This window comes from Pelodiscus sinensis, chromosome 13 (assembly GCF_052426305.1).
Source record: "Pelodiscus sinensis isolate ZL-2025 chromosome 13, ASM5242630v1, whole genome shotgun sequence".
NCBI classification, from domain to species: Eukaryota; Metazoa; Chordata; order Testudines; family Trionychidae; genus Pelodiscus; species Pelodiscus sinensis.
The window spans coordinates 20,129,168-20,268,744 of record NC_143064.1 but is presented as its reverse complement, the minus strand read 5'-3'; the positions used below and the strand labels follow the sequence as shown (position 1 = coordinate 20,268,744).

At 43.7% G+C, this 139,577-nt stretch overlaps 3 protein-coding genes and 1 long non-coding RNA gene across 8 annotated transcripts; 2 read left to right on the top strand and 2 right to left on the bottom strand.

The window, feature by feature from the left end:
- The first annotated feature begins 11,764 nt into the window (after positions 1 to 11,764).
- RAB39B (RAB39B, member RAS oncogene family) lies at positions 11,765 to 26,899 on the top strand. The gene is made up of 2 exons (XM_006136224.5): positions 11,765 to 13,131; positions 21,791 to 26,899. Exons 1-2 carry the CDS (start codon positions 12,917 to 12,919, stop codon positions 22,215 to 22,217), a joined length of 642 nt encoding a protein of 213 aa, XP_006136286.2. The 5' UTR covers positions 11,765 to 12,916; the 3' UTR covers positions 22,218 to 26,899.
- Positions 26,900 to 30,567: 3,668 nt separating this feature from the next.
- VBP1 (VHL binding protein 1) lies at positions 30,568 to 48,974 on the bottom strand. 2 transcript variants are annotated; one of them, XM_075940958.2, is made up of 6 exons: positions 48,818 to 48,974; positions 41,506 to 41,630; positions 39,726 to 39,792; positions 37,925 to 38,023; positions 34,319 to 34,457; positions 30,568 to 31,901 (listed from the first exon to the last, which is right to left on the bottom strand). In XM_075940958.2, exons 1-6 carry the CDS (start codon positions 48,908 to 48,910, stop codon positions 31,831 to 31,833), a joined length of 594 nt encoding a protein of 197 aa, XP_075797073.2. In that variant the 5' UTR covers positions 48,911 to 48,974; the 3' UTR covers positions 30,568 to 31,830. The 2 variants fall into 2 exon arrangements, with proteins under 2 accessions (XP_075797073.2, XP_089637970.1); XM_089781844.1 differs by lacking the exon at positions 37,925 to 38,023.
- Positions 48,975 to 63,402: 14,428 nt separating this feature from the next.
- LOC102459993 (phosphatidylinositol-binding clathrin assembly protein-like) lies at positions 63,403 to 128,140 on the bottom strand. Of its 4 annotated transcripts, XM_075940960.2 has the most exons (21): positions 127,672 to 128,140; positions 105,867 to 106,009; positions 102,209 to 102,284; positions 100,313 to 100,415; positions 100,032 to 100,125; positions 99,793 to 99,904; positions 97,811 to 97,917; positions 97,213 to 97,254; positions 90,671 to 90,756; positions 85,467 to 85,590; positions 83,361 to 83,497; positions 82,714 to 82,817; positions 81,713 to 81,859; positions 80,244 to 80,354; positions 78,297 to 78,413; positions 76,330 to 76,360; positions 75,432 to 75,552; positions 70,859 to 70,882; positions 70,664 to 70,720; positions 70,160 to 70,267; positions 63,403 to 68,103 (listed from the first exon to the last, which is right to left on the bottom strand). In XM_075940960.2, the coding sequence occupies exons 1-21, from the start codon at positions 127,799 to 127,801 to the stop codon at positions 68,089 to 68,091; spliced, it is 1,989 nt and encodes a 662-aa protein (XP_075797075.1). In that variant the 5' UTR covers positions 127,802 to 128,140; the 3' UTR covers positions 63,403 to 68,088. The 4 variants fall into 4 exon arrangements, with proteins under 4 accessions (XP_075797075.1, XP_075797076.1, XP_075797077.1 ...); XM_075940961.2 differs by lacking the exon at positions 70,859 to 70,882 and having other exon boundaries at positions 127,672 to 128,139; XM_075940962.2 differs by lacking the exon at positions 81,713 to 81,859 and having other exon boundaries at positions 127,672 to 128,139.
- Positions 127,365 to 138,073, top strand: LOC142831243 (uncharacterized). The gene is made up of 2 exons (XR_012906917.2): positions 127,365 to 127,511; positions 137,925 to 138,073. It is a non-coding gene; the product is annotated as an uncharacterized LOC142831243 (long non-coding RNA).
- The last annotated feature ends 1,504 nt before the right edge of the window (positions 138,074 to 139,577 follow it).

The window sequence follows — 139,577 nt, the reverse complement described above, 5'->3', positions numbered from 1 at the left end:
GCAAAGAAATGTACAGTACAGCATGATAAGAGAGGGCTTCTTGTACAAGAGCCATGCTCTTTTTTAACAGGTGTAAGCCCTCTTGTGCAGGAGCTCTTGCGCAAAAGGGTAGTGTGGACGCTGGGCAGGGATTTCTTGTGCAAGAAAGCCCTATGGCTAAAATGGCCATCAGAGTTTTCTTGCACAAGCGAGCGTCCACACTGCCATGGGCGTGCTTGCGCCAAAGCACAGCTCGCACATGGCAGTGTGGATGTTTTCTTGCACAAGACTTCTTGCACAATATCCCTTGCGCACGATGCTCTTGTGCAAGAAGCCGTGAGTGTAGACATAGCTCTCGAGTCTTTTTTTTTTTTAAACTAATGGAGCTAGACACACCCTGGATGCTTTGTGGATGGCATGAAGTACAGTTGTTTAAAAAAAGACTGGACCAAACTGATGCTTCGTGTCATGTCACTGCTTCTCAGATGAGTTATATCTGACGTGGGGAGGTGTGATCCCTTCTGTCTTCAGGGCTTTCACTTTGGCACCTGTAAATCATAAAATGTTCTTTTTTTCAAAGAAAATCGGTAAGTTTAGTGAGTCCGTGTGCTCAGTTCTCAGGCCTTTAGGGCTGCCATGTACCTTTGTCTTCATACTGCTCAGAAAAGGCCCTGGCAAACTGTTGGTGTCATCAAACTGATAATCCCCTTAATGTCTTCCTCCTGCTGCTGGCTTTCACAATAGCCTGCAACAGTTAGCGCTTCTCATGTACAAACGTTCTGTCAGTCCTGGCATCAGGCTTGGCTTCAGAGCTGCCAGGACAGGCCTCATTTAACAGGGGATTTACTTGTGTAACTAGCTAATAAATAAAGAGTCTGTTGTGTAGAGTTAAATTTAATCAAATCCCATCACATAGACCTAATGGTGTATAATGTAATACCAAGCATTTGGTCAGTATATATAAAGGGCCTGATTCTGATGTGATCTGCACCCGTATACACCAGGATGAAATCCTGTGGGGTTTAGCGTAAAATCAGTTTTAGTAAAAGGAGAATTAGGGTCCAAATTCAGCACCATTGTAAAGTGCAGTTTGAGCAGCCTAATCCGGGGTAGGGAACCTTTTTTGGGTCAGAGGCCAATGACCCACAGAAAAACCAGTCAGGGTCTGCACAAAGTGAGAAGCAAAATAAAAAACAACCCAAACCTCATTGACATGGCCCCTGACTGAGCAGGATAAAGACACTCCCCACATTCTCCTCCCACAGCAGAGCCTATGGGGGCCAAGCGGAGTAGATTTTGTGTGTTCCAGCCCTGCGGTGGGGCAGTGGGGGGAGGGGGCTGGAGTGCCAGTTTGGGCTTCCCGATGCTTTTGTTTAATTTGACCCCCTTGATGCACAAAAGGTTCCCCACCTCTGCCCTAAAGCCCTCACCCTGTAGGTCTAACTAACCTCGCAGCCGTGTGAATCAGGAGAGACTCCATGAACAGCAATGGCGTTACACTGGTATAAAAGTGATCCGAATTGGGTTCTGTGTTTCCCAGATGTGGCAGCTGGTTCTACTATTCCTTGGAGTGAGGGTTGAAAGACTTTTCCAGGTGATGGTGTGAGTAGCAGGGCAGTGTTGTGAGGCTCGCGCACAAACAGCGCTGCAGAAACGTATGTTTGATTGATTTTATTTTTTAGTATCCTTGGAAACCAAAAGAGCATTAAAATTGCATGGAGTGTGTGGCGTTCCGCAGGGTTTTATGTATTCCTGTTGTAGTTCTGCCATCAGGCTGGAGAAGGCTTAAATCTCCAGCTGCCAATTAGTGGGTGTAAAAAGCACTGGCTGTTTATGAGGGCCATAAATCAAGGCTAAATAGTACAATATTCAGAGCAAAGGACCCTATCAGCAAAATATCAGCGCTGAGGTCCTGGTTGGGGCTCTGGCCTTCAGCCATCACTGTGCATGGGTCAATAGCACCTCTGCTTGTGGTGAGAGGCTTTTACCACACTGCCACAATGTCCCATGTTGTCCTGGAGCCAAACAAAGTGGTTTCCTTCTAAAAAGAATCTCTTGTTACAAAATGATCCCAGCAGCGCTCGCAGTGGCATTGTCCTTTTCAGTGAGAGACATGTTCTCCTTGCTCCAGAGGCACATGGTGATGATGGTTAATCAAGCCACAATTCCAGAGGTGCCAGGAAGAGATCATGGCCCCATTGAAGCAAAATTCTCAGGGGAGCCAGGATTTAACTCCTAGCTGTTTGACCAGGGTGAGTAGATTAGTGCTGTTTGCCCAGAATGGAGCATGGCGCCTTCCCATCTCTGCTGGCAAAGGACCTGGCCCACATGCCTGGACTCACATAAGTGATCCCACTGGCATAAGGACTAGTTGTGAGAGCAGATGTCACGGGGCCAGCCTGGGGAAATGCTCGCCCTCTTTCCCAGCATGCCATGGGGTCCGGACACCACTCCCAAATGTCACTCAAGTAATTAACACAATGTAACAGCAAAAGAAATTAACACGATTCAGATGTAAAATAGTGCTCAGAAATAAGCTCTAAGGCCAAGAAGGTCGGGTTAAGGCATGCAACTCCAGCTGCGTAAAATATGGGGGCTTCCCATTGGCTTCCCTTACTCCTTGCAACTGCAAAGGGTACCAATGCCAACCAGAACCACCCACAGCGTTGGATTTTGTGGGTCTCAACTAGACCAGTTCATCGAACATCAGATCAATCTCTGGTGCAGCAAGTGAAGATGTGGCCTTCCTTTGCTGCTCTTTGCTATTCCCTGTGCGTTCTGTTCAGAGACATCCCTGCACAAGGCTGCCTAGCATTTCTGATATCAATGTCCCCCCATTCTTGTGTTTATACTCAAATTGCTGCAAAAAAATGCAAAACAGAGCCTGGTTTTACAGTGCTCTTTTAAAATAGTGCATCGTCAATCCATGTTCTCAATTTAGCAGTGGCAATTAATTATCAGTCTGGCTCTATCATTTTTATTAATCAAGCATTTAAATTAATGTTCAAACCACTCCCAATATTATATGTTATTAAACAAAGAGCATTAAAGACAGACGTTAGAGTGTCTCAGCAGCATAATAAAGTGATAGCAGTTCATGGATTCACAAGCTGGGGACTATGATGTCACAAACAGGTTTTTTTGGAGTGGAGTGGGTCATGTCACCCTCTCGTTCTCGCTGTTTGATGTTGTATGATAGAGTATGGGGGTCACAGCTATAAACACCTCTTTAGTTTGGCCCTTTGGAGTAGACAGGTTGAATACAATGGAACTGACAAAACGAGGGTCCTGTGGCACCTTAGAGATGAATAGATTTATTAGGGCAGAAGCTTTCATAAGAACATAAGAATGGCCATACAGGGTCAGACCAAAGGTCCATCTAGCCCAGTAGCCTGTCTGCCAACAGTGACTAGCACCAAGTGCCCAGGAGGGGGTGTACCGAAGACAATGATCAAGTGATTTGTTCTTGAATCTAACCTCCATGAATTTATCTAGCTTCTCTTTAAACTCTGTTATAATTCTAGCCTTCACAGCCTCCTTTGGCAAGGAGTTCCACAGGTTGTGTGAAGAAGAACTTTCACTTATTAGTTTTAAACCTGCTACTCGTTAATTTCATTTGGTGTCCTCTAGTCCTTTTATTATGGGAACTAATGAAGAACTTTTCTTTATTCACCCTCTCCACACCACTCATGATTTTATATGCATTCATCAGATGCATTGAAGTGGAAATGACAGAGGCAGGGAGTATATATATATATATATATATATATATATATATATATATATATATTTGTATACATATATATATAATTAAGGGAGTTACTTATCAAGTGTAGGACCTGTGACAAAGGTATGCACATGTGGACGTGGTCATAGAAGCTAAGCAAAGTTTAAGGGAGCTCTTACTCTGCCTCACTAAGAAAAACAGCTTCATTTGAGAAAATAGGATAGCACTTGTAACAGGAAGATTAACACTGCTTGAGCCAACTTGCTGCTTAACAGTTTCTGGAGAAGGCAAAGCAAGTTATCTATTGAACGGTGTGAGGGCAAGCTTGCTGGACTCAATAAAGTATGTGTCATGGTCCTAAAACAGAGAATTCACCTTTCCCTGAGAAAGGTGGCACTAAGCTCACAATTGTTGTCTCAAGAACTTGGAAGAGGGGAAAGTCATCAGGAATAGTCAACACGGACTCACGAAGGGCAAGTCATGCCTGACCAATCTGATTAGCTTCTGTGATGAGGTAACTGGCTCTGTGGACATGGGAAAGTCAGTGGATGTGATATACCTTGACTTTAGCAAAGCTTTTGATACGGTCTCCTGCAATATTCTTGCCAGCAAGTTAAGGGAATATGGATTGGATACATGGACTGTAAGATGGATAGAAAGCTGGCTCAACTGTCGGGCCCAATGGGTAGTGATTAATGGCTCGATATCAGGCTGGCAGTCGGTTTCTAGCAGAGTGCCCCAAGGATCTGTTCTTGGACTGGTTTTGTTCAACATCTTTTATTAATGACCTGAATGAGGGGATGGATTGCACCCTCAGCAACTTTGCAGATGACGCTAAACTAGGGAGAGAGGTAGAGACGCCTGATGGCAGGGAGAGGGTCCAGAGTGACCTGGACAGATTAGAGGATTGGGCCAAAAGAAATCTGATGAGATTCAACAAAGACAAGTGTAGAGTCCTGCACTTGGGATGGAAGAATCCCAAGCATAGTTACAGGCTGGGGACCAAATGGCTAAGTAGCAGTTCTGCAGAAAAGGACCTGGGGATTACAGTGGATGAGAAGCTGGATATGAGTCAACAGTGTGCCCTTGTAACCAAGGCTAATGGCATGTTAGGGTGCATTAGGAGGAGCATTGCCAGCAGATCCAGAGAAGTGATTATTCCCCTTTATTCGGCTCTGGTGAGACCACATCTGGAATATCGTGTCCAGTTCTGGGCTCCCCACTATAGAAAGGATGTGGACGCATTGGAGAGGGTCCAGTGGAGGGTGACCAAATGATTAGGGGTCTGGAGCGCATGACCTATGAGGACAGACTGAGGGATTTGGGTTTGTTTAGTCTGCAAAAGAGAGGAGTGAGGGGGGATTTGATAGCAGCCTTCAACTTCCTGAAGGGAGGTTCCAAAGAGGATGGAGAGAGGCTGTTCACAGTAGTGACGGATGGCAGAACAAGGAGCAATGGTCTCAAGTTACAGTGGGAGAGGTCTAGGTTGGATATTAGGAAAAACTATTTCACTAGGGCTGTGTCCAGACTCAGGGTTTTTTTCGGGAAAAGTAGCCTTTTTCCGAAAAAACTTCACCTGCGTCTAGACTGCAGCCGCGTTCTTTCTAAATTAAATCGAAAGAACGCAGCTTTTCTTTCGACAGCGGTAAACCTCATTTCACGAGGAAGAACGCCTTCTTTCAAAAGTGCTTCTTTCGAAAGAAGGCGTTCTTGAATGTAAATAGGGCTTCTTCGAAAGAGAGCATCCAGACTCACTGGGTGCTTTCTTTCGAAAAAGCGGCTTGCTCTTTCGAAAGTTCCGCGTGCAGTCTAGATGCTCTCTTTCGAAAGAGGCTCTTTCGAAAGTATCTTTCGAAAGAGCCTCTTTCGAAAGAGGCTTGCAGTTTAGACATAGCCTAGGAGGGTGGTGAAGCACTGGAATGGGTTACCTAAGGAGGTGGTGGAATCTCCATCCACAGAAGTTTTTAAGGCTCAGCTTAAGAAAACCCTGGCTGGGTTGATTTAGTTGGGATTGGTCCTGCCTTGGGCAGGGGGCTGGACTTGATGACCTTCTGAGGTCTCTTCCAGCTCTATGATCCTATGATTCTAAGGCGGGCGAGGTAAATAGCTATTGGACCAACGTCTGATGTGAAACAGGGTTTTGAGCAGACACAAAGCTCTTCCTCTTCTTCAGCCCTGAAGAAGAGCTCTCTGATGTGTGAAATGTAACCCTGCTGGGTGTGGTGCACTGTCCCACCTTAGTAGTACCAAGACCACTTTAAGAGAGAAGAATGAGTCTGCTCTACAGCCTTAGCTAAGAGCCAGCAGGCTTTTAGCTGGTGTGGTACAGGCTCATGCACTAAGCTCCACAAGTCCTAGGTTCGATTCCATCTGTCATTGTTATAAAAGCCTATGGCTTTCATCAATGGAAGTTGGTCCAATAAAATGCCATTGCCTCATCTACCTTATCTAATAGCCTGGGCCCAACATGGCTCCAATGCTGCACAATAACAGCTAGAAACATTCAGGCTGTCTCTAGACTGGCCAGTTTTTCCGGAAAATCAGCCGCTTTTCCGGAAAAACTTGCCAGCTGTCTACACTGGCCGCTTGAATTTCTGCAAAAGCACTGACTTCCTACTGTAAGAAATCAGTGCTTTTTGCGGAAATACTATGCTGCTCCCGTTTGGGCAAAAGTCCCTTTTGCACAAAACTTCTGCACAAAAGTGCCAGTGTAGACAGCTGAGATTTGTTTTCCGCAAAAAGCCCTGATCAAAAAATGGCGATTGGGGCTTTTTTGCAGAAAAGCACGTCTAGATTGGCCACGGATGCTTTTCCGCAAAAAGTGCTTTTGCGGAAAAGCGTCCGTGCCAATCTAGATATTCTATTCCAAAAATGCTTTTAACGGAAAACTTTTCTGTTAAAAGCATTTCCGGAAAATCATGCCAGTCTAGATGTAGCCTCAGAATGGGCCTGTTTCATTTTCAGCATAAGTATCTTCCATGTAAACACATTCAGCCACTGGGCTGTTAAATTTTCCAGCCTAAACCAGTACAGTTCCACCGCACAACTTACAACACCCATAGCTGACCAGGTGTCATGGCTGCAGGAAAAGCTGAGCTCCTTTGTCAGTGGTTTGGCTCTCTGGAACGTGGGTAGTTGAGAGCAGTGCATCATGGGTGGACACTCGCAGGACAAGAGCGCTTAATGAGGTGACATTCCTGGGAGGTTGGGGGATTTATTTTGCTGCAATGAGAAATGTTCATCTGGGTTGTGGGAGGGGAAACATTTTCCTTTCCAGGTGAGTAGTGGGCCTCCGAATTTTACCCCATTTTAGTTATCTCCTCTGAGCAGGAAATGTTTGCCCCTAATTTACTTGTAAGATGTCTTCAGCATCAATGGTGCCCCAGACCTGTTCCTACCCCCATGAAGGCTAATGCACTCCAGGCTTTGGCAGGAAAAGGAATGATTTGGCTCTGCTGTGCACTAGCTGTTCTGCAGAGATGGCAGCTTGTGCTCAGTTCCCTGTGAGCCCTGCTACCATGAAAAGACCCCACTCTGAAGGACCCCACAATGTCAACTAGCCCGTGCCATTTTTGCGCCCTGGGCCCCACCCGGCCCAGCAGCACCGCACGACCCAGCAGCACGGCGCAGCGCCCATAAGACGCCCGGGAACGCCCCCACCCAGCACGGCAGCATGGCACGGTGCCTGGGAGTGCCCCCGGCCCAGCACAGCAGCACTGTGCGGCACCCCTGAGGCGCCCAGGAGTGCCCCCGCTTGTCCCGGCAGCACTGCGCGGTGCCCCGGGGGTGCCCCTCCCTGCCCCTGCAGTTTGTAAGGCAGACGCTGAAGGTAAGGGCGGGGAGAATAAGAGGAAGGGGTGGGAGAGGAAGGGCCTTTTGCGGTGGGGGAGGGTGGAGGAGGAAGAAAGGGGAAGGGGCTTGTACGGAGGGGGAAGAGAGAGGGGGAAGAAAGGGGAAGGCACCAAAGGGACAGGGTAGAGGAGACACAAATGCTGGGGGGAAGTGGAGACAATGAGGAAAAGGGCAGGAAGGGAGGTGTCAGTGGGAGGAGGGATAGGGTGATGCTGGAAGAGGAGAGGGTAAGGGCATTGGGGATTAGAGTGGGAGGTGCTGGGAGAAGGCTTGATAGAAGGGGTAGCCATGAGGAAGGTGGGGTTGGAGCAAGTTATGTGTGAGGGCACAGAGGCATGAGGGGAATGGGGGCAGAGGGTGGTGGGCATCAGGGAAAAAAAGGCAAAGAGGGCAGGGGCAGTGAGGGAAGGGGGAGGCACCAGGAGAGTGCAGGGGTAAGGGAAGGTGCAGGTGCCAGGGGATTCTGGGGGTGAAGCAGAAGGGCAGACACCTGCAGGGGAGGGACCAGCACCAGAGGAGAGAGGCGAGGGAGGTGTTAGATGAAGGGATGAGGAGGGGTAGCTCACATGAGCAGAGTGGGGCTACTGGAGGAGTGGACACAGGGGAGAGAGAAGGGCTGGTGGAGGAGGGGCAGGTCTCAGGAAGGCTGAGGGCAGTGAGAAGGGCAGGAGTCAGGACAGCAGAGGAGGGTGAGGGGTTGGGGGGCAGCAGGCACCAGGGGAGTTGATGGAGCAAGGGGAGGAGACATGGCAGCAGAGGGGAAAGGTAGATATTTATTAATAACTTGGGTGCCACAATGGCACATCCAAACAAGCCACATGAATTCAGTACTGGTGCACAACACAAAATTAATTCTACTCATGGGAGGAAACTCTTAGAGGGAATACTCCCCCCCCCCCAGCCTCTCCACCCCCGCATTGATGTCACACACATTGGATTAATGCAATTGCAGGATAGTTGCATGGGGGGGGGGCAAACTAATCCCTATTGGTAGGAGGATGGTGGGAAAAGTCCTTGGGTCGGGGGTCACATTTTTACTTTTGATCGTGTGCCCATCTTGCCTAGAGAGGCTTACCTCCAGGGGCGTGGCTAATGGGGGTCAGGAGCGTGGTTAACAGGGGTCAGGAGTGTGGCTAATGGGGGGGGGCATCAAAGTGCATTTTAAAAAAATTCTTTGGGTGCACACCCTAATGAAATGTGCTGCACATGCCTATGGTGACTACATGGTAAGCCACATCATCCCAGCAGAGGGGCCTTGAACCTAGGTGACATTACATAACTGTTCAGCTCTTCCAGAATGGGATGTTCCCTGTGAGGGTTAACTGTCAGCCCAATTCCAAGTCAAATGTGAGCTGGTCTTTTGTATGTCCTTTGATTTCAGTGGGCTGCCAGGGCAAAAGTGAAGGCAGACATTGACCCTTGTTTGCCAATGGGCTAAACTGGTTTTACAAACATGACCTGAGGCCACTTTCAAAGCTGGCAAGAGGCTTTACAAACTTGTGTTAAAGAGTTTGTTTTTGTGGGACACAAAGGGCGCTAGCTGGGAACCCGGACTCTCATTGGCTACTAGCCCTTTGTCAAATGTTTCTCCAGGTGTACTGAGGTGAATGGTGCCTCAGGACAGCTTAAATCTTTCCACCACAGGCTGAACTATACAGGTCACAAATCTTCCACCAACCTATAGAACAGAATGTTTTAAAAACAATCCTTCAGCACTGTCATTACTGCAATGGGAAAGCATCCTTAAGAGTTTTTTTTTAATCCACAGATCATTGATACACTAGATGGCATTGCTAAGATCTCTCTGAACCATGTACTTGCTCTCTCTGCTGATTACTGACCTGCTGCTAGTTAGCTCATCTGAGTATGTACTTTGCATTATATATAGGCTATGGGGGTTGGGACATCACATTTATCACTTTTTAAAATTGATATTTATAAATTAATATTTATACATTTAAATTTTTAAAATTGCATAAAATGTCTCCCGTTGTCTTCTGATTTCTCAGCTGCTATTAATTAACGTCTGGGCTGCCTTGTCTTGCCATTTATAGTTGTTCATTTCCATGTGTCCAAGGGAAATAAAAATACAGCTATTTCCTGTGACCTTGCTGGTTTGTCTGGTGGAAATAAAGGCCCGGCTGCTCAGGGAATGCCTTAGGATTCTCTCCCACCATGTTAAAGACTCAATGCAGCTCAGTGGTCAGACTACGTGCTCAGCCCTGGCTCACACACCTAGCCCTTTTGCAGTCATCTACCCATGATACCGGTTCTGGGGACTCTTTGTTAGCTTCACCCACTCTCACACCTGTTCCGCTTTCTGGATGTGGGAACCCATTAGTGGAGCATCTTTCCAGTCACTTTCCGTGATGCCACTTCCTCCTTCTTCATAACCCTCTAGGTACATTTCTTTTTTACAGGAAGTAGGTTACTACAGGTACCTCGCTAGCAACTCTGGAGCTGAGTAACCCAGTGGTTTTATTATTGTAACCCTTGCCCTAATTTGCCCCTTCTCTTTTGTTTGCCATGTCCTTCAGCTGCTGTGTGCTAGGAATCCTGTAAGGACCCAGGCAAGGTCTTTATCTTTTAGGAATGCTTGAAAGTGGCTATTTCATGCTGAAGTGCTATAAAATAATGACTAATAATAATTGTAGGCTACAGCACTAGAGTCACCATCCTTCTGCAAAAACCAAATGAAAAATATGCATGGGGGTGTATGTGTAAAAACAGTAATAATAAACTGCAAGACCTGTTGTGAGGCTTAATTCATGTTTGCAAAATGCTTTGAAGGTTTTGGATGGAATACAGTTGATATGCATACAAAATTACTATTAATGTAAAGCTAACTTTGATTAATGGTTTTAATATCACTCTGTTGCCCCATTTCTGTAGCTACTTGAACCATCCTTTTTCCCTATTCCCAAGATATTATTGAAACAAGAACTTCCTGGTTAAATATTTTAAATTAATAAATTATATTTTAAAGTCCATTAAAATACCTTCACGTTTTTCACAGGAATAAGCACAAATAAGTATCCTGGAAAAATTCCAACTTAAGAAATTCACTTTTGCTGCCTAAATACATGCCTTTACAATGTCACCTGAATACAGTTGTTCTCAAGGTATCACTTAGTATCAGGTTAGAGAATTTTGGAGGGAAAAAGGCAAAAATGCCCCTTTTTCTTCATCAAAACTATTCACCAATTGTCCACACTTTCAAAATTTTAATTTTTCGTGATTTGCTATTAACCAAGTTCTAGCAACATTTTTGTCATTTTCAGGATACTTTTTTCCATTTTACAGGGTTCAGTCATGCTCAGTGTGCTGCTGTACTAGGTGCTGTACAAACACTGGACACTAAAGACAGTCTTTATGCTGATTTTATAATCAAATCGTCCTGTCCTACATGGTTTTGGTGCATGATGCACCTATGTGGTGTTAAAAAGCTGCCATGTACCACCCCTGAAAAGGCTGCATTGCAAGTGATGGGTGAATCTGCTTCTAAACGTATAATATGGTGTTTGCTTCTTCTGCATGAAATGACATATACAATGTAAGACACTTGTTTCTGTGGCTTTGTTTCGACAGCACTAAGCAGTCTGATGGTGCTCAAAACATCATTGTTTATTGCTTCACTCTGCTCAGCACGGTGTAAAAGACGGGAATACTCATTCAAAATATTGCTAAAAATAGAAGGGGTTAAATTTAATCAATTAGTTGGCTAAGTTTTGTGATACTTAAATAACCAGTTGTTCATATGTTTTTCATTGGCTGCTTGTTTTAAGGGTGAATATTTGCAACGATATACCAGTGTAGCTATTTTGTTTCAAGTACAATGTGTTCCATTATCCATCTAGTTAAAAGCATCATTATCTAGATGGTGAGCTCTTTTGGGGTTAGGGACTGTCTTCTACATATGAAGACAGCACCTATCATATTATGGGTATTCCCAAAATAGAAATAATAAATCATGATAATATTAGGTGTTCACTGCTGGCATTTCTAGATGGTTGAGCCTTGCACAATGTGCCATCCCATTTTACCAAGTTGATATGTTTGCTAATTTCCTTTGTCTTCAGCTAAACTATGGCGCTTTGTTGTGTTAATTTTTTGGCCAGTAGCTTCTTTTCTAATCAATATGGTAGAGTAAGGCAGAAGGAAGTTGCTCTCCTATCCTGCGGATTACAGTAGCTGCTGATGCCAATGATGAGTCAGAGTGTTTGGTGCTGATGTTGCTGCCATTTCATCAGCTCTGTGATCCCCAGCATCCCTTATTCACCAGCTCTCCATCTTTACAACCCTGGGCATCTCTGCGACTAAAGTCCATGCTGCAGGAAGGGCAGCACTTCTGTCTGCAGGGAAAGGAAACCTCTTCTCCGAAGCTAGCCAGGTGCCCTTGAGGACTAACCCCTCTCTGCTTGGAGACAGAATAACGGAACCTAGGAAGCCTTCTAGCATTGGGTTGTTGCTGTTGTTTTCAGTCAAAATCGGATCCCCTGAGCCTGGAGGCTTAGATCTTCGCGAGGTGGGTTCTGTTTTGGTGAGGGGGGCGGATCAGAGCGCTTTCTTGGAACCCTTCGTTGCTGACCTGGACGTAGGCGGCGGAGTTTTAGCTCTAGATCTTTGTACTGACACAACGTGAAAAAGGCTGGAGCCCTCGAAGGGGAGCCGGCCCTGCCAGCCAACCCCGCGCCTGCTTTTGTAAACAGCCGGCCATCGCTAAGCTCGTTCCCATGACAGACAAAAGCCTTCCCCCGCCATTGCAAAAGGAAATACGGATCAGTGGCCAAAAAATGCCCGTCGCATCCTGATCACAACGCAAAACAACCAGCGGGCGCGGAGAGAAATCTGGGCTGGTGCGGGGCCACATGGAGCCCATCTGACCTTTGCATTGCCGGCAGAGGCAGCTTGCGGCTGTGGGGCAGAAGCGGGGGCAGCGAGACCCCCGCGAAGCTTTCCCTGGAGCCAGAGGACATGACCCGGGAGGCGAAGGTAGATGCCAGGCGCCCTGAAGGCTCCTCCGCCAGCCAGCGGCCACGCAGACCTGCCCTTGTGGGGCTGGCACTTGTCGCCTGAAGAGCCCTAGCGGCTGCGGCGAGCCCGGCGCCCGCGGGTGGGCAGTGTCCCCACAGCGCCCTCTGCCGGGGGCCTGCACGTCTGGCTGCAGGACTGTGAGCCGCACCGCGGGGCACCTGCTGGCCGCGGGAGCCTCCCCGACACCCGCTCCCGGCTCGGCATGGGCGGCGCGCAGCTGGCCTCTCGCTAGCGCTGTGCCCGGGCAGGCTGCGAGCCAAGCCGGCGAGGCCCGGGCTAACCCAGCCCCCTCCAGCGAGGCCAGAGCCGGGCGCAGGGGGCAGCATGGAAGCGATCTGGCTCTATCAGTTCCGCCTGATCGTCATCGGGGACTCCACCGTGGGCAAATCCTGCCTGATCCGCCGCTTCACCGAGGGGCGCTTCGCCCAGGTCTCGGACCCCACGGTGGGCGTGGATTTCTTCTCCCGGCTGGTGGAGATTGAGCCGGGGAAACGGATCAAGCTGCAGATTTGGGACACGGCCGGGCAGGAGCGATTCAGGTGAGAGCCGGGGCAGGGGCGGCTTTACGGCTGTAGCTCCGCTTGCTCCGGGAAGCGAGCTCGCCCGGGCTCTTTCGAGTTCACAGACCTGCTGCTGGAGGAGGGCGAGGTGAGGGGGGCGCCTAGTCTGGGAGCAAAGCCCCTGTGCAGGCAGCGCCCTCTAGTAGCAGCGCCCGCAGCCCGTTCTCCCTCTCTCCTTGCATCTGTGGAGTGGGCTCCAGGCCAGGGAACCATAAATGTGTCAGTCTTTAAGGTGCCCCAGGACTCCTGGTTATTTTGGCTGAACCAGACTAGCCAGGCGGCCGTTTTGACCCTCATCCCTTGTAATCCTAGGCGGCCTTGGGCAAGCATCCGCCCTGGCGCAGGGAAGGAAACAAGCCAAACCCTTGCTAGAGCAAAGCTAACCTGACAGGGGCTCTCAGCAGGCCTGCCCCAGAACAGGCCCTAATACACTGCAACCCTCTGACACCTGGCCCTTAGCTTGGCCGGAGATGGGAGCTGGCTTTTAAAATGTGCTAGGTGGAGAGAATCTGTCTTTCCGCCCTTGGGAGGGATGCTGGCCAGCCTAGACTGGATGAAATTAGCTAGCCGCCTTTCTCCCTTTTTCTGTGATGCCTTTGCCTTTTGTACAAAGAACTAGGCAGGGTTCCATTCAGTGAGCCTGCTGTGGCTTTTGATGCAGCAGAACAATAAATTCAAGCCTCAGAGGGGGAGTGAATGAAGTCTAAAGAGTCAGGACAATTCTGATTAGACAAATCATCATTGTTAATAAGGTTGTGAAATCAGGCACTTGGAAGCCAAGAAATGCACAGTTAATGCTGCTGGCTTGGGCTTGTGCATTGAAATATGATCACTCCAGGTCATTATGAATTATTTCTCCACTGATGCTCTTTTATGTAAGAGGGAATTTCTAAACAGGCTTTTGCGTAGCAAGATGTAGTACCATCCCTACAATCCTCAGACTGGATTTTTAAAGATCCGTGCTCCTGAGCAAGCCAAAATTATAAATTGCAACATGGAGACTGAGATGTAGTTCCATTTTAGAGCCAATTTGGCTTGCTTTGTTCATGTCTAAGTCCTGTTGAAATCAATGGCATAAAGATTTTGTCTTTAACTTTCTGCTAAGCCCACAAAGATGTAGTAGGCAAAATCCACATTCTGAGCATGTATTAACGGTTGCCCAAGTTATACAGAAACACACAGCCTGTCTCTGCAGCGGAGGATGAATGAAAGATTTTGAAACATAACAAGGCTTGTTTGCCTCCCACTGGCCCAAATGAAAATAAATCAAAACTGAACTCTGCATGTGGGAGCAGAAATAAATGTTCACCAAGTGCAGAAAGCCAAGGCAAATTCACTGCAATTTGCTAGTCACATAAAAAAATGTAGGGTATGCAGGAACATGAAGGAAGAGCATGTAACAGACTGGTGAAAAGAAATAGCAGCCAAGTGTTCAAACTGGGCTGCCTAAAATTAGGTTCCTAGGATCATAAATGAGGCATCTAAATATGGAAACTTGATTGTCAAAAGTGTAGCAGCTTTCACTCAAGTCTATTGACTGTGGGTTGGAGATAAAGGATTTAGACTGACTGTGACGAAATGCTGTCTTCCTACATACAGGTACTGCTGTAGTGTGTGTGTGTCAGCCTGCAGCAGTGAATACTGAATGGGGACTAGTCATTTAAGAGGCTAATTGGTAGCAAACTTGACTTCATTAGCAAAGAAAAGGAGTATATGGGGGCGGGGGCTATCCAGGGGATTCACTGCAGCACCATCTGGTAAATTGCAGCCATGTGATGATTGTATTTATCATACCTCTTTCACCCACGCTCTGCTCACTCAGCCATCTCCCAAGTGGCCACTTCCATCATTCCAAACCTTGGAGCAGCTTCAAAAAGCTGCCATTTTTTTATTAGTCTGATCCAGAATGTTTCAGTAGCTGAATCTCTCCCTCGTATGACAGTGGCTGTGACCCAGGATGGACAATACTCAGACCTTAGCTGGTGACATATGTGAGGTCTGATTATTTTGCATCCATTCAGGGCTAGAAACACCAGATTTATACCATTGGGAGAGGGCAGTTACCAGTGTTCATTTGCTACCGGCTCTATCGTTAGAGCTTGGAATTTAAAGGTTACCCGTTAAGGACTTTTTTAAAGAATGAGTTTAAGCTAGCACTCCCCACCACTCCTCATCTCCCCTCATGTTTTGTGCTGCATAAAGATGGCTTGAAAGGTTTTTCAGCTACGATATTTTTTCCTTGCTTTAAAGTCTAAAAATATTGTGGCTGCTTACCCCTGGTTTGGCCAGCTGACCTCTCATAGGGTCACAGATCATATGGAAGGGAAGCCCTCTTACCTTTCTTGAAAGAGTAGGGTAGGTGTGTGTGTGGGGGGGGAAGGGTTCAGTTTAAGCAAGATGCCCTGTTTCCAAAAGTGTTCTTAGTCATTGGCATTAAGCAATACGAAACCAAAAGGAAGCATTTTAAACAGTCGGACAAAAATCACTTTCCCTTCCCTTTGCTCATCTTTCAGGCTTGGGTGCTGTTATCATTTCCCTGATTAAGAATCAGGCTGTGTTATTACTAGGATGAAGAAAAAGTGTTCTCCTGTCCCCAGAGTCTTGTCAGGAGGACAAAGAGACAAAGACCTGAATTTCTAATATAAAACGCACCAGAAAAAAAAATCAATATTAAAAACAACCCACTGAACTCCCTGTTCCAGGTCATCTTTGTATGGCATCAAGAATTAAACAGACAGAAGTCCTTTTTTTGCTCCTCTACAGGTCTCTTCTTTAAAACAGTGATGTGCTTTTATATGAGAGAGGTCCTTTTTACAGTATTGTGGCGATTTCTACAATCTATTAGCTCTAATCTCTTTTCCCTTTGAGGGACACAGGCCTTTCAGACTTGAGTATGAAAGCTAGTACCAGTGAATGATGCTAGCACCCTGGTGAAGGGCCAGACTGCAGTAGCACCCAAACTTTCTTCATAGGTTGAATCGCTTCTGAAGAGTGATGCCCTGTTGACGCCCTCCTGCCCAGCCCTGGCTTCCAGGTCTTCCCTACATTGTTTGCTTAAATGGGTAGTGAACACAGGGGAAAATAAGCTCACTTTGCTCTCATGATTGTGTCTGAGGAGTTACTGGCCTCCTGTTTTGTAGCTGTGCTATTTTTTGGATTAGGGTTAGAGCTATTTCCACAACCTGGACAGCTCTGCCAGGCCCAGGGTATGACCTCAATTATTCTGATACAAAACAGGAGCAACTCCACTTTATCCAGTGGCTCAGTCAAAGTGAAGTGTGTGCTGAGTGCTTTGCTGAATCAGGGCCCAAAATGACATGGGCTGTGGGAGAGCACTGAGTCAAGTTGGCTGCTTGGAAAGCATTATGGGGCCATCTTTCAGGACCCGCACTACGCTGTGGAGAATGGTCTTACCCTGCGTGGACCTGGCTGGTTTGCTGTCCCAAATGGTTGTAATTCCATGTCTTCTTCCCTTGAATGTCCTCGTGAAGGCCAATTGATTGTGTAATGCTAACAAGAATAAAAGACTTTACAACCTGTGTTATGTGAAGAGTAATGTGCCCACCAGCAGCCCAGCTGCCTATTTCCATCAGGCAACCTTTTAGCCACTTGCAAGAGAATGGAAAAATTCAAACAGCGATAGACTCCAGCTGAGAGTCTCCTACCCAGAATAGTTATAGAAATGTAGCTGTGTTAGTCTGGTGTAGCTGAAACAAAATACAGGACTATGTAGCACTTTAAAGACTAACAAGATGGTTTATTAGGTGATGAGCTTTTGTGGGCCAGACGCACTTCCTCAGATCAAATAGTGGAAGAAAATTGTCACAACCATATATACCAAAGGATACAATTGAAAAAAATGAACACATATGAAAAGGACAAATCAAATTTCAGAACAGAAGGGGGATGGGGAGGATGAAAGGTAAATGTCTGTGAGCTAGCGATATTAGAGGTGATAATTGGGGAAGCTATCTTTGTAATGGGTAAAGTAATTAGAGTCTTTGTTCAAACCTAAGCGTAAAGTGTTGAATTTGAGCATGAATGACAGTTCAGAGGATTCTCTTTCAAGACTATTCTTGAAAGGCTTTTGAAGCAGGATGCAGGTTTCTTGCCATTTCAACCAGAAAGGACATTGTCTCAATGACTTAATTACCTGCATCCTGCTTCAAAAGCCTTTCAAGAATACTCTTGAAAGAGAATCTTCTGAACTGTCATTCATGCTCAAATTCAACACTTTACGCTTAGGTTTGAACAAAGACTCTAATTACCTTACCCATTACAAAGATAGCTTCCCCAATTATCACCTCTAATATCATTAGCTCACAGACATTTACCTTTCCGCCTCCCCATCCCCCTTCTGTTCTGAAATTTGATTTGTCCTTTTCATATGTGTTCATTTTTTTCAATTGTATCCTTTGGTATATATGGTTGTGACAATTTTCTTCCACTATTTGATCTGAGGAAGTGCGTCTGGCCCACAAAAGCTCATCACCTAATAAACCATCTTGTTAGTCTTTAAAGTGCTACATAGTCCTGGTTTTTGTTTCAGCTACCCAGAATAGGCAGAGAAGCTAATCAAGTTTCAGAATCAGTTGGCCAAATTAAGACCTGGGTTCCAAATGGGTGGAACAGCGGTAACTGTAAATGGGCTAGAATAAAGGGACAAGTAGCTAAGTGGTGTAATTTGCCCCCATTTAGCATTCAAGGTGGGAGGGGTCAGTCTTTCCACACCTATCAAGAGGCTTTGCTGTAGTTAAGAGTTATAACTGCCTTAGCTCAGAACCAGAACAACCATGAACAATTCCATCTTTCCTGTGTCCAGCTTGGCCCTTTGAGTTGGGACATGTGATCAGCGGACAATGGCCCTCTCCTGGGGGCAGAGCTTCAAACGTCTGGGTTTTTGCATCACTGGACCCAGAGTTTTGTCTGCTCCTCCCCCTGAATATTCCCCAGGAAATTCACAACATACCTGTTGTCCCAGAAGCCCATTCTTGTCTGCCTCATTATTCAATATAGCCCTTTGATCATCCAGGCCCCCAATAATATTTAATCTTTGCATTAATACAATGGGCTCCAAAGACACAAACTTCATACAATAAAGTTTGCCGAGATAGGGGCAGGCAAGATACAGGCTGGATCCTGCCTTCAGGCTGCCCCACCAGCACCCTCAGACACAGAGCAGTCAGCCACTTCAGAGCAGCCCCACTCCACTTTAAGCAGATGGCTGCTCCTTGTGACTCTGCTCCAGGCGCCAGGGAGGGTGAGGCTTTGTGTGCTGCCCCCAATTCCCCAGCAAAATCTCTAAGCTCTTATTAGCTGGGTTTTGCTGGGAATCAGGGGCAGCGTGCGATAGGGATGTTTAACCTGTTAACCGATAAGCTGATGCTGGCAGCCCAGGGGGGCCAGGAGCCGGCAGTCTCACAGGGTCGAGAGCCAGCAGCTGGCAACCTCGTGGGGACTGGAGCCCCAGCAGCCCCAAGGGCTGGAAGCATCGGCAGCAGTTAACGGTGTAACTGATAGAATTTGTATCAATTACATGGTTAATACGTTTATTCATTTTTTACATCCCTAGTGCACAAAACCTCCCCCTCACTCAGAGCAGAGAGCCATAGGGAACCACCAGCCATTTTGAGCAGCCTGGGACTGTGGCAGGCAGGGAGCCTGCCTTGGTGTCCTATAGGACTACTGGTTGGGAGACGCCTAGGTAAGCACCTCCTGGCCAGAGCCTGACTCTGACACCCTAGCCCCTCCCCTTCATTTCCTGCCCCAAGCCACTGCCCAAACCCTATGCAACCCTCCCATCCTCCAGGTCAACTCCCTCCTAAACCTTGCACCCCCTCATGTACCTCTTCTCCAGGCCAAAATCCTGTCCTGCACCCATACCCCCTCCTGGATCCTGCACCCCCAAGCTCCTGTCCCAGATCATGACCCCCTCCTTCACCCAAACTCCCTCTCAGACCCTGTATCCTCTCCTGTACCCAAGCCCCCTTCTGCATCCAACTTCATTTCAGCCCCCCGCACCTTGTCTATAGAAAAGTACGGCCATGATCACTTACCAAAATCTTGGAGTGGACCCCCATTAAAAGTTATTGCCCATCCTTGTCCAAGGATATTGCAGGAAGTGCCCATGCACATCACATCTTTCCTGTTGCAACTGTCCCACTTTGTATAAAATATTTAGTCATGGGAGCCGGGGACTGGACCCTCGGGCTGCAGGGAGAATGCACCAACCCCATGGGTAGAGTCATTTGTCCTCTGGCCTAGAGACTATGTAAAGCATTTTATACAAAGTGAACAGCTACAACACAAAAGATCAAGTGAGCTCACCAAGAATACTCTTTCCGCCTTAGACAGACTGGGGATTTGCATTTCCACTTCCTAGGTAAATGCTCTAATCGCTCCATCCGCTTCAGCTGTGTTTTGTGCAGTCCTCTTCTGTCCTCAGTCTGGTAGGTGTGCTCTTCCACAGTCCCTACAGATGAAATAGGCATAGAAGCACATAGTTCGAGGCTCTCAACAGGGCTCAGAAACTGTCAGAACTTTGATGGATTTGCATATGCCTAAGACTTTGGCAGTGAAACCTTTTGTTCCCAGGACATCAGGTACCTTTAGGGTTAGGACCGGGGGGAGGGAGGAGACCGACAGACTTGCTGGCCCTGAGTAAGGTGGGCAGGCCAGCTCTGCACTCCCAGAAGGGGCGGGGCAGAAGGGGCGGGGCTGTGGCAGCCAGCCCTCAGTCTCTCCCTTGGCAGCCCTCAGATCCATCCGGAGCACACTGTATAGCGCTCCAGTGGCAATGTAAAGGGCCTGGAGCTCCAGACCCCACTGCTGGAAGCCCTGGGCCCTTTTCAATCACTGAGCCCCAGGGCAATTGCTCCCGTTGCCCCTCCTCTGTCGGGAGACTGAGATAGGGCAGCAATTGAACATGGAGTAGAGAGGCTACATTTTGAATTTGGGTGCCAAAGTGGCAGTTGGGAGCATCAACATTTCCATGACTTCATCCCCGTGAGTTCAAGTCTTACAACAAAAATCATACTGAACAAATAGGTCTGGTGCCAGCCTTTGGAAAAGATTGACATTTTTTACACCCCCCACCCCCGCCCCTCCCAAAAATAAAGCACAACATTGTCAGTGGAGTTTTTTTCCCATATTTTCAACCAGCAGTATTATTAAACTGTATCATCACTACCAAGCAATGATGTCCATCTCCAAGTTGCTTTAAGTAAGTGTTGCACCAGTGAGTGGTTTGAATGCCCCTTAGCAATGTGTTGGCTGTGATGCCTCTAACACAAGCCAATACAGCTAAGAGAATAAAAGTGTGCACCTGCATGCAGATGCCTCTGATTTTTCAGTGTTTGCAGATTACCACTCCCTTGCAAACCATTGAAAACTGGCCTCTTTGCCTTACAAAAAGCTATCACCTGCCAAAGGAGGGATGTTAAAGGTTAACCGGGTGATCAGTTAACTGGTAAGCTTATGCCTTACCAGCATGCTCGCCAGCTAACCCAGGGGTCTGCAACTTATGGCTCTCGAGACAAATATGGCTCAGTATGAAACCAAATATGGCTCTTTTGTCATTCCCAAAATACATGCAACTTTTTAAATTAAAATGAAAAATTCAGAATTTTAAAAACGCATAATTACTCATGTAACTTGAGTGTGTGTATGAACCTGAATTTGACCAATTGTGATGTAAACATCAAAGACATGTGTGAAAAGATGCAGCAGTAGAAGTCCCATTAAATAAAGTCTGTGTGTATAATGTTTCATGCATTCTATTATTATTAATCATATATTTTCAGTTATGCAAATAGTTATTCTGATACGGCTCTTTGTTGACCACTTGTTCTGAATTTTGATGTAGTTTGGCTCTTTGGTTTGAAAAGGTTGCCGACCCCTGAGATAACTGGTGTCTCCCCCACCACAGCCACCTAGCCAACAGGGCCACGGCAGGTAGCAGGCCCAGAGCAGCCCCCGTCACCCTGTGGCCAGGGAAGGAGTAGCCCTCACCGCCTGCAGCTGGTGGTTAATCAGTTAAACAAATCATATAACCAGTTAACTATTCTGGGCAGTTTTTACATCCTCGCTGCCAAGTGGTTGGTAATAAGAAGACCCCTTTTAGGGAAGGTGCACAGTGTATGGTATAGTATCTCTAACCAGGAAGTGACTTGATCATGGTATAGCTAGGGAAGAGATTTCTGAGACTGCAGACAAAGGCACCGCATGATCCAATGACTGAAAGATGAAGGTAAATAAACTCAAAGTAGCAACAAGACAGTAATTTTTAACAGTGAGGGTGACTAACCACTGATACGATCTCTCTAAGAAGATGGTGTATTCTCCATCATTTGAAATCTTTAAGTCAAGACTGGCTGTCTTTCTAAAAAAGATGCTGTAACTCAATCAGAAGTTATGGGCTTGAAACATAAATTCGTGGGTGGAATTTGTGGGGCTGTTATGCAGGAGGTGAGACTACATGCCTGTTAATCTTGAAGCCTAACTGTGCTAACAAATAGCTGGTCAGAAATATTCTGGAAAATGAAAATTTGAACCACCACCAAAAGGACAAAACCTTTCTTTAAAATGTCAACTTCTAACATGGTCTTCACTTTCTTGTTGTTGGGGGCTTCTCTTTCAGATCAATCACCAGAGCCTACTACAGAAACTCGGTAGGCGGGCTCCTCTTATTTGACATTACAAACCGCAGGTCCTTCCAGAACGTCCACGAGTGGCTAGAAGAGACAAAGGTGCATGTCCAGCCATACCAGATTGTCTTTGTTTTGGTAGGTCACAAATGCGACCTTGACACACAGCGGCAAGTCACTAGACACGAGGCTGAGAAACTGGCTGCTGCATATGGTATGAAGTACATTGAGACATCAGCTCGGGATGCTATTAATGTGGAGAAGGCCTTCACTGACCTGACTCGAGATATATATGAGCTTGTTAAAAGGGGGGAAATTTCGATCCAGGAGGGCTGGGAAGGGGTAAAGAGTGGGTTTGTACCAAACGTAGTGCATTCTTCAGAAGAAGTGGTGAAATCAGATAGGAGATGCTTGTGCTAATCACTTCTAATGAAAAAAGCTATAATGAACTCTACTAATCAAACATACTCCACTAAGTGAACTCAGTGTGACAGAAAGGGACTGTAACACTAGCATGGTGAATGGCCTCACACATTATTATGGACACCAGAGGAACAAAACCAGGAAAAAATGGTCAGTTCCAAATACTCTTTCAGGATTGGGAGGTGGCGGGGCTACAGACCTATGTGAGAATGAATGACGGTGCATGTTTTTGTGGTAGGAGACTGGAGGCATAAGAGCAAGAGAGGATCTGACTGAGCTGGTGCAGAACAGGGAATTTTCCATGTACTGTTTTTGTATGCCATGTGCTGAAGCCACTCTATGAATAGTCTATTAAAACGACACACAGGAAGGGAGAGAGAAAATCTTGGTTTGCATCCATTTATTTCCAGGAAGATTAGAATATAGTGCAGTTGCCATTCATGAATGTTACTTCCAGGCTTAACTCAAAAGAAAATATTTTACAGATGTGGCACACACGCTTTTGGGGCTTCATGTTCTTGTAACTTGTTAAAACATGGACAAAGACTATATAAGGTACTTTAAAAGGAAAATAACAGTTATGGTATTGATAATTAAAACTTAACTATCATCATCTCCCTGGAGAGGAGACTAACGGAGATTTAAGTGCTAAGTCCAGCAAGGCAGCTCCAATTATAATTATTGGATGGATTTATAAATACTTATCTATCTACATGACTGTAGTAGAAGTACCTCAACTATGCAGATTTCCAATATAATTAACAGATTAGGAGCATTAAGCTTTTTAAGTGTATCCTCACATCCAGTATCTCTCAGATGGGTCATGGCAGTCAATGAATGGAGAATGCAGGTATTTGTGTCTTACTGTCAGAAGTAGGGTGAATGATTGGCAGTGTTTCACTGTAAACTTACATTGCTCCTTGGGAAAAAAGGAAAGAACAAAAGAAAATTAACAAAGATTTACATCAAGAGCATCATACATGCCTGAAAGTGCTGTTTTCTTTTAAAGAACAAGGGAAAGAGCCGTTCACAGTACTGAAAGCAGTGGCTAGTGGCAGCATTCTCTTGCTTTTGTGTTGCTTTTTTTCATCTGGGAAACCAGGAAGAGGAAGGAGAGGTATAGAGCTAAAGTGTGTGGGAGGGTGAAAATGGAAGACGAGAGGAAGCATAGGAGAAAATGTCTTTTCTTTATTTGTTGGACCCATCTTGGGTAGAATATAAAGGGGCAGGTAGCTAAATTACAAAGGCTATAAATTATTGTCCATTTTCTGGGAATACCGCCTGCCATTTCAGCTTTGCTTTGTGTAAGAACTGTATTAACTATAGCTTTTGAAATGCCACAGGATAACAATGTGCCTGTGTTGTGCTGAGGAGGCTCAACATGTTAGCAAAACGTAATGTGACATTTATTCAAGTTTGCAAGCTTTACAAGTCAAACTGCTAATTTGGATCTGAAGGATTAAGAAAACCACAGAAGAGATCCAGCATTTGAATACAGGCTTCTGGTACTTCTAATTGTTCCTCTAAGGTACCATAGTCCATAAGAGCATGTTTTCCGACAAGCTGAATCTATTTCACTTCAGAGCCATTCTTGAATTATGTATCATTTGAGCCCAACTTTATTATAAAAACAACAAAAGCATTGCTTAGGAATAAAAGTTGTAAAAAATTTAAATGAGTAATATTTTACCTTTACATTTTCTAGAAAGAATTGCAATCCTTGCGGGTGAGAGGAAGCATGGTAGGCCAATGTGTATTCATAGGCTGCAAACAGATCCTGAGAATATTGAAATGGGGGTTGGCTGGGGGGAATGATGAAGCCTTTTACCAATGGTCAATTTCGATTAGGTCGTACAGTTTTCCATTTGCTGGTCTAACTCTAAGACTCCCATTCAACTCCACTGCAGTCCATGGAAGCCTTGCCAGCGATTTCCAGAGAAGGTGTGTGCATTATAAAACCTTTCTTGAATGGCCCAGTTTGGCATGGTTGGGTCTTGGCTCAGGAGGGACCTACAAAAATATGGGTATTGCAAGCTATCCCCCTGATAGTTTCCACCATCAGCAAGAATTAAAGGGCATTTGTAGAGCATGATGAATAACATGCAGCATTTACCCAACCAGACCAGAGCTATCAGTCTCTCACATTCACGAACAAGGACATATTTAAAAGGGTCCAATGTATTTATGTACCTTGTTCACTGAATGGAAAATATGCCAACCTACCATTTTAGACTTTAAAGTCTGAGCCAGCTCTATAAGTTCTCTCCAATTTTCTAATTTAAAAAGTCTGTCTTAAATGTAGAGATTTTGGAGTAGATGGGGTCTCATGTTTTCTGTATCACAAAAGACTTATGAGGCAGCATAGCAGGATGAAGAAAACGATTGAACTTTTCACAGCATTTACTTTTTTTAACAAAAGAAAATCTACATTTCATTTAGCTGGGTTGGGTTTTTAGTACTTTAATATAACATTTAGAAAAATCAAGATGCTTGTTCAGGCTTCGAGTAACCTTCAATTTTTATTGTAAGTATAGTTTTAAAAAGTTACAGTATGAGAAAAAAATCTGTACAGTCTGAAACTACTTTAAAATAATGAAACAAAAGGAAATGGTTATATTGAATAATAAAAGATCATTGTATACACCTGTTTTCTAATTCCTTGCTTTTTCTAGGCAGCTTATAAAAATAGATATTGTAATAAAGTCATGTGTGCAAGTCTGGGCTGCTTTTTCCCCCTCTAAAATGAAAATCCTTAGAGGCTATGATAAACATTCTTTTCTAATGACTGGTTTTAGTGCTTTGACTACTGCAGGAGGCATTGGAGAAATCAGACAGGTGTGTCATTCAAAAGATACATCCAGGAGGACAAAAGGAAAACAACAATTTTTGTGGCACAGGTCACAGATTAAAAATCTGCATGTTGGACTGGTATTTCTCAGAACTCCAGAATAAAGTATACTGTACACTTTTCCTTGCTTTCTGTTATGCACTGTAATGAAACGTGAAGAAAATGCTGTATTTAGCTATATGTGAATGAAACATGCTTGTATTTAGCAAAATTGTCAATGTGATTGTGAAATTCAAATCTTGTAAAGAAAAACGTGTGTTTTTTCCTTCCCTGCACTCCCATTCTTCATCAGTTAAGCCATCTAGTAACTGTACTTTACACAGCAACCAGGACTGAAAAATCCAGTACAAAATAATAAACAACATGCACTCTGTTTACAACCAATCTGCTATGCATTTTCTCTTATGATGCGTTCTTCAGTGATCACCATTTTTAAAAGGTGTTCATTGTCCTTGTGAAAAAGAGTCCTAGGAAAATCAATAGGGATCTTTCAAAAATCAATATCGCTCTCCAGGAATTATTCTAAAAACCAATGGATTTTTTAAAAAAATAATTCATGCATTCACAGCCAGTGAGAGTTGTAGCAGTTATCCAAAATAAAGCACCATAGGCCAAATCCTCAGCTGGTGTAGCTTGTCCTAGCTCCACTGGCTTTAGTGAAGCTAGAACACTTTTCACCATCTACCCCCATATAAAGCAAAGACAGCTTAAAAAATCATTTGAGAAGACTAACTATCTAGAATCTACAGTGTTTGATCATGTTTATCTAGCAAATCCTAGATAAAGAATGGTTTAAAAAAGCAGAATGACTAGCGGTTGGCTTTGTCTATAGGCTGTGTGCATGAGGCTATAGCCCACCAGTCAGAGACCCATTAGCCTGGAACAGGGAGCAGCTCAGAAATCTATTAGCAGGTCTAGATTTTGTGTCAAGTTTTCAATCGCTTTTTAGGGTGACCCTCAGAGAGTTTCCAGAGGCTCTTCGTGCTCATTATGCGTAAAACATATTCGCAGAATGGTGTGTTAGGTGTGGATACTGTTTGAGTTTATTGCTGATCCCTCTACTCTAAAACACTAGCTCTTAGTAGCTTTTCTGGCTTGTATACAGTTAGCTGGACTTCTTACTGGGCACAGTGAAGAAATACCATCACTTCCGTGAAACCATCCAAAAGAGAGCAGCTTTGTAACAGGCTGAAGGCAGAAATTCCCAGTGGGAGACTCATAATACTCCAGCATGGGTGCAGGGGAAGGAGACCAGTGAGGAACCTGCACTTGCCCTCGCCTCACTAGCAACATTCTTCATGTGGTTCCTTTACATTTTTGGGCAGCCTTTCTAGTCTGCTGCCGCATTCAATGGAGAGGACAGCAATGAGCCAAGCCTGAGCATGCTGCAGCTGGGCATCACTGGGGCAATAAGGCTAAGGAAACAACAAAGGAGAAAGAAAACAGCAGAATCCATCAGAGCGAATTAACTCTGGTCCCATGGCCAACATGCTTCCACGCGCTGTACGCATTTCTCTTGCATCCCTGAGCTCTTAAACCTGGAGGTAGGCAACTCATTCCTAATAGTTTAGCCAACAAATTTTGTCCCGTTGCTGCTAGTTAATTCAGCTGCCCCAACAGACAGGCTGTGAGTGCTGTGCACCAAATCCCTGCTGGTGATTCTTGGAAGATGGCTTGCAGGGGTGCTGCCTGGTACAAGTCACATTATGGGGCTAGTTCTGAGTGGACATTATATAACCTGCCTGGGAAGAGCAGGTGGGGGGAACAACAAGCTTCTCCTTTCTTCCCCCCAAGACTGTCACTTGCCAGGAGACAAGAAGCAAAGTGAGGCTAGGGGCTCCTAAGCTGCCGGCACCATTTAGAACCGTGATTCTCACAGTGTGGGGGCCATCTTGCAGGTAGTCCACAGGCTTGGCCTGCCCCTCCCCCTCAGCAGGGAGTGGGTGCTAACACTCCAGCTCCATGTCTCCCCCGGGCTAGATCTGACTGGGGGAAGGAAGTGGCTCCCAGTGCTGCTACTGTCCCTCCTCCCCCGTTGGGGGGAATGGCAGTGCAGGATACTTCTCACCTGCAGACTTCCCCTGCAGTTTCCATTGGCTGGGATTCCAGCCAATGGGAACAGTGTCTGGGAGAGGCATAGAGCCAGATAAGTTCTCCCTGTCCACCTCATGCCCAGAACATATAACCCCATTGCCCTCATACATCCTCCCTCCCTGTCTCCCCACCCTAGTCCTGCATCCAACCTCTCATCCAGACTCTCCCGCCAACCCCACCCTCAGTCTGCTCCTCCTTTGCACTCACACCCCACCCCTCTGCTTCTTGTCATCTTGGCTGGTGGTCTGTGGAAAGGTCTGTGTTGAGTGCAGGGAGCTGCAGGGCAAAAAGTTTGAGACCCACTGATTTAGAATCACATGCTCTTCTCCAGGATCACAGGCCACCACAACATTCCTGCTGCTGTGTCCCTGTCCTAGCACCACTGCTAACAGGGTCTCTCTGGCAAGTACAAGGGAGCCTGAGAAGAGAGAAGCAGAATTAGCCATCTAGTCTCCTGGTTTGACTGATAACTTTCAAACCCAGCTCAAAGAACTGCTGCCCCTGAACTAGAGAGCAAGCTGATCAGAAACATCCTGGTCCCATGGCACAGGCTGAAATCAGGAATAAGGGATCTTCCGGAAAAGGCTTTATTTTCCGAAAGATCCCGTCTAGACTGGCGCTTTTCTCCAGCAAAGCCCCGAGCTGGAAAAAAGCGGCAGCCATGTTCATGCAAATGCCACGGGGGATATTTAAATCCCCCGCAGCATTTGCAATTCTGACTTCTCATTAGCATCCCTTTTCCGGAAAAGGGTGCCAATGTAGACCCAGCCGCTGTGTCTGGACTACAAAGAAAAGTCAGAAAAAGATGCACAACTTGTGCATCTTTTTCCACTTTTCTTCTGAAAGAGGCTTTTCCAACATTTGGCCCATCTAGACTGGGCCAAATGTTGGGGGAGGGAGAAGGGGAGGAGTAGTCTCTTTCAGAACATCCCTTCTTCCTCATAGAACTAGGTTTACAAGGATACTGAAAAAACATGTCTGCTTTTCCAAATTTTTTCTTCAGAAAAGATGTGTTCCTTGGACCCAGCAGAGCTTTTTCAGACTACCTGATACCCTGGAGGCATTTTGCTCCCAGCTCTGGTCCTTTGCTGACCAGTCTAGAGAGCCATACTCAGGCTACTCAACTTATCAGCAGTGTGAAACTGGGAGCTATTCTGCTGGCAGTAAAGTTCATTAGCAGTCAGCAGAGAGGCCTGCATTCCGGGAACAAAACTTAATCAGTCACTGATGAATCAAGTCTGACAGAGGAAGCCAGGGGAAGGAAAGGAAAGCACCAAGGGAAAAGAGTAACAATCTCTGAAATCTGCTTTTAGAGAGGGGATGTGTGTCCTGGTGAATTTTAGGTTCCCAGATTTGAGAATATACTATAATCTTGTATGTCAGCAGTTCCTAACCACGGTCCACAGGCAGCTGTTGAGGCATGGTGGCTCTGGGGGCTGAGGTACACCACCATGGCTATTGGGAGAGGTGTGTCCTGTCCTGCCTCTCAGTCAACCAGTGCCAGGCAGGGGCAGGGTCTCCTCCCAGACGTGGAAGAGTGGTTCTCTGTGCAGCCTTAGAGCGGCTGCAACCTAGGTAGCAGTGCTCAGCTGGTGTCTGGGAGGCAGTGTAGGGCTAAGTGAGGGGTTTGGGGGAAACAGGCACTAAAAAGTGGGGGACTGGCACTAGGGATGGGGCTAATATTGGGAGGGATTTTAGGAGGGGCTGGGTGCAGTGGGGTTCTGGAAACAGGCTGGCACTGGGGCATCTGGTGGTAGAGGGCTCTAAGGAGCAGGGGTTTGGCACTGAGGGCAGGAGGCTGGCACTGGGGGGGGGTTGGGTGCAGGGGATTCTGGGATCAGTGGCTGGTGCTGGGGGGTAACAGAGGGATGGGGACTCTAGGAGTTAGGGCTGGCACTGGGGGGCTTTGGGGACAGGGTATACCCCAGCCCCCAGAGCCACCACAAACAGCTGGCTTCAGCTGCAACAGCCACCCGCCTCATGACAACTGACGGAGCTGAAACTGGCTGTTCGTGGCTACTCTGGGGACCGGGGCTTTTGGTGGACCGGTAACACCACAAACAGCTGGTCCCCACTATAAAATAGGTTGGGAACTACTCTTATATAGAACATAGGAATTACTACGTGAAATTGTATAGCCTATCAGTTATTTTATCTTTCTCCTTCACATAAAACTATGAGCCCAAACTCCAGAGCCTACTCACCCACAGCACTGAGCCTATGATCTCCAAGTGTATTAAAATAATTTTCCCTGTCAGAACGTTCACATGGAAGAAAACTTTGGCAAAACCAAAAGGAGTTAACTGAAGAAAGGGAAGAAGTGGAGGGAATTGGAAGAGAAGAGACACATTGCTGTGTTCACAGTACAGAAGAAAGTGTTAGGAAAGCGAAGAATGAATGAGAAACAGGTAAGATGCAGCAACTAGTGCAATAGATATGACACGCACAGACTCAAATCAGGTTAGGAATTAGGAAATAATTTACATCAGGTTCTTACTGGGCACCCTACACATTTAACTTTTGCACTTTAGTAAGAAAGTGGGTCTAGAGTACCTATTTTCATTAGTCTCTTGTCAGTGTCACTTCTTTCTCAAGACTGCAGTCTACTTACCTACCCTCATCTCCACTGGTTTGTTGAAATGTGACAAATCTTAAACTTTTCACTTCCCCTCCTAATCTCTCTCACCTCTGACAATTGAATTATTTGCCCCAGCTCTCAAACTTGAAATCATGGAATTAGCTTGGACTACTCCCAATTAGAAGATGGCCCAATTGTAATCAGGCATCTAACAATCTCCCTCTCTTCTATCTTCACTCAAATTCTGGAAGTCTCATATTGGGCTTACAGTAACCTTTTCCTGTCTTGACATAGCTTTCCCCTCTTCAGTCTAGCCAATTTAGTTACTTGTTGCTATACCCACATTTTCTCTCCCCTCACTAAGGCTACGTCTACACTGCAGGCTTCTTGCAGAGCATCTACACTGCACGTGTGTTCTTGAACAAGTAAATTTACACTAAAGCATCAAAAAAGAGGGCTTCTTGCGCAAGAGTTATTCCTCTCCCCAAAAGGAATAAGCTCTCTTGCGCAAGAGCTCTTGTACAAGAAAGCAGTGTGGATGGGCCTAGGGGTTTCTTGCGCAAGAAACCCCTATAGCTAAAATGGCCATCACAGCTTTCTTGCGCAAGAGAGCATGCACACGGCTTACACAAAAGCACACCTCTTGTGCAAAAGCACACGGCAGTGTGGACACGCTCTTGCGCAAGACCTTTTGCACAAGAACTCGTGCAAAACAATTCTTGCACAAGAAGCCTGCAGTATAGACATAGCCCAAGGGATTAAAGAATTATCCAAGTTTAGGTGCAAGACTAAGAAAAATTCACAAAAAGAGATGTTTGCCACAAGTGTTGAGTTTCACTGTTTTAATATCATGAAATAAAAGTACAAAAACTTTACAGGTATATTGTTTATTACATGAAGATAGAACAGTTAACATTTGCATTTATTTTCTAGCAAAACTTGTATTACCAGTTACTCAGCAGTGTAAATACTAACCACTAATTTCATCACCAGGTGTGCATTTTGTTTTAGGAGGAAACTGCAGAGGTAAAGGCAACAATCTTGTGAGGCTTCATTATAACTGGAAAAAAATACTCAGCCTGTTTAGCAACAGAAGCTGTGCTCAAAGAGACTATCCATATTTAATACAGGTTTTACCTAGGAGGCTTAAGATATTTGAACTAGTCATCTTCTTGTCTAAGGGCTGTAATTGGGGATGTTCTTCTATTACAGTGTATTAGCATTTTGATGGCCTAGTTCTATATTTCTGCAAAGAAGGTGTGTGTGTGTGTGTGTGTGTGTGTGTGTGTGTGTGTGTGTGTGTGTGTGTGTGTGTGTGTGTGTGTGTGTGTGTGTGTGAGAGAGAGAGAGAGAGAGAGAGAGAGAGAGAGAGAGAGAGAGAGAGAGAGAGACAGTCAGTCATAGGGGATTGGGTGAGAATCTGCAGTCTTGACATAGCTTGTGCTGTTCATTGAATGAAACCCGCAGAGTGTTCTTTTCTGAAGACATCTTGAACTGTTATATGTAAAGTGCAGAAAATTCAGTAGCTCTCAATTGGCTAACCCAAACTTGATAATCAAGTTTATCCAAAGTGGATCTCTGGGAATGCTTGTGGGTTGATGTTGCCAAAGCAGTAATTGACTAAAAGAAAAACTAGGATTTTACTGTTTTCCCTGTTTGCTAAAATATCAGCTGCATGTCTTCCTCACCCCAAAAAGTTTACCTCATCAAGTGTATACAACACATCAGCAAATATGAAAGGAAACCCTCACAGTACAATAAAATGTCCTAACCTCAGTTTCATACATGCACCTCACATCTTTAGATAAACTCTCAAGTAAGAATTTACTTATGACAAATGGACTGAGTTGGTAAAAATGCTATGTCCTTTGCCGGACCATGTGGTATCCTTTCAAATAATTCATAATTTCATGAAGCATGCATGAAACCAAATTGTGAGTTTACAAATAAATAAAATGGTGCTCACCATTATTATTGAGTTATATATTTTATCATTTATTGAAATTATTAACTTAGTCCCTTCAGGATGAATTTTGGGGGTGTTTAAAATAAAAGTATTTGGAAATAGTAAACATTTAAAATTGCTAGAACTATGCTTTGTTTTTGGAAGGATCATCCTTGTTTCTTCTCTTTACATCCCAATTATAAACTCTAGCCATATCTGAGGGCATAGTTAAGGAAGCTGCTACAATGCAAAAAGATAATTAACTGCAGAACCATCCACATAGATTCACTCAAGTTAACTTTGCTTGTTTCAGTGATGCAGACAAACAATATAGAAACTGATTAACAGAACAGCTGTCTCCAGTGCAGAACCTTGATGCTGTGGAATTTCTGACAACTAATGGAGAAGCTATACATGGTCACTTCCCATCCTTCGTTCAGACAAGCTACATGTTAACAAGTACTTATTTTTGCACATACATTTCTCCCTTTGTGTTTACTTCCACTCTTATATGTCAAAGCTAAAACAGCTTCCGGTTACAACTTATTCTCAATTGGTTGCAACATTTGCCCATTTCAGCCACTCATGAATTTTTCAGCACTGAATGTCTAACATTGGCAAAATTTGAAACCTTAACAGCTCCCCTCCAGAACTAATAAATAACTACAGCAACATTCTTCAACTAGCAATGAGCACAGATCAGCGGCTCCCAAGCACCGGTCCGCGGACTGGTAGCGGGCCGCAAACCCCGCCTGCCGGGCCATGGCACTCTGCTAGGCCAGGCCCCTAGCTGCTAATGAGCTGCGCCCACTGGGGAGTTCCATTCCCTATAATGTGCTTGCCTGCGCATGAACAAGAAGTTCTCCTCCCGTCCTCCCACAGTGAGTGGCGCTGTGGACTGCCCTGATGTGCTGCGGCTGGAGCCGGGCCACGGTGAGGCTGTCCCTATTGGGGCAGCCTCACCATGGCTAGGGTGGGGCTGCATAGTGGGCGGCTGCCCCGTGTCCTTTCTGTTGCGGGAAGCGTGTTTGGGACGATCGAGCCACCAGAAACATGTGCCCGCCCCTGTTCCTTGTACTGCAGACACTGCCGATCCTGTCACTGTCACCAGGCACAGATACATTTCACCTCTGTATAAGACAATCAGAATGGCCATATTGGGTCAGACCAAAGTTCCTTCTAGCCCAGTATCCTGTCTACTGACAGTGGCCAATGCCAGGTGCTTCAGGAAGAACTAACAGAAGAGAATCATCATGATCCATCCCCTGTTGCCCATTCCCAGCTTCTAGCAAGCAGAAGTTAGGGACACTATCCCTGCCCATTCTGGCTAGTAGCCATTGATAAACCCATCCTCCTTGAACTTATATTGTTCTTATTGAAACCCTGCTATAGTTTGGGCCTTTCCATCATCTTCTGGCAAAGAGTTCCATAAGTTGACTGAAAAAATAATTTATTGTGTTTGTTTTACATCAGCCTCTAAATGTAATTGGTTCAGCTTCTTGTGTTATAGTAGAGAAGGAATCATTAACATTTCCTTATTCTATTTTTCCATACCTTCCATGATTTTGACGACCTCTAACATATCCCCCCATCCTTCAGTCATTTCTTTTCCAAGCTGAAGAGTCCCAGTCTTATTAATCTCTCCTCATATGGAAGCTGTTCCTTACCCCTAATCATTTCTGTTGCCCTTTTTGTACCTTCTCCAAATCCAATACATCTTTTTTTAAACGGGGTCACCAGGTTTGCATACAGTATTCAAGATGTGGGCATATACTGATTTTATATAGAGGCAAGATGGTATTTTGTCTTATCTATTCCTTTCCTCATGACTCCAAATATTCTGTTAGCTTTTTAGTTTTTAGACTGCCACTGCACATTGAACAGATATTTTCAGGGAACTCACCACAATGATTCCAAGATCTCTTTCTTGAGTGGTAACAGCTATTTTAGACCCCATCATTTTTGTATCTGTTAGGATTGTATTTTTCCCATGTGCATTACTTTGTACTTAACACTGAATATTATCTGCCTTTGGGCAACATAATGATCCAGTTTTGTGAGATCCCTTTGTATCTCTTTGCAGTCAGCTTTGGATTAGTCACTGTTTGCCCCAAGAACATTTATGAGAAGTTTAACAGTAGTGTTCCAAATACAAATCCCTGCAACACAACACTCATTCCTATATTCCCCTCCCCCCCCATTTTTAAGTGGAGTACCTGGCAAGGTTTTCTTGATGGTCTAACGATCCTTCAATTACCTATATAACCAGCCTTTTGTTATTCTTAATCACCTTGCCCCTCCCTCTTTTTATAACAAAGTCCCTGCCCCAAAGGCAAAGCTGCAAGCAGCCTAAACTGTTGCATTTAAGAACTATCTTTGGAGTCAGGGCACAGGCTATAAGCAGACCTCAACTATTAAATCTGGGGGTTCAAATAGGGAGTGATGCTATTGGCCCCTTCGAGTCCCCTGCGTGTTAACCCTCCATCCACTGGTTTTCTTAGGGAAAGTGAGTAAGCAAAGCTGAATAATGCATTTCTCTTTCTAAACAATATTTATCTGTGTAGAAGTGAGAAAAATGTATACCAAAGTTTAAATGAAAGTTCTCCCCCACATCCATTCCACCAAAAGGATACTAACTTCTGTGGTGGTGAACTGATCTCTAAGAAAATCCAGGTCTTCCTCTAGTGACTCGAGATTTCTTGTGGCAGTAGACAGATTCTTTTCTAACAGAGCTTGAGCTTCATCAATATCATATTCAAGCATCACATTGGCCTAAGAAAGGAGATGGTTAATTTTAATAAGGTTTTTACTCTAGGTTGAAGGCTTTAAGGAAAACATTAACTCTATCCAACGGGAAGTTACAAACATTTTGGACGGTTTTTAACATACTTTTTAGACAAACTCACAGATATACATCAAAGCTATGCAAACAAAAAGCAGGTACAATGCAGGAATCCATGTGTGGCTTCTATCACCTCAGTATTTAAGAAGTAAAATCTGCAAAAGGCTTACAAATATTTCTACCCATGTCATTTTAAGTAAAAATGGATGCTTCTAACATTTGTCTTCAAAATAGAAGAGGGCTCCCTTAGCAAGAGTTTCTCCAAAACATTAAACAATACATTTAATAAAGTCTTCTGACAACAGCCAGATGCAACAGCAGAATGATCTTACTCTAGTATACCCAGTAACAGAAATGAACAAAACCATCTGATGCAATTTAGGAAGAAGTTCTATTTTGATATAAGCATGACAAATACAATGTTCTCTTGGTAAGTGAGTTCCCATGTAGAAAGACCAATAATGTCAAGTGAAGGTGCTGGAGACCCCAGAGCACTTTTCCACTTTGTGACAATAATGTACTAAGAGTTATACACAGTTTTTCAACTTTTATTTGGGGACCGGTGCTAATAATTTTATGTCTGTTTAGCACTTGATGGCAACAAATATTCAATGCAGAAATGCCCTTGGCCTCATATTTTGAGTTTTAAATGACACCACACCCAAAAGTCTGCAACAGCTTTCATGGAGCCAAAATTATATGTAAGAATTCTGCAGGCAAGCTCTTATGAAGATAGCACTCAGGGAGCAATCCTTTGGAAAATCTGATATTTAATAAAAGGATACTCCGGTTCAAATGAAGTTCTAAACATTTCCAAAACTATTGTACTTCAAGCCCTTACTAAGTGCTTTTCTTCATAAGGAAAAAACCCAACTAGCAAATGCTGCTGTGGACAGTGTTATTCTACACAAAGGGTAGATCTACACTGTGGCATTAAGTCGACTGACGTTACCTAGTTGGAGTCAGCTTAGCTTCAGTCAACTTTTATTGCACTGGGTCTATTAGAGAAATTTTCCTGTCAACTTATCTTACACTTCTCATTTCAGTGCTGGACCAGAGTCGATGGGAGAGCAATCTGCAGTCGATTTAGCAGGTATAGTGAAAACCCACTAAATCAATCTCCCAGGTGGATCAGGCTTTTGTGCAGATTAAATTGAGTAAGAGAGCATCACACAGCTCTGTGTGCAGCCAGTGTTTTGGTCCTAAACAGTTGATTCAGTTCTTGCATAGAGAGTTCAGGGACAGGTGGTCTCAAACAAACATTAGTTATCTTTACAGATAAGGGGACACGAATATCCCTGCTAGATACTGCTTAAATACTTGAGGTCTTTTCTGTTTAAAACCTTTGACCCAGGCACCTCATTATCTGCTTAGATGCAAAGTTTGTAAGTGCCCTATAAATAAAATACAAGACAAATACTTTCCTCATTTGAAATACAATGTAGATACTTTGTGAATAAGATTGTAGGAGGCTATATATGACTAAGCACACTGAAAACAAACAAAAACCTTAGCAGACGTAACTATCAAAACAGACTACTTTATTGGGCATATCCTTCAAGGCAGTGTGGACTGGTATTTGGAAGCACAGTGCAATAATGAAATACCTATAATTAATCATTCTGATGAATTTTATCTTAAAGAAAAGCCAAATCAGAATTTATGGCTCATTAGAATGTTAAATATGAGCACTGAGCAAAACAGATTAAATGAAGCTCCTAACAGGTTTACATTTCCCTGTCAGGTTTTATTGTTACAAGCAGTAGAGCCAATGTAAACTGCAGACTAGCTATACAAGATAAACTAAATGATTAAAGGATTAAAAAATATAACTTACGAAGGAAAACAAATAATTGGGTTTTTTAGTCTGAAGAACAGAAGACTGAAAGGGGACACTAAAAGGCTGTTACAAGGAGGAAGGTGAAAGATTATTCTCCTTAACCTTTGAGGAGAAAACAAGCAGCAATAGATTTTAATTAAAGCAAAGGAGGTTTAGGTTGGACATTAGGAAAAACAGGGTGGTTAAGCACTGGAAAAAACTGCCTAGGGAGATTGTGGAATCACCATCCTTGGAGATTTTTAAGAGCATGTTGGACAACACCTGTCAGGGATGGTGGATGGTGCTTGGTCCTGCCAGGAGTGCAGGAAACTGGAACTGATGACCTCTAGAAGTCCCTTCCAGGTCTAGGACTATCATGTTCTGTTGCAAGCATAATCAACAAGATTTCTAGTAAAAATATTCACATCTCAGAATTTATTGACAGTTGTTGGTCATCACACAAAGTAAGAAAAAGCCAACTGAAAATATACAGTTATGATTAGAAAGTCATCTCTTCCTCAACAGTTCTAATCCAGGTGATTTTTAGTCATATGGACTATAGTTATGCAAGTTACTTGTCCATTAAATAGTAGGAACTAGATTCTGAAGACCTTTTCGCACTCAACTCACTGGAGGCTGGTACAGGGACCAGTTACTGGATCACTAGTTTTTCTAGTTTTGACCATAATTACACTTTTAGAAATTACATCAGGTACTTAACTTTCCTCATACAGGCAGTCCCCGGGTTACGTACAAGATAGGGACTGTAGGTTTGTTCTTAAGTTGAATTTGTATGTAAGTCGGAACTGGCATCCAGATTCAGCCGCTGTTGAAACTGACCAGCAGCGGGTGAATCGGACACGCCTGGGGCAGAGCAGCTGGGGTGCTGCTGGGTTGGTCCCGCAGCACCGCTCCTCGGCGCTACTGGACCAACCAGGCAGCACCCCAGCTGCTCTGCCCCAGGTGTTCCCAAGTCAGCCGCTGCTGAAAGTGATCAGCAGCTGATTCCAGGAAGCCCGGGGGGGGAAGCAGCTCTGCTTCCGGCTTCCTGTAGTCAGCCACTGATCTGTTTCAGCAGCGGCTGACTTGGGGATGCCTGGGGCAGAGCAGCTGGGGTGCTGTTGGGTTGGTCCAGTAGCGTCGCACCTCGGCGCTGTGGGACCAACCTGGCAGCCCCCCAGCTGCTCTACCCCAGGCGTCAGCGAGAAAAGCCTGGTCTGCTGGGAGGGAGGGGGGGTGCACTAGCTGCGCCCCCCCTCCCCCAGCAGACCAGGGAGACACGGAGCAGCTTTTCTCGCTGCGGAGGATGCAGGCGGCGGGATCGCCGCGGCGCGTCTCGGCGGTCTGCTGGGGGAAGGGGGGGGCGCAGCTAGTGCGGTGTTCCCTCACCCCATTTGTAAGTAGGGATCTGACATAAGTCGGATCCACGTAACCCAGGGACTGCCTGTACTTCATCCAATTGCATTAAACTCAGTGATTGTACAGAATTTTGACCAACTATGAGGAATAGAGAAACCTTACGAACCTACCGATTTAATTGTTTAAAAAATAACTTGGAGAAATTAGGTAGCTACTTACCCCCAACCATAAACAGACTTTATCCGTAGGAGGAACTGATGCTTTACAGTAGAGGTTATCTGCCAATAAAAACCTGGTCTCCATTGGGTTTGTGGATTCCTTAAGATAGATCACAGAACTTGAAGTTGCTACTTGCATTGCAAATGGTTAAGATAGCAATACAGAAACTACAGTAAAAATATTTTTCTGCCTTTTCTCTTTTAAGTATATTAAAAGCTTTTTTAAATCTAGCACATTGGGAGAATGCCGGGTGGTGGAGGGGTTAAATATTCTGGTTGATTTAGGAGATCTGAGTGAGAGAGAGGACTCTGGTGCGAGGCAGGGGGATGGCTCCAGAAATGAGGGATTCAGGATGTGAGGTTTGTGCTGGGGCTAAGGATGTTAAGAGGTGGGTAATTCGCTAATCATGTAGTTGATAGAATTATTATCGACTACACGATTAAGGGAAGAAGCGCTCAGTCCTGGCTCATGTGGGTAGGTCCCGGACCTAGCGAGAGTCGGGCTGCCTGCCTAGATGGAGCAGCCCCAGCCTGGGCCACCACGGACAGGAGCTACTTCACAACAGCCTCCCCTTGCCCCCTCCTTCCCCGCCGCTCACATTGCTGCCTCTAATAGTGGCAGCAGTGTGTGTGTGAGGGGGAGGGAAGGCAGGTGGCACCAGAGGGCTGGCACGGGGGGGGGGGAAGGGGGGGACCGCCTTTTAAGCTGGCTCTCCCCAGCACCAGCTCCTGCTTCCCCCACACCTTGCTGCCTCTGATAGAGGCAGCAGGGGGATAGGGAAGATATGCGAATAGTTGACTCAACTACCCGATAAACCTATGCTTATGGTTGGTTTCGTTGAAGGAGAGGGGTACGGGCTCCCACTGGGGTGGAGTCAGGGATGAGGGGTTTCAGGTGCAGGAGGGGGCTCCAGGCTAAGACCAAAAGGTTCAGGCTTGGCAGGGGAGTTTAGGTGCAAGAGTGGGCTCAGGCCTGGGCATGGAATGGATGCAGGGCATTGTCTTGGGAAGGAGTTTGGGTGTCAGAGGTTCCTGGCCAATGGGAGCTTTGGAACCAGCACTTGAGGTGGGGCAGAGCATGGAACCCCTGTGTCTGTTCCTCCATCTAGGATCAGCAGGGACATGTCATTACTTTTGGGGAGTCACGCAGACCAAAGTAAGGAGCCTGCTAGCCCAACACCAACTGGTTCTAAAACAGAATTTCAATGAAAATCAGAAATGTTGGTTTATAGAACTTTCCAAATGATACAAGGCTGGGTAGCAGCTTTTACTATCATTATGAATACTAAATTCGGTGGGGCGGGAGAAACTACAGCCGGTCCCCGAGTTGCGAACGGTCGACTTACAAACAGTGCGGTCGTGTGTAACTATGAGGTCCGACTTACGAACAAACCGAGTTATGACCAATTGCTTGGTCTGTAACCGATCTGTAAGTTGGGAAGAGACTGTACTATAAATTTTTACTTCAAGACAGAAGTTAAAATCCCAAGATTGATGAAACTATGCTGTAAGATGCTGATATTCTACACTCATTAGAAACTGCTGTAAAGATAACAGCTTGGGCTCCATGGACTATTAAGTGGATCATTTGCAGTTATTAAAAGTGAAGTCGAGAAGGAGAATGTTAACTTTCTGAAAGATAGTAAATAAAATTATATGCCTTAAAAATAATTCCACTATACTTTATAAAAGCATATTAAGTGTATCCTCCGAAGAAGCATTTATTGAAATGTTTTCTGCAAGTATGGAAAAACTGTTAGCTTTATTTATTCATACCCCATTATATAATTGAAATAGTTTACCTTTTTCTTCTGCATATGTTTTAAAATGTCTAATGTCTGTTTAATTTCAGGAATCTGACTTTTTAGCCTGTGAATTAATAAGTCATAATTAAGCACTGTGCACATATAGATTCCCCCAACAATTATCTATTATAAAATCCAATCTTTTTTTAATTGTACAAACAAGTTCTACAAGCCTTCTCTGTTCATTTTAATAAGGTATTAAAAAGTCATAATTAGGCCTAGAAGTTAACACAAACTCTTCACTTCTGAACATACAAGAGCTCTATCAAGGGAGGCTAGGTATATCAGGCATGTTCCAACATTCTAATTAATACAATGAATGCAAGAAAAATTTGAATGGAACAAGCATATTTTACTCTGAGCAAAGAATTAAAATTAGAGCCGGTTAGAAATTCTCCAATTGAACATTTTCCAGAAATGCTGATCAATCAAAATTGAAAGTTCTATTTGAATGTGGGAATTTGGACAAATCTTTTGATGGAAACTTGCCTGCTTTATTGCCAGCTCTCCTACTTGTGCATTTGCCTCTTTGGCAAGACCAGACTCCCCTGCAGCTTGCCAGGTTGACTGTAAAGGCCGACACTTGACTAATTGATACATAAAGATCCCCATCAATAAAAACACACCACAGTATCTGCCTTTGTTACTTCTTGCAGCTTTCTCCAAAGTAGCATTGAGTACAATTAACAAAAGCCTTGTCAGTTTCATGACCCTATTCACTTACAGGCAGCAGTAAGATCTGACAATTATTTCAATTTCAGTCAGCTCCTTAGGCTTACAAGCAATTAGGTAGCCAAGCAGGCAGGCCGTCACAGTATAGTTCCTAGGTCCTGGGCAACTTATTTCAGCAACACCAAAAAGTTCAAGTCTTTCAACAAGACTTGATGTCTTTCTGAAAGATAACTTCTGCTTGAACAAGAAAAACCCATGTGTTCTGAAATGCCATCGTCTGTGCTCTCAAAAAATTAGTGATTCTATCTTTCCTTCTCCAAGCTTACTTATTTTAAGGCTGCTGGATGAGCTGGTACTACCAGTTAAAATTAAGAAATGGATTGCAGTAACTATTTTAGTGAACACTAGAGTTATTTTGGGGGGAAAAAAGGAAATCTACAATTCCTCCCACATACAGACTGGCTTAGCGAGTTCTATATTATTGAATTAATGGAAAAAATGACTGTTAGAAACACTTGGGAAAAATGAGGATGTCTTGTCATATATGAAAATAATTATTACTTTTGCAGTTTAGTATAAATTAGTCCTGGATAGTCATAGTTTATGTTCTCTCATCTATTTAGTCACTTAAGTGACCGATGTCTTACATAACTTCTGCATGTCTGGGTTTTTTGTTTTGCTTTTTCCAGGTTTACCAAACAATGTATGTTGAATTTTGTTACATTTAATGCTATTTCCCTCTTGTATATATATTTATATAGATTGTTTTATTGTGTTTTTATTTTATATAAAAATAAGTTTAAAAAAGTTCTGGGATTGCTGTAAAGTGCCTTGGGGAAATTCTATGAACTATGCTATGCAGGTGATCAGACTACACAATCACAGTAGTCATTTCTGGCCTTAAAGACTATCAAGCTTTAAACAAATTTACTGACATTGCTCATCAGTCTATGGAAAAAAGGAGAAACTGCATCTTTCCAAATTTACTGCATTATTTCCATTGCTAGCACCCCGTTACTTAAAGCAGTTGGAAATATTTTGCAAAATTTAACCTTTTTTGAAGTCTTATTTTTCATTTCTAAACTTTGAAAAAATTGTAACTCACCTTCTTTTCTTCTGAGCAAGGTTAAGTTCCATAAACTTATACTTCTGATACTGTTCATCCAGTTTCTTAAGTACTACATCTGCAGTCTCATTTCCAGGTTGTTTCATAAAAGAATCTACATCCTCCTTTAAGAAAAAGATAAAATTAAGACTTTTATAGAAACCCAAGATCTAATGATATGAGAGATATTAAGTAGAAAAACGTTATTCTGAACTAAAATCATTTTATGCCTTAGTTCAATAATTTTCCCTTAATATATCACTCATCTTTGCTCGCCGCAGGATTCCCCAATGGTCCCAGGCTCCATGTGGCACTTTTGCCTTTGAAGTGTAGCAACAGCCTGATGGCTTTTGCTACACTTCAAAGGCAGAGGCACCCTATAGACTAATCGAATAGTTGATGCAAAATGCATTGATTTGATTAGTCAGTCGACATTTAACATCCTTATTCCATTCTTTACTAATTTAATGAAAAAACCTGTGCTGTTAATACAAACTCTGTGTGTTAATGATATTTTACTGCAATTATATTTATTTAAATAGGCAGGCAAGTGGTTTTATTTCCAGAGAGACTCACTGTGCACTTGGCCCAAATAGGCAAGTGCAATCAACCTGCTCTCTCAGCATAGAGCCAACAGCAAAATGTGAATGACAAGCTTCATCTGAAGTAGGAGGAGCTCACATGAATACATCAGGAGGCAGCAATCTACAAAGTCCAGTGGACATAACACTACACCAGGAGTCAGGATATCACATTTCAAAGATGCCTTTTATGTAGCACCTTCTGGCTGAGAGGCACCATATAAGCATGATATATAAACACAAAACTTCATCTTCCCAGACTAATTTCTTAACTAGGAACACCACATTCCTACTTCTTGAGGACAACTTGCAAAAGTGTATTAAGACCAACTTGTAAAACTGATTCACAAAACCCCACAACAGACTTCAAGTAGCTCTTTCAGGTAAAGAGATCCCAGCTGTGGCACTGAACTCCTTGGGCTGCACTAACAGGGTTAATTCTTAGTCTTACTTTCACTTGGGAATATCAGCAGCTCCCCTTTACCTTCTCCATCTAGAGATAAACAATCCACTCCTTTGTCACAATTTGGTTCTCTGATGGTCTTTTATCTGACAATAAGGAGTTACACATTTAGTTAACTCAAAGAGCATGCACATTTATTGTCTATTTCCAACTTAGCCATTGAACAAGTGTGACACTCCATATTGAATCACTCTCTTTTTAGACAATGACTCATAATAAACATTCTGAATAATATACTAAGTCACCAATACCTTTAACACTTTTTAATCAACCCACATATCAGAGAATTGGCTGCCTATGTGAGAGGGGCTGCCAGACATGCAGACATCAATAATTTCAAGGCACTTCAAGAAAGATTCAAGATGGCGCCTCCATATCCCTTCTGTACCAAACTAATGTCTATTTCTAAATATTGCAGCATGACACCGTAAGGACGAGATGCTCTGTAAGGGTGCATCTACACAGCACCCTAAATTCAAAATAAAATATGCAATCTGAGCATCTTATTTCGACTGAATTTTGAAATAGTATATTTTGAAATTTGGCGCATCTACACAGCGCCACATTTCTATTTTGAACTATACAGCAACAAGTCAATAGGATCAACAGCATTCATTCAGGAATTCTAAAGGAACATGAGAATGAAGTGGACAGGCACTTAAAATATGCAGTCTCTCAGTAAGATCAGCTACTATGCTACAGGACTAGACCAGGGATGGGCAGAATCAGGCCAGGGGACTAGATCAGGCCAGCCCAACTGATGAGTAGAGCATGCATACTTATAGCTGCCACCCTGTGTTCAGCTGCCTCTCCCCACACCTTGCTCCATCCAGCACCTGAGCTGCTTCAGGAGTCTCCTGCTAGCTGTGCAGGGGCAAGAGAAAAGAGGAGTTCTGCAGTCAGGGTCCCCCTCTAACGCTGTACTCCATCTCTGCAGATAGGAAGAGGAAGGTACTCCAGTCGAAAATAGGCATGCCTGTCCTTAGAAACAGTACAGTGTTTCTAAGATTTCAATGCTCGTGTGTCACACACACACACACACCCCTCACACTATCTCTGCAGAGAGTGTGAGGTGGGAGACAACAGAAAAGGACAGCTTTTCCTGCCTTAAAGAGACAGAGTATGGCTTCTCTCAAACTTATACAGCAGCAGCCAGTACACAAACTATGTCACTGCCACATGCACAGAGTCACTATCACACACACACTCAAGCTGTCACAAAGTCTCTCTCCCTGCTCCGTTCCCCTCCTGCACCTCTTCTGCCTGAGCCCTCACCCCTTACAGCCCATGACCATATACCAAAAATCATGAAGTGGCCCCTCCCTGAGAAAATTATTGCCCATCCCTGGACTAGACAGTAGCATGCTGCAAAAGTGATCCTGAATACTGGAAACCAGTTAGCAGATTACTTTAACTATTTCCTTCAGTTTACTTAGCAGTAAAGGAATATAAGACACCTAAATTCACACGATATAGTTGTCAGACCAACATGGCTTTAGTAAAGGAAAATCATGATTCTTCATCTCCTGGAGTTCTGTGGTGAAGCAACAATATATTGGCGGGGGGAGGTGAGGGAAGCTAAGGAACAAAATGGGTCTCCCTCACAAAGGAGTAATAAGGAAGATTGCTGCTGCCGCGATCAATCTTCTGGAGTTCAATTTAGTGAGTCTAGCTAACACTTGTTAAATCAAACTCAAAGGGCACCCCCACTTCTGTCTGGTATTCCTCCTTTCACCAGAAGTAAGGGAAGCCAACAGGAGCATTTGCTCTTGTCAGCCTTCTGCTCGATTTATGGTAAGCTGACTCCAGTTATGTATTTTACATAGCTATAGTTGCATACCCTAAGCCATCTGCTGGGTCTACTGTAGACCTGGCCCAAGTAATTATGGCCAAGTGGTCATTCTGTCATACATTAGAAAATGGAAAATTACTGGGAGTTTGGTGCACAGATACTTCTGAAAATCCCATCAGATGCTTCTCTACATATCTAGGAACCTAAATACTCTTGAAAATGTGTGGAAGAAATAAAAGCAAAGAGTAGAAAATAAATGGTAACTTTGTGTTCTAACAAAAGATGTTTAGTGAGATATAGCCTAAGGGCCCAAACTGGAATGTTAATAATCTGGAATGGGAGATACGAGAAAGTGCAAGATGGTTTAAGATTTTCAAATGACACTGTTTAGGGCTGTGCTACTCAACTTTAGAAGCCCTGGGGGCCACAATGATACTCTCAGAACATGCCAAGGACTGCAACTTAAGTGTGGCTGCATATACATGCAAGTATATGACAGGTATGGATACAAAGATTAAGGCAAGACTACACAACATGCAGGCCTTATTTAAGTCAGTTCTGTTGATATTAATAAAATGCAATATTTACCCGATTTCCACCCATATGACAGCACTTTTAACGAGCTATGATAGTCCAGGAATTTAACTACTAAAATCCATATCAACAGAAGACCATTATATTGACTACTTTTGTGTTTTGGCTCCCACCCACAGGCCATGTGTTAAACCCCGCATAAACCCAAACTGCACCACGGGCCACATGTTGAGTAGCCCTGGTTTAGGGCATGAGAAATACCATAAATAGGAGAGGCGGTATCTTTTTATTGGACCAACAGCTGTACTGATGGAAGGGACAAGCTTTAAAGCTTCATGGAGTTCTTCCTTAGGTCTGAAAAAAAACTATAAATCTCTAAGGCATGTCTCTTCCTAAATGTTAAACAGTTGGACAGATAATGGCAGATGCATTTTCTAGCAATGAATTTTAAGGAAGTAACATGGGGGAAAGTAACTTTAAATTAGGGATGTTAAAATGGGGGAGGGAGGGGAGAAGAGGTTTTTTGGAAATGTGTAACCGCTGAAATTTTCAGCAAAGAATGGAAGAAAACGTGGGAGCCAGTGCTTGCGAGGAGCCGGCTTTTAAGCCAGCTTCTGCATGCCCCCGTTTCCTTCCTCTGTGCTTCTGACTTGTAATCATAGCCAGCAATACAGGGAAGGCATGCGGCTCCCGAGGAGCTGTTTACGGGGAGCCTGCTTAAAAGCTGGCTCCCTGTGGGCATCAGTTCCTGCCTCCCCACCTCCAAGCACTGCTACCTCTGAAATAGAGGCAGCAGCATGGGGAGAGGGGGAAGAGGGAGAGGAAATATTCAACTCCCACCTGCCTCCCCTGTGCTGATACAGAGGCAGCAGTGGTAGGTGGGTGTGTGAAGTAGCATTGCATATAACTATTTTAAAAAGTACACTATTACATCTCTACTTTAAATATGTACTGACATCCAGGGCTCCAAATTAACTATCATATTCAAGAAGAGATCTAGATGTCATCACTGACAGCTCAATAAAAACTTCTGCTCCATATGCAGTTGTAGTCAAAAGACCAAACAAAGCAATAAGTTAAAGAACTACACTGTGAAGTAATTCTGAAACTATTGACTTTATACAAACTGATGGATAAATAGCCAACAATTTTTAAAGGGTTGAGTGATTTTGTGGGCCTAGTTTGTCATGTAGGAGGGTAGGTGCTCAGCTCTTTCTAAAAATCAAGGTGTCCAACTGAGCACCTAAAGCAGGAGTGGGCAATAATTTTTCAGGGGGCCACTCTCAGAATTTTGGTAAGTGTTCACAGCCACTCTTTTCTATCATATTAATCAAGGGGTAGGGAGGTTTGGGATGGAGTTTGGGCACAGGAAGGATTTCCAGGCAGGGGATTGAGGGACAGGGAACTGGGAGGCAGTTTGAGTCCAGGAAGAAGTTCAGAGATGCAACAGAGGGCTGGGGTGCTGAATGGGGTGTGAGGTGCATGCTGTGACCCTGGGCAGGAGGCCCTTGCCATAGGTGGCTCCCAGCTGGCAGCACAGTAGAGCTCTTAGGTGGGCAGCGGGCAGGCTACTTGCATGCCATTGTGGCCTCACACCACCCAAAGAGTGGTGTGGCAAATGCTAGCAGCAGCAGGCCACTTCCCGGGGCAACATGGTCAGGGCTATGGCAGGCAGGCAACCTGAGTGTTGTGCCCTGGGATTTTTAGAATCCCAGAGGATCGTAGTGGGCTGGAGGGAAATGTTTGGTGGGCCATATTTTGCCCACCCCGACAAAGTCACCTTTGAAAATCCTGGCCATGGTGATCAGTTTTGCACACATGCAAAATAATACGTAATAGAAATACAAGGAATAAGGGAAATGATTAGAAGAATGTGAAGTTAGAAATATGAACAGTAAATGTGTTCATTCTAAATGTGGTAACAATACCTGGAAACTTAATGACTCAGCACTCAAAGCATGAATGGTCATGTTTGGCTTTTAAGTCCAAACTGTAGCTGGTCCTAGAAAAACATATGACCATGCGACCAGGTTCTGGGATCCATCTTGAACCTGGTAATTTTTCATGTGGTGGGACGCACTGAAGAAAGAATTGTCACCCTGGGGAAAAGTCTATTTAAGCAATCAGACTTTGTCTTCAACCCGCTTTTGAAATTGTCTGGCCCACCCTAAAAGGATACTTAAGGAACTCTGAAAAGCTGTAGGCCCAAACTAGAGTAAAAATCAACTCCGACAAAGCTTTAACCTGAGAACAGCTGTTAAGGTAAGAATTTGCATTACCTTAAACAGCTTTTTTGTTCATTGTAATTTAGTAACTTACTTTTATCAGACTGTTCTCATTTGTAACCAGTTAAATCCTACTTTTTGTACTTAATAAAAAACACTTTTATTTATTATCAATCCCAGTGCAAATAACTGCTATGGAGGGCAACCACTGTGCATCTCCTTCTTTCATTGATATAGTGGGTGACCTTTATGAGCCTTCACTATGTAAAACTTCTACAGAGTACAACAGATTCATGTGGGGTTTTGGTCCCCTTTAATGATTGTTCTCCTGGATACTGAGTCCTCAGAGCCAAGTCCTACCAGAGCTGAACTGCTTCACTGTCTGTGCTGCTCCGAAAGGGGGCGGTAACCCCAACTCTGTACCTTGTCTAGAGGAGACTAGAGAATCTGGCCCAGCATTATTGGGTAGTGGGGAACCCCAGAGAGCAGGAAGGCAGGCATCATGGTCAGCACATCAGGGGACAACACTAACCATCATACAAGGATTCTAGCAATTTTTTGTGAAACATTTAGTATTAGCCACTCTTGAAAACTGGACACTGAGTCACAGTCTGCTACTCTGAGCCATTAAAGCAAATTCTTTGTTCCTAAAATTATTATGAATTTATTAATTTTTCCTATAGCCTCATATTATACAATATTCAGTCTTTCTATTAAGGTTTTTCAAATTCACTTTTCCTTTTTTTTAAATAACAATCTAAAGAACTTGCAAAGGCAATTGCCTATCTAACTTAAACACCATATGGCCATTGGTCATCAATTTTCAGTCTAAACTTTATAATCAAAGTAAGTTGATCATAGTGCAGATTTATTTTTCCTCCAACTTTTCAAGGAAATTCAATAGAACAAAAAAAAAGCACACCATTTCAAAGATGTGAGATGCTGTTTAATTTTCTGAAAGGAAAAGAGTTGGCTCCCCATCTTACAGTCAAAAGAATTTCTCTCTACGGGACATTCGTTTTCCTCAAAAACTCTGGAGATATCAAAACACTTTAAGAAAAAACAAAGCACTTCATATTGAATACTGCTGCTTTGAATGTAGAAGACAAACACCGAACCAGGGATCATCACACAAGATCCTAAAACACTACACAAAAGGAAACCTCAGATACCAACCCGCTCCCTGGACACACACTCATGTCCACCAAACACTTCCTCAGGATCCAAGCCTGGAAGCAGGCAGACACAGCGCTGAACCCAGAACTGCATCTCTCACCCCCAACGGGCGCTCCCAACGACTGCGGTCAGGAGTCACAGCAATTCGACCTCGGCACAGAGGGAGAGAGCAGGACCCGCGGCCTCACCAGGGCCGGCCGGTTACCGCAGGAGCGACCTTCCCGAACCCCCCTCGGCCTGAGAGCCTAAGCAGCCGGGCCTCCCTGCCCCTGGAAACGGGGCCCGCGCCGCGGCTCACCCGGGGGGGGCGATGGGTCAAGGGGCAGCCCCGGCGCGGGCAGGAGGATCAGAAGCCGCAGGTGGCTGCGAGCCCTTCCCCGCCGGGCCCTGGGGCGTGGCCGAGATGGGCCAGGTGCCCCCTTTCCACGCCGCTCTCTGGGACCCCCGCGCCGGGAACCGGCCCAGCTCCCACCCGGCGCCGCCGCCCGGGCTCGGCCTGCCGCCCCTCCCCCCGCGGCGGGGCGCCGGCTGCGGCTCTCACCACGAACACCGCCTCGGGGATGCCCAGGTGGCCCCGCTTTCCGCTCGCGGGCGCCTCGCCACAACAAATCTCGCCGCTGGTGGCCGCCGCCATCTTGGGGAAACTGACGGCGTGCGCGCGTACGTCCGAGCAGCCGCCCTCCCGGCCGCCGAGCGCAGTGTACGTCACTGCGTCAGCGTCACACCCACCGCTCCGTCACGGCCATTGGCTGCCGCGCTTTGACGGACAGGGGAGGATACTGATCTAGTGCTGCCCCCTTGCTCTGCCTCTGCTGGCTGCTACAAGGGCTGGGGACTGTGCTGCCCCCAGGGGAAAAATGGTACAGGGCTGAGTCACGCCCAGGGCAGTATTTCTGCTTAACACATTGAAGCTCTTTGTTACAATATCTTGCTTTCCACTGATGAGACCTTGGCGGTGACAAACTGAGGAGAGGTTGTGCTCATGACAGCTCATGATGATATATGTATATAGAAAAAAACAACAAATGGTCTGGTAGCAGTTACAGACTAACAAAACATGGAGATGGTATCATGAGCTCTCTTGGGCACAGCCCACTCCTTCAGATGACCGGAGTTATGAGTTTGGGATGAGTACACTGGAAATAAATGCGGGGTGGGGGAGAGAAAAAGGGAGGGGGCTGGAAGACAGAGCATCAGTAAGTTTCTGGAGAATGGGTACTTAAAAGCAGATAAAAGTCCCCGGACACGACGTCGACGTCTACACTGGCATGGTCTTGTGCAAGAACTCTTCCAGAAGAGAGTGTCTACACTGGCATATGCATTTGCGCAAGAGATGTGCTTTTGCACTAGAGCTTCCATGCCACTGTAGACGTTCTCTTGCGCAAGAAAGTTCTGATGGCCATTTTAACCATAGGGCTTTCTTGTGCAAGAAATTCATGTTGCTGGTCTGCACTGGCCTCTTACACAAGAAGAGTTGCGCAAGAGGGCTTATTCCTGAGCGGGAGCATCAGAGTTCTCGTGCAAGAAGCACTGATTTCATACATTAGAACGTCAGTGTACTTGCGCAAGAATTCACGGCCAGTATAGACAGGATCAGTGTAGAGCAAGATTGCTCTAGTATAGACACAGCCTACCAATTTAACAACCATTGAAGGAGCTAACAGCTCTCTGTGTAGTATCCTTTCTAACAAGGGAATCTATCTATTGACTTGGATTTTTATTTGCTTTGGTTTAAGTACCCATTCTCCAGATACTTACTGATGCTCTGTCTCCTAGCCCCCTCCCCTTCCCCTTTCTTATTTATTTTGAGTGTACACATCCCAAACTCATAACTCCGGTCATCTGAAGAAGTGGGCTGTGCCCATGAAAGCTCATGATACCATCTACAGGTTTTGTTAGTCTATAAAGTGCTACCAGACCATTTGTTGTTTTTTTCTGTAACAGACTAACTCGGCTACCCCCTGAAGCTATATGAAGGTGCCACAGAAGGGTTTTGTTTTTGTTTTTTTTATGAGAGATTTTGTGTTTTCCTCTAAATTATTGTTCTTTGGGGCAATGTTCCCTCTCATCATTTCCATCCACATGTAGAATAATTTTTGTCTATGTACACCAAGACACATGTGAATGTGCAGCACTGGTAGAAATAAAACCCTCCTTGAGGACACTCTGTTAATCAGGAGGGCAGCATTTGAATCTCTCCTGATTGACCCACAAACACAGTTTACGGCAGGGACTGCTGACAGACTGAAAAATCAGTCATGGGCTGCACACAGGTGAGAAGCAAACAATGTTTTAAAAATATAACACCACCTCACTTACGTGGTCCCCGACTAAGCTGCAGAAAGACACTACCTGCATTCCCCTTGTACACCAGTGCTGGGGGAGGGGGAAGGAGACAGGCTAATAGATTTTATGGACCCCTCTAGGCTCTGGAGTTTGGCCAAAAGAAGGGGTTCATTGTGTGGGAGGGGGACTGCCAGCAAGCAGGATTCAGGTGTGGGGTCTGGGCAGGAGAGAGGGAGCAGGAGTGGGTTGGAGCCTGGTAGGTCTGGAAGGGTGATAGGATGCAGGAGCGCAGTAGGGGTGTGGGGCCTGGGTGGGAAGGTGGGTGCAGGAGTGAAAGGGGTGTGTGGGGGGTTAGAGTGCCAACACCAGCTCCCTAATGCTGAGGGAGAAAGCCCCAATCCTCGGGAACAGAATCCAAGCAAGCTGGAGGCTGCATCCAGCCTCTGAGTCTTAGGTTCCCTCCTCTAGCTTACAGGGAACATTGGCTCTGGATTTTATTGCCCATCCATTCCCACCTGCAACAAACTATATTGCTACCACCATTCCCTACCCCATATTATGGCAGCAAGTCCTACAGGATCACCTGCCCACTGCAGGGTTCCAGTAGGCTACGTCTAGACTGGCATGATTTTCCGGATATGCTTTTAACAGAAAAGTTTTCCATTAAAAGCATTTTCGGAAAAGCGCGTCTAGATCGGCAGGACGCTTTTCCGCATAAGCACTTTTCGCGGAAAAGCATCTGTGACCAATCTAGACGTGCTTATCCGCAAAAAAGCCCCTATCGCCATTTTCACAGTCGGGGCTTTTTTGCGGAAAACAAATCTCTGCTGTCTACACTGGCCCTTTTGCGCAAAAGTTTTTCAGCAAAAGACTTTTGCCCGAACGGGAGCAGCATAGTATTTCCGCAAAAACACTGACAATCTTACATGAGATCGTCAGTGCTTTTGCGGAAATTCAAACGACCAGTGTAGACAGCTGGCAAGTTTTTCCGGAAAAGCAGCTGCTTTTACGGAAAAAGTGGTCAGTCTAGACACAGCCGTACAGTGCTCTTCTTCTTTGCATTTCTCCATGATGCCATTGGATTCCTCTCTCCTTCCATATCCCTCATTCCTTGACGCTCATCTCTCTGTTCCCATCTTTTAAATTAGTAGTAGTGGCTGCAGATAGGAAAAGGGAAATATGTAAATGTAAGGCTGCGCAGACCTGCTGCCCACATCACCAACCTTCAGCTGAGCCTTCAACAGTGTACATATTTGACAACCTATTTAAGGTTTGACGGTCACCGTATACTGTTGTATTAATTCTTGGGATAGCTCTGATTTAACATAGCTCTGCCTGTGTTGAATGGGTAGTACTATATTTGGTTAGCAGGCCCAACACAGGTAATCCTTACACTTATGACAAAGGATGCTGTATTATTTTTATGTGCTATGAACCTTATATTGAATACAAAGCACAAGGAATGGAGAACCTTCACGAAGAAGTGTTGCATTATGTGTTGGCTCTGAAAAATAAATAATTGGACCTCTTTCCACAAAGAGCTGCTTCTTCCATGTTGGAAGAAGCATCTCCATTTTTTTTTTGTGTGAAAAGGATTGTGGAACTGTATACAGTTATAACCTTTATAGACCTCTAGCATTGACATGACTTTGTAAAACAAATTATAAGATACTTATGGTACAGTTAGCATAATGATATTCACTGGAATGTCATTCCTTGCAAAACCAAGCTTCAGAGCTCAAATGAAAATTGTTAATCATGTCTGTTTTTCCCATCATGACAGTTCAAACTAGGGTGGCAGTGCAGACACACCCTAAGGTGCTGCAGAACTATTAGCTGTTTTTTAAGTTTTTCCAGTTACAGATTAACTCAGCTACCCCTCTGAAGCTCATGAGGTACGACTTCATTTGTAAAGCTAACTGGAAGCAAAACCTTACAGCAACATTGTCTAATCATGAGGGACAGGGTAATCCTCATCCTCATAAGAACAGCCATACTGGGTCAGACCAAAGGTTCATCTAGCCCAGTATCCTGTCTGCCAACAGTGGCCAATAACAGATGTCCCCTAGGCAGGGATCACAATGGGTAATCCTCACGAGATCCCCTCCCCTGTCACCCACTTGCAGAGAAACAGAGGCTAGCAATACCATTCCTACCCATCCTGGCTAATAGCCATTGATGGACCTAACCTCCATGAATCTATCTAGCTCTTTTTTGAACCCTGTTAAAGTTCTAGTCTTCACCACATCCTCTGGCAAGGAGTTCCACAGGTTGACTGTGCACTCAGTGAAGAAAAACTTCCTTTTGTTTTAAACCTGCTGCCTATTAATTTCATTTGGTGACCCCTAATTCTTATGTTGTGGGAATAAGAAAATAACTTTTCCTTATTCACTGTTTCCATACCAATCATGATTTTGTAGTTTTTGTCAGATCCCCTCTTAGTCTCTTCTTTTCTAAGCTGAAAAGTCTCAGTCTTTTAAATCTCTTTTCAGACCTGTTCCAAACCCCTATTCATTTTTGTTGCCCTTTTATGAACCTTTTCCAATGCCAATATATCTTTTTTGAGATGAGGCGACCACATCTGTACTCAGTATTCAAGATGTGGGCGTAGCATCGTTTTATATAAAAGCAATAAGATATTTTCTGTCTTATTCTCTATCCGTTTTTTAATGACTCCTAACATTCTATTTGCTTTTTTCACTGCCGCTTGTTGCCCTAGGTAAAGATCCAAAATGGAGTCTTAGGAGTTTTTCTCCCTCAAACAGCTTTCCCGCCAAATCCTGTAGGGAAGAAGGCTTTGCACGCCTCCCTGTCACCTATGCACACGGCTCCAGGCCTTTGCACTCCGCACTATGTCATGCGTGCACATCTTTTCTTTGCACACAACCCTCTTTTCTTGTGCACCCCTCTCACTAACCCACTTTCCCGCCTCGACTTCTTTATAAGCCTCCCCCTGAGGAGCGTTCGTGTTGTTTGGTTCTCCTTTGACCGTCTGTGGGCGTCGTTGTATTGTTTACTCTGAGGAGTCCATCCATCCACTGCCACGTGACCTGATTGGGACTATCCATATCCGGAAGTGCCATCCTGAGGAGTGAGGGAAGCCTCCTCCCATTCAGCATTTTGGATTTTGGGAATTACCATAATTAGTTTCTCTCATACGGCCATTCAGACAAGGACTGTTATCTGACTTGGAGCATCAGCACATGGAGGGCAAGGATCCACACTGTTCCAGAATCCAAACCAGTGTAACATTAAGGGATCTCCCTGTAGTCGTCCCTCGAAGCTTTCAAATAACCCAAAGGTTGAAAGTCACAGACGTCTAGCGCCGTTTATTTGTGAAGTATAACCTTCTGTTTATGGGACCTTTTCTATTTTCTCTTTCTCTTCTGGGATAGGGTGGGACAATTATTGTTGTTGGCTGTGTTGATGATGCGTGTTTGTTCTTTCTAAAATATATGGTTTGGCCCTAAATTTGTGTCTGGCCTGTTTATGAACCTTTCCACCGCTGATAGATATGGATACCAGGTCGAATCTGGCTTCTGTGGGGGAGGCGCATTAGGCTTTGATTAATTGCCCACAGCAATTGTTTACCTCTGTCTTCCGGGTAACACACTGCACAGTGAGTGGATGTTTTCAGAGAACTATCCATGACTCCAAGATCTCTCTCGAGTAGCTGTAGTCAAATTAGTCTTCATCATACTTTAAATATAGTTGGGATTATGTTTTCCAATGTGCATTACTTTACATTTATCAACATTAAATTTCATTTGCCATTTTGTTGCCCAATCACTTAGTTTGATGAGATCTTTTTGAAGCTCTTCACAATCTGCTTTGGTCTTAACTATCTTGAGCAGTTTGGTATCATCTGCAAATTTTGCCACTTCACTGTTTACCCCTTTCTCTAGATCATTTTATAAGTAAGTTGAATAGGATGGGTCCCAGGACAGACCCTTCTTGGATCCCACTAGTTGGGCCCCACTTGGACCCTCTCTCCACTCGGAAAGCTTACATTTATTCCTACCCTTTGTTTCCTGTCTTTTAATCAGGTATCAATCCACAAAAGGACCTTCCCTCTTATCCCATGACAACTTACTTTACTTAAGAGCCTTTGGTGAGGAACCTTGTCAAAGGCTTTCTGGAAATCTAAGTATACTATATCCACTGGATCCCCCTTGTCCACATATTTGTTAACGCCCTCAAAGAACTCTAACAGATTAGTAACGCATGATTTCCCTTTACAGAAACCATGTTGACTTTCTCCCAACAAATTATATTCATCCATGTGTCTGACAACTTTATTCTTTATTATAGTCTCCCCAATACCCTCAGCTGTGAAGACTGAAGCAAAGAATTCATTTATCTTTTCCACTATAACTTTATCATCTTTGAGGGTTCTCTTAGCAGCTCGATTGTCCAAGGACTCTACTGGTTGTTCAGCCAACTTCCTGTTTCTGATGTACTTAAAAAACATTTTACTATTAAATAACTCAAAGTAATTATTTTATGTATTTTCAATCAGTAAAGAAAGAGGAGAAATTTGAGGTAGTAACTGATGCTACTTAGTGAGATTCTAAAGTATTGTAACAGTTATTACATTGACTCTAACATACTGCATCAATTAATAGTTTATTTTTGCATGTCAAATAAAATATTTGCTCCAGTTGTAATTAGGTGGAGTTCAAGCTCCAGTCAATTAAGCTAACTTTAATTTTTTAATATTTACAGCTTACTTTATCATATTCTTCTGTAATAAATAATTGAAAACACATGTTAATTGACCTTTATATTTAAGGAGCCTGCTCATGGGGAGATTGTAAATCAGAAAGGAACTATGACAATCTGTCAATAACAGGATACAGTTTTTTTTTTTTAAAGCATGTCCATTCCCTGCACCATATTTTTTACAATCAATAGTGAGTTAGGTCCCTATATATAATTATGCCTCTTTCCAAATTTACCTCTTTGTCAAGATGCCATGTAAGACTTCAGTCTTGTCATGTAATGGTCATTTCCTTGCCAGTTTCCAGTTGCCCTGTGTGCCTGCAACTTGTCCTTTTGTCCATAGATTTGTTTTCCTGCATCATTTCCCCCTTCCACCCATGAAGTTGTGCTGTGAGTTCTCCACATTGCTGCTTTCAAAGGAGACAGTGGGAGGAACCTCCTTTGGAATTCAAGACTGCAGGAAACATGATTATATTTCCACGCTAGTAGTATTGGCAGTGGTATGGAATTTAAAGCGCCATTTCTGCAGGCATTACTGGTGCCACAGGGTGGCAACTGTCTACCAACCAGTGCTGCTCCTAAGTGGTTTAGGAGACCTAGGTTTGGAAACTACACACATGGGCTGCGTCTTGAGTGGCATGATTTCGCAGAAGTACTTTTAACTGAAAAGTTTTTCCGTTAAAAGTATTTCTGCAAAAGAGCATCTATATTGGCATGGATGCTTTTGCGCAAAAGCATCCATGCCCGGTATAGACGCGCTTTTGCGCAAGAAAGCTCCGATGGCCATTTTAAACATCAGGCTTTCTTGCGCAAAAAATTAAGGTGCCTGTCTACACTAGCCCTCTTGCGCAAATATTCTTGTGCAAGAGGGCTTATCCCTGAGCGGGAGCGTCAAAGTATTTGCGCAAGAAGCACTGAATTCTTACATTAGAACATCAGTGCTCTTGCGCAAATTCAAGCGGCCAGTGTAGAATCTATGCACGTGGGGGAGGAGGGGAAGGGAGTTGTGAAACACGACCTATGGTTTAGACAGTCCTGTTCGGACGATAGGCTGAGGTAAGCCATGCATGTACTAGTCTGACTCTCAGCCTGGCATGTCTGACGACTGTGGTGCAGAGAGCCATGTAGTCTAGAGCTATGTCTACACTACGAGTTTTCTCGGCAAAAAAATGTGCTAATGAGGGACTCATTTGCATGAGTTGCGATCTCATGTGCATATTTTCTTCCAATCCATTTTTGCGCAAGGGTTTTTGCGCAAAAACAAGCAGTGTGGACGTTTTCGTTTTGCGCAAAAAACTCTTTTTCCGCAAGATCCTTATGCCCCAAAAAAGGAGGTATACCGATCTTGTGGAAAAAGAGTATTTTGCGCAAAAAGAAAACGTCCACACTGCTTGTTTTTGCGCAAAAACCCCTAGTGCAAAAACAGATTGGTAGAAAATATGCACATGAGATCGCAACTCATGCAAATGAGTCCCTCATTAGCATATTTGTGCACTGCCCTGTCCTAAGTGTTTCCTAGCCAATGGGCACTGCAGAGCTAGCATTGGGGATAGAGGCAATGTGCAGAGCACCCTGGCTACCCCTATGCATAGGAGCCAAAGAAGGGACATACCACTACTTTTAAGAGCCATGCAATGCTACGGCATGCATGAAACAGGACAAGCCTGTGACGCTGCTCCCTGGTGGAAGCTCAAGGGCTGAATTAAAAGATACTAATGAATCAGACATGGCCTGCAGGCCACTGTTTGCCCATCCTGAGCTATATAAGAAGATTCCAGCATTGTCATTTTGTGTCACTCTGAAGCCTAGCGTGGTTGTTGAGTCAGTCTGGCACCACAGAAACAGCTTTAAGCATTGGTGAGAACTGTTTAAATTATGACCAGGTTCAGTCATCACTGAGATTCTCATCTGTTACCATTCAATATTTTAAATCCTCATCTCATTTTGACATCAAATTACACCTCTGTAGGGTACAGCTACAGTAAGGCATCTATTATGACATGAGCCATACCACAATCACCATCCTTACTCTGCAGCTAATATGCATGCAATGTTTTCATTGGCTGTATGAAATTGTACAGATGGTTGACTGCTTGGCTGAACTGCCACACTCTTCTGACACCAGGGGCTTTCAGCTACCAGTAAAACAATACAGTGTAACAAGATATGGACACTTAGATTCAAAATGTACATTTCTGAACTGAATTCATGTACTCTTACCAGAAGCAAACACTTTACAAACCAGGAGAGTAATAAAACCCAACACTGCTGTATTTGAAAAAAGACTAGGTCTGGATCCAGGTTCAGTGCTGTAGCGTGTAACTTTTGGATTCCTAGCCACCTGCGGAATCCACAAACCCTGGGTTAAATTCCTAGGCTCCTACAGGAAAGAGACAAACGTCTGAATAGAATCAACAAAAGCCAGTGTACACCTAAACTAACCAATCACAAATGCTTAAGAGCAGAAGGTGTTGTAAGCCCTGCCTCTCTTTGGGAATTAAGAGTCTAAGGCCAGGCCTATACTGATAATGTAAATAAACCCAGCTATCTTGTTACGGGGTGTGAAAAATCCATACCTGAGGCTTTGTCTACATTGCAGGGTTTTTGTGCAAGAAGCTTTTTGCAGAAGAGATCTTCCGCAAAAACTTCTTGGGCAAAAGCACGTCCATGCCTCAAAAGCACCTCGATGTGCTTTTGTGCAAGAGAGCATCCACACTGCATGGACACTCTTGTGCAAGGAAGAATGGCCATCAGAGCACTTATGCTATTTGTGATAGGCTCTTTTTGTGCAAGAAACCCCTGTGGAGCATCTATACACACACCTTTTTGTGCAAGAACTATTGCACAAAAAGGTGTTATGCCTCATACAAGGAGGTATACCTACACCGCAAAAAGCCCTCTGTTCTGCCAATTGACTGTAGATTTTCTTGCGCAAAAACACGCTTGAGGTGTGGACGCTCTGCGGGTTTTTGCGCAAAAACCCTGTAGTGTAGATGTAGCCTGAGTGAAGTTAAGCTGATTTAGCTGCCAGTGGAGACCGCACTAAATTGACAGAAGAACTCTACCATTGGCCTAGCTACCGCCTCTCAGGCAGCTGAACTAACTACACTAATAGGAGGGTCACACCTGGGGCAATAATGAATGTTTATATGATAGTGCAACAGCTACAGCTGTGCCACTGTGTCACTTCCAGAGTAGTCCAGCCCTGAATCCGGGCTGCAGGGAGACACCTCTTTCTGTTTGGGGTCCACAGCCAGGTATTGCCACCCACCTCTGAAGTGGTCACCTAAAACGTTTGTTACAAGAAGAGCAGCTGTGCATACCTTGCTCCACATAAAGGAGATGGGGAGAAGAGCCCTCTGCTTTAACTTTTAGCTCAAGGGCTAATGTACTCACCCAGGGTTCAGCAGGCACCACTCCACTTTCCCACTCTGACAAGAAGGGATTTGAACAGGAGTTTCCCACCTCAGGTGAGTGGCCATACCATTGGACCCCCATACTTCTGTCTCTATCCCAATTCATATTTACACACAATGGAACAGCTTCCACATTAGCAACTGAGAATGACCCAAACCAGCATATTTGTGCAGAGTTGGATTGCATCTCAAAAGAAAGGTAGGTGTTGTCCTGCCTATCTCCACCTGGTCTAAGGATGGTGATAGGGCTTAAGAAGTGAGATAAGCATCCATGCGCCTACCTGAAGTAGCAATGTGCATGCCCAGACAGAGGCAGACACCTACAAACACTGGGGACAACTACACTCTAAATTTAGGTGAGGAGTGAATTTGGGCAGCTCCTAAAGCAGCAGTTCCCAATCTTTTCCAGATGGGGACCCATTTTGACAATTCAGGAAGACTTGGTGACCCATGGCAATTCAAAAACAGGGAAGGAGAAGGGGCAGAGCCACCTGGGGAAGACACTTGGCAACCCTTTTGAAATGTAATTGCGACCCATATTTGGGTCCCAATGCATAGGTTAGGAAACCCTGCCTTAGAGGAATTCTGTGGATTGCAGTGGCACTGACATCTGGACTTACCATATCACAGTATCTGTGGATCTGGGGCTTACATACACTTAATTCCACAAAAATGTTGTAGGAAATTTATGCAGTCCAGAAACTCAAAAGATAATTGACAATTTTCCAAATTTTCCAAGCTCTGCATCTTTTAACTGCACTGCAGCGTGTTCATGAGCTTCCCTCTTTATATGTTGTACAAATAAGCAGTTCCAGTGATAGACAAAGTGCTTAGCAAAATGCTAAGTTTTAAGGGTATATTTTCAGAATGTTTAAAGGCTCAGCTGCAGTTGGTGAAATGAAATGGAGAGGGGCAACAGTTGACAAGGAAGTCCCAATGTATATTTGTAGATGAGTGAAATTCGCTTGTCCCTATTCCCACTTACTTCTGCAGGAGCAGACACAGCCTTTTGGGTTTTTCATGGGCTCTTCTTTAATGTGAACAAGCAAATATTTGTTTACTATGCACAGATAACAGTGGAAGTAAGACCACAGATAAGGAAACTAAGAAAAGGGCACTTAATCAGGGATTACAGAATTTATAGTTACAAATTAAATTGAGCTGGTCCTAAGATTTGTACTCGACTACAAAATGTGCCCCTCAGGCTAATATTCTTGTAAACTCCCATAAGTCAGTCAGTATTCATCCATTGTGCCTTGTCTTACACTCAGGTTGTAACCTCTTTGGAGCAGAGGATGTTTTTGCTGTATGTACAGCACCTAGTAGAAGGGGGGTGGGGGTCTAGTCCACAAGTTAAGGTTCTTAGGTGTTAATACAAACAATTTAAGAAAATCTTATAATGAATACTAGAAGATTTACCCAGTGTTGCTTGGGTCCTTAACTCAAAAAGTTTTGTTTTTCTTTGTTTAAATCATTATTCTAGGGTGGAGATGGGTGAGGGGGGTTCAGGATGCAGGATGCCCCAGGAGAACCACATCATTCCTCCCTCTCCACTGCAGCTTGGGGCCAGGTGAGAAGCACCTGTCCATGGACATTGCAGCAGGGACACCAGTGGGACAAACACAAATTCTCTGAAATATATAGTTGATAGATATCTTTCTCCACCCCCATCTCTGCTGGCCCAATGAGGTTACAGCTGTCCTTATCCCCATCTGGCCCCTTGTTGCCCTCTTGTGGTCATTCTACAGTATAACCATCTCTATCACCCTCCCTTTCCATTTTAGAAAAATAGTTGAATTCCAGGCACATCCAAACCCTGACCTTGCATTAAGTTATAAGAGGAAGCTGCATATCAAATTTGGTGGTCCTACCTCTCACTGTTTAGGAGGAGTCCTTGAACAAATAGAATCACAGATGGACATTCACATTTCTAAAATGTATAGTAAGACTCAGGAGCCAAGTAGAGTCAACTTCCATGAACTACGTGCAGGTACAAGGGACTGCCCACAAAGATCTATTTTTAGGATCAAGGTATACATTTTACTCCTGGGGGAATTAAAGTACCATTGGTGCAATGCAGAATTAGAGACTTCCTTGCTTCCCTTGAAAAACTGGGGCTACAGACTTGCTGGCCATCATTAGGGACCACTGGAGTCTGCAGTGCCTCGCTCGCAGTGTGTTCAGCCTGGCTGGGCTGGAGACTGTACATGCTTAGATTTATCTTCATTCTCCCAGGGACAGAAAAGGGCCCTAGAGACCCAGCTGTGGCAGAGGGTGAAGAAAGGCAAGGCTGCACCACAGTATATCCCCTGGCAAGACAGTAAAGAAGCTGGAGGGAGAAAATGAGAACAAGATGACCCAGGGGCTGCCCCATAAGCCAGGTTCTAGGGAGAGAGATAGTGGTGTTTGGGGTCTGAATGTGGCCACTGCTAGCTCTGAGGCTGATCCTTAGGTTGGGGTGTATCCCATGGCCAAGATCTAAAGTGAAGAGGGTGGCGATGTCTGAGCCAGGAGGGTGCCTCATGGCTGGATTGTAGGGAGAGGGATGCTGGTGTCTGAGCTACGGGTGCTCTATGGCTAGGATTGAGAGGGGAGAGGTGATGGTCAGGATCAGAGATGCCCCATGGCAGAGCTCAGATGGTGCTGGCTCAGAGATAGGAGTGTAAATGTCTGGGCCCTGGGAAGCTCCTACACAGCCCCCTCCAGCACTCCCCAACTGGAAGCAGATCATCATAAGAGTTTCTGTAGAACTCTACTCCTGGGGAAGCTTTTTTGCTATCTGTATTGTTGATGTACATGTTGACAGGCATCTTGAAATAAAGTTACCATATAACAAACTGGAATTTATTATATTGTATTATTTCGACATGAACGTGTTTTACAGAATTTTGAAATAACTGTGTGCAGGATTTAATTTTTTGGTGCAGAAATTCCCCAGGAGAAACATTTTCAGGAAGATTGATACAGCTCCACAACACAGAGGTTTGTCAGGGCTGATCAACCAAACATCTTGATTTCCTGAGCTTTCAAGTGATTTATAATAAGTTTTCACTGGAACTGTGCCTCTGTATTAAAATGTGACCAGTTGGCAGGGACCCAGTACTTCAAGAATTAGCAGTTTACCATTTCAAATTATTAATTGAAACAAATCTTCCAATAAACTTGCACCAAACTGTAGGTGATTCAAAATACTGCTGCTTAATGGGTTTGACTCCTAGGGTACGTATAGACTACATACCTCTGGCGACAGAGGCATGTAGATTAGGCTACCCAGCATAGGAAAATGAACCGTCAATTTAAATAATCGCCACTTAATTTAAATTTAAATGGCTGCCGCACTGAGCCGATCAGCTCTGTCGGCTTAGCGCAGTAGTCTGGATGCTCCGCTGTCGACATCAAAGGCATTAGTCGACCTCCCAGGTAAACCTCAACCCTGGGAGGCATACCTGGGAGGTCGACAAATGCCTTTGATGTTGACTGCGGAGCGTCCAGACTACCACGCTGAGCTGACAAACAGCTGATCAGCTCAGCGCGGCAGTCATTTAAATTTAAATGAAGCAGTGATTATTTAAATCGCCGCTTCATTTTCCTATGCCGGGTAGCCTAATCTACATGCCTCTGTCGCCAGAGGCATGTAGTCTAGATGTACCCCTAGACAACTTTGAAAAACTTTTTTTAACCATGTTATGAACATAAGCACGGGGATAGGATGTGCATTTTGTTACTGTAACTGGTTCATGCTACCTTATGGCTCAGTTTAATGCGTAGCCAGTTGTAACAATCATTTCCAAGAGCAACTCGTGGTGACATCAAATATCAACTTTAGGAACGACAAATCCCTGGCAAAAATAAGCCAAAATAGTAAAATCCAAAGAATGCAACATGTAAATGGATTTGCCTTTCATTTGAAGTTTCCTGGAGGCTTTTAAGTACTCACATGCCATGAACACAGCCCCGTTAAGATTTAAGCCCCTAGTTTTAATATTAGCTGATAACTTTGGGTTGATTATTTTAAAACAAGCAAGTTGCATAATGCTGGCAATTTGCATTATGCTGGCTAAAAGCCTAGTAATTTTTTTTTTGAGAATTAAAAAGTCTCAGTAAAAAACTTACTGGCTACAACTATCAGCCACACGTTAAAGTAAAGATTGCACTTCCTTCTCAAGAATTCTAGTTAAAAGTTTACATAACCAACCCACGCACGCTAGGATATTCCCTCTTTTTGCTTCTACTATACTGGATTCAGACCGAATATTCTGTGAAATCCATTTGTATAGATTTGCAATGCCCAAAGTCTCATGCAGAGACACACTGGTCCCAAATGGTAATAAGTTTGGGGATGATAGATGTCTTGCTAACATTTTATTTTCAACGATTCAATAAATTTCCCTGAAGTTTAGTGACTTAAATATTTCTCCATTGAAGATTAGCCTGCTTTAACAAAAAGACTGCTATTTTTCAAAGCAACCAATCTTCCCATTTACTGAGCTGACTTTCTGATGGGCCAAACCCTTAAATAAGAAAAAGAAGTTTGGCATTATGCCTTTAAGTGATGCTTCAATTATATTTAAATATAACAAACTAAGCAGTCTTTTGATTATTACATTCTGTTCTTGTTTCATCTTCCTAAACAATCTTCCACTCTCATAGCAATTTTGAAACAAACATTGAAATATCTGAACACATTAAATATGAACACATCTTATTTGTCCCAAAGTTTATTTTTCAAAACTTTCATTAACAAATGAATGAATCTGAGCAACAATCTTAAAAACCCAAAACAGTTTTGTATATGGTCAAATTAAGTGCCACAATTAAATGTCAACATAGCCAGTTTTGTGCTTATGCAACATGTTTTATTTTGTAGAATTTGCTTCTTTAAATTCCCTCTCCCCCCCCAGTTTTATGGCTAATGGATTGTTTTTTAAATATTCTGTATCCATTTTTATAAAATGGAAAGGAACTCATTTAAAGAAACAGCCATACAAGAGTAAGCCTGTAAAAAACAACCTCCTACATTATAGTAAGCTTCTTTTAAATAAATACCCAATAAAAGGCACAAACCTGTTACACAAGGGGGGAAATGCAACATATAAAATGATGAAAGCTATTAAATAAATAAATCTAAAATGAAATCTATTCAGCACCTTTTTTTTTTGCGAGTGCTTTATATGAGCAAATCCCAGCCAAATATCTGGCAAAGGACTAGACTGGAAATACAAGGATACAGGTTTGAGATACTGAAGGAGGATTCCTAATGTACATTTTTTTCCATTTAGAACTTCACCAGTTATTACAATCTCTTTAAATAAATGCACATGAGATACTTGTGGAAAAAAGCTATGCAGTAATGTATTTAGCAATGTGACAAATACATCTTCAGAGTAATAGCAACATAACTTTTCTATTTTTCTACCAATAAATGTATAAATGATAACATGTACAGTTTCCATTGCTCAAAAATATAATCTTTAAAATGGAAATAAATGACTGGTACACAGTGCCTTTAGATGTTATCCATACGATACAAACTACCCAAAAGAAAAAAAAGTTTTCCCTTTTATTTACAAATAAAGCACCGATCCACAGTGCATGCTACTCTAAAATTGTAACCCACCCTTTCTGCCACACACACAAAAAAAATCCAAATCTGGACACGTCCTGTAATCAATCTTGTAGCAAGAGATTATTAAACATTTTACAAAAGTATGCTAACAATTTTTACCCTACTTTTTTCCACCACTATGTGCACAGAACTAAAATTTCTCTATTACATAATTTTAGCTGGAAATCTAAATTTAAAGTAGAGAACTTCCTGTAGGCAAATTAAAACACACAAGGACGTTAAAAAGGGACAGCTATTTAAAATGGCCACTTTCCAAGTCCAACACACTCAATACCACCATGTTCCATCCCACCTCCTGCAATAGATTTGATGGTAGAGTGCCCCATCAGAAAGAGATATTAACTTGCCTCACCAAAAAGGACTGCAGTTGTGTTAAAATCTCAGCTGTAAGGCCACTGGAACACATGAGAAAGTGCACGGCCTTCCTTAGATTTCACTGATTGAGAGAAAGGAAAGAGCTGAAGAGCACTCAGAACAAAAAACTTAATTATCGTGGTGTATAAACACAGGGTTAGTAAGGGGTGAAAGGATAATGTTTTCTTGCTCTTCTACCAGTTACTATTTGCAGTGGTTGCAGACTCTTCCCTCCCCTCCCACATCCCCAAGTCCTATCATCCCCAGTAATGGGGATAATTTACTATACAACAAAGTCTCAGATCATCCAGGTCAAATATTGAACCTTAAGAATCTTGACAGTGTCTTTCCTTGCAGTTACATTATTCTTAATTTGTGAAACCATACATTGTGGGCTAAAAATGATACTCCAGCATTTTATATATTCAAATACATGCACAAGGGAGTTGCTAAAAGCTGTTCTGTACATTTCTATGAAGTCAGAAATATGCTAAAACTGCCATTTCTTCAAAGATAAAACCATATCAAGATTTTATGAACCCCATTAATGCATCAACAAATGCTCTATAAAACTAAAGGGAAGGTAGTTTATAAAAAGTTTAAGATTTACACTGTCGCTGTTTTCAATTTTTAAACACTAAATAAAACTGATACCAAACAGACTGAATACAGGAAAACTGTCTAACCAAGTCACTGAAAATTTCTCTAGCCAATCAAATTTTAAAAGTATTTGAGCCTATTTCTGACTGCACAAAGTACAGAACAAGTTCCTACTAGCTAATCAGAACGTAGCTCTTCAAAGTCTTGGATAGTTGTGTTAGTCTGTATCTGAAAAAACAACGAGGAACCCTGGGGCATCTTAAAAACTAACATTTATTTTGGCATAAGCTTTTGTGGGTTGGGTGGGCTTTTACCCACGAAAGCTTAAGTCCAAATAAAACTGTTAGACTTTAAGGTGCCCCAAGACTCCTTGTTTTTATAAAGTTCAACTGAATGTATGCCGTCTGCCCATTCATTTGGATAATTTAAAATGAATCATAAGAAAGGATATAATTTAAAATGGAATTGAACAATAGGACTATAAAATAATCTGCTACAGGAAAAAAGCATTGATATTTACTTTACAGTGCCAGATATTACCTATTCACAACCTATGAGCACTGACATTACTCTAATTACTTTAAAAAACCCACATTTGTCTATGTACTGATCTAAACTGGAGTTAAGACAGAAGAATTTCTTGGAAGCAAGATCTTTAAATGCTGAGTGAACTCTGTGGAATTCATCCCTCATATATTATAAAACTCATTCCAAGTTCCGGGCACGTTTCCCCGGTATGTGGAGAGCCACCCTGGGCACTGGAGAATTCACTGGCTTAAAAATAATTTACAACATTTTTGGTCAACCCAGGAAGAGGGGATTAAAGCCAAAAGCCTTTACATTCAAATTTCAATATTTAATCACTGTATGGTAGTCCAGTTTATATCTTTACTAGTACATGTCCAGAATTTCGGCTTAATACATCCGTTCCATTCGCAACATTTAATTTCACAGAAAATTAGTGGTTACAAATTTCAAATACATGTCAAAAGGACTTAAAAATTCTCACTTTGTTTGACAAAAAGGTATATTTCCTTTATGAAATAAGTATATTTTCCTTACACTCTTGGCACAAAATTAAACAAAAAAAGATACCTAGAGAAAAGGGTATTATAGAATTTAAGTGCTGAATTTCAAATGTTTGCTCTAGAACAATTTGGCAATATTATTAAATGACACATTGGCATCTGTATACTACCTTAATGATATTATTGCTAACATAACAGCCCCAAGACAAGACAGTCACCACTATACTGACGTAAACGACAAGGATGCTTGTTTCCTTTTCATAATGAGCCAGTTTAATATTATCCCATAGTGAGATTTAAATGATACAATAACACTTCCCTTTTCTTCTATTCTCCCACTAAAGTTCTGGAAACATGTTCAGTTGTATGTATGTCAAATTACCAACTTGTTTCATACTATCATGTTTATTCTTCAGGTATTTGAAGATATGAAAGATCAGGCTGAATTTTTAGCCAACATTCTATGGTATTTTTATTTAATATTTTAATTAATAAATATGAAAGTGAAAACCTAAATTTTTGAAATAACTTTTGCATATGTGTAGCTAAACTGCAGTTATTTTTTCGTAGGTTAGATAATGGTTTGCAAGATTTCTATTATAAAAGAAATGTATGTACATTTCTTAAGCAGTACAGTATTTCTATTTTGAAAAATTCTACAAAATAAAAAAGATACTGCAGCATTAAAGAAACATACTTAGAAGTTTACATATATATTTACATATTTAAAAATATTTTTTTTTGTAATTTGTAAAGACTGGATTTGTTAAGTGGGAAACGTTAGTCAAAGATTGGACAACACCATAAATATAATTCTCAGTCAAAAGAAAGAAAAAAAATCTTTTTGAACTGCAGAATTATTCAAATGTGGACATTTCTCCTCTAATGGCCAGCAACAAGACCTGCTAATCCCTCAATTTGCTGCTGGATGTGCTGTTTTCCTGTGACGTGAAGGCAACTCCTGCTAGAGCTAAGAATGATGCTGCTATCTGCACAAAAAGATACCATAAGGAAGTGCAGCTATTACTATCTGTATGGAAGTTGCACATGCTATCCTGTAACATCATATCTTCTGTTTGGAGACAGATCTCAAGCCTATGCCAATCTCTCAGGTGGCATAACACACTGTTATAATGCCAATAGATCAGTCTTTCCTCAATTGTTTTTATATATAGTTAGTTGATTCACAGCATTTAAAACTCACAGTATAAAATTTGTGAATTATAAGAAGCTATTCTAATATGAAAAAGCTGTCTGATTTCACACAATATTGGCTTTATATGATAATACAAGCATTACTCTATCAGAGTACTTTATTAGAGCACATGAAAGTTTTATTGCTCAATCTCATTTGATTTGTGCCTTGACTACAATAGCCACACAGTTCAGGGAGAAAATAAATAGAAATATTACACCCTCAGCCAACTTTCTACAGGCCATCTGCTGATGAATAAAGTTGCAAAGCAATTATATAAGTAAGCCCCTTTTCAGAAGGGATAGGTCCGTAAGTCAGATTTTTCCATTTCCAAACTGACTTTTAGCTTCAAAAATTTTGGTTTTCTACTGAAGCTAGTCTTACATAGTCTAAACCAATGCACAAACATGATTCCATACCATAGTTATAAACAAGAATCTTCTAAAGCACAGCGATTCAAAGTAATTTTATATTACACAGAAAGTAAGTGGATGCCCTGTTGAAGACTGCACTGTGAGAACACTGAATTTTCAATCTTCTTTTTACCAATATTTGGTCGTTATGCATCTTGCTGCTTTGGCGACTCTACATAAACTGTATCTGGAAGGTAGAAATTAAAGTTTAAGTATGTTTACTCAATGCACTGTTTCTGCAGAATAACTAAAAGTTGCACATCTAAAAGCAGGACAATTAACCTTGTTACTGACAACTGGGATTTATTTGGGGGTAAGAGGAGATAATGCACTACTTATTTGGTTCCCTTTTGGAGAGTTATTTAAAAGTACAAACCCCAAACACTTAAGAGTTATGATACAAATAGATACAGAGTTCAATTGACAGGTGAGCATGACATTTTTTCGCCCAATGGAGCACATAAAATAGGTGTGAATCTTCCCACACCCCACAAAATGAGAAAAATCACCGTATTTTACCATTCCAGCTGTGGGCCAAAATCAGTTGAAGACATTTCCTGCTGTGGTTTTGTAAGGCTGAACTCATTCAGGGGAAATGTCTGGCCAGCTAGTCCCAGAAGGCAAATACTGCCTTCACATCCCCCCCATGCCCAAAGTTTCTAGACAAAGATTTTCACAGCTAGCTACGCCAAGCTGGCCAGTAACAAGTGTTCTGCTGCTTTCAATTCATTTACCTCCTCCCCATTTAGGCAGTAGTGCATGCTAGCAGCTGCTATACAGATAAGAGTAACCCCTACAAAAGTGGTTCTCAAACCGCAGTTCGCAGACCACTAGTGATCCGCAGCTGCCTTCTGGGTGGTCTGTGGCTCGAGCTCAGACCCTCTCCCACCTTCCTCTTCCTAGGCTGGAGTGCCAGCACGGCTTCCGGGGGGGAGGGGGGGGGGGAGGGAGAAAGCCCCGAGCCTCCCCACCAGATCCGGCTTGTGGGGAAGAATGCACGGATGCACTGCCTGGAAACTCTCTCCACTGTTCCCATTGGCCAGAATCCCGTCAATGGGAGCAGAAGGAGGCCATGCCTGGGACACAGTGCTGGGAGCAGTGCGGGTTGCAAAGGCAAGTAAGTGCCCCTCACCCTGCACGCTCACACCCTCCTCACTCACAGCCATTGTCAAGACCCTGCACCTCCAGTGGGCTCCTGACCATGCACCTTTCCTTTGTTCTTGCCCCCTCCCTTCCAGACAGCCTATTCCCAGCCTGCTTCTGCACCTTACCCCGCCCTCCCAACCTCCCTCCCTCCCTCCCGCACACCACCTTCCACCCAGATCCTGCAATCCATCCCTATCCCACTAATGGCAGCCCTGTCCTGCACACTGAACCCCTCATTTTTGTCCCCACCCCTGAACCACAAAAATCACTAATCCCAGAACAGGAAATCTGAACCTCAGTCCTCCCTGTCCCTCCTCCTCATCACATGGGTCTGGAGTGTCAGAGGAGTGAGGTGTCTCAGTTGTGGGCCATGTAAGTGACGGATGAAGGTTTTTGGAGGAGATTTTTGCTTCACTTGTGTGATCCCCAACTGGTTTTTGTGGGGGTCAGTGGCCCTCAGCACAAAGAAGATTCCCCACCCCTGCCATAAGTAAAGAAAACATTGAAACCTTTTGTGTTGGACAAAATATTTCACTTAGTTTATCAAACTTCATTTTAAATTAACATGAGAAAGTTAAAATGCTTAATCTGTTTAATAATTTAAATTAAACCGCTCTCCCTGGTCTTGTAGCACTTGTAAAAAGGCTCAGGAATAATTATGTAATTAACAGCAAATTTCCATTAGCAAATGGCAGTCCATGGAAGGGTTTGCATGGAGTCAGGTGAGCCATGGGTGGAAAAATTTGAGAACTACTGCCCTACAAGCATAAAATAGATGACTGTAGCTCTAATGAGTTCAGAAAGATAACACTGGCTGGGAAGGAAGAAAGGCCAGTTTTACTTCACATTCTATTCCTTAAGGTATCCTTTTTGATCAGGGTTAAATCTTTATGGCAAAATTTTAAATCATGTTAAAACATAGGAGATCAATACAAAAGTAACAAGGAGGTCCATTAGTAAACACATTTGTAATTTAAGGGGTCTAGAAAAAGATACTTGTAAAACTACTAGAATCCTAAGTTGCTGGTTTTTTATTAGATCATGCACTTCAACACTGGAATTTTTCCTTAACTTTTAAGTTCATATAAAGTGTTTACCTGTGTTCCAGGGACAGGTGCAAAGGGATTCGTTGGCCTCAGACCTGGCTGTGTGAAAATCATTGGCTGGGGTGCCATTAAAGGTGCAGCACCAATCTGAGTAGGTACCTGCAAGGTACAGAGAAAGATAAGAAAACAAAGTAGTATTTAAAAAAAACAAAAAAAAACCTGCATACATTAATCCAGGAAACTCAGTATTGAATGTTTTGTGCTGAAAAAATCAGGCTATTTTTAGCCAACAGTCTATGATATTTTATTGAATATTTTAATTATTAAATATGAAAGTAAAACCTTACATACCTGTTACTTCAGTTGTTGTACTGTATGTGACATACTGGAAAGCAGCACAATAACTGAAGTAACAGGTAGTTAATCTTTCAGGTCTTAATCTGTGCCAAGGAAGGAGTATAAACTGAATAAGTAGTATATCACAATGTGACAAGCAAACAACACACAATTACATTAACAAGTGTGACACTACAGTTTTAACAATGAGCTCCTTACCATTCCATACACAGGCACTTGAGGTGTAGTCACTGGGTAGGTCATTGGAGCAGGTACCTTTAGTGGCCAGAGGAAAAATTACACTTGAAATTATCTAAAATACAGTTCTACTACTAACTTTTAATAAGGGACTTTACAAAATATACTTTTATATTTTGTAAAGCACTTAAAATAGGTTACAAGAAAGTAACTTACATATCCAGGATAATGTACTCCATTCTGGCATACCAAAAAGGAATAAGGACAGAAAATTATTGAAGTGGTATTGAAACTAGACTACTCAACCCAGGAATGGGTTACGATATACTGAAATGAGCTACATCCATGCTTTTCATTGGGACTATAATATAGTCTTTAAGTACAATGGATAAATGTATAAGCAAGGGAACTTATACATAGGGGAGTTCACCAGCCAAGAATGAGACTCAAGCACAGAATGCAAGCACTTTTCCCTCACTACCTTAGTGTCCGAAGAACAGGAGAAAAAGCACAAGTCACATCCCAGAGCAATGTGCATGGCTGCTGCCCCCCCTGCCCTGCCAAAATTCTGTCCTTGCCGGCCTGTCTATCCTGGTGGCCTCATCCCCCTTCCCGCGGTGCAGACTCCTTGGAGTGCTGGCGGCTGGGTGATGAACATGCGGACACCACAGGAAAGATGTTGCTCATGCGAGACAGGAGAACCATGGCAGAGGAGACGGGGGAGCAGAGGAGGTGGAGGTGGTGTGCATTCGCACTCTCCCTAAGTATGGGCCTGTAAATCCGGGACATTTCATTACTTGCTAGGGACACCAGAACAGAGTATTAAAAATATGGACTGTCCTGGAAAATCCAGGACATATGGTTGGCAAACTCATTAGGGATGTAATAGTATACTGTCTTTTAGCGAATAAAACCCGCGGGTTATATTCGTTTTTACAAACCCCACACCCCAGCTGCGGGCCAGACTCGTGCACGGGGTATATAGATTTTTTCCCCCCCCAGGATGGAAGAGCATTCCCTCCCCCCCCTTTCACTACCTTTGCCGGGTTGGGGTTAGGCTCCCAGCCCGGACCGAACAACACGGGGAAACTTACAAGGGGCACAGCAGCCGGGAACGCTCTGGAGCTGGGGCAGAGGCATCCCCAGCAGAGGCACAAGGCGGGAGGCTCCCAGCCCAGGCTGACAAAGGGAAGGAGCCTGGAGCAAGTTGCAGTGCGGGGCTCTGCGGCCAGCAGCAGTGGTGGGAGTCTGCAGGCGGCCACGACTCACAGGAGTGGGGCCGGGGCTTGTTGCTCCTGCGTGATCCAGCCGGGCGTGCCTCACTGCCTGCAGCCGCTGCTCGCTGGACCCGCTGCGTGCTCGCTTGTTGCTCCCAGGCCAGTGCCTGTCCCGCCTCCCTGAACCGTGCCCCGCTTGTTGCTCTTGGGCTGGGGTATGGTTCGGGGCAGCGGGGCAGGCGCTGGCCCAGGAGCAACAAGCGAGCACACAGCGGGTCCGGCAAGCAGCGGCGGCGGCTGCAGGCAGGGAGGGGCGCCAGGCTGGATCACACAGAAGCAACGAGCAACAAGCACCATGTCCTGGCCCCGCTCCTGTGAGCCGTGGCCGCCTGCAGACTCCCGTCGCTGCTGCTGGCCACAGAGCCCCACGCCGCAACTTGCTCTGGGCTCCTTCCCTGTGTCAGCCTGGGCTGGGAGCCTCCCACCTTGCGTCTCTGCTGGGGTGCCTCTGCCCCAGCTCCGGAGTGTTCCCGGCTGCTGCGCCCCTTGTAAGTTTCCCCGCACTGTTCGGTCACAGACTGGGAGCCTAACCTCCCGCACCGTAAATATACCACCGCACCCTAAATATACCCCCAGCACAGTCTTGTATACCCCGCGGGTTATACAAGATTTTTTTTTTACTAAAACGGTAAAAACCGCGGGATATATTCGGGTGCGGGGTATATTCACTAAATGTCGGTAGATGGTTAACTGATTATTCAATAAGCAAAAGCTTATAGGTTAATGGTATAGACTACATGTATTTCCCTCTCCCTCCCTGATAATTTTTTAGCAGGCTGGCCAGGAGCCTGGCTCAGTCCTGGCTCACACCAGGTCCCAGACCTATCCCCACTGTGGCTCTACATTTAAATTGTATTAGGAGCCAGGCGGGCAGACAGCCTAGCTCAGTTCAGGTTTGCGCCGGGTCTGGGAGCTGAGCCCCCACCCTGGATAGGGGCTGCTGCCACTCCACCCTATTGCCTCTCTATCAAAGGCAACCACACAGGGAGACAGGCAGCCAGTCTGAGGGGAGCTGGATTTTAAACTGGCTCCCCTCGCGGACCAGCTCCCGCCTGGCACCCCACACTGCTCCCTGAGATACAAAGGCAGCAGTGCAGAGTGGCAGGGGGCTCCTTGGGAGTGGGGCAGGAGCGCACTGGCTGCCGGCCCTGCCCCTAGGAACTACAGAATAGTCAAGTAACTGATAAAAATCAATGAAGGTAATCAACTATTCAATTAACGGATATTTAACATCCCTTCAATTAACTGATATTTAACATCCCATCGTGTTTTCTAGACCTTTAGTCATTTCTGTTGTTCTCCAGACTTCTACAAATTTGTCCAAATCATTCCTGATATGTGGCACCCAGAACTGGACACAATACTCCAGTTGAAACTTTGTAAGTGTGGAGTAAAGCACATGAATTACTTCTTATGTCTTGCTTACAACACTCCTGCCAACACATTTCAAAATTATTATTTTTTTGCATCAATGTTACACTGTTGATTCTCATTTCCTGAAGACCATTTCTCCAGTTTGTCCAATTCATTTTGAATTTTCATCCCATCTTCCAAAGCACTTGCAACCCTTCCCAACTTATCATCATCCACAAACTTGACATATGTACTCTCTATGCTGTTATCTAAGCTCCATCATTGATGAAGCTATTCAACAGAGCCAGACCCAGAACTCATCCTATTGGGATCCCACTTGATATGCCCCTCTGGCTTGACTGTTAACCAGTGATAAACTGCTCTCTGGGAATGGTTTTCCAACCAGTTACAAAGCCATCTTGCAGTAGCTACATCTAAATTGTTTTTCTCTGTTTATTCATGAAGTGGTCATGTGAGTATCAAAAGCCTCACTAAAGTCAAGAGATATCACATCTACTGCTTTCTCTCTAATCGCAAGGCTTAATACCCTGTCAAAGAAAGGTAAAAGACTAATTTGACATGACTCGTTGACAAAGCCATAATGTGTTACTTATGTAAGTTTCTGCAAATTGATTCCTTATTTATTGGCTCCATTATCTTTGTGAACTGAGGTTATGCTGATTGGTCTGTAAATTCCGCAGGTTGTCCTTATTTCACTTTTTTCAAGATGGGCTCTATTGGCTTGTTCCATTCTTTCGGAATCTTGCCCATATTCCAAGACTTTCCAAAGATAAATCTCCAGTCAGCTCCTTAAGTATTTTATAATGTATTTCAACAGGTCCTGGTGACATAGACATCTATCATGTCTAAATATTTTTAATTTGTTTTTTCCCTATTTAGCCTCTTACCCTACCTCATTTTCACTAGCTTTTAGCTATATTATATCCAATTGCTATTAAACTTTTAGACGAAAACAAACAAAAAATCATTTAGAGTTTCTACCATTTTCACATCTCTCTCTATAAAAAAAAACCTCCCCCCCCCCCCCCCCCCCAGCCTGAGTAGAGTCCCCAGAAGAGAACACAGCGGCCATGACTTGGGATTCCCCTGGCTTGGCTCCCCCTCGGAGGGTGCCCTCAGCCCCCCCACTGATCCCCATTTCCCCTGGAGATGGGCCAGGAGGTGGCAGCAGAGGGTCCTCACTGCTCTGAGGCCCCAATGCTTTGGGACTCAGCAGGGAACTGATACCTCTGCCTGTCTGATGGTCCAGCCTTGACATCCTCCTGCAAGATTGCAGCGCCAGTGCCCTGTGGAGGTGGGGGGAGCCCTGAGACTCTGGGCCAGATCCAGCTTGCAGGGAAGCACACGAGCCACTCCTCCCCTCCTCACAGCAGCATGCACGTTTGCTTGCAAGCCAAATCTGGCATGAAGTCTCAGGGTTTCCTCCTCTCCCTCTTCCCCCAAGAAAGCCAGTGCTGGTGCTATAAGCTCGTGGGACCCCGGGGGGGGGGGGGGAGGAGGGAAGGGGAGGGGAGGGGAAGAGGGGTATTCGAGGCTGGAGCACCAGACAGGCAGCATCCTGAGTGTGGGCCAGGCAAAGGCAGCAGATCCCTGCTGGGTCGCCACTGCCTCCAGCCCCAGCTCCAGCCCTCCTCCAGCAGCCAGAGGGGGGCTGAGAGACTAGGGCTGTGACAGGGGGAGGAGGGGCGCCGAGAGGCTGGGGTGGCCCCAGCAGCTTGCTGGGGAGGGGAGGGAAGCCAGTGCTGGCTGCAGCCCTGGAATTCCCATTCCCAGCCTGCCTACCCCCAGAGACAGGGATTTCTGAGCGTAGAGTGCAGGGGGCACTGCCCCCTAGTTTTCTATTATTGGTTTCTCCTCCCCCTGAGTTTTGACAAATCCATTCACTGGAAAGCAGAAGATTTTTCCTAGTGAATGAGGAACTTGATCATTTTCTGCTGCCATTAAGCTTTTATTAAAAAGGAAAGTTTCTAGTTTTTAATAGATCTTCCATTTACCAACAAAACAAACCAATGCAAGTGGGTGGTCTTGAATCTATAGCCTAAAACACCACGAATTTGAGACAAAGGGGAAAGTCAATGCCCCTTCAGGTCATTGATTGTGGGTGCATAACCTCAAGTCAGGAATGGTGTAACACTTACCATATGTGAAGCAGGAGGAACGGGAGCAGGATTCCAGGTAGTTGATGTGCTTGTTTTTGCCTGCCAGTTTGTTCCTCCAGTAAGCTTCTTCTCAGTAGGCTGATTCCACTGCATGTCTGACCTAAAAAGAAATTATAGAGCTAAGAGGCTCCAGCATAAAATATAAATTTTTGATCTGCATCTGAAAGAATTTCTATTTATGAGCAGATAAAAATCAGAGAACCAGTAAAACTGAACACTACAGAGGAACACTCATGCAGGCACAAGAAGTTTACAGAGATTCTTATACAAGAAAAATGCATTTCCACTGCTAACTTCATAACAGTAACAATTGCAATATCTGTATCTATGCTCTTACAATTTCTATTGCTTTTGGAGCAAGATGAAAACAACTTTTTAAACACTATCCAAAGCAAGCTCAACAGTTTCTCAAAGCATATTACACAAAATGGTATGTCAGAGTTACTTATTCAGTAATGTACTTCAATTATACCTTGTATGACCTTAACAAGATGCTCAAATCTTGAAGACTAATTTAGATGGTTAAGGCTGCCACTGAACCAGTAGGCTACTTCATCCTGAGGTTTTTGGGTTTTTTTTAATTCAAACAGTATGTCTAGTCCTTGTTGATAATGTATATGACAGTTCTCTTACAGGGGTTTATTTATTCATACTATGGTTGACCTTGTTTTAGTCACAGCTATGTTTGAACACTGTTGTTCACAGCATGATTTCCTGACCAGTGTAGATGGCTTTCAGAACAAAGATCTCAGTTACCATGTTGTGTGATGGACTATCTCTCTCTCTATCACTGTTTTATAACAAGGAATTCTCAAGAAACAAATATTACTTTTCACATTGTATAATTGTAAGAGCTTAGTCAAAAGAAAAATCTTACTTTTTGGATGGGGTTCCTCCAAAGCCAAGATCTGTAACAAAAAAGATAATCCCCCCAAACATAATTAGCAGAATATGTTGTTTCTTTAAGCTCTCTCTCTATAAAAAGTTTCTCCTGTGGGACGACAGAGTAATGTCATCACATCACTCTGCATCCCGCAGGCTCCGGTCTCGCAGCTCCAGACACTGTATGGGGAATGGCAAAGCCTCCTAGAAGCCCGGCCTGTGCCGTTTCCACCTCCCGAAAGGTTGTGGCCAGAGCTGAATACGCAGGACCAGTCGGAGGCGGAATCTGCCCAGGCCAGATTGCCAGGTGGCTTTTCCAGTCACTGAAGCGTGTCTGGGGCAGGAAGCAATTCCATCCAGTGGCTGGGCACCATTCCAGATCAGCCCGCTGCAGGAAATGGGGCTTCGGCAGCGCTGCTGCCATTGCTCATAAGGCATACTCTGAGTAGAGGCTCCAGGATGGCTGGATCTGGGGACATTCGGGGACTTCCTGGCAGCCAAAGGCGCTGCATGGGAACAGGCCCACAGGGGAAGAGGCGCGGGGCCTGGTGGCTAAGGGGAGATGCTGGCAGCACGCTGGGCCAACCCCGATGGCCTGCTACTCAGGGAAAGCAACCACTACACCATGTCCCCTTCTGGTGGCTGGCTGTGGTGCGCGACCATGTGTGCATGGGGGCTCAATGCCTGGGGATGGGAGCCGCAACATCACGCTCCTCCCAGGCAGGGCCTCTCAGACCAGGGGCTGCGTCAGCTGGTGAGAGGCTCAGGGTGCGACCCACTCGCACTGGGAACTGAGTCAGGCTCTGGGTCCTCAGCTGTCCACCGCAGCCCGAGTGGCTGCATCAGTGCCATGCTGCCATTGTGGAAACCACTGTTGCATCAAGGGTTGCCAGACTGCATCACAGAGGGGAGGCCCAGCAACGTTCGTAGCGGCTGCCAACACGGCCAAGTGGGGGCAGGGTGCCTGCCTCTGCATGGCTCTCTGGCCCTCTTTCCATCCTCCACTCCTCTCCTGCCCCCTCACAGACTCTCATCCCTCCCTTCTCAACCTGGCATCCCAAAGGAACCCCCGCTCTCTGACCCTCCCTCCAACTTCTTTCTGCCTCCTTTCCATTTTCTCTGCCCTGTTTCACTTCACAACACCCCAGCAATCCCACCTTTGCTGCCCCTTCTCTCCAGGCAGCTGCCCAGATCTGCTGTCACAGCACCCAGAGCAGCCCCCTGACAAATTCTTGCATACAGGCCTGGTGCCACTTCTTTACTGGTTAGACTGCCTGTTGGTGAGAGGGAGCAGGGTGTGCATAGGGAGGGAGGAAAGGGGATAAGGGTGTATGTGGGGATGGATGGTGTGAGTGAGGGGAATACAGGCATGGAACCAGGGGGATGGGCAGGGAGGGTGGGGAGGGGTTAGGGAAGGAGGTGGGAGCAGGAATATGGAAGAAGGAGGTTGGAGTAGGTATAGGTGGGGTGGGGTGGGGTGGGGAAGGTGTTAGGGAGGATGGATGAGTGTAGGAATGGAGGTGGGGGTAAGAATGAAAGAAGGAGGATGGGGGGAGGTTAGGGAGGATGGTGGGGTAGGAATGGAGACAGGGAAACGGGGTGTAGGGATGGAGGTGGGGCTAGGGATGGAAGGAAGGGGGTGGACTGCTGGCCATAGATTATTTTATTGGCGTGTGGGACAGGAATGGGAAGGGTGCAGGCAGGGGGACTGGCTAGCAATTGAAGAGCACGAGCAGGTGGGATGGGACAAGAGCATTCGGATAGAGGAGCCATCCAGAATGCTGGACATGGGCAGGAGTGGAGAAGAATGCGAGTGACTTGGGACTGTGGAGAGCACAGCTGGGCTCAATGCAAGATTAACAGGCTCTCTGGCTGCGAAAGGGCGTGTGCGTGCGCGCATAGCAAGCAAGGGGCACAGCCCCCTAGTAAAGAAAAAATAAGTTAAAAAAATTCCACACTTACTTCCTACTAAGTTAGCAAGTGATGAATCAAGGTCATTTGCTAAAATTTTCCCACTCTGTTGATTGATTATAATGGCTCTCTGACATTGAGTTGGTACTGTTGGTTGTAATACTTCCTCTAGAATAAGAGCTGAAAACAGACCATAGAAACAACAACATTAAAACCACCACGTACAGGCAGGAACAAAAAAAACAAAACAAATTTACATTATTCAGAAAGCAATATTCTCAAAGGACATCAGTAGCATGGCCATAATTTCAACATGCCTAAGAGGTTTTCAAGGTTTAGGCAAAAATGTAGGTTAATCACTTTTTTTCTTGGAATTCTGAATTATGTGTAAGTAATAAAAACTACTAGAATATGTACAAACACCCTCTCTCATTTAAAAGATTACAGGCAAGAATTTTAGAGAGCTCCTACACGAAGACAGTTTGACCTGAAAAAGCAACTAAGTTGCATACAAAACTGAACCATTCCTGACTTTCAGTCAAAATTCCAAACAAAAACCCTGACTTGACAGTGTTTTTGTTAGTTTAGTGTTATTAAATCTAAAAGCATTCTGTTACAAAACCATGACAACATTATAATTCATTGGCCAAATTACTATTAATAACTTTTGCACAAACTATAAAAACCCTCTTCACCTTTCAGGATCAAACCAAGTTACTAATGACCAGCAGAAACTATTAAAATATTCGCACAAATAATGTGTTATGCACTGTGTTACCTTTAACTGGATTTGCAACTGTTTGCAAGATCATCATCTTAGTCCCTCAAACCTAATGATCATGTTGTAGATAAATATCCCATGCTTCAAAACAGAACTAAGACAACTGCTTTTCTGCAACAAAACTACAATCAAATTTTAATTGTTTAAAACAAGTTTGATGTTTAAACGTACCCATTAATGGACAGCCCATGGACCACATAGGAAAATTGCATGACAGGAAGGAGGGAGAGAGAAAACACAAGACACATTACACCAGTGGTCTCCAACATTTTCAAGCATGAGATCACTTTTTGAATGTAAATGCAATCCAGGATCTGCCTCAAATCCAAACACCCTTGCCCCCGCTCTGAGGCCCCACCCCTGCTCACTCCATCCTCCCTTCCTCCCTCATCCTCAATCACTTTTTTCAGGCTGGGGGCAGAGAACTAGGGTGCAGGGAAGGGGAATGCAGACTATGATCTTGGGCTAAAGGATTTGGGGTGTGGGAGGGGTTCTCAGCTGAGCCTAGGGCAGGGAGTTGAGATGCAGGAGGTGGTTCAGGGTGCTGGAACTGGGAGGGAGTTTTGGTGCAGGGGGACTCAGGGCTAGGGCAGAAGTTTGGGGGTGCAGGAGGATTCAGGTCTGGGTCCAAGGTTTGGAATGCAGACTCCAGCTGGGCATCAATTACCACAGGTGGCTTCTGGGTGGTGGTCCAGGGGACTAAGGCAGGCTCACCTCTCCCTGGACCCTGCACCACTCCCAAAAGCAGCTAGCAATTTTACTCCATCCTTGCCCTACCCCTGCTCTGTGGAGATGGGGTATAGGGTGGGGGAGGGGCAACCTGACATCTCTACTCCCTCCTCTTCTTCCTGTTCCCTGCACAGCAAGCAAGGTGCTCCTGCGGGGGGGGAGAGGGGGGGAGGGGGGAGGCAAAGGGCAGGAGCAGCACAGCAGTGCTGAGACAGCCAAATAAAAGTGCCAGCGCTTGATAGCCTCCCAGACAAATCTGTCAGGATCACCTGTCAAAAGCTCCAAGACCTACCAGTAGATCCCGATCTACTGGTTGGTGACCACTGCATTACACAATATTTTAGATGATTGGAAGCTAGTTAAGAATTCTATTTTTATTTAAAATTAGAATTCTAAACAAGCTAGCTATAATGAAAGTGATATTATCTTATGTTCAATTTCACATTCTCTAGCAGTCATCTTAAGTTTGTTCACATTAAAGTTTTTACCACTTGTGGTTCTGTACTCATGTGCCATTGACTTTGCTCCAAATACAGCATCAAAATCCACATTAATTAAGGAAGAGGAGGTGCTCTGAGGAGCTGAATGAAGAGGAAATCCTAAAATATAAATTTAAAAATAATTAGATACAGTAAAAACATCATGGGTTCATTAGTACAGTCTAACGAACCCAGAAAGCTAAAAAAGGTACCATGAATTACCAAAGGAGAACACATGAGTGTACATAGGCTTATTACCACTAAAATCATCTTCATGCAAAAAGAAAAGAAATGTAGATTGGAGTGTGAGAAGAGAACAACAAAAACCCTGAAAGACAGATCTGTGGTAACAATTAAAAAATGTGTTTCATTAATAAAAAGGAAGAATCCACTATCCACTAGGGCAGTGGTCCCCAACCCAGTGCCCGCGGGCGCCATGGAGCCCACTGGGGCATTTGTGCGCGCCTGCAGACAACCTGGGCTGGCCAGACCCTGGCGCGCGGGAGGTGCTGGCCCCAAGCACACGACATGCACCAGCACCGGGTTCGCGGCGCTCAAGCGGCTCTAGCCCCGGAGCACATGTGGGCGCACAGCGCCGGTGCCGGCCCCAGGCACGTGGCTCGGGCGGCGGCGCCGGCCCCGGGCCCACAGCACAAGGCGCTTGGGTGGCGCCGGGTGCAAGGGCATCCCCGTCCCCTGGCATGCCCCCGGCGCGTGAGTGGCCCCACCCACCAGGCGCCCGGCACGTGAGTGGCCCCACCCACCCAGGCGCCTCTAAAGATTGGGGACCACTGCGCTAGGGATATGAAAGGTTAACTGGTTAGCTATACCTGTAATAAGAGAGGTTTACTAGTTCTGGTTAACCAGTAACCTGTGGGGGCTGGAGCAGCTGCACAGGAGGCACGCTGAGGACAGGGGTTGTTCCAGTGTCTGGAGCAGCCTCTCTCTATGCGGAGCCCGGCCTGCGGGGCTGCAAGCCTACAGCAGTCCCAGTCCCCATGTGCAGGCTAGGAACTGGCAGCCAGCCCCAGCATGAGGCTGGGATGATCCTCTGTCCAGATCCCACTGGTTAAATGTTAGGTTTACTGGTTAACCAGGATTTTACATCCCTAGTATCCACCAAATACAGAATTAATCTGGAAACCTCAATTAACACTTTCATTTCTCAATTTTAAAGAAGGTGTCTCCTTGGACATAACGTAGTAAAAATAACAATGAATTCAGAAATGTTTCGATATTTGACATCATGTAGAGAAACAAAAATGAACCAGATTCCTTCAGATCTGGACATGTAATCAACATTTAAAAGTGAATATCTACTTTTCAGATGAGATTTGAAATTACAATTATCGGGTTGAAATCTGGCAATTCAAAATAGCTTTTAATATTATAATGGATTGGAAACATACAAAGAGTTACACAACCCAGTTTGCTATCACTGTTATCTCCACTTGGAAACAAATTAGAGAATGTTTTACCACTAAACTGTTCCACTGTTTGTTTGGAGGTAAAGGTGGAAGAGACGAAAGGGATAGTAGATTTTACTGCTTCTTCAACTGGCTTCATGTCAAAGATGTCCAGATGGGGTGGAGAACCAACACAACCATTTGAAGATGAGAAAGGACCTTTCAGATACAGCAGTAGGTAATAAGAAAGAAAGAAAGAAAAGAATCTAGATTTCAAATACCACATAGAAAAGCACAGAAATTGTGCACATCGCAGTATGAAAGTTCCTAGAACCAGGGTTAAGCACATTTATTTGAAATATATTGCTAGCTTTAAGTTTTCCCCCACTGTTCTGCCCAACTCAGACAGTTTTACTGAAACTCATACCAGTCTTCCATTCTGATGTTTCTCATGTTCTTTTTCCTAATAGAACAGTGACATTTACTCACTTGGGAAAACGAATTTCCAAGAATGCATTACCTATGTAGATATGTTCCTGATCTCCAACTTTGGCAAATGGCACTGGGATCATTTGCAGCTCCACTGGTTAATATACTGCCAGTTTTGATGGAAACATTTCCTTATTTAAGTGTTTATTAAAAACTGCATCTTGTTAGTTAAGTTCTTCCCTCAGGTAATAAAATTCAAGGGCAGTAATGAATGTGCAAACTGAAGTAACTAAAGTTAATGCAAGAATTGTGTCCATAAGGAAGCTGACAATAGTGTTGGCACCTGATCTCCCACTAGTGGAGATGGCACGAAATTCAGCTTAAGGTATATCAACTCCAGATATGTTATTTATGTAGCTGGAGTTACATACTTTAAGCCAACCTTCTGGGTCTAATATAGATCAGGCCTTGGATGATCAGTTTAATGTCTTACCAAGGTAACTAGTAATACTTGGATTTTCTGGTAGTTAATTGAACATACTGAAACAAAAATTCATATTAAGTAAGTTGTAATACAATGACAACTGAATAATTCTCAGATGCCAAGAATATTACTATATTGGTTTAAACAATAGATAACTTACCTCCCCAAGCACTGCTTGCTGATGTTGCTATAGCTGGAGTACTCTGTACAGTTGGAACAAATGCAGGCTGAAGATCAAAGAGATCACTGGAAAGGTTAGGCATGCTGAAAATAGAAAAAAAAGCTACACAAGTTAATAATTAAGCCACATTTGGTCTGTTATCCCGTTGAAATTTCCTGAGCAGATTAAGCAAGAATGGAGTTTGGTTTTTAAGTGTCTGCATGCACCTCTCAACTCCTAGAAATACCATACAGCTAAAAGTATATCCAATATTTATGTAATGCAATTTTTGTTGTATGTGGTTTGCACTAAATTATTTTGTTTGCTATAGCCAACAAGATTCAGTTTTATTTTACTGGACTATTAGAATTACACAGCAAATACATGTTAAAGTTTAAATTTTTGGCAGTCATAGTGAAGGCCAAGAATGGTGCTACAGAACTGTTTTTTTTTTTTAATTAAGTTTTTAGTTTGGTAACTAGCCTAATGCCCAAAAAAAAAAAAAAAAAAAAAATTTTCAACCAGCCACAAGATTATTCTGACTCTTGAGAAATTTCATAGAATATATTATCTATGGTTTTCAGTTATCCAGACAATTCACCAATGCAGTGTATTACACTTGGATTAGGTAGAAAAGTGTCCCTCACCTACTAGTTGTAGGTGCTGGTGCTGCGAAGAGGTCAACAGCTGTAGTAGTATTCACACTTTTCCCTGACAAGGTGCTTGGAGATGCTGATGTAGAAGTGGAATTTGATACCACAGAAATCTCTTTTAACCGCTGCTCCTGAAAGATTAAGAGAGACATACTAATTTAACTTATGAATTTTCAAAAGCATTACTTTTTTAGGAGGATTCTTAGTAATAAAAGGTTGATAGGTTTTAATCACAATTTCTGTTATGACACCCAAGAGACTAACATATACCTAGCTGAAATATTAAGGGAAAGTGGAAATGTTTCTATTAGAACAGAAGCACAAATTAAGTTGAAACAACATCAAGAGTGACAAAAACCAATGTCAATATGTTTAGTTTTCACGCTAGTATGGGATACTTGGCTAATGCTGTTGGTCCCGAACTACATATTTATGGTCTACTGTGAGATGCATTTATATAGCACCTATGCCTACAGGATAGGTATGTGCATTATATTGTTCAGATTACAAATTTGTAAAGTTAGTAATGTTCCTCAGGAGAAGTTAGTTCATTTTATTTAACAAGACAGATGGAAAATTTTGTCAGTAAAAAATAAAAACATTATGGTCCAGGCCCACCAAATAGCCAAAGCTACACAGGGATGTATCTTTATAATCTATCATGTAGGGTGGGGACAAATTATGAATGCATATTTCTAAAATCTTGTTTGCACTACACACATTTCTGATTACCATTTACTTATAAGTTTTTATAATGCTCTTCATCACTGTTGAATTTTACAGCGTTCTATACAGCGAAGTTCCTAGCAGACTTCATGGAGTCTTCCCTTCCTTCCTTTTCCTAACAGCTCTGCTCGGGTGCACGCACTTCTTTAAAATCTTATTTAAGTACTGTAAATGAAATCTTTCCTATGCATGTCCATGGGCATTTTGAAAAATAAAGACAAAACTATTTGCAAATAAACACAAGTTGATAGTGCTAGGAAAGCTTTGCATACTAAAAGGCAACTTCTAGTAAAACTGTATGTGTCTTTAATTAAAATCTCTGTGCCATATCATTTAACCCGCTCCTCCCCATCTAAAAGGCAATCTAGCCCAGTTAGCCAACAAATAAGCCTAGATTTCAAACACAGCAAATCAGCTCAGAGTCCTATCAAACTTGATGGCAAAATCCAAGAACAAAATGTGCTCCTTTTCACTCCCGAAGGTTAAACAAACAGAAATGTCCCAAACATTGCCTACCTCGCTTAGTCTCACCAACCACATGTCTATGCTAGCCATCTCTCTTTGCGTTACATCACATTCTCCAGATGGAGCTGCTACCAAAGTAAGATTTAAGGACTAATGTCGAGTTCTCCAACAATAGCGTGATGTTGCCATGGAGGCATTCAAGCAAGTAGTAAAGGGCAAATAAAGTCTTTAAAGGAACCAAAAGGGAGAGGAGGGAAAATGTTTTTAAAAGCTCATTATTCTGAGGTCACTTCTTTTTCAAAACTTTAATTTAGAAAGACTATAGATGTGCCCTGAGATTGAAAATAAACTGTGCGGCAAGATTAACACTTTCCCCTTTCTGTAGCTTCATGGTCAGTGGAGTTAATTAGTGTCCTATACATACTGGAGCATGACATGGCTGCTGTCCCATGGGGACAGGGATCTATTTCCTCAAGCCATACTAGCTAAACCATCCTAAATAATGCAGAATACTCCAAGGAAAATCGCCTTATCTAGTGATAGGACTGAGCTCACAGTTGTGACACTTACAAGTTCAACTGTAGCATGTTGACAGAACCTATAATTCACAAAATTACTGTCTTCTCACAGAGCTGTATTACAAAAAAGTGAGACATGTATTCTGACAAAATGTGAGCCCAATCTATTTTTGAAGTATAGGTGAATAAAGTGTTCAGATGTTAGTTATCCAATTATGCAACTGCTATAAGAGCCACCATTTAATGGAATCTGCCATGGTTGCATATTTAGGGGAAATCCTGGTCCCACTGAAGTTAGTGGACGTTATCCCACTGACTTCAATGGGGCCAGGATTCCACAAAATATTTAAGCATCAGGACCTGGAACACCAATCCTTAAAAGATAAAATACCTTAAGTGCTTGCAGTCTAGCTTGCTCTTCCTCCAAAGCTTGCTGTTTCTCTCTCTCATCCATTTTGCTAAATGACATTCCTGTGTTGGCAAGTGTAGAAACAGCACTGGAGAGGGTGCTTGCTCTAAAAAAGTTTCAAGAGAAAAATTGGTTTTTAATTGTGACCTTTCATTTGCATCTAAAAAAAAATCACCTATAAAGTGCTTTGGAGAAAGTATGCTATTTGCCTCTGGACTCACCACTAAATACAATCATTTTTGGTGAGAAAAAACAGCAACCGCATAACACTGTACGTTTTGGGACAAGGGTATAGAAAAGTCCAAGTGCAGAATGAATTGTTCTTCCATGATTATAGATCTGATACCTCTTCAGCAAAAACTAAGTACAGAATTTTCTATAGATTGTGGTTTTGTCACACAATTTATCTGCTGTAAATGATATTTTAAATAAGTTAAACAAAATTCCAAATGGCATGTTTAAACAGATGTGTAAATATTTTATACTGACTTGGAGAAACGGCCCTTTAAAATCTGTAAGGGTCTCTAGCTCACACATGCACACACAGCAAGGTTCCCTCTAAGCTGTGTGGCAGCAGTGTCCAGCATCTGCTTTATCAACTCCACTCAGTGAGGCAGCTCAAAGCCCTGAGCCCCTAGCTGGGCAGGGCTGATTAAGCAGCTGCAGGGCTCTGCTGTGGTACAGTTTTGAGGGAACTTTAATGCAAACACACATGCTTTACCACATACAGCCAAATCCTCCCAGCTACTGGTGAAAATCCAAGGTAAGGGACTCAAGTGGTAACTGCTGCAATGCAGCAGTTAGGTTTTCTGCAAAATATGCACATCCATGTTGACTATCGCAAAAAGAGGTATGCCAAAAAGGGTGTTTTCTCCCATCATAAATACTGATTGTGCATATGTATTGCATCTTTTGGTGAAGGAACCAGAACTATATCCATCTTTTCCTCACCTCATCGTTCGAGTGGCAATTCATTTTTCAGTTGAAAAAATCCTATCCAAAAAATAACATGTTGGGGAGGACTCAAATGAGGACAGGAGTGTGAAACACCTTAACATGCCCCCTTTTGGGGAGGAGGGAGACTCATACAGTACAGCCATTCAAAATTCCATTAGTATGATTTTTCAGCCATATATGTGGCAAGTATGGCTTGCCTATCAGGGCAGCAAAAGCAACATGGCATTCCTAAGAGACTGTCCAATGAAGCCTGGTGATTAGCACAGTAGAATTTAGTTAGCATACCAAAAATATCATGAAGTCATATGCAAGCAGTATCTGTTATAGAAAGCTGAAGCTTCTTGATAACTGAACAGGACTTGAAACGGTGTTCAGCAAAGGATTTCCATCTTTAACCCACGTGTGACGGGCCGTCACTTAACCGCAGGGAGGACAGCCGGGGCCACCAAATGCCGGGAAACGGCAGCCAGCCCCGAGCCCTCCCCTACAGCCTCGACACGGGCGGGGGGAGCCGGCGGGGCCACGCGCTCCTACCGCGCCTACAGCGGCGGGGGGTCATGGGCAAGGGGGAAGCAAGGTGGATGCGCGGTGTGGGAGGACGCTGGCGCGCTGCCGGAAGGGGAGGGGCCCCGGGTAGCAGCCGGCACGGCAGGCCAGTTCAAAAAAGCTCGCCGCCGGCAAAGGAGGGGGCAGCCTCCTCCCAGGAGAGGTGGAAAGGCCCCACAACGAGGACGGACCCTGAGCAGCACTGAGGCCTGCCGTCGGCCCGGCCTCAGCCCCGGGATAGCCACCGCGGCTGGCGGTCGGTCAGCCCCGGCTCCGACAGCGACTGGGCTCCCCCCCGCCGAGCCTGGAGGGAGCAGACCCAGCCAGGGGAGCGAACCCAGCCAAGGGAGCGAACCCCGCCAAGGGAGCGAACCCCAGAGACCTCGCCCAGACGACCCAGGACCCGAACCGCTGAACCAGGGTAGGTCCTGGGGGTTGGGGCTGCGGCCCCAAAGGACTAGGGAAGGGAGGAAGGAGCCTGGGGCGGAATGCTTTTGGCGGCCGTGGGTAGACGGGTTACGGCCGGAGTGACCCCCGTCTACCGCGTTGGGGCACGAGCAAGCCCCGACGCTTAGGGCCCCGGGCTGGGACCCGGAGAGAGGGCGGGACCGGGTCCCCCTCCCTCCCCCGAAAGAGCATTCGGTTCTGCACAACTGGAGCTTAAAACGCACGGACAAACTAGGACCCCTCGCCAGGGAGAGCTTAGACTGGGGGCTCAGGCCCCATCCCACAGGGACGGGTGACAATTGATGGGTCGGCTTATCCCCCCTTCCATCTAGGAGGGGGTGATCGCACACCAAGGGCCCGGGCTCCTCAGCGGGGGCCCAGGGCACGAGGAAGCCGGGAAGAGGGCCAAGGGGTCCGCAGAGCCCCCCTCCCATGTCAGGAGGGGGTGATCGCACCCCGAACCCTTCACACCATGCTATGAACAATCTTTAAAAACGAATAGTTGAGCTCTTCAATTTCCAGCAGACTATGATTCTAATGGTATGTTTACACTATAGCAGTGAGTCACAATCTAAGGTATGCAACTCCAGCTACGAGAACAACATAGCTGAAGTCAACGTATCTTAGGTCAAGTTACCGCTGAGTGTACCCAGAGAGGTCGATAGGTAAGTCGACAGGAGAGTTTCTCCCTACTTTTCTTGTTGGGGGTAGAGTGCAGGGGTGGGCTAAAGAGCTATCTGTGTCGATTTAGCAGGTCTTCACTAGACCCGCTAAACTGACTGCCAGTGCATCTGCTGTAGTGCACATGTAGCCTGAGTTTGTACATCATGCTCTCGACCACCACAACACTATGTGAGCAAGTGGAACCTGGTTTCTGAGTTCAGATACAGTAATGTGAATACTCATTGGAAAGCTATGTTAGGTGCATTCAGGCAAGATGAATTAAGCAGCTAAATTCTGCAATTTGACAAATCAGATCCAAAGCACAAATAGAGTGCCATATGCAGTTCAGATGTGCCTGCTGGTTGAAGTCTACCAAATGCTGTGAGAACATAGGACATGGAACACCTTCATAGCCTAACAACATACAAGGCACAGAAGGTTCTGAAGTAACATGAGCTACCTTGCCTTCATGCACAGATACACAGGCAGTAGTAAGAATGGCTTACATATATCTGACAGGAGAAATCTGGCTATAAAAGTGACCATATTCCTGCACTCCCACAGTACAGGGTGAACCTCTCTAGTTTGGCACCCTTGGGATCCGACTGGTGCTGAACCAGAAAATTTGTCAAACCATGGGAGGTCAGTATTGTTTAGCAACTTTACCAACACTTCCACTGTTTACTGAGCTCTTAAAAGACATTTAAGGGTAAATGAGAATTAAAAAACAGCACAAAACATTGAGAATCAGGACTGATGGCTGAAAACAAACTTTATAGGACCATGAAAAACTTGGGTACACCCATGGTAAGGGGATACCCAGCTAACTAAAAGTCACACTGGACTGTGGATGTTGCCGGATCAGAGTGCGCCGGCCTAGAGTGGTTCAAACTGTAAGAGTGAGAGAGGAGAGAGTTTCCATAAAAGCTTTCCCATTGCTATACATCCATCTTCTATGGCTTCTGTGACTCAACACATCTCTTCATTTAAAATCAATGTAACTGTTGTAAAAGTAACATCAGTGACAGGCCAACAGTGCCTAGTTTATCTTCAACAGATTTGGTCTAGCTTTAATTTACAGTTCTAATAACCTGCTGCTTAGACTGGGTAGTCAAGTGCATGACAATGTCCTTACATTTTTTAATCATCATGAGGAATACTGTATAGTAGTACTGCCAGATCTGGAAGAAATTTTATCCAATACTCAGCCAAAAGTACAATAATTGTGATATCATGAATATTACTTAGCATTCTGCATGCTTAAAGCACTGCACAACTATTAGATCGTTACAATACCCTATAAGGTACGACTGCTAATTTTGCAAGTTGCAAAGTAATTTGTTCAACATTATGGAGCTAGCCAGTGGCAAAATTTGAATTTAAAAAGAGCTCAGGACATCTTGATTCCCATTCTCTCCAAATTCAAGAGAAAGAAGGAAGGAAACCAATAGATTTAAGAGATATTACAGATCAAATAAGGAAGATTCCTTACCTGTATTTATAATCCCTTAAAGACTGAAATTAAAAATCTTTACAACACTGATTTTGTAGTCTTCGTTTTAACATTTAGTTTTGTTCTTCATTCATTATGAACAATTGAAACAGAATAATCTGTTTCTGATTCTGAACACTAGCAATTCTACAGGGTTTCTGCTGCAAACACGGAGGAGGAATATTCAAAACTAAGCTTTTTTTTTTTTTTTTTAAACTGAAAAATCTCATAAGATTTCTATACAAACTCCTACATGGAACTCCTTAGGATACTAGGAAATATTTCACCCTTCACCCTAAGTTTCTATGAAGAAGTTTTCAGTGACAAGCAAAAGAAAGAGTGGTAAGTTCTTAGAGCATGTTGCACAACTTGCAGCTTGTGGGCCCCATGAGGCTCAAGTACTGCTAAAGTTCAATCGGCACACCTTGCAAATTTTAGGTAGTTTAGCTAATTGCACTTGCATACCTATCCCAGTAGACTGTTTTGGTTATGACAATCACAATAATGCCACAAGACAGCAAAATAAGGTGATACAGCTATCCATATTTCAGGGTGCAAATTAACCATATTGTGTAAATTCTAACACAACTGACAGAATACAAGTTCTTCTGAAGACTGATATCATGCGTTCCAGATAGTAAGTGCTAAAGACATATGTTCACTTTAAAAGCCAGTTTAATTCTCATGACTTGTCAGACTACCTTAACAGTTAACAGGGTAAAAATATTTAGAGGAAAGCTACTACATGAGGCCTCAGCTCTGCACTTTGCTACTACAGTTGTATATTAAAACACAGTTTAATAAGGAGTTTGACACAAAGATAAGCATACAAGTGAAGTCCTGAGTTCTTAGCGTTAGATAAGAACATTTAAAGCACATTGAAGTGATAGCCTCTACTAACAGAATAACTTAATAAAATGTTAGTCCATGCTTCCTACACTTAAGAGTAGGAAACAGATCTTTCCAGAAGCAAGTATAAGGGAAGAGTATCCCAAGGAAACAAACTTACTGATGCCCAAAACTCTTCAATATAAAGAGAATTACAATTTTAAGACAGCCTTGTGATCCATTTGATGCTTACCTGCTGGCAGCTGAGACTTCTTTAGTTTTTTTCCCCTCTAGAGAAGCCAAATGCTGTTCCAATGCTTCAAGCAAGCTGCTGGGTGCCTAAAGTTAAAGTGCTCATAAAACATCCACTTGATAACAATGCATCACCATCTTGTGACATATTAATTCATCCATCCACAAACAAAACAATTATGCATTTTAAGGTCAGACACTTGAATTCAGTTTGCAAGATTCATTTTTACAATACCCCTTCCACAGAAAAGCATGCAAACAATCATTAAATGCTGGTCTATGAAACAAACTCCCCCAAATTGACCACGTTTAGAAGCAAAAACTGGAATTTTATGACAACAGGAAATTAGCTGTGCTAACATTTTAGTAAAAAGGCAGGTGAGTTCATTATAATCAGCTCTAATTAGCACATTCCAAAACTGTGAAAGTACTTACAGAAAGTGTTAATTCTCTAGCTACAGTATCAAAAAAAAAGGCAGGATATATTTTCATTTGTTTGAAATCCCTGAACAAATTTAAATCAGATGATAAATCCTTACAGCCAAAAGCCCACAGAGTAAGCAAACACAATTATCTCAGTACAACGGGGAAACTACCTTTCTAAAAATGAAGTATGATCCACATAACCAGTTTACTGGAAGCAACAAAACAGTTTTACTGCAGTCACACCAACATAGAATATTAATTGCTATTCCTCTACCACTGTTCATATTTTATGGCAAGCTAACATTTCCTCCCCTCTTTTCTCAGATCCATCAGTGAACTACATCAACCCATGAAACCAGCAGCTGTTATAATCTAGACATTAAAACTGACAATATGGTTATAATTCTTGGTCAGGAAAAAAGTGTTATACGTGAAATGTTCTTAATTTTCAGGCAGACTTCTCCAGCTTTCTAGTATTCCTAGCAAAAGGCTAGGTTTTAAAACGTCATACTACAGACTTTTAAAAAACTGAAACAGCTCAACAGACATCAGTAAATGTGTTTACAATACTGCAAATAAATTTACAAAGTTTTTCTATATCTGGAAACCTTAATCTCTGAAGTGCTTAATACTGAGTGAATGAGGCATCTGAACTGCCAAGTGGACGAACAGAAATTAGCAGCTAATAAATTAGAATAAACAAACCACACCAGTGCTAATATAGTTCTTAGTAAGACATAGGAAAGAGTAGTCAACCCACTTAGAGGGATTGTCTACCTAGGCAAAAATAGGTGCCTTTTTACTTGAAATTAGTTTAGCTCAATTGAAATTTCCCCTCAACACTGACTGGCACCGAGTTCAGCACCTTAACAATATTTCAGATTATCCTGCTTGTGGCTATGTAAGAACCTAGCTTTTTTCAATAGTTCCATGAAAATAAACTTGTCTTTAAAGGCAAGAGATGCTAATCTGGCTTTGGAGAATTTTCTCTTCACTGTTTTACACATGGGACTCTGCTATCAATGCAGCCATGGCTCCATAAATTGAGTGAATTATAATAGACGTGATGGACTCTCACGAGCAAGTCCCAGAAATGGGAGTTCCTTGGTTAGTTACAAGTCCTCATCTTTAGTCTCTAGAGATCTAATGGTCACTTTGACAGCTGCCTGTGAGTTACATCCCAATAAACTGAGAACTAACAAGTGTAAAAATTAACAGAAGACAGATAAACTTGTGTGTCAGCCCACTTAGACCAGGAAAAAGAAATAAGCTATTTCAAGAAATCCAGATTTCTAAAATAGTTTTAATACAATCTATTGTTATTGTAGAAAACAGGTTTTACTTATGTTAGCTGAACATGATTTTTAAAGACTTAGCCAATAATCTAACATTTTGTAGATCACAAGTCATTATGCTATGTTTTTCAGAAAAATAAGAATCACAATGACGAATCATTTTGATACAGGACAAATAAGATTAACTCAGAAAAAAATAATATTGAAAGTTTGGAAGAATGTACAATACAATTATGGAAAAAAGTTTGCTGGAATGGTAGCAAGATTAAAAGTATTTTTTCTGCTGCAACTGTTTCTTGAAGGGGACATACTAACAATGAACATACAACTGGTTAAAAGAAAATTTTTGAAAAGGCAAGCAAGTGCTGAGGAACACCCAGACTGAACTATTCTCTTTGGGACAACAGATGAACCAATGAAACTAAGACCATTATGAGTACATTGGTGGGGGTAGGGGGAAGGAGTAGCAATCCTTTAGTCTCATCCAAGAGAGAGTACAGCCATTACAAATAAGATCTACAAGCTACTTGTGGAAACAGCCTAAAGCAAAATGTGTGTTGGAATATCTGATACTGGGAGAAAAAGACACTTTGCACTTCCAAAATATACTGGAGCAAGAATACTCTATTTTTCTGCCAAAGTGGTGTCTTAGCAAGAGTGAAAGGTATAGTGTATAGGCAGAAGTAGAAAAGGAGAGCCATTACATAAAATATCCCATTAAACTACAAGAAGAAAATTGTAAGAGATGACAACACAGAACATGGGGTAGGATTCTTGCTTCCTTAACAGATACATGATCAAGCTGGAGTGTCACTGCAGATCAGGCAGGCAAAGTTTGCTAGAAAAATAGGTGAGTTCAGCTTCCAAAATATATATGGTTTAAAGTTCCATATGGACATTGCTTAAAAATAACCAGTTGTGCCTCTCAGAACAACAAATATGGTCAACAGTAAGTATAAGTGCTTCAGCCAAAAACATTAAATATCATAAAGTGATAGAGCAGAACTTCAGTGGATGCATAGATTAAGGGCCAAATTTTCATCTCAGCCTAACTACAAGATTTTTATTAGTGCAAATATAAATATAACAATACCCTCAAAACCAAGGATTTAAGTGATATACATTTGGAATGAGCAAAAATGAAAGCTAGGTTTTGAAAGTCTGGTTTTAAAGCTTAAGTACATGTAAACAAATAGCCAAAAATGACTTCAAATATATTATTCAAGTTTACTGCAGTGTCCACGAATTTACTAGGGAATGAGGGTAACTATCAGAGACAAAGGTATCAGATGAGGTGCTGAAGCAGACAAAAAACGAATACACATCACGAGAACTATATGATGGTCACCTGCGAGTTCTAAATAAGTGAACTAGCAAGATACTAGAAAGCTATGATTTAACAGTAGCTGTCCTTTGAAAAGCTTAAGTATGGACAATACTTTGTCATTTTTGGAAGGAATTCATCTAGAAGAGGGGGAGAGTGATAATGGAACAAAATTAGTTTATGACCATTTATTCGGGTTAGTTAAGACTAGAGAAGTCTGAAGAACACTGGACTACTTAACGGAACAAATGATGACAATTACAAGATACAAGTGTTGCATGGAACACATTTTTCTATCACTAGATTTTTAGTCTAAAACTTAATAAAATGGATTTGAGCATTGTTGCAGAAAACCCACTAAAAATATGTTTTGAACATGCAAAGACAAGCCAAAGACATTTCTTAAGATAGTAGGGTATTAAGAAGTGAATAGAGTGTATACAGAAAATAATGCTACTACAGGCAGTCCCCGGGTTACGAACAAGATAGGGACTGTAGGTTTGTTCTTAAGTTGAATCTGTATGTAAGTCGGAACTGGCGTCCAGATTCAGCTGCTGCTGAAACTGACCGCCAGTTCTGACTTACATACAGATTCAACTTAAGAACCCCAAGCTTCCCCAAGTCAGCTGCTGCTGAAACTCATCAGCGGCTGATTCCAGGAAGCCTGGGGCAGAGCAACTCTGCCTCAGGCTTCCTGTAGTCAGCGCTGGTCAGTTTCAGCAGCGGCTGACTTGGGGACGCCTGGGGCAGAGCAGCTGGGGTGCTGCTGGGTTGCTCCAGTAGCACCGCTCCTCGGCGCTACTGGACCAACCCAGCAGCACCTCAGCTGCTCTGCCCCAGGCGTCCTGATTCAGCCACTGCTGAAACTGACCAGCAGCGGCTGAATCAGGACCTGGGGCAGAGCAGCTGGGGTGCTGCCGGGTTGGTCCAGTAGTGCCCAGAGCGGCGCTGCAGGACCAATCGGCAGCGCCCCAACTGCTCTGCTCCAGGATCCAAAACAAAAGCCTGGTCTGCTGGGGGGGGGGGGGGGAGCACACTAGCCGTGCCCCCTCCCCCCCAGCAGACCAGGGACATGGGGAGCAGAGCCGCAGCGGCAGCAGGGTGCCGCGCCTCTGAGGCTTTGCTCTAGCAAAGCCTCAGAGGCGCGGGACCCCCTCGCGGCTGCGGCTTCAGTCCCGGTGCCTGTGGTCTGCTGGGGACGGTCCCCAGCAGACCACAGGCACTGCGACTGAAGCGGCAGCAGCGGCGGGTTCCCGCGCTTCTGAGGCTTTCTCTGGCAAAGCCTCAGAAGCGCGGGAACCCGCCCGGTGCCCCTGGTCTGCTGGAGACGGTCTCCAGCAGACCTGGGGCACCGGAGCAGCTTACCAACGGGGCTCTCTCGCCCCGGAGCTCGCAGGTAGCAATCCGCTACCTCGACCTGCGGGGCGAGAAAGCCCCGTTTATAAGTGCGGATCCGACATGTCGGATCCGCATAAGTCGGGGACTGCCTGTATACCCACAGGTTAATGTATCTTCATCTCAGTGGCTGTATTCATATTTAGTGTGTCTACTATTTCTTTGTTATTTGTGCTACAGTTCCCCCCAAAAGGATAAATGAACATGAAAAATATTGGGAAATGATCACAAAGAGATTAGATTTAGTTTGTAAAAGAAATGAGTATAAGATCAGATGGAAGTATACTATACAAAGTAATGAACAGCAAAGAAAAAAAAGACAGTTGTATGCTGTAATAAGACTTTCCATAATAAAATACAAATGATACTCAATTAAATTGGAGGTAACAATTTTAACACAGAAAGAGGAAACACTTGTGAATGATTAACCTATGGAACTCATGGCTGTGGACTGTGTACACAAAATTAGACATTAAGTTTTAGTAAAAGTTATGAATTGCATCTCAGCTGCTTGAAATTGAGCATGTTGCAACAATCTCCAAGAGCTATTCTAGAGCAGAGTGGCATTCTACCCATGAGATAGGAAAGGGTGCATAAGCAATACCACTAGAACACCATTTATTTTCTGGGATTTCCCTTACAGAAAAAGGAATCCTGAGGAAGTTGTTTTTCCACTGGCCTGCTATGTGGTCTGTTCTTATAAGGATATTCAATGAGCCTCTACACCAGTGGTCCCCAATCTTTTGGGGCTTCCGGGCGCCCGGGGCAGGGCCACCCATACACCACGTACCCGGTGCAGGCGCCACCCATGCGCCGCACTTCCAGGGCTAGCGCCGCTCCTGTGCCGCACACCCAGGGGTGGGGCTGGCCATACGCCATGCGCCCGGGCCCGGAACAGCTCATGCGCTACCTGCCCGGGGCCGGCGCCGCTCGCCCAGGAGCTGGCAGCGCCCGTGAGCCGCACACCTGAGGCAGGTGCCAGTCCTGTGCTGCGTGCCATGGGGCAGGGACGCCCTTATGCCATGCGCCCAGGAGCCGGCAGCGCCCATGCGCCGCGCACCTGGGGACAGCGCTGCTCCTGGGCTGTGTGCTCACGAGTGGGGACGCCCATACGCTGCGCACCCAGGGCTGGCACAATCCCTATGCCGCGCGCCTGGGGTTGGCACAGCCCTTGCGCCGTGCACCCGGGGGCAGGGCTTCCCATAAGCCACGTGCTCGGGGTGGGGCCAGAGCCGATCACTCGGCGGGTGCACAGAAGTGGCCCGGCAGGCGCTATGGTGCCCGCGGGCACCACATTGGGGACCACTGCTCTAAACTGATTATACATAGTGTCCATCCCTGTGCTGTCCCTGCTCCAGTTCAAGACACCAAAACCAATCTATCTTCATCACCCGATTTTGCAATGTTTCTCATAATTTAAACTAAGTTTTTGGGGGCAGGGACTTTGTGAGCATCTCTTATAGTGCATTAATATAAATATCATTACACACTGTGGACCTTGGAAAAGCTTCTATAGCTGATAACAATACTTAATATACAGGCATGCACTGCTGTGCAACTTTGAATAAAACCTGTTGCTTGAACAGAATTGAGTGTTTTTTTCCAAATTGTGGCATAGAAGGCCTGCGTACTTGAAAGGCAGATTCACAAAAGATTCAAGGGAAAAATCCATGTTTTAGTAACTATCTTTAGAAATTAGGGATGTTAAAATAGTTAACCCAGTAGACAACACTGCTTAACCAGTTAATCGTTTTAACCTAGGTCCCCCTGCAGCCATGGCCCCAGCCTGGCTGACTGCCAATGGAGTTAACTGGCAAGGACTGGTTAACCAGTAAGCATACCAGTAAGCCTCATGCTTGCTGGTATATTAACCAGTTAACTTCTGTACTATAAATCAGAGAAACTTCACTGCTTTAACACAGAACTCTTCAACAATTGCAGAACTATGTACATGTAACAATCTATGGAAAAAGTGAATATGCGTATTTCCATATATAAATATATGGAAGAGAATATATTCTCGGGATGAATATGGCACACATTAACCATTAAAACACAAAGGACAAAAGAACTGGGTTAAATTAATATGAAATGTACACTGACCTGAGTAAGATCTGGAATGTCACCCTGATCAATTCCAACTTGCTAGGTTCACAAAAAAGGGGAAAAAAATGTACATTACTACATGCAGCGGCAATGGAAATAAAAACTGTGGGGTCTGAATGTTACACAGAAGCAAATATCAAAAGGGACATGAATAACTTTCTGAACTGGTACATTGCTTATGCCAATTTTCAAACAGACAAGTTAAGCTAGAATTTCAGTGTACACGTCAAACAAGCTCAAACCATTTTTCTATTTGGACTACTGCATGCATAAATGTTAAGATAAACTGCAAGAAATAACCACTCATCTTGCTTGAATTTCTTCTCAAGCAGAAATATGAAAGGAATGCTTTGTAGATATTTAGAATCATCCAGCCCAGTCATTTCCAACTATTAATCAATGCATAAAAGCAGATTCTTAGTAGCACTTAAAGATAAAGTAAAGAAATTTGGCAAAGAAAGGTGCCTTAAAGATAGCCTACAGTAGTTTTATTTTGCATGGCAAATCACACAAACATTAGATTGTTTGTGATGGGACTGCTGTACCAGTACAGATAGCTAACTGACACCCTTTTGATGTATGTAAGTTTATTTACCTCTGCTACTTTGAGGAATTCTGACAATTTGGTCATTCTGGCTAGGAACTTTTTGTAAATATCCAAACCTTCTTTGCATTGATTCTTCTTCATATCAAAATACTTTTCTGAAGAATGAAAAAAAGAAATTTGTAAAAAAGGTACAAAAATACCCCAAGCCTTCTCCCATAAAAACACAAGATAATTTTCACAGTAACGCAACAGATTTTAAAAGATGCAACACTTCAAATAATAACTTTAGTTAATTTCACTGAGAAGAGACATTGACTAATACAGAAAGCAATGTACTTTGAAGAATTAGGCGTTTTGGGACTATACTTCATAATCTTCATATTTACAATGTGCTTGTTGAATTTAGGGTTGCCGGATGGTTTAACCAAAAATACCAAACACCTCCCTTTTCCTCCCCTCCAAAAAAAAAAAAAAAAAAAAAAAAAAAAAACCCACACACGCACACGGGAAAAAATTCTGAGGAAGAAAGAGGGGAGGAAGGGGAAAAAGACCAAAGTTGTTTAAAAAAAAAAAAATGACCAATGGTTAAGCAAAAAAAAAATTTTTTTTTTTTTTAAAAAACACCCAGCATGGCCCCTTTGAGCAAGGCCTTTGAGGCTTTTTGCCGGCGGCCATCTTGTTTTCCTGCTCCAAGCCAGAAGACAGCTCCCCTGTGGAACCAGTTAAGCGCGAGAAGGCGGGGGGTATTTTCGCCTCCTGGAAGGGAAAAATAACCAGAAAATACCGGACATTTTAGATGTCTGGTATTTTCTGAATTTTTACACTGGACAGGAGGCAAAAATATCGGACTACCCGGGTCAATACCGGACACCTGGCAACCTTAGTAGGATTTCAGCGAGTAATAACATGGTGGATAGTAGCAGTTGTCAACCTGAATGTAAAGTGTTTAATCTATTTTAAAATTCTGTGTCAGCCAAGAAAGACTTCATTTTGAAGAAAAATATCTGCAAAATGTCAGTCCATGAGATGGACTCAATCACTAGTAACGCAGAAGCTGATTTTAGTACACTAAAAATGCACCATGATTATCTATTTTAAAGCATTTTTGAACTACACATTAACATCTCAATACTACACATTTGTGGCTTGTTTAATGGAGACAATTTGAAAGAGGCATTTCAAATGAAAACAACTTTCACATGTATCCAAGTATTACCTGTCAATATTAATGTACAGTATCCTTATTAGTAAATCTAACAGTAACAGCATTTGCATCCTTTTGAGATATTTAGTTTTATTTTTCATAAAATCTACAAGTGTGAGTTTAATATATCAGTAAAATGGATGACACCAGCAGATTTAACGGAGGAGAGTGAAAACTGAATCCCAAAGTTAATAAATACTTCTACTGCTATGCTATCTTTTCTTTGCGAGATTTTTCCAATTTCACCACTATTTTCCCTTAAAAACAATAGGCACAATCCACTTAAAAACTTTATCTGACCAATGTTATTCATAGCCAAGAACTCAGCAAGGTAGAACTCTAAGCTGTGCAAGACTATGCCAATTGTTAAAGTTAAAACAAAGAAATTCAGCAATGTGCACTGGGTGTGCTGTGTATTCAAGCAAATAAAATTACCTTAAAAAAAAAAAAACTCTATACCCAGTACAAGCCAATCTACTTTAGAGCGGAAACCCCTCCATGTCCACCCCCCCCCACTAAAGTGTACTTATATACTGAGTTACTTTATAACCTGGTTACAAAGAACATTCAATACACATTTGGGGTACTTCTAAAATAGAAATTCAGGCAAGACCACCACAGATTTACACTTCAGCCTGAAAAATAAGGCATAAGGCCAATCCTGCTGTCCCTGACACTAACGATAAAAGTTACGATTGACTTCAATGGAAGCAAGATCTGACTCTTAAATTGTTCGGCTATAAAACAGATTCAATTTGTTTTACAATTTCTTCTTCCTTGCCTCCCCCCAAAATTCTAGTCCATATGCACACACATTTCCACATACCTAATAGGTTAATAATCCCCTCATTATAGGCTGCAAAAAGCCTAATGGAATCTTTGAAGAGAAGCATGAAGGCAGCATTTATTACGCCATTGGTTAATTCATTTGGATTTGCCTGTGTAGAAAGTGGAAAAAATAAGAGTAGATTAGAAGTATTGGTGGGAAGAAAAAATACCAGTAAGTTTCTTCCTGCATCAAATAAAATATTTTAACAATGAAATACCAGTTAAGACTGTGCTTACATCAAAATCAAGGAGCACATCAAGCTGGTTCTGAATAATCGGAAGGGTTTTCAGAAGCTTTTCAGTATTCATAGTTCTCATCACTCCATCTATCCTACAATGTGTAAAATGGCAAATAAGGTAAAAAGGTACACATGACCTAGAACACTGATGCCTTGATTTGTTTAGTGCCCTGTATTTAACTATAGTTTAAAAGGCACCAAAGTTCTACTGCAAGAATATATATGAATTGTTAGTAACCTTTTGTATCTGAAATAAACAAAAAAGAGAATATTTCTTACCCTCTTTTCATTTTGGTGAAATCAACTGCTACAAGTCTGTAAGAAAGTGCTTTTTCATTCAAGTATTTGCTGTATCGCCTAATGAAGGTAGACATATCATAGCCTGAAGATTAAATGTTTACTAGTTAGACATTTTGAAGAGGAAAAGTATCTATTCCTTACATAATAACTTCAGCAAGATTCTATAAAGTGTGTCATTGCACACAACTTGCTTGAGGAGACAACTCCATATTCACATTAGAGAGCCTTTACAGCCTCCCTCCATATTGTCCTTATGATTATTTACAGTAGCCTTGAGGTGCACTGTGCAGTCATCGTGTTCCCAGAGGATGACAATTCCATGGAAGGTATCTGGATTATGTTAATGCCTCACCTAATAATGGAAGGAGAGGCCACTGTTGGCAACTGTGAGCACTCTAAGGATAACAGTATACAGCTCACTGGAACCAAAATTAGACAAATGCTTAAGACTAAAAATGGGAATTACTGAACTTCAGCTACTGTAAAAAGTAAGCTGTCAAAAATAAATATATATACACAAACTACCCCTAACGCTCTTCAGAGATCTATATAAAAGGCTTTCATTAACCACACAGTAATGTATTCTAATTATCATTGTATGAAGCTTGACAACTGATGTAACCTCCCTCCCCCCATTATGGAATGCAGCCAAATGAAAAAAAAGATTAATTTGGTGTTCATGTGTTAAGTTATAAATGCCTTTCAAAAAAGATACAGGTAACGAACTAGAAAAACATTTCTAGCTCTCACTGTGTAATTTCAAGCTGGGGCGGGGAACTTTTTTTGGGTCAGAGGCCATACATAAGACAAAAAAAACAGAACTCCCCCCTACCCCCCATACACAACCCCACAAATGTGGCCGCCAACTAAGAAGCAGAAAAGACATTCCCCTCAAGTTCCAGCTCCACCGGGATTAAATTAACTCTTTTGGAGGCCTGAGGCTAGTAGATTTTGTAGGCCCCTCTAGGCTCTGGAATGTGGCCAAAACAGTTTGTGGGAGGGGCAGTTAGGGAGCAGGCTAGTGGTAGAGGTGTGAGATCTGGGTGTGAGGGAGGGAGCAGGAGAGGGCTGGAGGTGGGGCTGCAGGTGGGGGGGGGAAAGACAGGTGAAGGAGGGAACAGGGGATTGGGCACCTATCTGGCACAGCTTGGGTTCGGGGAGACAGGTGTCTTTGCATGGCTCTTTATGCTGCAAGGATGCACTCCTAGCAGGCACGCCTCTGCCATTCCCACTGGTCATGATTCTTGGCCAATGAGAGCAATAGGAGGTGGTGCCTGCATGGTGTACTTCCCTACAGCGCACACGAGCTGCTTCCTCCCTGCTGCCAGCTAGAGCCAGAGCCAGAGGGCCCAAATTTGGCTTGTGGCTTGCCTTGATCAGTCCCTTAAGGCTTGGGGCTCCTCCCGCATCAGGGGAGCCAGTGTGAGTGCTCCAGCCACAGTGTCACTCTTGTGGTTGGAATGCCAGCACTGGCTCATCATCAACTGCAGGCGGGGGGGGCCTCACAGACTTAAGGCAATCCACTGGCCGTAGGTTCCCCATCCCTGCTTTAAGCCATCCCTGCTTCCTTTTGCTTATTGTGATCCCTTTGCATTGTGTAATATGAATTAAGCTCTATCCTGGAAACATTTTCTGTTGAACACACCAGTGACTTAGGGTCAATCACTACTAATACAGAGCTAGAAAAATACATGTATTTAAGACTTTTTTTTTAAATCAGCTGTTATGTACAGATTTTTGGAGGTGTGTTTTTTTGTTGTTGTTGCTCTGCCAACCTTCTCTTCAAAACATAATACTTTACTGTTTGCAATTTAATTTTCACACACACACACACACACACACACACACACACACACACACACAGAAGATTCTTACCCTGCATGGCACTTTTGTCCAGGTAGTTGTTTAGATTGAACAACGTATTTCGGGATGCAAGATACTGGATAAAACGCTGTTGAAGGGGGAAAAATGTCAACATCTTGAAAATTACTTTTCTTTCATCAAATGTAATAAGTTTAAGAAATAGATTACAAAACTATTGCACAGAACTTGTGGATTTCAGAGGCAATGTTTACCCTTATCTACAATATACACATTAGCTGCAACAAAAACAATTCACTTACATAAGTTTACTAAATGTTAAACAAACACATGAAGTTTCAGGACTGAGCATTTGGCAGAGGAAATTTGTTCTGTTTGAAGAAATGCAATTCCACTGTTCACATGAAGCCACATTAGCATTAGAGGGAGTAGCTTACATGACTTAAATAAAAGTTTTGTGAATTCTGCATCTCAGAGTAGGAAAATTGGAGAAAAACAATAGGAGCTCTAAAAGTTCTCTCTGTATGACTCTACATCTTGGATGTGAGAATTAGAGACACAAATATAGACAATCGAGGAATGTTTTTCAACTTACCTTTCTCCCTCTCTGAGGTAATGAATATTTTAGTATTTATACAAACTAACACTTTCAAAAGACAGAGGTAAGGGTACGCAATAGGGATGTCAGAGACCCAGGGTATCCTAGCATGTCTCTCATTTTTCAACTCATTTTTGTAACCTATCCTTTAAATCGGCTTCTGTACCTAATGACTGGAAGGTAGCCAACATGACACCAATATTTAAAAAGGGCTCTAGAGGCGATCCTGGCAATTACAGACCGGTAAGTCTAACTTCAGTACTGGGCAAATTAGTCGAAACAATAGTAAAGAATAAAATTGTGAAGCATGTAAAAGAACAATTTGTTGGACAAAAGTCAACATGGTTTCTGTAAAGGGAAATCCTGCCGTACTAATCTGTTAGAGTTCTTTGAAGGGGTTAACAAACATGCGGACAAGGGGGAATCCAGTAGATATAGTATACTTGGATTTTCAGAAAGCCTTTGACAAGGTCCCTCACCAAAGGCTCTTGTGTAAATTACATGGCCATGGGATAAGAGGGAAGGTCCTTTCCTGGATTGAGAACTGGTTAAAAGACAGGAAACAAAGGGTAGGAATAAATGGTAAATTTTCAGATTGGAGAGGGGTAACTAGTGGTGTACCCCAAGGGTCAGTCCTGGGACCAATCCTTTTCAACTTATTCATAAATGATCTGGAGAAAGGGGTAAGCAGTGAGGTAGTAAAGTTTGCAGATGATACAAAACTGTTCAGGATAGTCAAGACAGAAGCAAACTGTGAGGGACTCCAAGAAGATCTCACCAAATTGAGTGATTGGGCAACAAAATGGCAAATGAAATTGAATGTGGATAAGGGTAAAGTAATGCACATCGGGAAAAATAACCGCAACTACACGTACAGTATGATGGGGGCAAATTTGGCTACGACAAATAAGGAAAGAGATCTTGGAGTTATTGTGGACAGTTCTCTGAAAGCTTCCACACAGTGTGCAGCGGCAGTCAAAAAGGCAAATAGAATGCTAGGAATTATTAGGAAAGGGATAGAAAATAAGACCCAGAATATCTTACTGCCCCTGTATAAAACTATGGTACGCCCACATCTTGAATACTGTGTACAGATGTGGTCTCCTCACCTCAAAAAAGATATTTTGGCCTTGGAAAGGGTTCAGAAAAGGGCAACTAAAAGGATTAGGGGTTTGGAACGGGTCCCATATGAGGAGAGGTTAAAGCGACTGGGACTTTTCAGTTTAGAAAAGAGGAGGGATGTGATAGAGGTATATAAAATCATGAGTGGTGTGGAGAGGCCGATAAAGAAAAGTTATTTATTAGTTCCCTAAATAGAAGAACTAGAGGACACCAAATGAAGTTAATGGGGAGCAGGTTTAAAACTAATAAAAGAAAGTTCTTCTTCACACAGCTTGTAGTCAACCTATGGAACTCCTTGCCAGAGGAGGCTGTGAAGGCTAGGACTATAATAGAGTTTAAAGAGAAGCTAGATAATTTCATGGAGGTTAGGTCCATAAAAGGCTATTAGCCAGGGGATAGATAAAATGGTGTCCTTGGCCTCTGTCAGAGGCTGGAGAGGGATGGCAGGAGACAAATCGCTTGATCATTGTCAACGGTCCACCCTCTCTGGGGCACCTGGTGCTGGCCACTGTCAGCAGACAGGATACTGGGCTAGATGGACCTTTGGTCTGACCCAGTACGGCCGTTCTTATGTTCTTATAACACACACTTTGAAATGTCTTGGTTTAATCTCAAGGCAGAACAAGGAAATTTCAAGCATGATCACAGGAAAGGAAAACTATTTTTCATCCAGCTTCAGTGACCAATGTTTGACAGAGTGAACACACTTTTCTTTTTTATAAATACAAAGTATTTTTCCTAAGACCAGGAATTCAGCAAAGAGGAAAAAGATTTTAACACAATTCAACAGTCTATATGGATGTGTGTCTTACTAAAAAGAGAAAGGTCTACTGCTTCAGACTCTCCTACAGGGTATGTGGCTGTATCAGGCTGTTTTGTGAATAGCTCCCATATGACAGAGAAAGTTTTCAATTGCTTTACACTCCTTTGGACCTGTTCCTTCTCAGCCTTGCCTGAGCAGCTGTATAACTTTGGCAGGAGCTTAGAAGTAGCACCTTCACATCTAATGAATCAACAGTAGTGTTTTATCTGGAGCCACTGTTTGTCCTTACTTATTTCAAAACAGGCTGCTTTAATTAAATCAACATATGTATAAAATAAATTAACTCATTACAGTCAATATTCCATGACCTGAAGAGCTCTGAATCAAGTAGAAAGCTTGTCTCTTCCAACAACAGAAGTTAGTCCAACAGATATTGCTGTATCCACCTTGTCTCTCTAAAGAGAGTCACACACTGCCTCTTTCAATACCCTCGTCACATATCTTGCATATCTTTTACATTTAAAGCAAAGGTAAAACTTTGTTTTAGAAATACTTTGCTTCAGTCACAATTCTGTGCTCACATTTGCCATGAGCTAGAGATGTGAAAGGTTAACCTCACCTTTATTGTGGTTGTTTACCAGTTACAGTTAATCAGTGGGGGCTGGAGCAGCCCTCACCCACAGCAGGGGGCTCCAGTCTGGCTGCCCCTGTTTAACAGGTTAACTAAACAAATGGGATTTTACATCCCTACCATGTGCATAATTGGATACTGGAGATAATCTCTATATCTGACATAAAAGGTTGCCAGGTTTAAGCTTGAGAAATTGTGTAAAAATTAAAGATAAAACTTCTAATGTCATATTGTGGTCTGGAAAAGAAAGACTGTCATCATTACTATACCACAAAGATTTTAAATTATGTTTGCTAATCTTTCATTTTTAAACTGAATTAAACATAGGTAGTAAGTGAATAGTAGTAGTAGTTCAGGAAGGAAAGTAACTGGAAAAGAGGCATGACATGGATCTAGATATCTATTGGGTGTAGTTAACTGATTTTCTAACTGACTTCACTAATTTTCTCGCAGAAAAGGTAACTAATAGCCAACGATAAACTTCATTACTTTTTTCCAAATTAGTATTTTTTTAAGTTTACAGATCACAAACCTTCCTTTATGGCATTCTGATTTTTTTCAGAAATACCCCCACACTATAGCTAGTAATCAGTCTTACCTCATTTCCATACATCATGAGGTGGTGTGTTGTAATTAGAGCTTTAAACACTACGACCCAACTGCTGTTCGCAGTCCTCTCAAAAAGTGTGTCTGCCAGCTGTGGAATATTCACATTCATCTCATTTGTGCACTGGATTAGATCTAAATTTAAAAAATGCAACACATTAGGTTTAGACAGACATTCAAAGATACAACAGAAATAAGTTTCACAGGATGAACATGTAACATGAATTGCTTTACAGGACTCCATATCATTTGAAAGCTTTAACCAGAAGCAATTATATTTCCTTCTGGAATTGCAAACCATGCAACAGCCCACCATCTCTATTTCCTTAATAGCAGTTTTACAGAAAATAAACTAAGCTAAACTCTGGAACTGATTTTTTTTTAAATATAAGTTTCTCTACTAAAATGTCAATTTACTAGCTTAGACATACTCTAAAAGCTTTGATTAGGAAAACTAGGGAAAAAAGCCTTGCATGGATTACAATTCAAAAACTGTATTAAGCTAGAGTTAAGATGAGAGGGCATGTAAATAAATTGGGGGTAAAAATATATTATAGGGATACTGCAACTATTCTCAAAGCAAGCATTACAAATTCACAGTTAAGGTTAAATTAACTTTTTAAAAAATGGGAATATAAACTTAGGGTCACTCACAACCTTAATTTCACCCTTTAAGGAACACCCTGCACCAACCACATGACTAAAGCTACTAGTGAGCCCAGATCAAAGATTACCATCCCCTCCCCTCATGGTGAGGCTATAAGACATGTCTATTACAGGTTGGACTTCCCTGGTCCAGAACCCTGGGGACCTGAGTGGTCCCAGATGAGGGATTTTCCTGGACCAAGGAAGGTCATTTCTGGTCCCCCTGCTGCAACCCCGACTGGGCTTCTCAGCTTCCCTGGGCAGCCCAGCTTCTGTGCGCACGCACGCACACTCCCCTCTCCCCTGGTCCAGCTGAACTGTGCACCAAGCTTTCCAGCACTGCCCCACACCATGCCTGCAACAATCCTGCAGAGCTGCACACCAGGCTTCCCAGCACCATTCCCCCCGCAGTAATCCAGCTGAGCTGCACGCCAGGCTTCCCGGTACCCATCCTACCTTCAAGCCCAGCTGAGCCACATGCCAGATTCCTTTCCCTCCCGGCATTGGGCCAGGACTCTGATCCTGGAACATGAGTGGTCCTGGTAGACCACAGATGTTGCCTGACCATACAGAGTCCTGGTTTAGAGGTGCAACCTGTACATTCAAACTTTAATCCTAGGCTTTTCTACCTCTGAGTTAAGACTTCAAAAACAGGCATCTATCAATATGTAACAAGAGATGATTGGACCATTACTTAAAGCTTCATGCATCACTGCCACTTGTATACTAAATGTCAACACTGGTATAAATTCATTTGTACAACCTGCCATCACAATAGTATTTATTTCATTACATTCCCAATAAAAGTCACTTGAATGTCTTAATTTATGTTCTTTGAATTCAGATAACAGCTTATTCATTGGTACACAACATCAGTCTACTAGCAAGTGGCAATAATAAAGAAATAGAAATCGATGGCAGGTAGGAGCTTTTAAAATTGATGTCTATTATCTTTTATTCCAGAAATGAAGCTCAATTCCAATTTAAGATACTCAAGATAAAAAACCAAAAACCCCACCACATTTATAATTCTCTCTAGCAAGACTAATAAGCACCTGCAGGATAAGTAAAAGTTATCAAATTGTAATAAAGCAAATAAGGATGTTAGGGTATGTCTACACTAGCCCCCTAGTTCGAACTAGGGTGGCTAATGTAGGCATTTGAACTTGCAAATGAAGCCCGGGATTTAAATATCGCGGGCTTCATTTGCATGTTCCCCGGGCGGGTGCCATTTTTAAATCCCCTTAGTTCGAACTGACTGCCCATGGCTACACGCAGCAGTCAGAAGTTAATCCGAACTAACTCCTTAGTTCAGATTAACTGTTACACTTCATTGCGGCTCTCTGATTCAGTAGAATCACTGGTCCTGCTGGACCGTGGATGTTACTAGACCAGAGAGGTTCAATCTGTAATACACTTAAGATACACACACAAAAAAAGAAATGCTCAACTACACAATGGGAACTAACTAGCTAAATAGCAGTACTCTAGAAGAGGATCTTATGGGCTCACAGTTGATGATCAACGGAATGAGTCAATGTGATGCTGTGGCAAAAAAGACTAATGCTCTGGATGTTTTAAATTAGAAGGGGGACTCTCTTTTGAGTTGGGGGATACTGACCCACAGAAAAAAAAAATCAGTCAAGCGCCTCACACAAGTGAGAAGGAGAAAACCCCCCACGTTGTGGCCCCGACTGAGAAAGAACGATACTTCCCACATTCCCCTTGCACACCAGAGCCTGGGGGGGGGGGGGGCAGGGTGGAGGGGGGAAGAGACAGACAGCCTAGTAGATTTTGAGCCCTCCAGCCCCCAGGGGAGCAGCATGGAGGCTGGAGCACCAGCATGAGCTCTCCAATGCCAGGGGTGGGCCTAAGCTTCGGTGGCTAGATCCAGGCATGCCAAGGATTCAATCTGGCCCCTAGGCCTGAGGTTTCCCCACCCCTGTTTTAAAGGGTGTTTCATATAAGATGCAGGAGGCAATGGTCCTACTCTATTCAGCACTGGTGAGACCTCAGCTGGAGTACTGTGTCCAATTCTGGGTGCCACACTTTAGGAAAGATGTGGACTAACTGGACAGAGCCCAGAGAAGAGCAAAATTGATACAAGGTATAGAAAAACATGACTTAGGAAACATTAAAAAACTGGACAAGTCTTGAAGTATTTTAAAAGGCTATTAAAAAAAAAAGAAGTGAGTGATCAGTTCTCCACACCCAATACAGACATCATAAGTAGGAACTGGTTTAATCTGCAGCAGGAGAGATTTAGGTTAGAAAGTTTTTCCTAATAGCTAACAAAGGATAATTAAGTGCTGGAGGAGGTTGCCAAGGGAGATTATGGAATCCCTAAACTGTTATTAAAAACCTACATGTGTCAATAGCGGTCTAGGTATATTTGGTCCTCAGCACTAGATGAACTCTCCAACTCCCTTCCAAATCTACATTTCTTTAGTGAGTAGACAACCACACTTTTGAACAAGTTAGCCATCCAACAAACTAGGGATGTAAAATCCCAAGTAATCAGTTAATTGGTTAAACATTAGGTTAACTAGTTAAATATTAAGTTAATTGACTCAGTGGGATCCCAGGAAGGGGACCACTCTCCCCTGGCTGAAGCAGTCCCCAACCCGGGGGGGGGGGGGGGGGTTCCTGGCCCCTCAGCTCTGGGGCTGGCTGCCAGCCACCAGCACCCGGCCTCCACTTGCCAGCCACAAGGGGGTGGCTGCCAGGGCGGGAGCTACCCTCTGCCTATGGCAGTAATGGTTAACCAGTTAACTGGTTAGCTGTTCACATCCCTACAACAAACATACAACCTTGGGATGTCTTTTCAATCAGAAGAATGGCCATACTGGGTCAGACCAATGGTCCATTCAGCCCAGTTTCCAGTCTGCGACTGGCCAATACCAGATACCCCAGAAGGAGGGAACACAATAGGTAATCATCACATGATCCCTCCCCTGTCACTTTCAGAGAACCAGAGTATAGGGATACCATTCCTACCCAGCCTGGCTAAATAGCCATTGACGGACCTAACCTCCATGAACCTATATAGCTCTTTTTTGAAAATCCTGGCCTTCACCACATCCTGTTGTACTCCTTGCCAGAGGATGACTGTGCAATGAGTGAAGAAAGATTTCCTTTGGTTTCTTTTAAACCTGCTGCCTATTAATTTCATTTGGTGACCCCCTAGTTCTTATATTGTGGGAATAAGTAAACAACATTTCCTTATTCACTTTTTCCACACCAGTCATGATTTTATAGACCTCGATCACATCCCCCCTTACTCTCCTCTTTTCTAAGCTGAAAAGTCCAAGTCTTTTTAATCTATCATGTGGGACCCATTCCAAACCCCTAATAATTTTTGTTGCCCTTTTATGAACCTCTTCCAATGCCAATATATCTTTGAGATGAGGTGACCACATCTGTATGCAGTATTTAAGATGTGGGCGTAACATGGTTTTATAGAGAGTCGATAAGACATTTTTTGTTTTATTCTTTATCCCTTTGTAATGGTTCCTAACATTCTATTTGATTTTTTGACTGCCACTGCATACTGAGTAGATGTTTTCAGAGAACAATCCACAGTGATGCCAAGATCTCTCTCGAGTAGTTGTAGCTAAATTAGTCCCCATCATATTGTATGTATAGCTGGGATTATTTTTTCCAGTGTGCATTACTTTACATATATCAACATTAAACTTAATTTGCCATTTTCTTTCCCAATCACTTAGTTTGATGAGATCTTTTTGAAGCTCTTCACAATCTGCTTTGGTCTTAACTATCTTGAGCAGTTTGGTATCATCTGCAATTTTTGCCACTTCACTGTTTACCCCTTTCTCTAGATAATTTTATAAGTAAGTTGAATAGGATGGGTCCCACGACAGACCCTTCTTGGACCCCACTAGTTACCGCTCTCCACTTGGAAAACTTACATTTATTCCTACCCTTTGTTTCCTGTCTTTTAACCAGTTATCAATCCACAAAAGGACCTTCCCTCTTATCCCATGACAACTTACTTTACTTAAAAGCCTTTGGTGATGGACCTCGTCAAAGGCTTTCTGGAAATCTAAGTATACTATATCCCACAGTTGGAAGACCCGAGGATGCAATTCCCATATGTGGTCTGGGATAAAATGTCTGCTAAGGGGATCTGCTGTTGTATTGTTTACCCCTGAAACGTATGACGCTATGAGGGTGATGTTTCATATGCACCAACTCCATCATCTTCGTATCTACCAATTCCATATGCTTCTGTGCATACAGTATGGGATGGGGCACCTCCCTTGGAATCTCTGCATGGGGAGGTATGCCCTTGTGGGCACCAAATTTAGCTGCACACCTATGAATTCTAGAGCTCATGTAGGTTGCAGCGTTAACTTGTGTGTTGAGTATAAGGCCCAAAAGATCGAATGTTTGTTTGGCTGTTGCCACCATGCGATGCATGTCTACTTCTGCTGGGCCTTTCACTAAGCAATCATCGAAGTACAGAAAAGTGATCATGGCTTGTCTGTGAAGGTAAGCCGCAACAACAGCCAGCGTCTTTGAAAATACTCTGGTTGCCAAGGAAAGGCCGAATGGTAATACCCGGTATTAATAATGCTTTGTGCCCACCACGAAACAGAGGAATTGTTTCTGCATGAATAGTTGCATGTGGGGTGAATAGTTATGTGAAAATAGGCATCCTGCAGGTTGAGGGCTGCAAACCGGTATCCTTTCTCTAGGGTAACCATTTTGAATCATTGCTTTCGCAGATATCGATTTAATTTGCTGAGGTCCAAAATAATCCTCCATCCTCCCATCCTTTTTGATGTGAGAAAGAAATGGAAAAAAAAATGGAATTAAAACCTCTTGCCTCTGAAGTCCTTGGGTACTATTTCCCACTGCTCCTAGGTTGAGCAGTCGCTGTACCTCCTGCTTTAGCAGGTCTTCATGAGAGGGGTCCTTGAATCATAGAATACTAGGACTGGAAGGGACCTCAAGAGGTCATCGCGTCCAGTCCACTGCCTTCATGGCAAGACCACATACTGTCTAGACCAGGCATGTCCAAAGTCCGGCCCGCGGGCCAAATGCGGCCCGCGGTCGGATTTAATACGGCCCCCCGCTTCTCCCGGCTCCCCGGTGCTTTTTTTAACTGGCGCGCTCAGCGCGCCGCTTCGGTCCGCCGCCGCGGTCCCAAACCCTGCCCCTGCACTCCGCTTTGGGGCTGAGAGAGCAGGGACAGCCCCCGCTTCCTCCCCCTCTCCTGGCTCCCCGGCGCTCCTCTGACTGGCGCCGCTTCCGGCCGCGCCGCCGCCGTCCATGGCGGCCGCTGCGGTCCTAAAGTCCTCCATGTAGGGCACGTCCGCAGCCCCGCTCCCCCGCTTGGCTACGGGTTCGCCCTGCCCCCGGGCCACCGTGAGGCCAGCGTGCCCTGCGCTCTCCGCCCGCCTCTGACCCTGCAAGCCCTCTACCTTGGGGCTGAGAGTGCAGGGACGGACTCCGCAGCTGCTGAGATCAGGGACTGCCTTTGAACCAGACCTAGCCTATGTACTGCAGTCCAGATCTCAGTTTCACCCTTCACATTAGTGTAGGCAAGTTTTTTTTTCAATTGAGATGAATACATTGTAAAATCTCAGTTAATGTCAGTTGGTCTAAATCAGTTATAAATATATTTGGACACAACATGTATAGTTGGTGTTATGTCGTTCGCCGTTTGCAATAAACTTTGCATAAAATAGTTAATTTGCATTTAATTTTAATGGTTCAAAGAATGTCAGGCAAAATGGTCGGCCCTCACGCATGTTCACTTCATCAAATCTGGCCCTCTTTGAAAAAAGTTTGGACACCCCTGGTCTAGACCATCCCTGATAGACATTTATCTAACCTACTCTTAAATATCTCCAGAGATGGGGATTCCACAACCTCCCTGGGCAATTTATTCCAGTGTTTGACTACCCTGACAGTTAGATTGTAGCCAGGAGGCTCTTCTCATAACTACTGACGTCACTGTAGCTCTGGTTGCTGTGTCAAGTGCTATTTGGAGGGCCGTCCTGGAGGAAGCATAGTCCTCCTGAACTATGGACTTTAATATGGGTCTCTTGGAGTCTGGTAAGTGTTCCAAGAGGGATGTCAGCTTGGAATAGTTATCAAAGTTAGGATTGGTAAGCAACACTGCATAGTTGGCTATAAGCAGGAGTAAAGTGGAGAAAGAATATAGTTTCCTGCTGAACAGATCCATGCATGTATTTTTCATAGAATAATAGGACTGGAAGGGACCTCAAGAGGTCATCGAGTCCAGCCCCCCGCCCTCAAGGCAGGACCAAGCTCCACCTACACCATCCCTGACAGATGTCTATCTAACCTTTTCTTAAATATCTCCAGAGAGGGAGATTCCACCACCTCCCTTGGCAATTTATTCCAATATTTGACCACCCTGACAGTTAGGAATTTTTTCCTAATGTCCAATCTAAACCTCCTCTGCTGCATTTTAAGCCCATTACTCCTTGTCCTGTCCTCAGAAACCAAGAGGAACAAATTTTCTCCTTCCTCCTTGTGACACCCTTTTAGATATTTGAAAACCGCTATCATGTCCCCCCTTAATCTTCTTTTTTCCCAAACTAAACAAGCCCAGTTCATGAAGCCTGGCTTCATAGGTCATGTTCTCTAAACCTTTAATCATTCTTGTCGCTCTTCTCTGTACCCTTTCCAATTTCTCCACATCTTTCTTGAAATGTGGCGCCCAGAACTGGACACAGTACTCCAGCTGAGGCCTAACTAGTGCAGAGTAGAGCGGCAGAATGACTTCACAAGTTTTGCTTACAACACACCTGTTGATACAACCTAGAATCATATTTGCTTTTTTTGCAACAGCATCACACTGCTGACTCATATTCAACTTGTGGTCCACTATGACCCCTAGATCCCTTTCCGCCATGCTCCTTCCTAGACAGTCGCTTCCCATTTTGTCCACCATGTTCTTGTATTTAGGGAGTTTGGACCTATGCTGGGCAGCATCAACCACCAATGAATTTGGTGGAGGGTGGGAGAATAAGAAGTCAGCTCCCTTTGGAGGGACAAAATATCTTTTGTCAGTTGGTGGTGCTGAAGCCTGCCATATTTCATCAGCGGCTTCCATAATGGCCTTGTCAATAGGAATTGCGATTTTTCCCTGTGGTGATGGCTGAAGATTTTTGAGCAAATTGTGTTGCTTCTCTGGTACTTCTGTTAGAGTGATGTCCTGAGATTCAGGAGCTTTTTAAGAGGGTGGCTGTAACTGCCTAAGATCATCAGGAGGGGACTGGTCACCAGGTATTTTTGTTTGTCGAAAGGAAAAATATCCTCATCAGTGGATGATGACAACTGGTCAGTTGAGGATACATTTGGTGGGTGTTCCTCCACTTCAACCTCTGATAGTTGATCCTCTTCCGGTTTGGAATGGTGAACCATAGAGAGAGCATTGGCTGGTGACATTGTTACTCCATGACTATGAGAGGGTTGCAGAGAAACTGAGGGAGCACAGGAAACTAGGTGACAGTCACAGAAAGAATAGCCACAGCGGTGATAAGTATGGCGAGCTGAGTCATGCCAAGAGTAATACCGGTAGCATGTTGGGCTGTGTCTCAGACTCATAGACTTTAAGGTCAGAAGGGACCATTATGATCATCTAGTGAGTCTGACACCCTGCACAGTGCAGGCCACGGAATCTCACCCACCCCCTCCTAGAATAATCCTCTCACCTATATCTCAGATATTGAAGCCTTCAAATACTTTGAAGACCCAACATGCAGAGAATCCTCCAGCTGTGATCTGTACCCCATGCTACAGAGGAAGGCGAAAAACCTCTAGGGCCTCTGCCAATCTACCCTGGAGGAAAATTCCTTCTTGACCCCAAATATGGCAATCAGATAAACTCTGAGCATGTGGGCAAGACTCACCAGCCAGACACGCAGAAAGTTCTCTATAGTAACTCCTATCATCCCTCCATTGACCTATTTACCACTGATAATGGTCAGTTAGTTACCAAGATCATGTTATCTCATCAAACCATCCCCTTCATAAACCCATCTAGTTTAATCTTGAAGCCAGATAGATCTTTTGCCCCCACTACGTCCCTTGGAAGGCCGTTCCAGAACCACACTCCTCTAACTGTTAGAAACCTTCGTCTAATCTCCAGTCTAAACTTCCTACTAGCCAGTTTATATCCATTTGTCCTTGTGTCATCTATGATAAGACCACACCGGAGAAATGAAGTGAGATAGATGGCCAGTCCTGTAATGCATCTGGTGGTGTACCAGTAGCTGTGGAGAATGTGGTGAGTGGGGTGATCCCCTTGAAGGAGGACGACAATTCTATAGGTATTGTGTGTAAGGGGATGGTGATACTTAATATCTCGATGCATGGTGAAAAAATATGTATCATGCCAGACACATGGAAGGCAATTTATAGAAGTACCTTGAAGAAACTCACAGATGCTAAATCAGGAAGACTGGAAGACACCAGCGGTAATACAAAGCAGCAGACCGGCAAGTCAAGACATTGGTGAGAGCTGATAAGGTAGCTCAGAGGAATGAGCAGTACAAGCTGAAGAAGCAGCTACTCGAAGAGAGCAAGGAAAGGTTTTTTAAAAATCACCAAGCTTGTTTGCGGTAAATGTCATGCCAGTACACGTGTCCCTGTCATGGACAAACAAGGAAATCTACTTACAACAGAGGGAACAAGAGGCTCGTTGGGCAGAATATTTTCAGGAAGTTCTGAACAGGCCACCTCCAGAAGAAGCAGCCGATATTCTAGAAGTGGGAACAAGCCTTGACAAATACTGCTCCACCAAAAACGGAAGAAATTAGCATGGCAATAAGATCCTTAAAGAATGGTAAACCTCCAGGGCACAATAATCTCAATGATGAATTGTTCAAGGCAGACCCAGACTGGCAGCCACTATTCTCCAACCACTCTTTACAGCAATATGGGAAGGGAAGCAGGTGCCAGAGGAATGGACGAATGGAATTATTGACTGTAACAACTGGCGCGGCATCACTCTCCTTTCAGTGCCAAGCAAGTTCCTTGCTAAAATCATTATTCAGCAGATTGTAGACACTGTTGACAAATTACTGAGGAAAGAACAAGCTGGGTTTCGTAAAGAAAGGGGTGTGTAGATCAAATTTTTGTACTGTGTAACATCATTGAGCAATGCATTGAATGGCAGAGGCAGTTGTTCATCAACTTCGTTGATTTTGAAAAAGGCCTTTGACAACATTCATAGGGATACTATTTGGCATATTCTGAGAGACTACGGAATACCACAACAAGGAGTACAGCTCATCAAGACCTTTTATAATAATTTCACATGCAGCGTGGGGAACAATGATCTACCCTTCCAAGTTAAGACTGGAGTAAGGCAGGGATGCATCATGTCTCCGATGCTCTTTAAACTTAGTCGGACTAGGTTATGCCACGTACAACAGAAGATGAGCTAAGAGGCATCAGATGGACTTTCTTCTCCATATTAGAGGACTTTGACTTTGCTGATGACCTTGTGCTACTCTTCCACATGCATCGTCGTATGCAAGAGAAAACAAATCGACTCTGCACCTTCGGAAAACAGGTCAAACTAAGAGTTCGCCAGAAAACACAGAAGTCATGACCCTAAATATTGAGGCACCAGCATCAGTTAAGATCGATGGCCAAGACCTATCGCAGAGAGCTTTACATACTTGGGTAGTATTATCAGGCAAGACCGAGGCATCAGAAGTGATATCCAGAGCATACTCAAAGCTAGAAATGTCTTCATGAGTCTGAATGCTGTATGGAAGTCATCACAATACAGCATCCACACCAAACTGAAGTTTTATCAGAGCTGTGTTTTATCAATACTATTATATTGATCAGGATGCTGGCAGATGACAGAGTACAACCTAGATAAATTGTCGACTTTTCACAACAGAAGTCTTCAGAGGATCCTCCGTATTTTTTGGCCAAGAATAATTTCAAAACAGAACCTGCTTGTCCAGTGCAAACAAAATAAAATGGCTACCACCATTATGAAAAGATGCTGGAGATGAATTGGGCACGTGCTCAGGAAAGATGCAAGCTCTATCACAAAGACTGCTGTGCACTGGACCCCTGAAGGAAAGTGGAAATGAGGACAACCCAAGACAACATGGTGCTGGACTGCTTAAGTAGAAATGAAGAGCATGAATCACACTTATTGGAGCACTATTGAGAGGCTAGCCAGAGATAGACAGAAATAGAGGACCTTTGCTGCTGCCCTATATGCCAGTGGGCGTGAAGGCCAACAATGATGATGATGACAATGACGCATGGTGTCTAGTTTTTTCACTAGGAGAGCGACTCCTGTCGTCTGTTGGTAGGTGAGGAGAATATGGAGACGGCGGTGCAGAAGACAGTGCAGAAGACGGTGAAAAGATTAATAGTTCCAGACTTCATGTTCTCACTGAAGCAGATTTATAGGGCGCTTTCTTCAGTGCTGGAGGGCTAGATGAGACATATGGTGCCTAAGATGCCCATGCTGTTTGTGTCAAGGCCCTCAGTGCGAGAAGGTCATCATACGAGTGGTTGGTGCCGAAATCTGCAATGCCGATGTCGCCGGCACAAGAGTAGGTGGTGCCGATGTCGTCAGAAAATGTGATTCTGATGCAGAAGGTGCCGATGTTGTCGGTGCTGTAGTAGGATCAATGGACTGTTAATGGCACCACCATTGTAGGTTTTTGTCGCCATTTCAGCTCTGAGCGCGACTTATGCTTGGGGGCCACTGAGCCAGATGTACAGGGCTTATCACCGACACTTACACATGCTGACAGTAAAGAGTGGGAGAAGCTCTTTTTTGAGCTAGACACGACTACAGGGAAACAGCTTTCCTTTTTTCTGCCCTTGGAGACCGTGAAGTGAAAACAACTGGAGACTGGTCTGGCGATTGAAGAGCCTTGTCGAACAGGAACATTTTCAGTCTCATCTCCATGTCCTTACACTTCCTGACTGTCAGTTTGGCACAATGGACACATTTCTGAGGCACGTGAGCCTCGCCGAAGCACTTGATGCACTCGGCATGACTGTCTGATGCAGGCATGTTATCACTGCATGTGGCACACTTCTTAAAACCGGGGGAGCCCAGCATAGATAACTATAAAACTAACTGAAGAAAATGAACTTTTTTTAAAAACTATATTAACTAATTAACTACAAGTATAAGAACTGTGACTAACTATAAACTCTAACAACTACATACTGACAGGGTTTACCTGAGGAGAGAAGGCTCACTCCGTCTGCGACTGCGGGCAACAAAGAAGGAACTGGCTGGAGGTGGACCATGTGAGACATCAAAAGGGCATGAATGGTGCAAGGCACAAGCTGCACATGAGTGATCCAGCAGATCGCTGCTCAAGAAAACTTAGATCTGCAGCGCCAGGATGACCTGACACCTACAGTGGAGCAGCCACGGGGACATCACTCAAAAAAGAATAACTCTTCTGGGACTCCAGGATTAGTGGATTTTGTGGTCACCCTAGGCTCTGGGATGGGGCCAAAAGTTAGCAGTTAAGCGTGGGGGACAAGGTTGCCAGTGAGTGGGATAGGGATGGGGGTGTGAGGTTGGGGTGGGAGGCAGGGTGTCTGACTAGGGGAATGGGTCAGGAGCAAGGGAGGGTGTGGAGTCTGGCCAGGAAGAAAGGTGCAAAAGCAGGCTGGGGGTAGACATATGGCTAGCAGGGACAGTAGTAGGGGAGGGGGCAGGAGTGGACTGGGGGTGTGGGGTCTTGGTGGAGGAGGTGAATGAGTGGGCTGGGGGGGGTCTCAGCTTGGGGCTTCCCCTCCTGCAGGAAGCCGGTGCTTCAACCTTGTGGGGGGCCGCCAGGCTGAAATGCCAGTGCAAGCTCCCTACTGCAGAAGGAACAAAGGAGGGGGCTGAGCTGGAGTTGTAGGAGCGCCATATTTAGCTTCCTACTAAGCCATATTTGGCCAACTCTTAACTTAAAGCAACATAAGGATTTTGCAGTGCCAGGACAATGGGATGTGCCTGGAATGGGATTGCGTCTCAGAAAACCACACAGAAAAAGATAATTGGCAGGCAGCTGAAAGGCACCAGCTGCCCCTCCTTCCCCAATCTGGGACTGCCCACTCTGAGCCTCTCAACCCCCAGGCACCCTTTAGTGTGGGGGGGGGGGCTGAAGCACCTCCCCTCCTCCCCTCAATTTGTATGGCAACACTGCCTCCTGTTCCAAGAGATCTAGGGGAAGTGCACAGTTGGCTGCATTCCTCACTGTGGCTGGACCTGCCTCAGCCAGAGGATATGCACCCCTCATCCAGCTGTGCCCGCTGGAGCTACAGCAGCCATCGAGAGGGACCTCTCACCTGGTATCAAGCTGCTGTGGTTAGAAATCCCTTCACCCTTGAGGCAGCCTACATACTAAAACCCTCAATCCCAGGCCCACCCCAAACCAATAATTTAAATGAAACACGTACATTTTCATTTTATTTTCCAAAACCCAAAACATCCGTTGTGAGGGCAGGGGACTGGACTTGATCTCCCAAGGTCCCTTCCAGTTCTAACATTTAAACTAACATTTAAACAGCATCTTTTCGCTCAGTGTTAGACAAACCACAAACACAGAAGCCACTCCCACCAACAGCGAAATGCTATTTCTGGAATGGATTTTAGAAAGTTATACCACCACACAACAGTTTTAGACTGGAAGAATACCAGGTGTCATCAAAATTGAAGGGGAATATAGATGGACCAACAATTAACTATGGTACCAAGATTAATACCTTATAACCATATAAAGTAGTACATGGGATCTTAGAATGTCCTGAATGTTCTGTAGGCCATTAAACAACCCAGACATATCAGCAAATCTCATTTGAAATCAGACAGCTACTCAATGATTAATAAACAAAATACAGGACTATGTAGCACTTTAAAGACTAACAAGATGGTTTATTAGATGATGAGCTTTTGTGGGCCAGACCCACTTCCTCAGATCTGAGGAAGTGGGTCTGGCCCACGAAAGCTCATCATCTAATAAACCATCTTGTTAGTCTTTAAAGTGCTACATAGTCCTGTATTTTGTTTCAGCTACACCAGACTAACACGGCTACATTTCTATCACTATTAACAAACACTACTTCCTCATGAACATAGGGTTTTCATTAGACATTTCTCAGCCAAATACTGACCAAGATCAGTGTTGCTTTGATTGTACTAATTATTGCAGCCAAAGGTCCAGAAATAGACCGTTATGAAAATTGAGTAGATCAATAAAAGTCACGTAAAAAGTTTAGTTGCAGATTTAAGAATGAAGGTGCTCCTATAATTACTTTATCAACTCATTTCAGATATTTCCAGACGTTTATGACCTACAAACAACATTCAAGCACAATGAGGACATTTAGGAAGAAGCTTAGCCCTAACTGATTTTGTTTTACTTTTCTGAGTTCAAGTAAAAGTCTCTGGTTGCTGAACATGGCTTTATAATTTAATTATAACTTAAAATTCAGGGGGCCAGAATATCTGGGGCTGTGGAAACAAGAAAACTGATTTTAGATTATGCAGACAGTCATTTTTCAGTTTTCTTTTTAAAATACTGATCACTATCTTCTCCCAAAGCTGTAACAATTGGATTATATTTTAGAGAAAAATACAGTTTTGCAGTGCTCAATTTAGCCTTGCTCAGGAGCCTGGCCACTCTGTAAAACACCAGCTGAGATGCAACAAAATTGTGTCAGAAGCTGATGAATTGTACTAACTTGGGCTGTAGCCTATTTCTTTGACAGTCAACTAGGACTAAAGGGCTTGTGTACTAGGGATGTGAATGTTTAATTACTGGTTAGGGTTAACCAGTGGGAGCCGGAGCAGCCCCAGTGGTGCCCATCACAGGCAGGGGCTGCTTCAATCCAACCAGAGCAGTCCCCACTCATTGTGGAGAGGAGCACTCCAGCCCCGCCCTCCCGTTCAGTTGGTTAACCGGTTAAATGTTATGTTTAACCAGTTACCGAAATGCGATTTTACACCCCTACTGTGCAGCAATGCATACTAGAAGGGAGTAAATTGTAGTGCGCTAACTGCTTTGCATAGACTATGCTGACATGGTCTGGCAGGATCCTAGTGTGTGCTTGAACTAGTCCTGTTTCAAATGTTACATGACTGTTCTGATTATCTTTTAGAGTATGGCTGCAGGATCAACATAGAGCATTTAGGGAGGTCTACAATTTTCATATCTGTGGTGCATGTTATATTGTGTGGACAAGCCTCAAAGCACCACCACACTCAAATTAAAGAGTTGGGGATATATTTGCACTGTAAAGTAAATTCAGCTGATAGGGTTCTGGGTCTAAAAGTGTAACTGGCCATTCTGCAAAGCCATGCTTGAATTACTGAGTCCACGCTAGTGCTATTCACCCCTGTATAGGCACTAGGACTTTTGCGGGTATATTCCATTGTTCTTTATCACCATAAGCAGCTAAGCCACTAGGGATGTTAGAAATAGTGTTTAAATAATCATGTAACCACTAAAATTCTTAGTGATTACACGATAACTCAGTAATCCTCCTGGGGCAGGCTGGCAGCCAGTGTGCTCCCAGCCCGACTTCCGGGGAGCCCCCTGCTATCCTAAATGCAGCAGCCCCTGTCCATGGGGGGAAGAGGGAGAGAGAGAAATATCTCCGTGGATAGATTCTGCGCTGGCATCCCATGGAGCAACTTCTGTCCACGTGAGCCTGGGCCTCCCTGCAGACAGTGGCTGCTACTGCCTTGCATGGCCACCTCTGATATAGAAGCGGCAGGGCGGGTTGGCAGGTGTCTTCCCTGCATACTCTTCATTTAAAACTCGAACTGGCAGGCTAGGACTGAGCCAGCCTGCCGATCGACATTTTAAATGTAAAGCACCCCGGGGAAAGGGAGGGGACGGGGAGTTGATGCAGCAATCTAGTAGGTTAACTGATAACCAACTGGTTAACCAATAAGCAATTGCTTAACGACTACTCAGTGGACATTCCTATGAGTCACTGATTTTTTTTTTCCAATGAATTGTGCATGTGTTCGTCCTTCTGGGCACATAGTGAAATTCTGGGAAGGCACAAGAGGACTATCAGTACTAGATTGAGAGGATGTTGGCTAAACCAAAGTGGTCAAGTTATCAGGCCAAGCATAATCATCACTTGGGCCTTGGCCCATATGCCAGGACTGACCACCATCTTGGCTGTAACTCACTATTATTTTCAGATCAAACAGACATGTGAACAGAAGTCAAGTTAGTAAGATCTGAATTAATTTTGTAAAAAAGACAGTTACCTCTGTAACAAAGACCTGGATTAAGCTTGTCTGGCTCATAGGCTTTACAGTGTTGCTTTATAGAGAGACATTTTCTTAATTCTCTTTTTGGAGGGGTTGGGAGTAGAGTGAAGACTGTCAAACTTGATACTTTTCAGGGATAGAGGATAGGATAATAGACAACTAGGACAACTATTGAGTATTTCATCTATATTACCATCAAAATAAGAGGGAAAAGCTGAAACAAATGCAAACAGTGGCGCGACCCTGTGCGCGCTGGGATGCCAGACAGTGGAAGAGTAAGGGGCCAGTAGGCAGGACCCTGGGCACATGAGCACCCCTCCAGCACCTCTCTCTCCTTCCCCTTAGGTTCCCGGATAACTGTTTAACCATGTAATGGATAGATTTTTTTTTTTTAAATCATGTAACCAATGTTTTTAATACATTTTTTCCATCCCTAAAATGGGTGTCCTCTAACTTGGCTATAAGAATACACAAGAAATACATTAAAAAGATTATTCGAGTTGTAAAGCCAAACACTCAAGAGTTAGGAAGTGTCAAAATTAAAAGCATCTGGCATAGCCTTAGCTCTTCCCCTTGTGTGTGTGAATTGTGACAAGTCTTTAGTTACGTGATCACGTGCTACTTTTCCCATATAATCCACCTCATTCACTACGTGTGATGGCCCATTCCTCAGTGATCCGTCTTGTGCAGCAAAGAGTTGTTTGTAGGATCTCTGCCTCATTTCTTGGAGAAATTGGAAAATGCATAATGAATGAGGCTAGGGACTATAGAAAGAGTGGATGATCTCACAACTAAGGCAGCTGAATATAGTTCTGGAGAATACAATTCTATCCCTGCCTCTGCCAGAGTTCCTTTTCGAAAGTGGCTGTAGTTGTGTTCATTTTCTGGGCACCTAATCTGACAACCTGGAATCTGATCTGTTGAAATGCGGAACACTTACAGCAGCAACTCATGTCAATGCAAGCTGCGCTTCAAACATACAAATAGCTATATAATGATAAATACCAAAAAAATGAAGGCCTATGCATTTTAAATGTGGCACCTAAAATACTGGACATATTTGTACTACTCCGCACTTGGGAACCCTAATCATGGCCCAGGACCCCATTTTGTTAGGCTCAGTATAAATACATGACAAGATGGTTCCTGCTTCAAAAAGTTTACAATCCAAGACGTGAATCTCACACTCCTCCAGTTCCCAATCTGTAAAATGGGGATATTTCTTCTTCTCACATTGTGAAAAATAACATCATTAATATTTGTGAATCAGATACTACAGTGATAAGCAGCATTAAAAACCGTGAGCAAATTAGTAATTCTGTCTTTAGAGCAGGATTCAATTAATGTGTTATAAATAAGGGCTGGGGCCACACACTGAACAGTGAGGATAAAACTAAATATTGAACAGATGCTAATTCAATGAGCACTACGCAGCCTGTGCACTAATTGAGGCAGGTGTCCCATGGAAAAAATAGTATACAATCATGTAATTATTTTAATGCAGCTGATGTTATCAGGCTGCTGTAGTTCCGAAGTGATCTATGCCATTTTGTAATACATTGACATCCAAGTTTCAGGAAAGTTTAATTTTAATCAAGAACTGAATTTAGTTATTTAAAAATTACTCTAAAAATTACAAAGCTAAGAGAGAGAAACTTATAAATTAAGTAAATTTTCATTTGGTCAGTCTTTTTGATTTTATCACTTATTCATACTTACATTTTACAACCAATTTCAAGCAAATATTTTCTATTTCAACAAACGTAAAGAACATTTGTTGGTATGCAAGGTTTACACAAAAAAGCATTAGTGATCTCTAACTTGCCTGTGATAACAATATTCTGAGCAATCTCTGTAAAAGAGAAAATCATGATGAACTGCAAATCCACAGTTTTGTTTTAAAAATTGCCTGTCCAAGTGACTGGTTTCAAGAAGCCTACAAATGTATCACTAAAATGATCAGTTTAATATAATCTCTGCAATTAAAATATTTTAGACAAATTTTTGCCACTTAAAGTTTCAAAAAGCAGATTCCAACTGTTGCACAGACAATCCTTATCACTTGTCCCTTCAGCAACTGTTGACCAACCTGAAAGCAAGCTATATTTGCTCAAGCTTTGTTTCACTTTATTAGAAATGGTCTTTACAAATACTTTATTAAAATGAACTGAAAGATGGTTATTTTCTCACTATTGATTTGTTAAATCCTTTTCAACACCTTGGCTGAACTTTTGCAACATTTCTAGCACATTATAAACTTCAGTATATTTCACTGCATATGCATGTTACACAACTGTGACAAAGTTCAATTTTGTCCACTATTCTGTATTGATACATTGACAAAGACTAGGTTCTACCCTTAAAAACTGAAACATAGGAAGTTGAAGGAAATGATTCTCATTTGCAAATCTCTTCATATTACATACGACAGTCTCTCACCTCACTCTTTAGAGTTCAGATAAAAATCAGGATTAAACAGATAAACTGTAAGAGCCAATAGGTATTTTTATGCCACTTCATAAATATGACAATCTTCCTAAAAACAAATAAAATATCAAGTTATATATTGTGGCCTACTGAGTCAGTTATAAAATTCAAACAGGGAATTTTTCCCCCTCTTCACAAGTCTAAAACAAGTGAACTATGCAATGGATATCGCCATCTGTCCAACATTTAAGTAGGGAATGTCAAAAGCCTTTACACTAATTTATTAGGACAAAGACGAATCTTTTTTTTTTTTTAAGTCTCACCCTTAGTTTCTAATATTTACCTTTTTAGACAAAGTCCACTGAAACACATACCAAATGTAGCAGGCTTGATGCCATAAATACACTTTAACCCATTGCAGTTCTGATGCAAATCACCTTTAATATGTATTGTCACATTCATTAACTATTTTAAAAGAACATTATGGGTGCAGAGTCAAGCACTCAAAGTTAAAAAATGCTCATCAAACATCTTGCATGGATTGGAAGACGTAAAACCTTCCATTAAACTATTTGAGTATCCTTTCCTCCATCCTTTTTGAAAGATATGAGGTTTTTTTTTTGGGGGGAGGGGGGGTTTGAGAAGAATATTCCTTTGCTCTTGTGTTAACTCTTGCACACCACATAAAAAAAATAAAGTTAAAGCACTAGCTGTGTGCATATACTCCATCACACAGAAGTGACAATACACACCTTTATGAATAAATGCAGAAAATCAATAAGGAAGTTATTTAAAAACAGAGCAAAAATGCTGGAATGTGCCACCATGGGCAGGACAAAAGAGTATTTAAAAATAGGATTACCTATTTAATTACATATTTTAATGTGTTTTAAGAAGGTGATTCTGATGGATTTTAAAAAGAAAAGTTATCTAATCCTTTTCAAGTACTTCAACATAAAATTCTGGAATGGGAGGAAAAGCTGGAGAATAAAGTGGGAAAGTTAGGAGACTCAATGTTCCAATAGTAGTCAAGAAGTACCACTGTAAACGTTATTTTACTTTGGTTTATTATCTTAACATTATGAAAAATAGAGCAGCTGATTTACTTTTGGGACATTGTAACCCTTGTTAAAAATGGAATATTTCCATTCACACGACCCTGATTCCCCCGACTTAAAAATTAATGCAGATTAAAATAGGTGATTGTATTGTTCAGTAGCCCAACAGAAGCAAACTAAAAGTTCTATAGCACTGTGCAACTGCTTACATACACACACAAATACATCATGTGTAGGTCTATGCCTATAACATTTTCTTATCACTCGGTGATTTTTCCTACTATTTAAATGTGAGTATGTTTGGAAATTTTTAGTATTAATTTGAGAAGAGCACTGAAGCTGAGCACAGTCTCAAACTAACAACCCTCAACAGGCATGCATATTCTAATTCTGGATTCATTTTTGAGCAACAAGAGACAACACTGACTTTCACTTCTAACCATTCTACTTTCATTCTATGCAAGAAACTTATTTACCACGTCTCTAAGAAACATACTTTGTGGATGTTCCAACTATAACACGATCTATTGCTTACCTGATGGCAGTATAAGTATAAGCTGCCAGCTTAAGCTAAAGAGCAAAGGACATCTCCATAGCTTACAGCTTTAGCAATTCATAACCTTTGTGGAGCTGCACAGAGGCGAAGCTATATCTAACAGACACACATACACAAACTAAAAACCCAAGAGAGAAAGTTGTGAACACCTGAGCTAAATGACAAATGCTAGCCAGAAGTTTAAGCTCTGACCCTGAAAAAGTAGAGTTGTTACACCATGATGGTGTCTGTGAAAAATATTTATGAATAAGACATTCACTAAAGTCTGCATTACAATCACTCCAATGATGTCATTCCTTATATGCAGTCAGAATGTTTGTATTTGTTCTTAATAGCAGAAAACCAAAAGAAAAATCATGCCAAATGATGGAATTCTTTTTACACAAATCCCTGTAGAAAACTGATAACTCTAATACAGAGACCTGAAACAAATGATATCCTAAGGAATCTGAGTAACACAATACAACCTCAGCGGAAGTTACTGCCAAGGCATGTTGATGTCTGCATATCAGAGAACTTTGATTTACTCACAAAATGAGGAAATGAAACTCAGTCCTGTTAAATGTTGCACTCAATATACTAATGAAAACTACTGAAACCTTCGAAGTAAGAAGTCTCACTCTCACCTGGAGATGTAATAATATCGTCATTAACTGATTAAGCAATAAGCAACAGCATACCAGTTAAAGCTATAGACCACACACATTCCATCCCCTCCCCACCTGCGCCAGTAAATTTTTAGGTGGCTGGCCAGCAGCCCAGCTCAGTCCCAGCTTGCGCCGGGTCCAGGACCTACCCCCGCTGCGGCTCTATGTTAAAAGTGTATTAGGAGCCAGGCAGGCAGGCAGGCAGGCAGACTCTTAGTTTCAGCTCGTGCCAGGTCCAGTTCAGACTTCCACTCCTGAAAGGTGCTGCTACTACTACTATCCCATGCTGCTGCCTCTCCATCAGACACAGCAGTGTGGGGCAACAGGCAGACAGTCCACAAGGGGAGTTTGTTTTTAAACTTGCTCCCCTCATGAACCAGCTCCTGCCTGGCACCCCAGAGCAGCAGTGCCAAGTGGCAGGGGGGCTCCACAGGAGTGGGACCAGAGCACACTGGTTGCCAGGCCCACCCCCAGGGACTATAGAATAGTCAAGTAACCAATGAGAACTCATGAGGTTAATCAACTCTTCAATTAACTGATATTTAACATCCCTACTCTCACCACTGTCTACCTTACTGTTAGGGTGCCACTTAGGGACTTGAGGTTTACCTCTCAACTTCAATTTACAGTGGGAAGCAGACAATGAAAGTAAAGAAAAAAAAACCCCTGACCTACTTCAATTCTAGCATCTGACAGTGTGGTTATTAAAGGTTAGTTGTATCATTTTGAAAGGCAGACTATACCCTACACAGCAAGCGGGAGCGCACACGTCTCAGGTTGTACATGACCAATTGAATGCAAGAGCATCACTAGGGTACAACTGTCTCGGCACAATAACATGCAAGTGTTTCGCTTTCTCGCCGGGGGAGGAGGGAGGCACCTCAACTTCCTGACCCGGTCATGGCTCCAGGTAACGCTCCTCGGGCGCGGGGGCGGCTCAGTCCCCGCCTCCCTTGCCCGCACCGTTCCCTGCGGAGCGGCAGAAAGCCGAGCGAGGGGGGTTTTCAAAGGCGCTGCCGAGCAGGTGAGTGGCAGGCATCGTGAGCGCCTCTGCGGGCCCCGAGGCCAGGCATTTCAGCGCGGCTGACTCAGCGGGGACACGGCCGGGGAGTCGTGATGCGCCCCCGCCCCGGGCATGCGGAGGCTCCGCTCGGCGCAGCGCGCCCCGCCGGGCTGGTACTCACAGTCCAGGTGCTTCTTCTTGGGCCCCATGATTTCGTGGGTCGTGGCCTTGCAGACGGCTTTGGAGATGGCCGAGCCGGTGACACTGTGCTGGGCGGCCGCGATGCGGTCGGTGAGCGACTGGCCCGACATCTTCCGCCCCCCGGACCCTCCTCACCCGCCCGGGCTGCCCCCTCCCCGCGCCGGCGAGAGCCTGGACTGTGACGCCCGCCGGGAACCGACCAGCCCGCCCTGAGAGCGGCCGCGGCCGCTGCTGTGCGCCGGGCGGAGGGGGCCGGCCAGCCGCTACGGCCCCAGCTCACCCTCCTGTCCCTGGGCCGCGCCGCTCTCCGGGGACGGGGGGGGGGGAGGGGCTTTCTCCGCCGCGCGCCCCGCTTGGTCTCCTGCCCTGGGCTCCGCTCCGGCTTTTCCTTTCACATTTCCACTCCCAGACAAAATGGCGGCAGCTCCGCGTCGGCGGTCGGATCACGTGACCGGGCCGCTGCCCCGCCCCGCTTCTCCTTCCTCCCCGCCCCGCCCGCGTTAAGGTGGCACCGGCCCAGAGCGATGCTGGGCTCAGGGGCAGAGCTAGCGCCGGGTCTCCACAGCCCCAGCCCCCCCATGTCCGCCTTCAAACACGCCAGCGAGCCCCTCCATAAACCCCTGCCCATTGCAGGGAGCCCCGTCCCGCCCCCAGGGCTCCCCACCAAACATACCCCAGATCCAGGCGCCCCTCAGGGACAATCTCTATAGCACAGAGTGACTTGAAATTAACCTGGGCCTCCCACCTGCCTTCCTCCCCGCCTCCTGGCCAGAACAGCGAGGGGCGTAGCAGGTGCTCACTTCTCTGCCGCGGGAAGCTTTTCCAAGAGAGACAATGCAAATGCCTTGAGCCAGGGGATGGCCATTTATGGCCAACAAACAGACACACACACACGTTCATTTGCTGGAGACATAGTCATAGGAGCAACATCATCTTAAATAATTGTCCAGGCAAGTGCTGGTCAACTAGGCAGGAGCCATTGTAAAGGAATCCTGGGTGTTCTACTCCATCTATTTTTTAGAGGACTTATTAGATTTTTCAATCTTCCAGCCTATGTCATTCTGTACATTTTGAAAAAATCCCCCCCAAACACAGGAATTTGGGGCATTGAAATGGACCAAGAGGTGGATCATAGATTGAATTGGCATTTCAGACTGCCTTGGCGTATCAGGACATTAGGAAATGATGGCAACTATGAGGTAGCACAGGGCTACTCAACATGCAGCCCACGGGCCCTATATGGCCTGTGGCCCATTTGTTTGCAGCCCACGGTGTGGTTTGGATTTAGCGGGGCTCAACATGAGGCCTGTGGGTGGGAGCCAAAACAAAAAAGTAATCAATATAATGGTCTTCTGTTGATGTGTGTTTTAGTAGTTAAATTCCTGGACTGTCATTGCTCATTAAAAGGACTGTCATATGGGTGGAAATCGGGTAAATGTTGCATTTTATTAATATCAGCAGAATTGACTTAAAAGGGGCCTGCATGTTGTGTAGTCTTGCCTTAATCTTTGGATTCATGCCAGTCAGTGCGAAATAAGCTATTTGCATATATGTGCTGTGAGTATCATTGTGGCTCCGGGGCTTCCAAGTTGAGTAGCTCTGATGTAGCACGAAGATGCTGCAATGGCATATTCTCTATGTTGCAGTTAGCCATCCTTCAGCAATTCTTAGAAAAGAAAAAACTCTTCAAGAAAAAAATTGTCATTTTTCTTGGTCCTTTTGTCCTCTGTCTGCATCTGATTCTTGCCTCTCATGGGTTAAAAACAGAAAGAAAACACTTGCTGCTATTATTCTGTTTTTTCTGCTGTGGATAAGGAAAGAATTACAAAACACTAGTAAAAGTACAATCATGTATTGTCAAAGTGATGGAAGACATGACTTAATAAGTCTTATTTGCATCTCTAGTATTTGTGGGCCTTGTTCTCTCAGCTACATCTGAACATCATTGACTTCAATGGGAAGAAAATTAGACCTGAACTGTTGGCTCCCTTGCTAGGCTCTTCCTGGTGAACCTCTTAAGAGTCTTTATGATCAAATATACTAAGAGCTTCGAAAGTGATTCCTCACAGTGGACTTAAATTGCATCATAAAAAACTGAAAATCTTTAACTACAGTGGAAGCTATCTAACGTTGATCTGACTATGAGCATTTGTCCTGTTCCTTTAAAATTGTAATGGGAAGCTGAACAGGATGGCGCCAGGGACAGATCTAGTCAGAAGGAAGGGGAAAGGGTAGCCTACTGTGTATGTACATTCACTTCTTTGCTGAGACAGCTAAGGGGGGAGAGTGGTGACTGCCAAAAGTAATGGTGTTTTTTGTGATATGAGCACCTGTCCATTAGGAGCTGGACTGTGTCCAACAACTCATTTCAGATGTGCTATCAAACAACCATCAATCAGATTGTGATATTTGGCCACTGGATTTAAACAAACAGCCTGGAAATGATAGATTGTGTGGCTCATTAGCAATTCCCTTGATCCATCTATTCCTGCTGTCTTTATGCCGGCTGATCAGCGGGCTAAAATAGTGCATAGGGTTGAGTGGAACTGTAAGAGTGAGTCAAGGCCTCACTTGGAATCATTTTATAGCTGAAATTCACTAGTGTAGTTTATGGAATTTTGATCAATTCCAATAGGTCAGTTGGTTGTGATTTTGAAAGACTGTCTTAGACACTGTCATGTCTGTATTCATAAAAAATGGCAGCTCTCAAAATAAGAGAAAATAAATGAAGCAGCTTGTTAAAGGAAATCTCTTACTGAGGGTCTGCTCCTCACACTCCAATGGTAATCAGTCACAAAACTCAAACTGACTTTGAGGGGCGTCAAAGTTGGTGCGTAGAGCAAAGTGAGTAATTTACCTTATTTGGCCATTTTACTGAATGGAAAAAAAGATAATTTTTTGCTTTTACAAAGAAATCAGGCCTTAGCACATTACTGAAAAATACTCATCACAGAAGATAAAAATAATTTTAAATTCTAACTTTATGATGAGTGGGACCCCTTTTCTCCCTGAAAACAAATACTTCTCACTGTATTTTCTGCTGCTCCATATGTTAATCCAAGCGTATGTTGTGACTGACAGATATGGCAATTTCCTGCATATCACTGAAAGCACTTATTGTATTAAGTTTATATAGTATTGTGAGCTGGGATTGTCTGTTACCTCTCTAGGGTGAAGATGTGATAGATACGAGACTTGGGAGTTCAAAAAACTATACTGAAAATATGCCATACAAGCAGTGTTCTCTGTAAGATGTGTGCTTGTGTGGCCACTCGAGAGATTTAAATGCTGGGCAGCCGATTAACACAGTAGCCACAGCTAGGCTTTTGTTTCTACTGGTGATGCACATCCCTTGATGCACACAGAAAAAATTATTCCATGCATAGATGGAAAAAAATCTGCACCTGGATGGAAAAGATTAGAGGGAACATTGCATAGAAGTATGGGCTTTTGGGAGAGTACATAGTAAGGGACAGAGCCCTTCCATTCATAGGACAAATTGGGGTGGCCACACCAGGCCCCGTACTTTTGGCGACCCCACATCAGTTGCCCCAACCATCCTATGGATGGGAGGGATCTGTGGATTACGGGGGCCCATCAGCCTTCTCTGACTCCCCCCGCCCCGCCCCCCCGCCTACATTGCCCTCCTGGCCTGCTCCATGGCACTCTGCTTCCCACTGCTGTGGAGAAGTGGGGGGCAGTGGGCAGGGAGAGTGTGGTGCAGCAGAGTGGAGCAAGCTGCTGGGCCTCTCTGGCTCCCACCACTGATGTGTGTGTGGGGGGGTGATCTCTGCTGCCACTGTAATCCCCCAGGCTGCATTGCTCAGGGCAGGGGGCAAAGGGGTAGCGCAGAGGTGTAGTGAGGATAGGGCCTGTGATGGGAGGGTTGCCTCAGGCAACGCGCCTGGGGCACTGTTGGGGTTGCCCCCAGACCACACATGCCCATTGAGATGGCAACGTCCCAGAGTATCCCTAGAGCAGAGGTGGGCAAGATACTGTCTGTGGGCCACATCTAGCCTGTCAAGTTTTTTGATCCAGACCACCCTGCCAAAATTCTGAGGCAGGATTGCTGCTTGCTGCAAGCCTGAGGCTGCTCAAAATGGCTGGCAGCTCCCACTAGACATGTGGTGCAGAGCAGCATATAGTGAGAGCCTCTAGCTCAGGGTTTCCCAACCTATGGGTCGCCATTACATTTCAAAAGGGTCACCAAGTGTCTCCCCAGGTGGCTCTGCTCTCCCTCCTCCCCCCCCTTTTTGAATTGCCTTGGGTCATCAAGTCTTCCTGAATTGTCAGAATGGGTCCCTATCTGGAAAAGGTTGGGAACCGCTGCTCTAGCAGTTTTGAGCAGCCTTAGGCTGTGGAAGGCAGGGAGCTTACCTTGGGGTCCCTGTTGGGTTTCAGTCCAGGAGCCACCTAAAGTAACTGCATCCTGGCCAGAGCCTGCCTCTGGCACCCCACCCACTTCCACTCCCCAACTCCCTGCCCTATGTCACCACCCAAACCTTCTGCACCCCCTTTACCTCAAGTTACAACTCCCTCCCAAAGCCTGCATCCCTTCCTACACTTTTTCTCCAGTCCAGAATCCACTCTTGCACCTCAGTCTCCTGTCCCAGGTCACAACCCCCTCCTTCACCCAAAATCCCTCTCAGACCCTACACCTCTCCTGCGCTGTATCCCAGTCCCCTACCCTGAACTACCTTCTGCACTCAACCTCCGTCCCAGACCCTACGATCCCTCCATAGAAAAGTGTGGCCCTGTACCACTTACTAAAATGGTGGAGTGCCCCCTGCATAAAAAATTATTGCCCACCCCTGCCCTACAGAGGAGTAAATCAAATCCCCAATTCTGGTTATTCAAAAATCCAGCCTTTTGAAACTCTGCCCAGAGGAGAGGTTGTTTCTCTGTTGATTATCTGTTACACAAGGCCAAGATCGAAGGCCCAAGCTGGTGAACTGTATACAAAATTGGTTGATTAGCCCTGTCTGAGTTCTGGATCTAAGATAGATATGAACTTGTAATCCATGGGAAAACCCAGTTGTGGGTTTTGAAAGACTGAAACCTACCAGAGCCCTACGTTGGAGTTAGGTTGACCTTTGATAAGCATTTTGGCATGTGGGTAGGTTCTTTTATTGCTTTAATGTGTTTTCCCTGTCCTGCTTTTTACCTTAACAATAAATGTGCCTATTAGAACGAGCTGGGTGGTAACTTATACCTAATGGCAATACTTTGCTCATAGCCTTTGGAGAGAAACCACAGTGCAGTCTTGTAGGCAGTCTGGCTTGCTAGGGATATCACAGAATAAACCAGAAAACTGTGCAGCTTAAAAATCCCTGGGCAGGAGGGAGTGAGATGTGTGACAGCTGGGAACCAGAAACCTAGAGTGGGTGTTCTTGGTGGACCATAGAGGGGGAATGCAGGTACAATTACCCTTCAAGTGTGGCAGTGACATTATAATTATTTATCCTGTATTAATATTTCCAAAATGTGGCATTCCTCTGAGTCCCATGGTGACTATTGTCATTGTCACACCAGGAATCATTACTTGTTTTTCAGTAGTACCTTCAGGTTCCAGTTAGGCTTGGGACTCTCTGGCACTAGATTTGTCCAACCTCTGGTAAGAGATGGCCCCTGTCCTGAAGTTAAGACCCCCCCACAGAATGACTATTTTGAAAACACAGATGTATTTATCTATACAATAATCCATACAATGCACATTGTCAAAGACATGACAATGCAGCTGAGAAATTAGAAGTCCTGAGATCCAACACTCACATGGGCAGAATATGATCCTACTCCTCTAAGGAAAAAAACAAACAACTTCTGCCAGAGGTGAAAGATACATAGAACCCAAGGGCATAAATGCGCTGAAAACATGATCACTGCTGTTAGTAATGACAAACACTTCCTGCAATTAAAAAAAACACACACCCTCTTCTTTAGTCCTCCTGGCAACTGGCAATCTCAAGCTGTCTCAGGCTACATCTGTACTGCGGCAGTTTGTCAGAAGAGGAAATGCAAATGGAGCACTCATTTTCAAATCTCGTGCTCTCATTTGCATATTCTCTTCTGATCCTTTTTGCGGAAGAGGTTTTTGCGATAAAAAGCCCTGCGTAGACAGAGCCTTTTGTCAGAAAACCCCATTTTGCACAAGATCCTGTAAACTTCATTTTTTGAGGAATAAGTGATCTTGCACACAACGGGTTTTTTCTGACAAATGACCCAGTCTACACAGGGCTTTGAACCTTGGTAATTCAAATCCCAATCATCCATGTTTGCAATCAAACACAAAACCTGGTATCTTTGACACTATTTAGTTTAAAAGAACCTAGAATATCTCAAATGTCTATGGTACTTCTAGTGAATAGCAACATGTGGGTAGTACTTGGTAAGCCACGTATTAACTTTCTCAGTATCTGTCCCAAGACGGCAAATCATTCTTCACATACTCCTTACTTACACTAGGATGGCCTCTGTAAGGCTTTGTCTACACTGCAGAGCTACGTCTACATTGGCAAGGTTTTGTGCAAAAGCAGGTGCTTTTGCGCACAATCTTGCCACTTGTCTACACTGGCCACGAGTACTTGTGCAAGAACACTGACGTTCTAATGTATAAAAGCAGTGCTTCTTGCGCAAATACTCTGACGCTCCCACTCAGGGATAAGCCCTCTTGCACAACTGTTCTTGCGCAAGAGGCCAGTGTAGACAGGCAACATCAATTTATCATGCAAGAAAGCCCGATGTTTAAAATGGCCATCGGAGCTTTCTTGCGCAAGAGAGCATCTACACTGGCACGGATGCTCTTGCGCAAAAGTACATCTTTTGCGCAAAGGCACATGCCAGTGTAGATGCTCTCTTACTCAAATACTCTAATGCAAAAACTCTTGTGTTAAAGAGTATTTGCGCAAAATCTTGCCAATATAGACGTAGCCCAGGGGTTTTGCACAAGAATCTTTCTGCGGAAGATCTCTTCCGCAAAAACTTCTTGCGCAAAAGTGCATCCATACCTCAGGGGGTCTTCGCATGCTGCAATGTACTTTTTCGCAAGAGAGCATCCACACTCCATGGACACTCTTGTGCTAGAAAGTTCTGATGGCCATTCACAGAATGGCCATCAGAGCACCTGTGCTTTTTGTGATAACTCTTGCGCAAAAAGGAGTTATGCCTTGTAGTACACCTACACCGCAAAAAGCCCTCTGTTCTGTCAATTGACTAGATTTTCTTGCGCAAAAATTCGCTTGAGGGGCGGACGCTCCATGGCTACGTCTACACTGGCCCCTTTTACGAAAGGGGCATGCTAATTTTAAACTTCGCAATAGGGAGATCCGCGGGGGATTTAAATATCCCGCGCGGGATTTAAATAAAGATGTCCGCCGCTTTTTTCCGGCTTGGGGAAAAGCCGGAAAAAAGCGTCTAGACTGGCCCGATCCTCCGGAATAAAGCCCTTTTCTTTGAAGTAGGAATAAGAGATCCTCCGGAAAAGGGCTTTATTCCAGAGGATCAGGCCAGTCTAGACGCTTTTTTCCGGCTTTTCCCCAAGCTGGAAAAAAGCGGCGGACATCTTTATTTAAATCCCGCAGGGGATATTTAAATCCCCCGCGGATTTCCCTATTACGAAGTTTAAAATTAGCATGCCCCTTTCGTAAAAGGGGCCAGTGTAGACGTAGCCCATGGGTTTTTGCGCAAAAACCCTGTCGTATAGACATAGCCTAAAACCAGACAAATTTATTTGATCTTCTTGGCAAAATAACAGCTAGTGGTAGAGTTTGCCAACCCTCCTGCTTTCATCCAGAGTCTCTTGGAATCCTGCCCTATTTCCCAGGGGCTACCTCAGCCAAATCAGGAGATTTTGGTCACTAATAGTTCAGTGCGGCAGCAGAAAGACAGCAGGCTCCCTTACCTGCTTCCACCCCATGCCACTCATGGAAGCAACTAGCACCATCCCTGTTGCCTGGGGAGGGAAAGCAGGTGGTCTTCGCATGCTGCCTCCACCCAGAGTGCCAACTCCACAGCTCCTGCTGGCTGGGAACTACATCCAACAGGAGCTGTGGGGGTGGTGCCTGCAGGCAGTGGCACGGAGACCTGCTGGTTCCCCCCTCCCCTATGTAGGAGAATCAGCTGCCAGAGGAATGTACTTCTGGGAGCCACACTACCTGAGGTAAGTGTGGCCTACTGCCCCCCCGGCACTCCTTCACAGACAGATAGAGAGAGTTGATATTTATCCACATTTGATAGATGCATTTAACGCGTCCCTCTGCCCCACCCTTCTTCTGTTCGTTGATATTTATCCACATTTGATAGATGCATTTAACGCGCCCCTCTGCCCCACCCTTCTTCTGTTCCTTGTTCTATTAGATTACGTAAACTCTTCAGAGCAAGGTCTGTGTCTTCTTGTGAATTCAGCCAATGCCTAGCACATCATAGACACCATCAAAATAAAAATAATAAAAATGGTGATGGCAGTGAACCTACTTATTTGCAGTAAATACAATGTAACTCCAGATTTACCAGTTTAAAGCAAGAGTAATTTGATGCATTTTCTGTGTAATAAACACTATTTTTCTTGATGAAGAAAACTAATGTGATTATTAAATATCAGAGGGGTAACTGTGTTTGTTTCTGAAGTTACAGACTATGAGCAGTCCTGTGGCACCTTAGAGACTAACCAAATATATATAGAATCATGAGCTTTTGGGGGTAAAACCCACTTCAGATGAATTGGAGTGAAAATAATAGTAATTTGATGATGTGGATTTTACCCACCAAAGCGCATTCTATATATTTTGGTTAGTTTTTAAGGTACCACAGGACTAATCAGTGTTTTCATTCTGATTATTCTTTTCAAATGGATTCTTGTTGTCCCTGTTTGGATGCTCTGTATCAAAAGGCAATTTTCACTGTAAGTAAAACAAAACAAAACAAAACAAAAAACAATGTGCAATTCTGTGGTACTGACTGATAAAGTAATAATTCCTCTTCTTTTATTAAATGAAATGAGTGCTACCCCCAATGCAACTTTTGCCAGATTAATGCAGGTAGGTGTTTTCCGTATAGGAGTCAAGGTGACAGACTCTTTCCCTTAGATGCTACTTTTAAACCAATTAGGGTTCTAATCCACACACTCATCTTGGATCCATTCACAAATGAGAAAACAGGATGATATACTCTCCTAGGGTATGTCTACACTTGCACCCTCTTTCAAGAGAGGGATACAAATGCAGACATTTGAAATTGTAAATGAAGCTGGGATTTAAATATCCCATGCTTCATTTGCATAATCGCGATATGGCGCTATTTCGAAATAAAAACGCTGTGTAGATGTGGTTGTTTCGAAAGAAAACCCTTACATAAGAACATAAGGATGGCCGTAGTGGGTCAGACCAAAGGTCCTTCTAGCCCAGTATCCTGTCTACCGACAGTGGCCAGCACCAGGTGCCCCAGAGAGGGTGGACCGAAGACAATGATCAAACAATTTGTCTCCTGCCATCTCCAGCCTCTGAAAACAGAGGCCAAGGACACCATTTTATCCCCTGGCTAATAGCCTTTTATGGACCTAACCTCCAAGAAATTATCTAGCTTCTCTTTAAACTCTATTATAGTCCTAGCCTTCACAGCCTCCTCTGGCAAGGAGTTCCATAGGTTGACTACACGCTGTGTGAAGAAGAACTTTCTTTTATTAGTTTTAAACCTGCTCCCCATTAATTTCATTTGGTGTCCTCTAGTTCTTCTATTTAGAGAACTAATAAATAACTTTTCTTTATCGGCCCTCTCCACACCACTCATGATTTTATATATCTCTATCATATCCCCCCTCAGTCTCCTCTTTTCTAAACTGAAAGTCCCAGTCGCTTTAATCTCTCCTCATATGGGACCCGTTCCAAACCCCTAATCATTTTAGTTGCCCCTTTCTGAACCCTTTCCAAGGCCAAAATATCTTCTGTTAAATCTCATTTTATAAGGAATAAGGGTTATTTCAGAAGAAGGGTTTTCTTTTGAAATAACCACATCTACACAGCATTTTTATTTCGAAATAGCGCCATAACACGACTATGCAAATGAATCGCGGGATATTTAAATCCTGGCTTCATTTACAATTTTAAACGTCTGCATTTGCATCCCTCTATCAAAAGAGGGTGCAAGTGTAGACATACCCCTATATATTAAATAGATGCTGTGCTTTATATAATGTAGAGTTTAGCCTATAACACGTATTGATGGTACTGTTTCTTCTTGTAGCATTCACAGAATACCGGCGATGTAGCTGCATATGATGTGGATTGGTTCGTGAAAGATGCTTCAAAAGACATTCTGTTCCAACACCCCCACCTCTAAGGGATCAGTTGTAATATTCCTGAAAGCATTTAATCGAGAGTAGCAGAGTCATTCATAGATTCTTTCTTGAACTTGTGCGTCTTTCACACTGTACTGGATATTTATAGTAATGTGGAAAGTGGCAGTATGTTAGCATGAAGAGATAGACAATTGAAAGTACATTTCATAAAAAGTCAAAATAAATTTTAACATAAATAGCTTAAGAATGAGAGAATCTTGAAGGGAAGTCGGTGCCTCTTCCTGAGTCTGCAGTTGAACTTGGATTAAAGTGACGCCATTGTCATATCTTCTAGGTCCAGTGCTTTTGACAGTTCTCTGCAATTTACTCAGATTCTTGGGGATAGAACATAACGAACAACCCTGAAATGACAGAGTAGATGGAAAATATGACCTTCTCTTTTCATCAGTAGGATTCTCAGAGATTACTACAAGTCTGACAAGAATGAAAGTTACGTAGTGTGGAAGAAAGGGTCCCCAGCTTTCCTAACTTGCTATGGTAGTGCCTGGTAATTTAAGTTGAGGAACAGAGATGTGAAGAAACATGAAGAAAAGGTAAGCAAACAAGACAATGTTAGAGACCGAGGATGTGGAGCTACAAAGTATTGGCCAGAGTAGGCAAAGGATATTCTCTTATGCTGGCCTGAAGTGCCGTAAATCAGCCTTCCCTCTTCTTATGGAGTTTCCTGTCCCTGTTACTGAATTGGAATGGGCAAAGCATGCATTTCTAGGAGGTTGGTTTCTAAGGATCATGTGGGGGAATGGATGGGTAGGGAGCTGCAGGAGAGGAGAATAGGTCAGCCATCTGCAGCTGAAGATACAGGAAAGATGCAGCCAACATCCTGAATATGTAAGGTGTGGAGGCTGCTCCCCACAAAAGATAATAATGGTCCCAGTACTTTCTGGGTCAGGAAAGGATATTTCCTAGCTCATCAGTTTGTCTGTCTTTGAGTTTTAGGAGTGAGAGCTCCAAAGAAAAAGGAAGAAGTAGGGATTACGAGTCCCCATGCATCCATAAAGAAAGAATAAGATACTCACATGAATCCCTGTGAAAAGAAGTTGCTGAACTCCCTACCACTCTAAAAGGCACAAGGGAGAGACATAGGCTGGACAAATGAACTAAACATAGAAAATAATATAAAGTGTAATATAAGGAAAATAATATAAAGTGTAATATAAGGAAAATAAACTGACTTACTGAATAGCAGCTGACAGGCATATACGCTGTTTGACACAGATCACAGCCATTCCACCTTAAAAGCCTTTGGGTGTTAGCTGATCAGGGTTGTACAGATTCTACTAAGCTGCAAAACCTCCAAACGTTAAGGGATGGTCCAGAGTACAGTACATTGCACTAAAGCTGAGTAGAGTGAGATATTGCTCAGTGCACTATCTATACAGGACAAAGTATCCTGGAAACATTCTGGTGAATTAAGGCGAGAGATTTGCATTGCAGTGACCTGGCTATGCAGATAATGAAGTACTCCTGCTTCCTCTAGCATGGTATACATATTGGTTGCCAGCTCATGCAGGCCAGAAGGTGAGATGAAAAGTATAAAT

What these genes read in the sequence shown, in the direction of transcription:
- RAB39B (XM_006136224.5), top strand. Translation starts at nt 12,917, where the DNA reads ATGGAAGCGATCTGGCTCTATCAGTTCCGCCTGATCGTCATCGGGGAC. An exon ending in GCCGGGCAGGAGCGATTCAG is followed by an intron (nt 13,132 to 21,790) that starts GTGAGAGCCGGG and finishes CTTCTCTTTCAG; the next exon opens with ATCAATCACCAGAGCCTACT.
- VBP1 (XM_075940958.2), bottom strand. Translation starts at nt 48,910, where the DNA reads ATGGCGGCGGCCACCAGCGGCGAGATTTGTTGTGGCGAGGCGCCCGCG. An exon ending in TCCCCGAGGCGGTGTTCGTG is followed by an intron (nt 41,631 to 48,817) that starts GTGAGAGCCGCA and finishes TTTTTCTTAAAG; the next exon opens with GAGGATGTAGATTCTTTTAT. An exon ending in GTTCACCACCACAGAAGTTA is followed by an intron (nt 31,902 to 34,318) that starts GTATCCTTTTGG and finishes CTATGCCCTCAG; the next exon opens with ATATGGCTAGAGTTTATAAT.
- LOC102459993 (XM_075940960.2), bottom strand. Translation starts at nt 127,801, where the DNA reads ATGTCGGGCCAGTCGCTCACCGACCGCATCGCGGCCGCCCAGCACAGT. An exon ending in CAAGAAGAAGCACCTGGACT is followed by an intron (nt 106,010 to 127,671) that starts GTGAGTACCAGC and finishes TTTTAAATTTAG; the next exon opens with ATCTAATCCAGTGCACAAAT. An exon ending in ACATTCCAGATCTTACTCAG is followed by an intron (nt 90,757 to 97,212) that starts GTCAGTGTACAT and finishes CTTTAACTTTAG; the next exon opens with GCACCCAGCAGCTTGCTTGA.